Source organism: Hibiscus syriacus, unplaced genomic scaffold, assembly GCF_006381635.1.
Source record: "Hibiscus syriacus cultivar Baekdansim isolate YM2019G1 unplaced genomic scaffold, ASM638163v2 tig00112852_pilon, whole genome shotgun sequence".
NCBI classification, from domain to species: Eukaryota; Viridiplantae; Streptophyta; class Magnoliopsida; order Malvales; family Malvaceae; genus Hibiscus; species Hibiscus syriacus.
The window spans coordinates 264375-408553 of NW_024063410.1; the positions used below are offsets into that span (position 1 = coordinate 264375).

The following is a 144179-nucleotide window of genomic DNA, read 5'->3' on the forward strand; positions in this document are numbered from 1 at the left end:
GATAATCAATATTAAAGTTTTGAGCCACCGTCGATCAACAAAGACGAGAGAAAAATTGAGCGTCACTCCAACAAGATAAAACTAAGTTTTTAAGGTTTACTTGACATGATTTTGAAGTAGAAAATTAGATTCCTTTTCATTTATTCTCAATTGTAGAATACACTTGTTATTAGATTACGTTTGATTATTTACAGTTCATTATGATATCATATGTCATGCTGTTATTATTCTATCATCTCTCTAGAAAACATGTTTAATATGATAAAGTAATGCTATCGTTTTTAAATTTTAAAACCCTTCTCTAATATGATATTAATACCTTTTGTCACCCTCATAAACAGTTAGTCATCTTCTCCAAATCTGAGGGCATGATAAACTTTAAATAAAAATAAAATTTAGATTGACAACTACGTATATAAATATTTGGGTAAATTATACAAATGGTCATTCGACTATATGAGTTACTTTATTGATTCTTTCGATTATCAAAAGTTACAAAATAGTCTCCCGACTATAAGATGTTGGCTTTTCGAGTCCCTAAATTATTAAAAGTTATAAAATGGTCACCCAACCTTTTATTTTGTTCCAAATTCGTCCTTTTCCGCTAAAAAATTGACTAGGATTTGAGCTGGATGTTAATCTGTTGTCTGAGATATGCTAAAATATAATCTCAGAATCTCAAATAACTATCATATCTCAGACAACATCTAGCCCAAATTGTTATTAACTTTTTAATGGAGAAGGACAACTTTGAAACATAATGAATAGTCGGGTGACCATTTTATAACTTTTAATAGTCGAGAGACTCGACAAAGCAATAACCTATCATCAAGGGATCATTTTGTAACTTTTAATAGTCGATGGACTCAACAAAATATGATCCCATAGTCCGGGCCCATTTATATACTTTACCCTAAATATTTATATAATAAAATTGGAACGTGATTGCTAAAAAAATCTCGTACTCTTACCGTTCGAGAAATTCTTCACTTGAATATATCCAATAATTCATTTATAGAAGTTAGAATACGCTGAATTTTAACTAAGATCTATGATTTCATTATTGTTTTTATAAATGGATGGGAAAAAATACAAGAGAAAATACCACAAGGACTTGTAGCGGTGCAAATGCAATGTTACGCCAAAACAAAGGGGACATAAATAAAGCATTGTCTTGGAGGGGCCATGCCCATGGGGCCTACTGATTGATGTTACATTGTGTCCCTACTAATATCCAAAACTTATAATCTAGAATTATAATCTACTTTCCATTTGTTGTCGACATGGAAATGACTATATATACTTATTTTCATGAATTATTTTGCAAAAATAAAAATAATTTATATATATCATGACTAAAAGCTTATTTGATAATTATCAATAGGGATTTATTCAAATGATAAGTAGTTTGATATCGCTTAAATAGGATTTCGAGTTGAGTTATTGTATATGCAAAAAAATCCATGCCAGAAGACTCACCCACCGAAACCAGGTGTGTAACGCGAGTCAGTTCGAATTTGTCAAAGTAAAATCTTAGAACCGAGAGGACAAAAAAAACTTATTTTGATAAATACATTCTCGATGAGTTGTTTTTAAGATGTTTTTCGTAGCTACACGAATATCAAATGACAGAGAATTATCTTTAAAAAGAAATTATCTTGTATTATAAAAAATATTTTTCATAGTTTGAAATAAAACTTTGTGTTGGGGGGCCATAATAAAATTAAATGAGTTTGGGGTAAGAAAGTTCTAAATTGTGTTAAAACAGCTTTAATTGAATTACTAAACTTTAATAAGGGGAAGTTTTGCATTTAATACAGGAGTTAAATGGGGATTAAATTGACTCATTAAGACTTACCGAGACTAAACCTGGAATTAAATCATTCAGCTAGGGAATCCAGGGCTTTTGTCAGCCCTTAACTTCTCGCCCAGGAATTTGTTTCTTCTTCTTCTTCTTCTCATATATATTAAATAATTAAAAAGTAGGTCCAAACTAAAATTATTTAGTATAACAGATTGATAGATTGATGTGAGCCTTATTAGGGATGGTTACTACTCGAATCGAGTTTAGTTTTTTTGTCTATTTAAATTTGGTCCGAGTATAATATCTCTTCATTTATTATTTAACTCGATTCAAATTTAAAAAAATGTCATTTGATACAAAATATGATATGATATTTTAAGATCGAAACTTATAACCCATCACAGATATACATTAAGTAAAATATGAACTTTAATTTAAAAATATAAAGAGAGATATTATAACAATTATTCATAAGTATATAAAGATCAATTATACTATTATTTTTGAGTTGGATTGTGTATTTTTATCATAAATCGAAATAAAAAAAAATACATGCATGCAATCCTATAAAATCGAGTCGAATCAAAACGTTAAGGTTTAGATCAAATAAAAATCATTAAATTTAATATGTTTCTTTAAAAATTAATTAATTTCTCAAATTAACTTGCAGTGAATTAAATCAAATAATTATAATTATAAAATAATATGAGAAATAAGAGTATAGACTTATCCATAAATTCAAATGAAGATCCAAAACTTTGGGCTTAAATCACAGACATGGTGGTCCAACTCACCAGCAGCCCAGCCATAGGTGGTGTCGCAGCTCACTCATAGCGCTTTCTTCTTCTTCTTCTTCTTCTTCTTCTTCTTCTTCTTGTTTTTTTTGAGCTTTCAAGTTACTAGTATGGAGTATTAATTCTTTTTCTCCTTGAATTTGTTTTGAATTTACGTTGTTGATCGACGTCTTTGTTGCTGCTGTAAGTTTCCCTTGATCACTTCTCGTTCAACGATTACAAATTTTTTTTGTTTTCTTCTTCTTGAATTTGATTTGTGTTTAGCTTGTTCATCGATGTATTTGCTTTAATCTGTAGTTAGATTTTTTTTAAAATCCCCAAATGGTTTGCAGGCTGTTCTTCATCGAAAAACCCTTATTAAACCCTAAACCTAAATTCCCAAATCCATGTTCCTTCTCCACCTCTTTCCTCTTAATCAAAACCCCAAGGAAACACAAACCCAAAAGCCCCAAACCCGACTCTCCCCGTACCCGATCCGTCACGCCCGAATCCAACAAAATCCCCCACTTCGAGGCGCTCCTCACCCGCGACGTCAACTTCCGATTCCTCGCCAAAACCAAAGAATTCCTATCCAAACAGCCCGAGCAGGTCCTCCGCCTCGATGACGCCGGAAAACTCTATCGGGAACTCGGTTTCCCCGCGGCCGCAAAGTCACCAAATCCATTTCCCGTCACCCGCTTCTCTTCACCACCTACCGTCACTCTGTCAGCAAAATCTGGCTCGGGTTTACCGATTTTATGGACCAATTACTCCTCGAAGAGAGATCAATCATGGAAGCAATGGAAGAAGATCGAGTCACGAAAGTCCGTAAATTGTTAATGATGTCGAAGAATAAGCGGATTCCGCTAAGCAAGATTTATCATAAACGGCTTATATTTGGAATTCCTGAGGATTTCAAGGACAAAATTGTGAAGTACCCGGATTATTTTCGTCTCGTGGTTGAAGATGATGGAAAGCAAGTACTTGAGTTAGTAAACTGGGATCCGAGCTTAGCTGTTAGTGCATTAGAGAGGGGGTTTTTAGTTAATGAAGATAAGGTTAAGAAAGCTTTCAAGTTCCCGGTTAAGTATGGGAAAAATTTAGGGTTGGAGGAAAATGATGTGAAGAAGCTTAACTTGCTAAACACGTTACCGTTGGTTTCACCTTATTCCGATGGGTGGAAGTTGGACCTGTGGAGTTTGGAAGCGGAAAAATACGGGGTTGGAATTATACATGAGTTTTTTAGCTTGACTTTGGAGAAGAGGGCTTTGATACATCATATTGTGGAGTTTAAGGAAGAGTTTAGTTTGACTAGGCAAACTTACGAGATGCTCAAGAGACAGCCTTGGACGTTTTATTTAGCGGGGACAGATATGAATTGGGCGGTGTTCTTGAAGGATGGGTATGATGACTGTGGTAATTTAATCAATAAAGATCCACTGGTGCTTTTCAATGAAAAGCTTTATAAGTTTGCTCAAATGCAAGAAGAAGAAGAGATTTCGGGATTTCGGGAGAAGTTATGAGCGGATGAACCTTTTTAGTGGTTAACCTTGTGTGAACTTGTTTGTGTATGGTAAAACTAATCTTAAATCGTGTCTCGTCAATAAAACCTTTGAATGAATTGCACTGCCATGTTTTGTTAAATGTGTATTTTTTTTCAGGTATTGTCTACCAGCAAATGTGATTGGGTTCGTATATGTTGGGTTTCAAGCTTATGCTCTAGCTTACTGTCTCATCATACAAAAACATGTCATCACTCATCAGCTATTAATTTGATCAGCATTTTGATTTCTACATGAATCAGGCAAGTTTTTTCGTATATATAAAGTACTCATTGTAATTTAGCCACTTTATCTTCAATCTTAGTCATTATTCACCCTGACATTTTGGTTTTCGGAGACGTTTTAATTAGACTTTCCAGTTTTTAATCTGAATGTTTTAGCGGCAATAGATGTGGTTAATTCACTCAAGAATTGTCTTTCTAAGATAAACTTGGGAAGATCGGTTACACAAGAGAAGGGCAAGTTACAATGGGTTGGACCTTGTAGACTGTAACCGACATGAATCCCGAAGCAAAAATATATTTCTATGATCGAAGGAATCGAAACAAAGCTAGCTCGAGGTAGTTTCTCTCATCGAAATTTTTCCCAAATTATTTACTGTTTTCTTCTGATTCATTATTTTATTCAATTATTTATTTGATTTTACTTAGTTTGTTTCATTTTAAATTCGCCTACCACACCTCCCTTTTCTTTATTTTGTTTTGTTACAATTTTTTTTTTTTGACGAAATCAACATAAATCGCATCAAAGATTCCAATATTTTCCTGTGGATTAACCCTCTTCCATTGTTCTACTTTTCACTTATTTATTTTAATTTTTGAAGATGTTTATTTTATTTTGACGAGTAAAACGACGCATGTCACCTATCAGCATTTTAAGTCGAGTAAACTATTGGTTTTTATTTCGACCGATCGGTCCGATTGCGACAACATGAGATTTGATTTGATGGTAGCTAGAAAGCTGGTTGTTAGTTGTTAGTGGTAGGTTTTCATATGGTAAATGATTGAAGGAGACGTTAGGTTTAATTCAGAGAATGGGAATTTATTGAGAAAGACATTAGGTTTATTAATGGGAAGAGATTAGGAATTGTGAGAGGAAAGTGGGAGATTTGGCATATGTTTCCATTGTGCCCTAAAACCATTCTTATGCCAATTGCGTGTATAAAATGACATGTTTAATAGCTTTTATATTTATATTATTTTTTATAAAATATTTGTTAATACCTTAAATTTGGTATTTTTTTAAATTTAGCCCCATTTTTGTCTATCTACTATTTTCTTATTTTTAGTCATTTTGATGATGGTATCATTCAGAATAACACGTCATCAAAATATGATAAATTGTATCACATAAATATATATATATATATATATATATACACACATATATATTTTCACATTTTTTTAAATGTCAACATCCATTTATTTTAAAGATTGCGCATGTTAACATCTACGAATTAATATATAATTAAACAGCTAACCTTATCTAGTCTAGACTAATTTATTTTATTTATTTAAGTTTAGAGGTTCCATGACGATGGGGAAAGTTAAGTCTCTTTTTACTATATAAACTAGTTGTTGAGAAAAGGCAATGACAAGGATGGTTGGTATTTTTAATTAAAGTTAAGGATTGATGGCACATATGTAATAAGAAGTTCAAACAAGGCTGAATAATTGAAAATCCACATCGCGTGGTATTGAAAATCCAATAATAATAAGGTCAAATTCCTTGGTTAGTCCCTTTAAGTTACTGATTTAGTCTTTGTACTCTACTTTGGTCATCTGTAGTCCTTTTCCAATTTTTGAGTTCCAACCTTGACATGAACTATAACTATTAAGTATTAATAATATTAAGTCAAATTTTACTATTAGTTCATGTTTTAAGTTTGATCATTAAACTCGTGTAATTTAGTTTTATTGTTATTGTACATTTTGTAAGGTTCGAAAAGTACCACTAAATTTGGGTACATAATAAACAACTTACATATGGTACAAGGCGTTATGGAATAATTTGACCTAATAAAAATACTTACATCGTATTTGACTTGTCAGCTAACATGTAGTTTCGAGTTTCGACCAATCTATACACGTATATGAAATTTTTTGTATATATAAATCAAGGATGAAGCTACAAGATTTCTCATAGACCAAAATTGAATTATAAATTTTTTAGGGGCAAACGAAGAAATTGTATGGTTATATCAATTTGTAATTTCACACATTTTGAAGGGATGTCAATGAAATTGTAATTTTACATTATATTTTGGGATGATTGCAATAATACCCCTATATAATATTTCTTAATAAATATATTATTTCGTGTCAAGTCGGGTTCATTTTTTATCACAAAAAATCGAATCAGGTTCATGTCAAATAGAATGTGTATATTTTTCGGGTCGAATTCGGATCTAGTGGAAGATTTATAATTTTAGGTCTGATTTCGGGTGAATCAAAAACTCGATCTGACTCATGCTCATCCCTAATTTGGTCTCCATATGCTTGACTCGCTCATTGAATCTTGCCGTTTTGTCGAGCCCAAGTCCCGTGTGGGCCAATCTTCTGTCGAAATTGGCACAAACGTCTTAGCAGGGGAAATTGCATTTTTGACTAGTATGAAGTTATCACTTATGGTCCTCCTTATTCATAATTAAACGTGATTTGCCATTTTGGAATTATCTAAGAAGACGATGCAAAGAATGGCGAGGTGTTTTGGTATAATAAGGTGGATCCCATATCCATTGATTACTGGAATAATGTTCTGGCAGAAACTTCACTTATAATTATGAGATATTGATGTACTGAATATTGTTTTGGTATTTGCACGTGTTCTATGAGGTGATTTTTTTTTATCTCCGCATCGGTTTTCGGTAAATCTTGATTATTCCTGCTAAGCCTAGTTCGATTCCGCACACTCGTCTTAAAATACATATCCCCATTCCACAGGACCTGTTACTACTATTCGTGGAAAGCATAAGTTATGATTGGTATAAATTAACTGGTATAGGTGTGTTCCTTTGACCCGTATGATACATTTAATAGTTTTATCTTATAATATTGTATGTTTCTATATACTAGTATGTTCATGTTATGGTAATGTTTATTTATGATATGTCAGATTCTTTATTGTTATTGCATCGTCTTTAAACTATGAATTAATGTATTTCTGTCATCTGCATAGAATCCTTTACTGAGGATAATAACCTTATTCTGATTCTGTATGTGATTATATCCTAGTCTTGATTTTGTATGAGATTATATCCCTTTCCTGATTCTGCATAGATCATATCCCCGTCCTATTTCTGCATGGGATCCTCTATGGAGGGCAACATACTCGTCATTTTTATGATTTCCGATGAGTTCCTCATTGGAGGTTAAATTTGGCTCCTCTTTAGATGGTAACGTCCCCATTATGATGTTTGTCTTTTACTCTGGATCCACTTTAGAGATATCATGTTCCTCTCAGCAGGTAGTGTTTTCCATTCTGTTCATCTATGCGAGAGGTAGGGTTGTGAGAAACTCTACATGATTTCTTGACAATAAATATCTGGTTATACTGTTAATTATTTTATTATTTTTTATATTTATGCCTGAAATATATGAATCATTACTTGTATTTAGAGGACACGCTGAGCTTTGTAGCTCACTTTGTTTTTGTTTCTATTTTCATATTATCCCTATATATAACATGTTTGGCTATCGGGAAGCAGTCTCGATTTTCTACTGTTCGAGGTTAAATATTTATATTTAACCCCTTTTAACTGTGACATGAGTTTATTTATGATTTTATAATCAATATATGTTTTTAAGATAGTTTATTAAACTAAGATCGTTCATAAACCCATTTTTATGATCAACAAAACTACCCTGATTTAATTGTAAATTTTAGGTCGGGTCTAAGGTTACAGTCGATAAATCTCAAATTTTACTCTAATATTCAATTCGATCTTCCCATTTAATTCATCATATTAGATACTAAAAAATCTCTCTCAAAAGTCATCAAATCACTCATAACTTTTACACTTCTTGAACCTCATTTACGCCATCCATCATTAGATGACCTCCATCTCGGGATATGTTCTTCATCTTGTCAACAACAACCTCTCCGTCGTTTGGATCATCAAATAAAATCCATGATTTTCAAGATACCCAAAACTCAAAATAATTTATTTTTTGATTAATTGAGAGACTCATTTGTGACTTTTTGTAATGGAAAAACCATTTTTAATCTATCTAATAAATGAGTGTCCCATTTATAATCTTACTAATAATTATTTATAATATTCGATTAATTAGGTGTCCTGTTTGTAACCTTTTGAAATTTAATGATACATCTATGATTTTGATAACAATTTAGTGACATGTCAATGTAATTTATCTTTGTAATATTATTTTTGTTGCAAAACATTAAATAAAAACATAACCTATCCTAACAATTAATTAGTTTAGTGGAGTGAAACATTAGATCGTTTATGTAAAATTAGGAGTTCGAATCCTAGTGTTTGCGAATGGAGTAAACTGGATTGAGAGAGTCGTCTTTACTCCTACAGTATCTGATATGAATTAATCAATCAATAAATTCTGCCGAAAGCACAATACAAATATGATTATATCAAAGTTTGAATCCTTGTAATACGATTATATCACAACAAAATACATAAACACAATACAAATCTAAGGCTCGAGATACCGAAAGCACAATACAAATATGATTATAGAGAAAAGTACCAAAACCAAGTCCGAAATAGAATCCGAATAGAAGCTCATCTGTTCTGGCAATTTACCAAAGTTTTTTCTGCAACTGCAAAGTACCCTTTGATGTACAACCAAGAGAGCTTGGCCATATACGATTCCCAAACCTTAGCCTTTTAAATTCTGATGATAATAAAAGTAGAGACCCATAATTTTCTCCAGCTTGTTGTAAGCAAATTCCACTTGAAAACCATCTTCCTTGGCGGAATTGAGCGTGGCCGCCCACTTTTTAAACATGTTAGACATGTCCAACTCCATTTCCTCGACTCTCAAATCTTTCATCTCTTTGATCGTAGCGGAGAGCAGAACACGGATACGCGGATTGTTAATCTGCTTACCGATGTCCGTTTCGATTTTCTTAGCAATGTGTTCTAAGTAATCTGGAGTTTTCCCCCAGCCAGCTTTGTCCAATGCCTCTTGCAAGCCCTCGAAATCTTGAAAACCAACTTTATTGTTCTCTTTGTGAAGAAATTGGTTCTTAAAATTACAAAATTCGGTCTGTGAAGCAACCGAAGTTGATAAACCTCCTTGATCTTGATTTTGATCATCAATTTCTTTGATATCAGATGGTATTCCATAAGCCAACTAAAGCAACAAACATGAAGAAAAAACAAGTCGTCAAAACAATGATATATTAGGAGTGTACAATATTGGGTACCAAAATAGTTAGCCGGTGTCTTGATTTATGATATTCGGGTATCTGCAAGTCGACTATTAGTTAGTTTAGGTAATTGGATACCCTGTACAAATTTTAATTTATTTTTAATAAATTAATCAATTTTAATTTAAAAAAAAATTCAAATAGATAAAACTTAAAAGTTCAAATTACATGATTAAAATATGATTATGACCGCACATGAAAAAAAGTTGATGATACCCTATACATAATATGTATTCAACACTCGCATTCAGGGATGGATTGAGAGGGTTGTTGATGGGGCAGTAGTCATGCTCACACTCAATTTAACCAACTTATAGCTGAAATTGTTTTTTTAACTCTAGCGCATGGGAAAGGACAGAATTATAATGTGATTTATAGATGTTCATCTTTTTCAAGAAATAATACTACTACGTTGCTAATAAAAATGATAAGAAATATACATACCATATTATTATTACTATCAAGGAAGAATGGTAGAAATTTGCTTGTTTTTTCATCAATTCTTTCCGTTTCCTGAAAAAGAAAAAAAAAACAAGTTATAAAGTTAAATCGAGAATTTAGTCCATGAAATCAAATTTCTATTAGAATTGTGAGCAGTAGCATACCTGAAGGATTTGTTTATACATCTTTCTTGCATTTTGCAAATCCTGAAATTTGGAGATTTAGATAATGAAATCAAAATTTCACAGTGAGATTTATGGGGAAATAGAATACCAGAAGGAATTTATTTAACTCCTCGTTTTCCATTTCGATCAATCTCTGCTTGGCCGCAGCTTCTGTTAATTTACCATCCTTGGGTATCTTCGTGATAACTTGTTTAATCCTTTGGATTTCTGCTTCCGTAGCGTCCATATCTTTCATGAATTTCTGGATTTCAGCTTCCGTAGCAATCATATCTTCCATAAATTTCTGGATTTCTGCTTCAGGAGCACCCGTATCTTTCATAATTTTTTGGAGTTCGGCTGCCATTGACCATTGCGACTTGATATGGTTGTGGGTGCGGAGTAAATTAAGTTGTATCTCCCTCACCTTACAATATAGAGACGGTGTCATATATGTGAACTGAATGTGAAGTACTAAGTTCAGGTAAGAGATTTTACGCTCTTCATCCTATGGTTGATTCGATCTATCAAAAGTTTCACACTTTTCTTCACAGTTAAATGCCTGATTTCCTCGGCGTAAGCCGATGTTTCCTTCTTCGTTTTTGCTGGTTCCCCGGAAGTTGACGATTCACCGGTAGAATTGGTACTCCGTCTCCTTGGGCGTTTTCCTTTGGCGTCCGATAAGTTAGGAGAAACTACTTCCGGATCTCTTTTCCTGCTCGACGAGTTCTCCTGATTATCACCGATCGATATCGGTGGTTCGTTCGCTCTGGGTTGTACTTCGAATGGCGCATTATCAGGCTGTTGAACTTGAAGCTCTCCTATGGGAGGGAAAACATGATCCAAATCCATAATGGGACTATAAATAACTATGTCCCTCCAGAAATCGTCATGGCTCATCTTGAACGGATCTGAAAATTTCTAAATAACTGAAATGAAAACAATCAAAATCACCAACGGATTCTTCCGATTCAGATCAAAAATAGAAAGGAACAGACAAGTCAACAGCGCCAAATTGAAAGGAACAAGCAAGTCAACGGCACCAAATATCTTCCAAAACAAAGTATACAAAACTACAAACTAACAAAAGAAACTACCAGTAAAGGAAATTGTGCAAAATCCAAAGCAAGATTATGATAGATCATAGATGAATTAGTAGATTCACTAGAAGAACTTAACTGCTTTGGCGTAGTGAAGAGAAGATGGGAAAAGGGACAGCTGCCGAAGAGTAGAGCTCATGAAATGAAGAAGGGATTCATCATTCATTGTTGGGGGTTTTACTTACAGGCCAATTCCCATTTTGAGCAATGCGCGAGACAGAGAGTTCGCTGTTATAATATGAAGCGCGAAGACTCTTTACTTCAACATGATATACGGCTGCGATTTGAGTTTATTTTTTATGAGTAAATTATAGATTTCACCACACAACTTTCTTTTCACTCTTAATTTCGGCACTAAAATTTTAAAATTTTCAATTTACAAAAGGGCTTTCGATATTCTCCTATCTTGATCACTCTGCCATGAAATGCTTACGTATTATTATGACCGGATACTTTTCTTTTAAAAAGTATGAAATGATCCCAATTTTTTTCATTTTTTTTTGAAAAAACCTGTAGTTTTCGAATTCTCTTTGATCTCTCGATAATGAAGCATATTCTTTCAAATCTCAATGGCGGAAGGTGGAGAAGGAGGAAGTGAGTTTTATATCTTGATTCCACACTGATTGGATGGTGGATATTATAGATCAAAGTGATTAGGGATTTTATGAGTTTTGTGTTTAAATTTGAGTTTTAAAGTGATTTAGGTTAAAAAAATGAAACTGAAAAAATGATAAGAGACAATAAAGAGAATTTGCAGGTATCTTGAGTGTTCGGAGAAGATGCCGAAGAATGATAATTGTAACATCAGCATTACATAAAGATATATTTGTAAAACTTTTATCTTTGAAAGAAGAATATAAAATAAAAAAGAAAAATGACATGGATGACACAAGAATTCATGTCAATGAAAAATCGTCCACATCACCACATATATTTGCCATGTCCCCTTTCCATTTTAAATTAGCCCCCATTAAGGAAAATATTTATATAGAGGGGGAATAATACCAAAATAGTAACATTAGTCTTTTTTTTAGAACATTTTGGGGTCCAACATTTTATTTTAGAATAAAAAGAACCCTCCGTAGATGGAAACCGTTAACGCTTCAAAATAAGGGTCCTTTTACCCTAAAATAAAATGTTAGGTGTCAAAATGTTTTAGAAAAAAAATAAGGATAAAAGTGACTAGTTATCAAATGTTAGACATAAAATGTTGAGAGGTAAAAATATTCCAAAAAATGAGTATGAGCTAAAATGACCATTTGATAAATGTTGTAGGCTAATTTTGATATTATACCTATGGAGGGTTTAAGAGTTTAGCGCACACCGCTTGAAATTCACTTCCATCACATCAAACCCTTGAATAGGATTGTAAATGAGACGAGACAGATCATGACCTACTCGAGATTGAGTCAATCAAAGTTTAATAAATACTTGACTTGATCTCGAGCTCGACTTGAGTTTTTAACAAGTCGAAATGAGCTACTTGATACTCGACTCGAAAAGCTCGTGAGCAGCTCGAAAATATAATTTAATAAGATTTTATATTTAAAAAAAATAAATTATTAATAATATTAACATTTACTTGTTGACTTTTTTTTAAATGCAGTATAAAGTTTTCATGTATTTAAGGTTTATGTTTGAGTTTGAGTTTGAGGCTTTAATCGAGTTAAGATTTTTTTCTTTTTCAGCTTTTACGAGTTTCAGTTCATGATTTCGAGTTTGAATTGAGCTTGAAAATTTTAGGCTCATGAGTTTACGAGTCGAGCTCCATTTCAGAGTTTTTGAGGAGTTGAAATCAGCAATACTCGAGCTCGACTCGACTCATTTACAGCCCTACCCTGAAACTATTAATTTATGGGTAACATACATCTCATGCTATTTAATTAGTAGTTATAATCAAGTCGTGCAATTAAGATTCTGTAACATTTAAGTCACTCTTTTTTCAGCATAACCATTGATATTTGACCTATTCATCGATTAATCTAGATCATATACTGTAGAGGTCCATTGTGGGCAACCCTTCCAACCTAATTTGCTCCATTCATAATGTCAGGATTCGAATCCCTGACGTTACTTAAGGAATCTATTCTTAATTTGAAATACAATAACAATTTTAATTCCCAAAACTTAAACATTTTATAAATTTTTACTTTCTTGCTTGGTTGTTTGCGCTGGTGGGTTTTTATGTACGTTCTGTGCAGGATGTTGTACTGGTATGTTAAGCTTTGAGCGATGGTGTACTGTTGCTCCGTTTCAGGACACTCCGGTTGTGTAGGTCGTTGAGGTGATTGGGGCTGCTGTTGTAGGAATTTGTATGTGTATTGCGTAACTGTTTTGTTTGTTTCACTCTGAATGCTGTTAGATTTAGTTAATGATGCTGCTTTCCGTTACTAGACTGTTCACGCCAAAGCGTACTCTTTTTCCTCCAAATAGGTTTAGGGAGGTTTTTTAATGAGGCATTTGGTTGTGAAGTACTTTGTATTCCCGACTCCTCAATACAAAGTATATCTTTTTAAAAAAATATATATATCAATTTAATTCTTGTTCTCTCTCCCTCTCAAATTTCTTGTTTTTCACCGATCATCGTCATCCCTCCATCCTCCACCCTCCTGACTTTTCTCGTAACATTTCATCCATGCTCATTTTAACGAAATTTAATTGAATAATTTTTTAAAATTGAATGATCCATTTATAATTCAACAAATAATTGAATGGCTTGGAATACATTTTCCTTTAATTGACTTTAGTTATGACTCCAAAAAAAGGTCTAACTAATTTTTCTTTTTTCGGAAGTTCTTTTATGCATTTCATCAAACAGATTTGATCACGTCGTCAATCATTCAGCACAAATAGATAGAAGCAACTCAGCGCAGAAGTTAGCCATCAGAAAATCCTTTATCATCCTAATTACAACCTCTACATGCATAAAAACAGCTATACATTATGATCTTTATGATCAAGCGCCGACACCTTCGGACTTCGATCCTTTAGAAATTGAGAGAACAATAGAGAAATTGCAAAGATAATTGGCCAAATGGACACCTTGATGGGATTATCAGAATGATGGCTATAAAAGGCATAAGCCACAATTGCTGAAATACTTTGAAGCACGGCACATACCAATCCAAATATTTTTGCAAAGCTACCGAAGCGCCTGTACCTTGTCGGAGTCGCTGTGGGACAATAAAACCATGGGATCTCCTGATCCCATCTCCATCTCGCCTTTTCCTTTCTTCCCTCATAAGCCAGCTCCATCGTGAATCCGAGCAAACCTACGAGAGCCATTAACATTGCTACCAAAGCATATTCCGGCTTATGCGTGGAAGAAAGCTGATCGAAAGTTGCTGATAGAAGCTCTATCACAGTGTTGGCAATGAGTAAGATCCAAATCTATCCATTGAACATGAACACAAAACACACAAAAAAGGGGACAATCAGAGTTCAATAGTTAAATCTAAGTATCCAAATTGTAGTTCCAAAATGTGATAATTCGTTGAGCGTTAATCATGCATTTGATGAGGGGCTATATAACCAAGACAGGAGTATTTTGTTTTATGATTTAGAATAATTGATTCATGCAGCTATACTAGAAAGGTGAGTTTAGCTGATGTCGGATTTGAATACCACAATCTGCAATATTTATTCTTGTCATTATTACCCAGTTATTGTAATTAGGGGTGAGTATTTTATCGAATCAAGTTGCATTGAGTATAAAAAAATTCGAGTTATTCAAGTTGACTAGTCTTACAACTCAAACTTTCTTGAGTCTATTTAAAATTAATTGTAAATATCTATAATGTTATGATACTATTTAATTGTGTATATATATATATATATACACTTGAAACGTGACTTTAGGAGATGTGGGATTCGAGTCAACGTTCTAACCTTTCCACTTGAACCAGCTTCCATGCCATTGTCATTCACGTCGATGACATGTTCATCTAAATTTTGTGACGAAAGAGACTGAGAAACAGAAAGAGAAAAACAACAGAGTTAATCGTAGAGAAGCGTATCTAGGGAGCTCGATAAATTGTCTCATTCAGATATGAAATGTATACTCAAACCTCAATAAACATGCGTACCTTATTATCAAGGAAGATTGAACCAAGTTCCCCTGTTTTTTCCAGCTCCTGAAAAACATAGTTGGTTGGAGATTTAGGTAAGACATAATGCCAAAAATAGCCCCAAATATTTACCGAAATGGTCATTTTGGCCCCATTTTTTTAGCATTTTGGCTCCCGACATTTCACTTTGGGCCAAAAGGACTCCTCTATAGATGAAAATCATTAGTTAACACACGATTAACACGTCAAAATAAGAGCCTTTATTAACCTAAAATAGAACGTTGAGGGCTACAATACCCCAGGAAAAAAAATAAGGGACAAAATTATATCCTGTCAAATGTTAGGGTTTTCCCTCTAAAATGTGGAACATCATGTCAAAATACTCCAAAAAAATATAATAAAGGGCAAAATGACAATTTTAGTAAATGCCGGGGGCTAATTTTGGTATTTTTGCCTTTATGTAATAAAATCTAGCCCTAAATAGAGTTGCGAACATTAGCATACCCGGCGAATTCGAGTTCTTGCATTTTGCGAATGCTGAAAATTTGGAGATTTAGATAATGAAATCCGAATTTCAAAGTAAGATTTGTGAACAGTTACGCACCTGAAGGGATTTATTTAACTCCTGGTTTTCTATCTCGACCAATCTCTGCTTTGCCTCAACTTGTGTTAATTTATGTTCCTTGTAATCGACGGGTATCTTCAATATATCTTGTTTAATTCTTCGGATTTCAGCTTCCATAGCATCCATATCTTTCATAATTTGTGGGAGTTTGGCTCCCGGTGGCCATGGCGTTTTGATTTGCTCGAGGGTGCGGCGCAATTCAAATTTTATGTCCCTCAGCTTACAACACAGAGACAGTGTCAATGCAAGTGTTGCATTTATAGAATAAAGTATATAAATGGTCATTGACTATAAGGTATTGTAGTAATGAGTCTCAGAGTCTCTAATTATTAAATGTTATAAATTGATTTCTCGATTATAAAATATTGTTTTGTTGAGACTTACAACTAGTAAAAGTTATAAAATGATCTCCTAACAATTCATATGTTCTAAACTCATCATTGTCTGTTAAAAATTAACAATCGTCTGAGCTAGACACTAACTTGTTGATTGAGATATGATAAAGTATGATCACATAACCGTTTAAGCTATATTTTGTGGACTAACTCTCTATTTACATTATATTGTTTAGCTTGTGCTTGAAACATTATATCGTCGAGTCAATCATTGAAAGAAAGGATGATACTAGTAAACATCATTAAAATATGATTTATTATATCTCAATCAAAATGTCAACGTCTAGCTCAAATAACCGTTAATTTTTTAACGAAAAACTGCAAGTTTAGAACATATAAATAATTGAATTACTATTTTATAGTTTTTAATAGTTGAAGGATCTAACAAAATAACATCAACAAACAACTCAGTCAGGAACCATATGTGTATTTTATCCTATTATTTATTATTCCCATAATGAGAAAGAAATAAGCCTTGCTTAGAAAGCCATAGTCCATTCATTTACTAGGGTGGACCGTCATATATGTGAATTGAATATGAATTACCAAGTTCAGGTAAGAGACTTTACCTTCTTCATCCTTTTGTTGATTTGATTTATCAAAACCGTCGCACTTTTCCCCACAGATTTATGCCTGATGAGCTCTTCATAAGTATGTGCTTTCTTTGTCGGTTTTGCCGGTTTCTTGGAATTCGGCAATCCACCGGTGAAATTTCCACTTGAATCGTCTTCCATTCCATTGCCGTCTATGTCGATGGAACGGTTGGCTAAAGTTTGCAACACTGCAAACTAACAAACAGAAACAACAACGACGACGATTACAACAAAGTTAATTGTTGAGAAGCGTATTTAGGGAGCTCATTGTTTTATTTACACATACCGTATTATTAAGTAAGATTGAATCATGTTCCCTTGTTTTTCCCAGCTCCTGGAAAACCAAGTTAGATGATTCCACGGAAGTCTCTGGTTCCACGGAAGTTGATGATTCACCGGTAAAATCAGTCACTCGATGCCAACGACGTCTCCTTTTATGGTTTTTAAACGATAAATACGTTTGATGATAAATTCCTACATTGATAAAGGTTAAAGATGCATTTAATTACATGTATACGTTCGATATGATAAGTATGAAGTTTGAAGCATACTTGACATGTATACTATGCATCATTGGTTCATTGGTTGAATATGGAAGTATGATATATGTATGAAAAAATATGATATGTTACAAGCTCATGATGAATTGGTCGGGCAAGCATGTTTCTATGTAGTTTTTGCTGCTTCTAAAGTGTTCGAATTGGTTGGGCTAAGTTTACAGGTCATTTTGGTATGTTTGGAAGCTCCTAAAGTTGGCAAATTTGCCTAATAAGGCATTGCAGCTGCAGGATACCGATACCCTACATAAGGGCACCAATACCATGCGATCTGGCCATGACTTGGTCTCACTTTGAATGGAAGCTAACCTGGCCTTAATGGCCTTGGTCTTACCTCTTTCGTCAGCTTGTTCCCATTCGAAACTCATCTTAGCAAAGCTTCTGCACGGTGCATTCCGTCCAACGGGTCGTAAACTGCATCTTCAAGCTTTTTCAAGACGGTATTTGCCAGGATTGCTCGACACGGACCGCTCTTCAGAATCAATAAGCACAGCTTCAATAACAAATACGATGCTTCTGAGGTCTCGGAGGTTGTCTTTGAAATTTGACCGCAAGCCGAGTCACTGCAGAACAGGGGGGCTCGGTTTAGTAGCGACGTTGAAAGCAATTGCTTCTGCCATTCCTCTTGCAGACCAAAACTAAACCGGAGTGTTCGGAAGTGATTAATTACTGCAAAAGGAAGACTGGAAATGAATTGAAGAAGATAAAATGTTGTTGTCCATACGTACATAAATAGATATTTCATTGAAGACAATGACCTGTCATCTAATGTCACGGAGCTAATGAAAATCACTAGAGTTATGCGAACTTTTCAATTTTGGTTGGCTATGGAATATGCGAACTTTTCAATTTTGGTTGGCTATGGAATATGCGAACTTTTCAATTTTGGTTGGCTATGGAATTGTATATACAGTCCGTTTGTTTTACGTATAATATTTTTCGGAAAACGTTTTCTTTATTTTTTTGTTTGGTTGGAAGAAAATATATTGATCAATGTAAAATATTTTCCTAATCAATAGAATTTCCTTTAAATTTTTTGAAAAATGACTTACGGTTTAATTTTTCGTAAATCATCTTCCAAACTTTTCACTTCAAAGCATAAATACTCAAAATAATATTATTTTATAAATTTAATATTAATATGATATTTTAGTATAATTTTAATAAAAATATTAATTATTAACATATTTAAAATATATTTATTAATATTTTAATAATATAATATAATAATATAACAAAAATATACTCAATTATATTATAATAATATACGATACTATTATATTTTTATTTTAATAATATATAATAAATTATTAATAAAAGTTATATTATTTATTAATTTCTTAAAAATAATATTATTAAATTATTAATAGTGAATACTTTTATTTATGTATTTAATATTAATATAATAGTCTAATAATATTATAAAAATTCCTTGAAATATATTTATTAATAATTTTAAAATATAATAGAATATTTTTAGTTTTATAGATAACTAAATTTTTTAAGAAAAAAACTTTAACATATTACGTGAGCATGTACAAAAATTTTAGATGCATAAGTTTTTTTTTTTTTGCATGAATCAACTTATCTCAGTAGTTAAATAAATTATTGTTGCTCTAGAGGTTCGAGCATCAGTAACTACAACATAGTTATTGAGCATTTATTATTAAATAATTAAAAATATTTAGAACAGATACTATTTTGTAATCACCTTAGGTTAATAAAAAAATACATAAGTTTTTTCTTCTAATATTTTTCATATTCATTTTATGGTCTAAATTTGATATTATTCTTCTCAAAAAAATTGTCTTTAAAGTTTCTATTTTTTGTTTTTTACGATAAAAATCGTAATGAAAAATAAGAATTTTTACAACTGTTTTTCTCTTTGCATGATAAAAAATAAAAATAAATAAATGGTTGGCGTTTGGTTATGAATAATGACCAAATTTTATAAGAAAATGGATATCTCGGGCTGTTCTTTCCACTTCAACGAACGGCCTGAATCATTTCTTGGACCGGGGAAAAGCATATTTTTTTGGACAAAAATGACCCAATACATCATGTAAATAAAAAAAATTGATTTCAAAATTAATTTGAGATTTACAGTAAATGTTTTAGTGTAAGAAAAACTCGTTTCACCTGTATGATAATTTTTTTATATAATATTTTTTATTTAAACTTGTCATGTCAACGTAATAAGTTTAAAAAAATATAATTTTTATTAAAATTTGTTACGTCATAATGACAAATTCCAATAAAATTGTATTTTATTATAACTCATTAGACCTATGTGATCAGTTTTAAGTCAATATAGAAAATGTCGTAGATTCTAAATTAATTTTTGAGATAATATAATGGGTCAATTTTTTAATCAGCCCAACCTATTAGGCCTAGGGGTGATCAAAACTCGATGCGACTCGAAAAATTGATTTTTTTTTCAATTTCAAATTATTCGAGTCAACTCGAATTATAAATTCGGTTTTCGAGTTCAATTTGAATTGAATTTTTGAATTTTTGAATTTTTGAGTTACTCAAAATATAAAAAATTTGACCAATACTTTGAAAGTTTTACGATTTAATCCCTGATTTAACTATTTCTTCAATTACTCTTTCATTTTAAGTCAATTTTTTATTAAAATTGAACCACAAGCTCCTAAACCATAGTATAATACATGTGTACTTTAAATTCCTCTTTTTGATAAAAATATTTTATTTTTCAATTTAGTCCTTAAATTTGTTATAATCTCCTTATTTCTTCAATTCGTCATTTATTTTAAATATATTTTTTACCAAATTTTAGTCACATGCTCCTAAACCATAGTAGAATACATGTGTACTTTCAATTCCTCTTTTTGATAACAAATTTTTTATTTTTCAATTTAGTCCTTCAATTTTTCATAATCTCCTTATTCCTTTAATTTGTGATTTATTTCAAGTCACTTTTTTTACCAAATTTGAACCACATGCTCATATACCACAATAGAATACTCGTGTAACTTTAATTTTTTTAACTAAAGATATACTATCTTTTTTATTTAGTCCCTAAACTTTACATTTCACTCAATTTGGTCTTTTGTCTACAATTGTTTGTAAATTTTTTCTTCTCATCAATTCATTGACTCATTTATACTCTCATCAATATTTTACCCTCAAAACACTTTCTTTAAAATATAATATTATGAATATATTTTATAATTTTAGATTATATTTGATATATTAAATAATATTATAATATGAAAGAATAATATATATATATATTATGGTTAGATAAAGTCAAAAAAAATGAAACAAATCATTGTCATAATGCTATAAATAATTATAATAAAATTAGTACATAAAGTCGAATAACTCGAATCGAATTTTTTAAACTCAACTCGAATAACTCAAAATTTTTTAACTTGACTTGACTTAATTGAATGTTTACCCTAATTAGGCCTAATTTGCCTATTTTTGGTCCATAAAAGGAAAAAGACTACGAATATCTACAAAGAAAGAAACAAAGGGTTTAAGAATCGAAAGGGCTATAAATTCACACCCACTTAAAACCCTAGAACTATTCATCAATTCAAAGCCTTGAATTTTACCACTTTCCTTTTTGTTTTTTGATTTTATTATTATTTTTTCCCTATCGAACCTGACAAATGAATTCATACAGCTTCGTTGTTTCTGTTATCTTGGACTCTGCATCTCTTTCAGGTTCTTTTCTTCTTTCTCTTTAAAACCCAGATGCCATTTTGTCTGTCAAGATTCCATTTGCATTTCTTTTTGTAATTTGTGCACTTTTTTTCCTTTTAATTTATGGTTATGGGTTTTAGCTGCAATTCGTTTGATGTTATACTTTACGTTTTGAAGCTCAATGTGCTCTTCAATTTAGAACATTATAGCCTATTTAGCATTTATCTTTGGGTTGAGGTTTATTTTTATTTTGATTTCTTAATTTTAAGTTGATGCTGTTAAATGAGCGACGATCGTGGTTGAGCTAAAGGGTTAATTTCTGAATCTTTTTAATGCATTTTTTATTTTATTGTGTTTTATGCAGGTATTGAGAGAAAATTTTGATTGTGAAACTTGAAAATTAAGCTATTTGGGACTCTACTAAGTTTTCTGGTTTGTGTCATAGCTTAAGTGAGATCTGATTTCTTAGTGCTGGCGGTAAAATGGTGAATGCTCTATCGATATCGCCGTATATTAGACCTTCAGATACTAGATCAATGGGGATACTTAATGTCCTTGGAGGGAGGGTGTTAAAGGAGAATCCTTTAGGGAAACTTAGCTGCTTTAAAATGTGTGATGGGAAAAGTGGGTCCTTGATTTCAAGCCAAAGGCCGGCTATTTCTCATTTTAGATGTTCCTCTAACTCTCAGAGTGTCAGTCCATATCAAAATAAGGACCCTTTTCTGAATATGCACCCGGAAGTTTCAATGCTTAGAGGTGAAGGGAACCCTATAATAACCAACTCGGGAAAGGATAGCTCTAGTCCCGAGAGCTTAGGGTACGTGTCTGGTTCAAATAATTACAATGAAGCTAAGATCAAAGTCATTGGTGTTGGAGGCGGTGGGTCAAATGCTGTTAATCGCATGATAGAGAGCTCATTGCGGGGTGTTGAGTTCTGGATTGTTAACACTGATGTTCAAGCCCTGAAATTGTCACCCGTCTTTCAGGGAAATCGTTTGCAAATTGGTCAGGACCTGACTCGGGGTCTTGGTGCTGGTGGAAACCCTGAGATTGGCATGAATGCTGCCAAAGAAAGCAAGGAGTCAATAGAAGAGGCTCTTTCTGGTGCTGATATGGTTTTTGTTACTGTAAGTTCCCATCCTTGATTATTTAGGTAGAAATTTTAATTTTACTAGTACTATTACTAATCAAATTTCATGAGTGGCTTTAATCTGAATTGCCTTTGTTTTTGGGCCTTTTTTATAACTTTTTATTAACTAGACCCCTCTTGGAGACTAGTCAAAGATATTTGTTGAAGAAAATATTTAAAGCTTCATATTTAGAGCGAATATTCACAAGCCATTTGATAAACACAATTAATCTTGCTACTACTGTGATTTTTTGTTTTATGAATTTTATTCAATCAACTGAATGGTTAATGAGTAATGTGCAAAGTCGACAACTGGTAAGAGTCATGTCATATTTCTGCAACTGCGCCGTCATTATAGATACTAAGGATCAGATATTTGTCTATACCATATAAGTTAAACATTGTATAGCCAATCATAACTTTTCCTAGAGCTTGATTTGTCTTGTATTTTGTTCACAATTTATTCTTGCTCCTGATATTTTTTTCCTTTAAATTGTCATGGTGGAACCTCTTGTTCTGGTACTATTGCATGCGGTGTTTCCATCAATCGATATTTGCTGAGGAAAAATTAGAATGAGCACATAAGATCTTACCTTTCTTCTGTCCTCTAGTATCTTTAACATTTTTACCTAGGACATAAAGCTTGCAATTGCAGGCTGGAATGGGTGGAGGGACCGGAACTGGTGGAGCTCCTGTAATTGCAGGGGTTGCAAATTCGATGGGTATATTAACTATCGGTATTGTGACTACCCCTTTTTCTTTTGAGGGAAGAAGGAGAGCTGTTCAAGCACAGGAAGGGATTGCAGCTCTGAGAGAAAATGTTGACACACTAATTGTTATCCCAAACGACAAGTTGTTAACTGCAGTTTCACCATCTACTCCCGTAACAGAAGCATTTAATCTAGCTGATGATATTCTTCGTCAAGGTGTGCGTGGTATCTCTGATATAATTACGGTATGGAATGCTTCCAGATACTGTTGAAAACCTCCATAGTTTTGTGATAGAGATGAAACCCAAATATTTAGATAAAGGAAACAGAGTTGTAATGCCATTTTCTTTCTTTCTCCTCGCATAGTATTTGAAAATTGACTCTGTCCTTCCATTTTTAATGATGACCACTATTGATGGTCAATTGGTGAAAAATTTGTGCACCTTAAATTTTAGGCTAAAAATGTTTTACTTATCTGGTTTGTTAGATGGTAAGGATGAATTAATTAGTTTGGTGCCAATTTTTCCATCTCTCTTTTCCCTTTTCAATATGAAGTTTGTAGTCATAGGCTTTGGGTGGTAAAATTGGTATGCCCTTTATTCATATAATACTTGTGGAGTTCACTTTTTGATGAAATATCACACTTTTTTCTGGTAAATAGTAATTGTGATTCGTTGTCAAACATGCTATTTATCTAAGGCTCATATATTTTCCAGGGTCTATACGTTATCAGAATGCAGTGGTAGGGAGTGTCTTCATGTGTTATTTAGTCTGGATAACTTTGGTCATACTCATTGATACTGCTAAATCTATTGATTTCCATGCTTTGGAGTAGAACCTTGGAGCCTGTAAAAATCAGTATTGTCAGCATGACTTCCCATGCATATGTGTGTTGTTTCGGGCAGCAAAAACCTTGAAGCATATTTCAGGGTTTGGACCATACTTCTGCACTCTCTAATTGGTTGTGTGTTTCCTTATAGCAGATTCCAGGACTAGTCAATGTGGATTTTGCAGATGTGCGAACTATAATGGCAAATGCAGGTTCGTCACTGATGGGGATCGGAACTGCAACTGGTAAAGATCTTTAGCATCTTTGACTTTGAATGCATAATGTTTCTACCTCAGTTTCCCCCAGAAGTAGAAGTGATTTTATTTTACCTAGTTTCTCTCCTTCCTTTCCTCTTATTGGCTGTACGTTTTGATGTTTTATCTTGAAAGAAACAAATTTTTACATGTCATATGGCCTTTGATCTCTTCCCATCATGATGTTTTGGTTTATGAAATGGCAAATTTAGTTTTTCAAATTGGAAAGTTGACATCTCACTTGGTTCGAATAGGTCACTATTTTCTAATTGTTTCTTTCTGGTTTGTAGGGAAAACACGGGCAAGAGATGCTGCACTAAATGCTATCCAATCACCTTTGTTAGATCTTGGCATAGAAAGAGCTACCGGCATTGTTTGGAACATAACTGGTGGAAGTGATTTAACTTTGTTTGAGGTAACCGTCTGACTCTCTTAGTCTCTCTGTGTTTAGTCGACTGTGGATGGGGGATTTGACCTTTAATGTATTATCTCATCGAACTATATATACACTTTCTTTTACCATGACGCAACATTCTTAGTCATATTGGAGTGGAGCCCTTCAAGGTAAGAGAATATTTATTTAAGCCTGAGCTGGCCCACCATATCTGATATGGGCATTCTTGAGTATCGAAACCAGAGAAAATGAGAAATACTAGTATACTAATGAATACTGCATTGTACATAGTGACTGAAATATTATATGCCAGAGACATTGATTATCTTGAATTTTCTGTTTGTTTTAGAATATGCCTACATGTTTTATTTCTCTGTTGATATGCATGATTTGACATTGGATGACTTTCTGTAGGTTAATACTGCGGCCGAGGTTATATATGATCTTGTAGACCCAACTGCCAATTTAATATTTGGAGCAGTGATTGATCCATCACTTAGTGGCCAAGTAAGTTTATGATTGTTGATACATCATACATACTCGTGCCAAAATTTAGATTTACAATTTGTCATTTGCATACCTCTATCATCACTATACTAATACTTTGAGTAGCTCTGCTGTCTAACTGTAGTCTTAATAAAGCATATTCTATGAATTAAACACTCCGAAAAGCAGTATTAAAACCTGCAATAAATGGATTCTTTTGAATGAACTTTACTCTCTAGGCCACATTTTGGTTCGATAAGAGACACCTTCGCGTTTATTTCTGTAGATAGTTCTATATGTAATTTTTGTTTACAAGTATCTCAGCCTTATCTTGCAGTTAGATTGACAATGGTATTGCTTCTCCTCTCCCTAAAGGCTTATGTGTTGTTTTCGAGTTCTCAAAATAGATAAAATATTCAGAGTGTAGAATTAGGCCAAATTTAGAACCCAAATCACATCGACGTTATTGACAACTGTTGAATTGATGATGGTAAATGTCAGTGTTGGATGCAGTATGTGTCAAACATGAATATGCTCAATCTTTTATAAGTTTTTCCATATCTTTAAAAGAATCACTTACCCCAAACCGATGTTCGAGTATGTATCCGATATTGGTGTTGGACACATACTTTTTTGGAAAATGAAGAGTCGGAGCAACATGCTAGAAAGATGCTGGTATTCCCTTTTGACTGTTTCATTTAGTTAAATAAAAAGGTCATGTTTCATAAACCAGCTAGACCTTTTACTGCAAACTTCATGATCCTTGTATGAATCATTAATACGATGACAAACATCTGTTTTGGGTCTTTATTTAGGTAAGTATAACCCTAATCGCAACGGGATTTAAACGTCAAGAAGAAAGCGAAGGAAGGCCCCTTCAGGTGCGTGGCAACTCTCTTCCTTCAACCCTCGTTCATACACCATTTATACCGAACTCCCATTAAAAAATGCAGGCAGGTCAGGTAGTACAGGGAGACACCGGCCTTGGAATCAATAGGCGACCCCCTTTCAATGAAGGTGGTTCATTCGACATCCCGGAGTTCCTGAAGAAGAAAGGACGTTCGCGCTATCCTGGAGCTTGAATAGCTCTCTGCGTCGTGTTTCTATTCCTGCTTAGTTTCCATTTCTTCTTTTTCGGTTAGCACATACGTTCCGACTCAAGAATATAGCATGTTAGTATCTAGTTCTTCAACAACTTTCTTTGCTCTCTTCAATAAATTTTAAGTAAATTTCTTGAAGTTTAGGGTAGTGAATGTTTACCATGTTTAAAATAAAACCAAAGTAGCTTGTATAGAGTGAATTTGATGGGGAAAAAAAAACCCAAAGATGAGATTATTCAGTGTGATTTAATCAGTGAAATATATGCTAGTGTGATTTTTCATTATGCTAGAAGTATGGTGTTACCAGTATAGGAATAAAACAATTCATTTTGAGCAAGTCATTGAAGCTGTTTTTAAAAGTTGTACTATCAACGGACTTATGACAAATTTCCAGATGGAACTATGATATTTTCGAGTTGAGATGTCTTTTTTTATGAATGGATCATTAACATGGTGATAACTGATAAGATCCTTCAAATATCCGCGTTCGTATTAGATGTTTATTTTCGAGTTCAGACGACATGTTCAAACTTCCCATACATCATAGTTTTCATAGCAAACAACATAGAAAATAAACAGAAAGATACAGTAATTACCAAGGGGAAAAAAGGGTGAAATTTTAGGCATCAACACTATATGTCTTGTATATGAGTTTTTGACACTGATACCCATGTCTGTAAATGCTCCGGATACGGTGCCGGGCACCGATAACAACACGACATGATGGATAACATGAATTGGGAAGAGGTTTCCATTAGCATTGAGCATATGTAGCTCTCAAGTAATCTGCTATTTCTGCACTTTCAAACATTTGCACCCCCGTGTTTGGATCTTCTAGGTAAGGTACCTGTAATTGTCAACCATTTTTTGGGTAGAAAATACCATCTATGAACTTTCTCAAGTCGAAAACATGTTAACAGAAGTTCTAATATACCTGAAAATGTCCGGCTTTCTCATACAGGATATTCCGTTTCGGGCTGCCCCGAGGACAACTAATAGAAAAAAAAGAGAGGATAACTTCAATTAATAAAAATGATCTCGGTAGCATGTATTGAAACTCGAACGAGTAAATGAAGACTGATTATGAACGACAAGGATGTGAATGATCACGGTTCAAGGCCTGATACATCTTAACCTTACAAGGTTTAGTGCATATGCAAATGCAAGTAGCAACTAGAATCTACCATAAGTATGACGATGATCATGATTCGAACAAATGGCTTAAACTAGTCTATGTAGCCAGATAGATTTTGAATGTTCATGGACCATTTATGTTCGAGAAGAGAGGCTGCTTGAACAAAATTGCCTAGTCAAGCAGAGTGATTATTTAGACTTTTTACCTGCGCTGAATGTGTGGTAACTCGAGTTCGACCAGCACTTCTCGAGCAATCTTACAGAATGGGGATCCCTAAGAGGAAAGTCAAAACATTTTAAGGGCGAAAGCCACGAAACTTGTATGCAACTAGTGCGAGTGTATAAATATATATAATCTATAACAATACTTCTACATATACACCATTCGGAAATTATAGTTGCCTCAGATTTAAGAAGGAACCTAAGTTGCTGAACATAAATATCTTAAAATTTTGAGAATTTTAATACTGTACTACCTCAAATGCCCATATCTCAAGTGGCTTGGGAGGTAACTTTGATGGAGTGTAGTAAGTTCCCTGCATAAAACATAATAGGGTTTACGTTAGGGCATCCTCGTAGCGTTTTGCGGAAAGCAAATGCTCCGCAAATGCATGGAGTAAAACTCAACATAATCGCTTTAGGTTACAAACAAGCAAGATTTACTTGAACATGGGTGTGTGTGTGTCAATATGAATATAAATCTGACATGGAAATGCTTGATTTTTTTTATATTTCTAAATCTTCCACGTAATAGAAAGGTCGTATCTTCATACTTCTGTGTCGCACAAGATGTCAGAAAGCGATGGAGGAACATCGTAAACAAGTTAAAAATGCATAAAAAGAAGAACTCCATGTCTGTTTTAAAGAGGAATTCCATGTCTGTTTTACCTTTCCAAAGCGAGCAATCATGGCAAAGGCTTCACTCAGTGTCTGCAAAACAAGAAGATTTTAAGAACATTTCAAGGAAACCGAGAAAAATAATTAGCCAAAGATAAAACGCTAACCGTCAGCGGACCGAGCGACAGCATGAAAGGAACTCTTCCATCACCTAAAACAAGATAGAACAGCATAGATGAGTAGGCTGACTTGTAGCACAAGAAAAAACAATGAACTCGTACATCGAAAACTCTATAATATCTCAAGTACGCATCAGCCTAGAATAGGTAGTATTAGTAAGCAAGACATGTTACATTTACCATAATTTCGAACCAGATACTTTATGATTTCATCTGATTCATACATAGCCACTCCCGTATTTGGATCCACCTGAAACCCGAAACAAATCATGAAGTCGAACTCCCGACATTATTCTTTTTTTAATGTCCTTAAAACAAATAAAAGTGTTAATAGATGTGAACTAAAATAACATCTAACCATGTATGGGAACTGCTGCTTTCCACCCATTTCAGTAACCTTGGGACGAAAAGTTGGACCATTTTTGGGGCACGGATAAAACAGAACATCGAGATCCAAAATTGAAACAATTTCCCTAACCTGTGTACCGATTGCGACATGTCAAGTTAGAGTGAGATAGCATCCAATGGGACATCTGCTCCATCACATTTATCTTTCATGACAGTAGCAAGAAAACTACCTTCCGACAGAATGGACAACTGGAGTTGCATCACCATTATCCATGATTCAAAGGGAAAAAACGAAGCGAACAGAGTCAATCTTTTCTTCATCACAAATGAAACATAAAAAACTACAGGGAAAAATATGGCTACAAAGGCCATACACATAGATTTAAGGATAATGAAAAGAAAATCCAGGTACCTTTCAAACTCATATATCTCAATCGGCTTTTCTGGACGAGGGCCAATCTTCGATGTCTCTTTCAGCTTATAACCTGTAAAAAATAGTATCCAATCCGCATTTAACTGTGAAATTTCAATAAAATTTAAACGACAGAAAGATCAACCATGAAAGTAAATGCTTTGCTTCCACGATTTGGACTCTAGACTCGTACCAGACTTCGAAAAAATGACATGGCAAAATAAGGAAATGAAACAACAATGGATCTGCCATACCTCCTATGTCTAAACTATACTGGTCAGGTGGGATCTCATCCTTGGAAACAAGAGACGCGGAATAGCTGCCACGAAACAAAGAAGATAAACTAGTATTAGAAGAAACATAGAAAGTCTAATGCTATTACCATGAACCATCTTATCCACTAATTAGAGTTAATTGCACCGTGCCTCTTCAAATCATGTCCAATTTCTTCTCAAAGACTCTCCTTCTAAATCTTTAAACCTCTTAGCATTCTAATTTCATCCCAAACTATGACCCTCATTCTAAATTAATCTCAAACTTTTGAATGTTTCAGTTTCATTCCCAGACCATCGATATACGTGAATCACGTCTCTTGTTAATAGAGTCGTTATAAAAATTGTTAACTACCATGCAAACGTTGATGCATATTATTATGTAATGATATGATGGGACATAAACGATAATTAATATTGAGTTTAAATAAAATAATGATTTTGAGGTGTCATACAATAATTATCGTTTATATCACGTCATATTATTATATAATATACACTAGTGTTTACATGACTAACTTTTTAATGGTTTTACTAATAGGGGTCTTATTAACAAGGGATGTGATTAACATATATCGATAATTTGAAAATGAAATTGGAATTTGGAAACCAAATTAAAATAAGGGTCAAAGTTTGCTCTCGGAGTGTAGTAAAAGGCTTCTTTCCTTTAATTAGACAACTAAGAACAATTTGATAGTGGATGGTAATTATGACCAGGGTTTCAAATAGCGCCCCGCTAGCGATGCCTTCCGCTACACCTGCAATAGCGTCCGCTATGACCGTAATCACCGTAAAAACGAGAAGACCGAAAACGCGACCGTGATTTGAAATCTTGATTAGGACTAACAAATTTCCCAGAGTGCATATAACGAAAATAACAGCCTAAATAATCCAATTTGATTACTATGTTCATACTCTAATTTTTCATAGAAAACTCAAATTCATTTACCAGAGCCAAAAATACCAAACACCATCTAAATTTCATTACACTTAATGTGAACCCTTCAATTTTCTCATGAAAATCAATCAAAATAAACAAAAGGGAGAAGAAAATGGAAATACATACCCAGAGACAAAAATACCGGTTCCCAACCGAAAGAACAAGGCAAGGCAAGCTCCAATGATATCCCAAAACTTATCTGGTCTGATGCCAAGCCTCTTTGGCTCCGGTTGCTTGAAATTCGGAGGAAGAGCAAAGGATGCAGCCGTTGAAGAAGAAGAAAAAGAAGCAAAGCTTGAATTCTGAACTTCCTTGGTACCGCTGATAGAGGCAGTATTGTGCTGGGAATCTGAGGTTTCCGAGGAAGCTGAAACAGAAGTGGAAGGTGGTGATTTTAACTGTTTACGGAAGGTAAGTGATGAAAAACCAGGGAGCTTGGAGGTGTTAAGGACTCCAGCCATAGCTTTGGGTTGATGAAATTACACTTTTCTTTGAGAGATCCTGGCGTTGACTTTATTTATAGCGAGAAAAAAAGTTTGGTTTTGGCCTTGGGGGTGTGAATGTGTCCATCGCGCCCATTCATCTCATTAAATTCTGTTCTACCTACCGGGAAAGTCTACGCCAATCGGTACGTGTATTAAATTGGGAAAAAATTAAAGTATTATTTTATCTTTTAAATATTTATATTTTTAAATGATGAATTGTGCTTACAAAATTATTTAATATATATTTAATATAATACTTAATTATAAAAATAAGTGCTTAAACTATAGTATTTTTCATAAATAAGTGTTTAAATTATTTTTTTGAATGATATCGATGTCTAACGTTATAAACGTTATCACTTTAGGTGTTCGGGTCATCAGTAACATTAATTTCCTCCATTAAGTGTGATGATAATTTCAAAAATTTTATTTAAAATTTAAAAATTTAAAAATCATATATTTAAAAAAATTGAAATAACCCCAAAACTTTAAAAACCTTAATTTCAACCCCTAAACTCACACCGATCGTCGCACTTTGTCGTCGATGAAGCTCCATCCAACCTCACCTCCCCAAAACGATCAAAACCCCTTGAAATTGTGACCTATCAACAACAAATCAACATTTTATACACCGCGAACCCTAAGATGAAAATCACAATCCCACGTAATTTTAACGGTCAATCAACATCATATGACTAAAAAGATAGTAGAAACTACGTTGACGATAGTGGTCATGACCAAAAAAGGCAGTGGCAGTAAGTTAGGGTAAGGATTTTGAGGCTTTTTTTGTAATTTAAGAAAAAATATTTTTTTAAATATAATAATACTTTTAATATTTTATAAAATAAATTACCAAATTATGAAACTTGTCACTTGATAAAGAAAATTAATGTTGTTGACAATCCAAACAACTAAAGTGATTAAAAAATAGTTTAAGGATCTATTCGTAAAGAACACTATAGTTTGAACACTTATTTTATAATTAATCCTTCATATAATTAATGAGTATATGAATATCCTTATGTTCGATATATATTTGTCCAATGTTGGTTAAAAAAGAGGATATATTTGCCCAATGTATTAAAAGTCATTCATTGAAAACCCAATTTGCCAACTAAACCCAAATTAATAATTTTCAACATAACTCAAATTTTAGGTTAAATTCTAAAATGAGGACATAACCTTTAAGAATTACTCACAAAAAGACTAAATATTTCAAAAGATCAAATACCTTAATATATTCAAATATAATCAAATAAAGATAATCTTTCAAAAAAAAATCCAATATGAGTATCAAACATCAAGAATGAGCATGTTCTATCGTATAGTTTGTACCTATTATATGGACATTGAGTGCCAAAAGCCTTGTTTTGATAAAGAAATTTGAAAACAACTAGAGGAATAGGTGTTTGAACTCTCCATTTGCTAGCTGACAGAGTTGATCATAGCTGGACGCATCTGCCATTATTAACAATGCCAAGGAAAGATTTCTCAGAGACAATCAAAAGAGATTACGAAAAAACACTGAATCCAAGTGAAGATTAAAGAAATAAGGCTTCAAAGGAACTTCAGACAGACCCTTCAAAGGAACTTCAGACAGACCCAAGGCAGCATATAGTTCAACATTGCTTAAATCAATCAGTTTACCATTTTATTCTTCTTATTGCTTAAATCTGAATAAACCCATCAACATTGGGGAGACAGACAAATCTTTTTCAGAAAGCAAACTAGAGACCATTAGCACCAATTACTGTTTTCAAGGATGAGTGTGATTTCTTGTTAAGAGGTGAACTTCTAAAATTTTAGAGGGGATCAATTTATAAAGTTCTAGCTGGCAAAAATATATTATTAAAAAAATATCTAAAACATGTACTAGTTTAATTTTTTTCAAGGGGACGATTATCCCCGCCCATTCCCCTCAGTCCATCCTTGACTGTTTTGATTCAGCTACCCTAATAAAGTATTTATTAAAACATGTAGAAGTGTTTGCCCTAAAACCAATCTGGAATTCCATGAAGATGTAGTACCCAAATCAGAGCTGAAACCCTCGAAATGCAGTTATCTATGTAAAAGCAATCACATTTGCATTGGCCAAAAAGGATCATGATTTCATATGGAGTGGAAAAGCATACCAAATGTGTCACCAAAGTTGGTCCACAATTCAGCTCGGATGGTATTTTCATTCTCGGCAACTCCAATAACCTCAACAAAACTTGTAGGCGGAACATGTGGAGAGCCTTTTGCAACAAGTTGGTAACCATCGGTAGACTTTCCAATCACGGATGCGATATCAGACCGGGTAACCTGAAGCACGGTTCGCACCTTTCGTCCCACATGCATGCGTAGCAATCCTCCATTAGCAAAAGCTGCAGGGCTTGAAATATCCATATCTTGCATAACAAATTGGAAAACATCAAAAAATAAATTAATTTTACCAATTCGAAAAGTGATTTCCAATCACAATCGTACACTGAATTAGAAAAACAACGACGGTTTTTACCCAAACAAGAAGCTAAACACAGATTTGCAATGAAGTTTGACCAAATCGTTATCACTAATCTAAAAGGGAAAATCCAAGCATAATCAACATTCTACCCTCATATCACATTATAACTATTAGCAAATCTAAGACGAGCGACATACAGAAAATGCCAGTAAGTTTATTGAAGGTCAAAAGAATTAACAGGGCGTTAATTAAGTCGGTTCTACTCATTTCACAAAGTTATTTCCAGGTAATGAAAATTAAATAACTACTAATCAAAAGTGTGTTAATTCAGTCCGATCTACTCATTTCACAGAATCAACCGAATACGACAACTATTTTGGTTCACAAATTTATTTGCAGGAAATGAAAAAAATTAAATAAATACTAATCAAAAGTGCGTTAATTCAGTCAGATCTACTCATTTCTCAGAATCAACCGAATACGAGAACTAGTTTTGTTCTTCATGATGAAAATCAGTAAGAAAAATGAAAAATAAAGGTTGCGATGTATAACGTACCGAATCAAACTAAAAGTGAGGTTTAGTGAGGATTGATGACGGTTAAAAGTTAATTGCTGGAAAATCTGAAAGATAAAAAGGAAATTTCAGAAAAGCTTCAATTGATTTTCTCAGGAAACAGAGTATATATTATAGAAAAATTACCCGATCGAGTGCCAAGAGGACTTCTTCCTTCTTGTTTTAATTTATAGGATATAGGGTTTATATATTAAGTAGAATTTAGGATATGAAAAGCAAGCGCGAGATCCTGATGGCGGCAAAATGAAATCATGGAGGGATAGGGAGTGTCACATACAAATAAATATACAATTCGAATAACTCGAAATTTTTATTAATTAGTTAATGAATTTTTAAGTTTGAGTCCAGTGTCTCAATTCTGTATGATAAATGTATATCACATACGAAAGAAATAAACACGTATTGTATTTTTTTTTATCAAAAATCACACAGGAATGTATTGTTGCATGTGTTACTCGACTCAACTCGAATTTTATAAATTTTACTCGACTCGAAAAATTATCAAGTTAACTACGAATTGTAAAATAAGACTCGTCAACTTGAATAACTCTAAAAAATTTTACCCGACTCGATAGAACGTTCACTCCTGTGCACTTATATATGCCATAAAAACCAAATTAACCATAATGCTTCTATTACGCAAGAAAACACTTTGGCTTGGAGAAACAATAAGGCTTTAGACCATGATCTTGGTTATACATCTGTGTACCATTGAGCAGCATAAGTCTCGAGTCCCATGACGAATCAAGGCATAGTTAGAAGCAAGGAGGGTTCTTAATGATCGAAAAGCTGCATTTACAAATGATCTGCTCATATTTTTGGAGATTACTGCAACTCATACGTGGAAAACTGGCCAACACAGACATGGTCAAAGTATAAATTCGACCCTCGTTAATAACTCAATTTTCTCAACAGCCGCAATGTCCAGTCGTTAAATTTCAAAGGAAAATAGAAAAACAAAGAACCAAGTGGGAAAAAATATGAACAAGTCTTGTGTTTCGAGTTCTTTTGAAGCAGATGAAATAACCACCAGGGTCGCAGTTTACTTGATCTTCTTCTTTGGACTCAACTGCAGCAAGTGAAAAAGAATATTTAGTCCACTGCATGCACACAACATCATCACCAACCAGAGGATTTATATGAACACACACAAGCCTGATTGCTATGACCACATTTCTTCTTGCGACAGTTCACGGCTCCAGGATGCAGCAGAGCATAACACCTAGCAATCAAAGAAAGATGTATCAATTTCAATGATTCACAATGCATGTTTGCATTTTGGTCAAATCGAGTTGTGGGGGTGCTGGATTCCTTCATGGTTTCAGTTTGGGTTCATTTTGCCATATCCCGAGGAAATAGAGAAATGCATCAATCACTGCAACCACAGGTAATTCTAGCCACTAGGCCCATCAAGTTATATCATTCACTCAAATCATTTGATTATACAAGCATCAATCAACATAAAAATGCCTTACGAAGCACAAAGAGTTCTTAAACAAGTCCCAAAAAATATAAGAGAATGAACTAATCTTAAGAACAGGCAAAGCATTATCATGTTCCATCCTCGAAAATCAACTGCAAGTAAAGTTTGGATCAGTTCACAAAATACGAATGGATAATTCAATTTCGGGAACTAGGATGCCCTCTTTTCATTCTTTTACTTCAAAAGAGGGTTCAACTTATAGTCCCATTGTTCACTAATACTTCTACAACATAGAAGAGAATGAAGTTTCAAACATGCTTAAACATGCAATATCTTTCGATTTAAAGATAGAGAAAGATCTTACCAATTACTTCTACAACATAGAAGAGAACGAGAGTTTAAACATGCTTAATCACACAATATCTTTCGATTTATAGATGGAAAAAGATCTTACCAATTACTTCTACAACAAAGAAGAGAACGAAGGTTCAAACATGTTGATGAGACACGATTTAAGATTTGTATTACCATACACGAGTTCAACAAACAAGGTTAACCACTAGAAAATGTTCATCCCCTCATAATTTCTCCCTAAATCCAGAAATCTCTTCTTCTTCGTGCATTTGAGCAAACTTATAAAGCTTTTCATTGAAAAGCACCAATGGATCCTTATTGATTAAATTACCATTGTCATCGTAACCATCCTTCAAAAACACCGCCCAATTCATCTCCGTCCCTGCCAAATAAAACGTCAGATAACACCCAAGGTATTGCAAGTTTGGGCGAAGATATTATGTGCTGTTCCAAACTCCCGTCTTGTGGTGAAATGCAAGCCATTTTGTTGTAACAGTGTTCGGCAGAAATTTCTAACAACATTAGAGCAGTTGGGCTTAGAATCACTCCTGTCGATCTTCTCCCTCTAATTCTTCTTAACCATGATCATATGCAAGCTTATTCTCTTATGGACATCAGGTAGAACTCCTCATTATTGTCCTTTGGGTTAAGTTTACGAAGTGTTAACTCGGAAAATAAATTCATACTCATTTCTAGACTTTCTAATGTTTGCTACATATCTTTATGTAGTTTGGACACCTTTCCATGTGCCGGAACAACGACGGCATGTGAATCTCTATACATGGGAGTCCCATGTGTTACCATGGCTGGTTCGGTACATGCTCATAATGTCGGTGTTAGTCTTCTCAGCAAAGTTGGTAAGGAGCTTCACTTTTTTTTGCTATTATTCGTTTATATATTTTTCATCGGACTTCTCTTATTGCCCTCTGGTCTTCCGATTAATTATCCGTTTGTGTTTTTTACGATTTACGTGCCACGGGCTAACTATATAGCATTTGGGTACTTACAATGTAGGGTTAAAACATCTGATGGCCCTGAATGAAGATGAATACATCCAACTGGCACTACAACAGTACAACTAGCATCAGACATCACTGCCCTCCATAATCTGAGAATGAGTCTTCGAGAGCTTATGTCTAAATCACCTGTCTGCGAAGGACAAAACTTTATCGGCGGTTTAGAGGCAACATACCGGAACATGTGCCGCAGGTATTGTAAGGGTGATGTCCCATCTTTACGGTTTATGGAAATGCTACAAAAACAGGATGCAGCGGACGAGTCAACTGTCAAAACCGTCGAACCAGAAAAATCCAGTCTCAACCGACACCTCCCTTGGACCGGTAAAGTCTTAACGGATTTAATCAGATCCCGTCACCTACTTTGAATCTCACTCCTGCTGACGTCTAAATTTCCGATGCATTGGTAGCATTTTCGGTGGTGTGTTCATTACCTTCTCGGGGTACAATCCTTCCGTAAGGCTCAACAATCCTAAGTAGTATTGGTATTCTCTGTGGGGAAAGAGGATGCTGGTGTAAGTCTGTAAAGTATGATTATATCGTGCTCGTTTCAGAAGAATAGCAGTTTGGGAAAAGATGATGCTATCGGCTACTGAATATGTCGTCGTTTTCGCGTCCCGGACTCGAGGAACCGTGGATATTCAGCCCTGGTTTGTATACTACGAGGATAGTTATTGCTTTGCTTTAGCATTGCAATTCTCTCTTTACTGGTGTTGATAGTGGCTCTGTTGGTTGGCTTGTCAAGGATCGTAGTTTTTCATGTATTAATGTCCATCCTATTGTCATGTTTTTCTTTGTTAATATTAGGAGTAGGATAAATCACACCATTCTTTACTAAATTATACCCTTTTTTATTTTCTCCTATTTTACTCATCGTACTTTAATTTTTTTTAATTTATTCACTAAACTTTCGAATTGCTCATATTTTGATCATTCTAAATTATTTTATTATTATTTTGATATGACATGACGTTTTTATTATTATTTGATATAAAATAATTGAAAATATAAAATAAAAACAGAAGGTGGTCGGACTTCATCGTCGAATATGGTGGTTGTTTCACCGAAAAATATCCAAAAACCCGTGAATCTCGACTAAAATATTTCGACTTCCTTACTTTTAATCTCCAGTTTGTGGGCTTTGGAGCAAGCTCTGATAAGATGGAGATCGAATTCGGACTCACAGTACGCGACGAATCGACCCATGAAATTTGTGACCGAACATCCACCATCTAGGGCGGTTTGCGGTAGTGTTCGACTACCTTCTGTTTTATTTTATATTAAATAATAATAATAATTACCAACAACCAGTTGGTTTAGTGGGATGAGACACTAGGTCCCTTAAGCAAGGTAAGGGGTTATAATCCTAACGTTTGCGAATGAAGCAAACTGGGTTGGGAAGGTTACCCTCGCTTCTGCAGTACCCGAACTGGATTAGTCGGTTAATAGATCGAATACCCATGATTAATTCAAAATAATAATAATAATAATTCATAGTTGTTTGAGGTCTAATATAAATAGTAGTTAAATGATCATTAAAGGCCAAAAGAAGAAGAAGAAAGATGGTGTATTTTTATTTAAATTAAAATCGAGTCAACCAAAACCCAACTTACCTCCCAAAATCCAACAGTGCCTAAATGGGTAATTGCCTAAAACCAACCTTATGAAGACGGAATTCTATCATCAACTTCCATACTTTAGGTATGGCATGTTGGATGGCATTCTTCCACTAGTACATTCTTTAACCATAATAACATGTTAAATTATATTGAATCAAATAAAATATTTAAATTTAATTTTTGTGTGCGTCAAATTTAGGTTCTAACACATAAACATAATTTAAATATTATGATCGAGCTGAAAAAAGATTATGTAAAAATTTAATCTTTTAATTTTTCAGGCTATGATGTATTAAATTACACGTTCAGTTTCTAAACTATCAATTTTGGTCAATTTTAGTATTTAAATTTTTATTTTTTTAAAACCATACCTAACGTTTAGTTTTTGTTTTATTTTAGTACTCGTTAAAAGCTTAACATTAAGTTTTGAAAAAAAATAGAAAGTTCATGTATTAAAACAGGCCAAAACTAATAGTTTAAATACTAAACACATTAAGTTTTTTAATGGTGAGATACTAAAATGAAACAAAAACTAAATGTTAGGTATGATTTTGAAAAAAATTAAAAGATCATGTACTAAAATGGACCAAAACAAATACTTTAGATACTAAACGCGAATTTACCCTATTTTTTATGTAGAAAAAAGCAACAAGTAAATGATAGAAAACAAATTGGCATAATGCCGTAATTAACCCCCAACATTTACCAAAATGATCATTTTATCATATATTCTATTTTTTTGGGAGCATTTGCCCCCCCATAACATTTCATTTTAGGATAAAAGGGCCCCTAAACTTGACAAAATAATCATTCTGTCCCATATTCTTTTTTTAGGGCACTTTAGCCCTTAACATTTCATTTTAGGTTAAAAAAATTCTATTTTAGAGCGCTAATTGTGTGTTAACTAATGATTTTCATATATAGAGGAAGTTTTTTGCCTTAAAGTGAAACGTTGAGGTTAAAATGCTCTAAAAAAGAATAGGGGCCGAAATGATCATTTAAGTAAACTTTGGGGTTATTTTTAGCATTATGCCAAAAATTTTATAGTTGAAATTGTACAAAAAGTTTGTGAAATTAAGTATCTCCACTCCGGAAAAATCATTATAAAGTCTCGATTTTCCTCTTAAAAATACATTTTCATTAAATTATTGTAAATTTTTGAACGGGATTAAAACGAAATTTCAGATAACCATCTATTATTTAATAAAATTTTAAATTTCTAATATACAAAGAAAGTAGGCGAGAAAATCCCCTTAAGAATGGTGGTTTAGTTAATTGTTTTCATAGTCAGAACAATAATATAGTTGACTACTTGCCCTCTATAAAAACTCAATCACCCATTAAACCATTTCCCATCACAAACAAAAAGCTTCATAGTTTTAGCTCTAAATTTTTCTCTCCTTTTCTTTTCTTTTCTCGCCAACCAAACAAACAAAAACGATAAAGAAAATGCCCAGGAGTGCGAGCGTCGACGTGGAGTCCAATGACGAATCGAAAGGCAAAACACCATTGATCGGCGACGGCAAAGAGAAAAAGAGCGGATTGAAGAAAGTAATGGGAATTATGGACTTCATCCTGAGACTTGCCGCCATAATTGCAGCTCTCGTCGCCGCTGCCACCATGGGAACCAGCAACGAAACGGCGCCGTTCTTCTCTCGGCTCTTCCATGTCCAAGTTAGCTACGGCGATCTTCCCACGTTCCGGTACGTCACTATATTATACAAAGATCAAACGGTTAAATCAATGGTTATCTTGCGAATTCCATTTTATCTATCAACGGTTGGTTATCGATATTCACCTCTTGATCCACATATAATTCGCTTGCAGGTTCTTCGTCATTGCAATGTCAATATTAGCAGCCTACCTCGTCCTTTCCCTTCTATTCTCCGTTGTCACCATAATCCGTCCTAATATAGTTTTTCTAAGAATCATCTTATTCATTTTCGACATCGTAAGTATTCAATCACGACACGACTCGAAAAATATTATAAAGTTATATATATATCATCTTATTTATTTTGAATCTCATAAGTATTCAAACACAACATAACTCGAAAAATATAACATCAACTTGATACATAAACATATCGAGATGCATACAAGACGGTTATTGGTGTCACTAAAACATCACTTGCGCCACTGTTTTTATTTTATGACGAAAGATATAATATCGCAACTTTTGCCACATTAGTAGTTTTGTTAAAGGTCAATGGTAACGATACATCTTTGTTACCAGGGTAAATTACATGTTTAATATTTAAATTATCAGTTTTGATTTGTTTTAATACTTAAATTTATAATTTTTTCAAAATTATACCTAAAGTTTAGTTTTTGTTTCATTTTAGTATCACTGTTCAAAATTTAAGATTAAATTTTGAAAAAAAAACTGAAAATTTAGGTACTAAAATATATCAAAATTGATCGTTAAGGAACTAAACATGTTAAGGTTTTAACTGCGAGATATTAAAATGAAACAAAAAAAAACTAAACCTTATGTATGATTTTTAAAAAATAAAAAATTTAGATATTAAAACGGATTAAAATTGATAGTTTAGGTACTAAATTTGCAGTTTACCCTTGTTACTATTATAGTGTATTACCGACGTTTTTTTTTTAATGGCAGGTGGTATTGTCCCTGGGCACGGCGTCTGCAGCGGCGGCTGCAGCCATCGTTTACTTGGCTCACAGTGGCAACGCTGACACAAATTGGTTATCCATTTGCCAACAATTTGGAGATTATTGCCGGAAAGTGAACGGAGCCGTCGTGGCGTCATTCGTCGATGTTGTGTTCCTCATGTTGTTGGTTTTGCTGTCTGGTTTTATATTCCTGAAAAGAGGCTAAAAATTAGAAGAAGAACATATAGACATTAAGCATGTGTCTTAGTTTCTTGTGTTTTATTCGAGACTTTCCTTTTAAGTGTGTTCATAATAACCATTAAAATGGTAATTGTACTTAAAATTGAAAAATAATTTAAGCTGTTCTGAATTACAGTGGTAGATTAATGGGATAATATTATATTGGGTACATGTATTTTAATAAAAAATTAATTCGATACTTGTGTTCTTAAATTGTTTAATGTAATACATGATTTTTTTAACTAAATGTCCAATATGATATTAGGGATGGACATGGGTCAGGTTGGGTTGAATTTTTAGTCCACTCGAACCGACCCGAGAACAATGACTCGTCCACCCGAGACCCGACCCGACCCGCATGAAACAAGATTTCACTCGACCCAATATATAACATAAAAACCCGACTCGAACATATATAATAAAAATATTATTTTTATTCAATAAAAATAGTGACTTAATTGAAAAGATAATATATAGAGGGGTATTATTGTAATTATACCTAAATTTATAAGATAAAATTATTTTTTTCGGGTCGGGTCGAGTATTTTTCACCCTAAATCCGAACTCGACTCGACCGACCCGAGCATCACATTAAAAAAAAATTCGACCCGACCTAAACCCGATTTTTTTTAAAAAAAAACCCAATGTTTATTAAATTGGTCATTTTGGCCCCTATTTATTTTTTTGAGCATTTAGGCTCTTAATATCTCATTTGGGACAAAAAAAACTAGATGAAAATCATTAGTTGACACACAATTAACACTCCAAAATAGAAGTTTTTAACCTAAAATAAAACGTTGAAAGCTAAAGTGCTAAAAAAAACAAGAAACAAAATGACTACTCTTTCAAATGTTAAGGACATTTTACCTTAAATTAAAACATTAGGAGGTAAAATATTCTAAAAAATAGAATAAGAAATAAAACGACCACTTCGATAAATTTTGGGAGCTAATTTTAATATTATGCCTCGTCAAAGCGTAGGTAACATATCTATATTTAAGAATAAAGTAATTTTAATTTTTTTATCATAAGTCAAATATGATATAAGTGAGAATGAAAAGTATAATTTAAGTGAATTTATTATATTTTCCCCAAAATTAATGAGGTTATTTTTGTCATTTGGAAAATCAGTAAAGTAAACATCTAACTGCCGAATATTTAGAGAAATTGATCGTAATGTTAAATCCCCAAAACAAAAGGTAAAGTTTCCCGGGAAAATCGTTAATAAAATCGAGATTTGGGGTCTACAGATTCAATTACTTGGATCGTAAAATGTCTCAGACTGGGAAATTGATGCCGAATCTCGATCAACAGAGCACGAAGATGCTCAATCTCACTGTTCTCCAAAGAATTGACGCTTTCATAGAAGAGATCTTGATCACTGCTGCTCACGTCACCTTTTACGAATTCAACATCGATAGCAGTCAATGGGTTCGCTTTCTCACAAATCTGTTCATAAGTTTTTTTTAATCTTATTTTTGTTCTTGATCTGGTTTGAAATTTGGATCGTGAAAGTGTTTGAAGTTCACTTTATTTTTTTTAGAGTCGAAAAGATGTTGAAGGATCTCTCTTTGTTGTTAAGAGGTAAAATAGGTTAATATTTTTGGGCCTTTTATTTCCGGCATTAACGTTTTTAGAACTTAGAAGCAAGTAATTAACTTAGGCAATTGGTTTAACTCATTGAAGTGATTGATGATTTTCCTTGGTTTTAAGGAGTACTCAACCTCGGTTCCAGTTCATTGTAATGAATCGGCGAAACACAGGTACAAGTTCTTAATTTTAATGAAAGAGTACACGCCTTTTTCTCTCCTTTTGCCTGATTTGGTATTAAAGTTGTTTTTAACAAACAGATAATTTAGTGGAGAATCTATTGGGAGATTTTGAGTACGAGGTTCAAGGTCCGTACTTGTTGTATCGAAATGCAGCACAAGAAGTTAATGGAATTTGGTTCTATAATCCCCGGGAATGTGAGGAAGTTGCAAGCCTGTTTAGTAGGTATAGCATCTTGTTTTTTTCCATTTATCGAACTTCCTGTTATCAACTTTGAAGTTTGAACTTGGACATGGTCATCCCAAGTGAATTTGAACATGGAGGTTTAGATCTTTTATATCTCATGTTTGTTCGTATTTCACACAGTTGTTTTTCCCCAAGAGGAAGGGTTCAGTGGTTGAAAGCCTTCCTTTGAGATGTAGTTTTGATTTAACTACAATCTTATGTATTTAAGTTTTAAGTATTCATAAATGTGCCAAGAAGATTCTAGATAAGTGGGGTCGATGCACTTTAATCTGTCAAACAGAGAATGTGTGTTTATAGCTCTACAACTATCAAGTGGTAAATTTTTGAATGATATGCAATATGGTATATTAATGTGACTTGAGAATTGATCACAATATATGAAACAATATTTTCCTTGCATTACAGCTACCTTTAAACTTCTATAGTTTAAGAAAACCATGAAAGCACTCAATAAGATATATACAAGTGTGTTTATTGAGATATTGTTTCGAGGTATTATTAAATAAAAAACCCCTAAAAATTATTTGTTTAGACCAATACCTCCCAAACAACATTAGTTAGAAAAATACCCCCCAAACTGCCCACGTAGGACTACCTCGCGTCCTATAAAACGCTTTTAATGTACCTTGTGTTTTATAGGGCACGAGGCCCATCAACATTTTCAGATAAAGTCATTTAATATTGGATAAAGGCAATAATAAATGCATGAAACTTGTTTTTTGTAAAACGCGAGGTTTGACCTCGCTTTTTGCATAACACGAAGTCATCCTACATGGCAGTTTGGGGGTATTTTTCTAACTAATGTTGTTTGGGAGGTATTGGTCCAAAAAAATAATTTCCGGGGGGTTTTAATATAATAACGTCTTGTTTCGAGAAGAGAAGTACTTGGTCTGTTTCTTTTGGTGACTTTAAATACTAACATTTTATTTGTTTTTTTCTTCACAGAATACTTAATGCATACTCAAAAGTTCCTACAAAGCCAAAAGCATCTTCAAGTGCAAGGTAATTACTTTGATGATGCATCTGTAACAAAGCCTTAGGACATATTAACTGTTAAATTTCCCAATGCAGACTGCGGGATGTTTCCAGTTTAGCCTGTTGTACTTAATGCTTTTGGTTCATTATGCCATTTTGAACAAAAATACGTCTTGCCAATTGTCTGTGATGCGTGTGTAGAGGGTCCTTTTGGTGTGAGTGAGGCAGCATTGCAAACAATTGAAGGATTGAGGCAAAGGTGGATGAGATTTGGACTAGAGTGGATTGTGGGGTGCCATATTTTGTGGCAGTTCAAGAAAATAGGTGAAAGTGAAGGGAAAATGTAGGAACTGTAAAATTGGAACTGGTAATATATGCTTGGGAGTAGATGAGTAAGGCAGGAGCTTTATTTGCAAAATTTATTCTTATAAGAATTTGCCTAAACTCCCATATAATAGGTTATATAGTTCATCTAATTCAGTAGAACACTTTCAAGATCTATTATGAGTCATATTGTTAAATTTGTAGCAATGATTGTCATAGAATTTGATGATCTTGATATTGATTCTTGGAAGTCCACCATCCTTGTTCTTGACTAATATTGCTCCACCTGGTAGTATCTACTGCCTTAATCTCTTTGTCTTCCCATTGTGTCCAAAGTGTCCTAAGCTTTTTTGTTGTTCTGGTGTAGTGAATTTGAGGAACTAGAAGCAGTTCCTAGCATGTCTGTAATCGAAGGCCCCTTGGAGCCACCAGCAACTGCCTCTCCTGCTATTGATGCTCCTCAAGATTCATCATTTGTTAACTTCTTTAGTGTATGATGATTGTGACACTTGCACTTTTTATTTTCAGAGCCTGATATTTATCTGGTGTCTCTGATTTCAAGGTTATTTGGTTTTGCTATTTGCAGGCTGCTATGAATCTTGGAAGTAATGCTCCAAATAGTACAAAACCAGCACATCCTTACCATTCTATCTCGACCATCCCTCTTTCTTCTCATGCACCATCTTCCATATCGACTCCTGCACTTGCTCCATCAGTGTCATCCCTTCCTCTTTCTGCTCAACCTTCGCTTGATTCTGTAGCTAGCGGCAACTGGGTGGCTAATCTTGTAAAGCCTTCTTCATTTTTTTGTACCCCCTTCCTCATCCTCATTGATGATGCCACCTCCCTCTTCATCAAATCCAACCATTTCTGCTCTTCATCCACCTGTCATTCCACAACGTCCTTATGGCACTCCAATGCTTCAACCCTTTCCACCACCTACTCCACCTGCATCTCTCACTCCTGGTGCACCATCTTCTTTGCAGAACGGATCTCTGATTAGCAGGGATAAAGTCCGTGATGCACTACTAATGCTTGTTCAGGTGTTTTATATATTTTCATCTATTTTTCACTTGGAATTTTAATTGATATCACCTCATTTTCAAGTGTAATGGCCGATTAACATTTGGCCAAAAGATAATTATAGAGGATCAATCAATGATGCACATTTTGCAATTCCTACTCATGATGAAGTCTTCTAATTTGCTTCTACTTATTACTCTTTGTTTTATTCTTATGCTAGGATGATCAATTCATTGACATGTTCTATCAGGCATTGCAGAAGGTGCATCACATGTGAACACCCTAGAGTCGATCCTCAAGAAACTTCATTTTTATGTTCAACGTGCACCTTTTTCTGTTTATTTTCTTTGATATGCTATCTAAACTTTGACACTTGATTTGGACTACACACCAATTGTTTACTGAGGACATGGTGTTGAGGCATAAAAAAGAATGTGAATCATGTTTGCCGACAAGGTAAAAAATGCTGCTCACAGTCATCGACAGACCTAATTTATAGTGTTGAGATAAAGAAAAGAGTAAGAATCGGAGTCTCTTAAACCCGAGCTTTCTCCTCCTATCACCATTCTGTCTGCACCTTTAACTCTCACCTTCAGGTGGGAGAGATCCGTTGTCATATTTGGTGTTTGTTCTTTTTTTTCCACTTCTTGAGATGTGCATCATATTAGGGTGGTCGATTGCTGCAGCCGTGAGAGTGTGTGACAAGGGGAATAATCACTTCGGTTTTTCATTAGAGGACCTGATTCCTAGTACACCATAGTACAAGTTGGAGGTGCAATTGACATTGAAAAAAAGTTAGGGTCAATTTGGTGTTTGGAGGTGCAATGGACATTGGAAACTTATAGTTTGGTTTTAACATCTTTATATATTCTCATTTGGACTGTAAATTGTATGAATTTATATAACTTTTTTGTTTTTATTCTCTTTAAAGGCATAACATGCATGATGTAATCTCCCTAGATGTAAATTATGTTATGCTTTGCTGCAATAACTTTGTTAATCAGACACTTGAGGAATGTAGCCTTTGTTAAATTACTATGTGACAAATATTAGATTCATAAACTATCGGAACCAAATTTGACACACAAGATAACAATGCTGTCACACTAGCCAAAATGTTGTAAAAATCAGACTGGCGATTGAATCGACCAAAATTTATTATCGGATTAATCAATTCGAGTTGTTAATTGAGTGTTTAAAATAGTATGTTTTCCCCATAAACTCTAATAAATGATTCGATTTATAAGATAGTATCTGTCATAACTCTTAACTACGAATGTTAATACCCAACATTTTTTATGCTCTCAGAATTTAAAAAAAATAACAATCATCGAATTCGTTTGGTTTTGTAGTTTTGGTAATACAATTTCCATAAAAAAATACACTTATATCTAATTTTAATCAATGTACGAATTTATCAGTCAATCTAAGGCCTCGAACAATAATTTCTCACATTTACCACCAAAATTCACAATGCAATAAAGGAAAAAAGCACTAAATCTTCATTTATTTTACAAATAAAGCAAAACCCAGAATTTTAAACCCTGAAAAGGCGTCCTATTATCCTTACTGCTCTTGGGCGTTCTTTCTTTTGAGGGCGGCGACTAATCGTCGAGCATCTTTCGAAGCCGGTCTTTGACGAATTGGCTACGGGCTTTGGCGCATTATTGTTGAGGACCAATATTGACAAAGGAAAGGCAAGCTCCGGTGGCTATAAATGAAGCTCCGGTGAGGCAGAAACCATTTTGTTAGTGCTATTTGATTCGCCGTCGGCGAATATTACCAAAGCACAAATTTTTGTTTGGTTTTTGTTTTCTCTGTCGCCTACGGCTCGGCTTGGCTTTTGGTTCTTTTTGTTAACTATTGAGCCAATGAAGCAGTGCCACGTTTTGTTTACTTATGTCATGAAATAAATTTTGGTTTAACTGACAAAATTCCCCCTTAATTATACCTGATTTTCAAATTGGAACTTACTATTATTTTTCAAAAGTGACCCTAAAATTTTAATGGCTTAATATATTTTTTGGCGCCTAAATTATACCTTAAATTGACTTTTGGTACCTAAGGAATTTTTCTTTGAAAATAAATACCTAATGTTTTTTTCGTTACACTTTTAGATGCTTACTGTTAAAAAGAAATTAAGTGACATGTGTCACTTAACGATTTTTAATAATAAAAAATTATGCATCAAAAATAAATTTAAAGTATAATTTAGACACCTAAAAGCGTATTAAGCCAATTTAGTTTTGGCCTTAGCTTCAAAATACCATAACTCAAGTATCGTGTCTTGTATAGGATTTCTTAAAATTCCTTTTGCGTCTTGTATTAGAGTTTTGAGAGATATAATTAAATATTAGCTACGTAAGTAAAGTGTATTTGAGTTATCGAGTTCGAGAGAATAGTCTATCTTGTAATAACTTTCACATAGATATTTCTTTGATTATCATATTTTTTTAAGGGTAAAGTATGTAAATGGTCCTTCAATTATAGGGTGTCACTTTTTTAGGTCCTATTACCATTAAAAATTATAAAATGACCCATCGATTATAAGATGTTGCTTTTTAAGTCCCCTGACTATTAAAAGTTATAAAATGGTCACCCGACAATTCATTGTGTTCCAAACTCATCATTTTTCGTTAGAAAATGATGACAATTTGATTTATATATGATATAATCTGATCTGAGAATCTAAAAAAATATCATATCCCATCCAACAAGTTAACATCAAACTCAAACTGCTATCAGTTTTAACGAAAAATGACGAGTTTGGAACACAATGAATAATCGTATGATCGTTTTGTAACTTTTAATAGTCAATTGACTCAACAAAGCAATATCCTATAATTAAGGGACCATTTTTTAACTTTTAATTGTTAGAGGACTCAATAAAATAACACCCTATAGTTGGGGACCATTTGTATACTTTTACCTTTTTTGTTAATTAGAGAGTTGTCTACGTAATATCTCATGTTTCTTCTACTATTATCTCCATTTTATTTTTATGCTTCTTATTAAGGAAATCTAAAAATAGAATTGTTCAACTTTTCTTTTAAAAAATGATTACTTTGATTAAAAATTATCAACGTTTTTCACAATTTCAAAAATTAAATGTTATCCTACTTTATCATAAAAAGTACATTCACACACAGAGAAAAATATTGAAAGTTATGGTACAATTTTCTTAAATTTTACAAAGAAATTTTAAATTCTTATAAAATTTAGATAGTTTCTTTATATTTTTTATTAATAATATAATTTTGTTCGTCACTTGGTATAAAAATCTTGCGTTCGTGTCTGCGTACATTTTCACTAGAAAAATATATAGAATTATAATCTTCGTTCTTTTTAATTGAATAGTTTATGGTGATTATAGTATCTGATAATAATCATTCTTATCTATTGACAACACACCTAATTGCTTGAACACAGAACCTCAAATAAAAATAGCATTCTCTTTAACTTCATATATATGAACACATCTAAATCTAATTATTAGATAATATTACTTCAATAAATTTAAATTATTATTTTTATATAAAGTTAATTATATTTCTATTAAAATTTTGGATAAATTAGACATTGATGTCGGTGGTCTTCCCTCTCAACCATCCTATGTCAACATCCGGGAAAATGCATGCATCAAACAATTCAAACTTTGCACGACATGTAACACTCTAAATTTCGGGCTAGTAGTTTCGTATTTATCCGAGAGACTTGTGGACCTTGTGGATTTTGAAATTAAGTCATTGGACTTAATTTGGTTGAAATTAGGCCCATTTAGCCATAGAATGGAGGTTTATAAATTATTGAAAGATGATGGAGGACCTATAATGCAAATTTTCCATTTTTAAAAGATGAAAACTTTTATACCTTTCATCTCCATCTTCTCTCCATTTCTCTTGTTTCCTTCTCATTTCCTCCTCCCATTTTTCTCTCCAAGTTTTATAGCAAAGGCTTTGAGTTCTTTGGTTGCAAGAAAAAATGATGGGTTTTCATCCAAGTATCAAAGGAAAGGGTGCAACTAAGCAAAGAGCCTCATTTTGGGATTCAAACATTAGGGTAGTGTATTTCTAATCCTTTGGAGTGTTAAGCTTTCATAAATTTCAAGAATTTTCTAAGATTTGGATATTTGAATATTTTAGGGTTTATCTTTAAATTCATAATCAAGTCATATTTTAGGTGTAAAAAATGTGTTTTTATGACACTTTAAGACCCTAAATAACTACCCACAATATTAGTAAATTATTTAGAACAAAACTATAGCCTTTAGATTGATTTTAGTTGTTTTCTCGAGCTTAACTTAACTATTTCAGGGTTTAAGTATCGATATTGGGATGAACAATATTGATATTAGATGAATTGAGGCAAAAATTAGGGATTTTAGACAGGGAATATCGATGCTGCCAGAATAGTATTGATACTGCCCATATAATATTGATACTCAGGGTGACAGTATCAATACTGATCCCCATTTTCAACAGCAAAATACTTTTTTGGTATCGATACTCATAGGAGTATCGATACTTGACCCTAGGGTATCGATACTACAAGTATAGTATCGATACTAACCACCTTGGATGATCAGATTTGACCCTGATTAAGATCCGTAAGAGCTAGGGGTAGTTCGTAAGGATAAAACTTAGCCCGTAAGGGACGTAAATTACCAAATGGGCCCAGCGACACTCGTAGGAGTGCGTTACAACTAGATTAATTATAGTTGGCATATCCAAGTATTTCAATTGAGCTCGTAGCATGTATCTATGGATAAAGGATCATATCATAGTGTAACACCCCAATTTATGGGTTATGTTTCTTATAGATTAAATATGAAGTTGGTTGGAAAATAATTGTTTTATTATACCATTATTTTATTAAACAAATGGAGGATAATGAATTAGGTTGAAGTGGACAAATTATTGGGTGTGATGGGAATAAATTATGATAATGGCATTGCTGGAATCCATTGTTTCCGGCTTTCATTTTCGGCTAGTATCCACCATTGTTTCCAGCAGAATGGTCCAAATGAAATTATATATATAAAATAATATAGTGTTGGATGATGATTGCAGTGGTTGAGTAGCCTCATATCATTGCTCAATATTTAACTATTTTCTGGGGATTATCTGTTGGTAGGTTCGAGGAATGGAAGCAGCCACTACAACAGCTTCATCTCTGCAGCTTTCCTCAGCTGCCACCATTGATTTTCTGTTTTTGGGTTCCGAATATGACCATGGTTCCTACTAAAAACCTTCCTCATGGTGGTGGCGAATTTTATGGCTTTTGTGGTGGCGACAGTATATACACGGAGAGTTTCGGGCATATGAGCCGTTTTCGTGGTGGGTATGATTTTCACACCGAAGCTTGCTTAGGAATATGATCTAATTTATAAGCTAACTGAATCGATAAAGATGAATCGAGAACTAATAGCGTTAATGAGGCGGGCTCCAACTCCAAGGATAAAGCCATCACCGAGGAAGAGCCGACGAGGGCAGACGTCTCGTAGCTCACAGTACCGTGGCATCATATTTTACCGGAGAACTGGCCGGTGGGAATCACCTATATGGGATTGTGGGAAACAAGTATATTTAGGAGGATTTGACACTGCCCATGCTGCCGCCAGAGTATATGATCGAGCTACAATCAAGTTCCAGGGAGTTGATGCCGATATCAAATTCATTTTGAGCGATTACAACGAAGACAAGAGACAGACGAAGGCTTAATGAAAAAGTGAAATAAGGAATAAGGAAATGATATGTGGGAGAAGGAAAAACATTCTAATGGATTTTATTAAAACTACGTAGTTTAAAGGTGTATGGAAAGGGAGGGACAAATCATGACTTCAGTCCTCTATTGTTAGTAAGATTCTGACTTTGTCCTCCAGTCTTAGTATAATTTCAACCAAGCTTTGATAGTTTAGATTAATTCGTTTTAGCCCTGATTTTAGTATTTAACTATTTTTGATGGCAACATTAGTTTTCAAATTTTACCAATTGAGTCCTCAAATTATTATTTAGATTCTAATAAGTTATTTTTATGGAGAGGGAAATTATTTGGATACGAGTTAGTAATTTTGATGGCTTGGATCGTGAGGAAAATATTGGAAGGTAATTTCAAGATCGAGGGCATTCGAATAGAGTTTAAATGGTCGATCAGTATGGCACGGAAATTGAGGTAATACATTACTACATCTTTATGCTTTATAGAACATGTTGGTATTGGTAAATGCATGAATGAAAATGTTTGGTCTCATATGTGTAATTAATGAAGTTCTACACTTGATACGAATGCAGTAGAAAGTAGGTAACTGAATATGGCTCAGATGACTATTATAAGAATTGGAGGACAACTGGAATTAAATTACAACTTCTGGAATTAAGTGATAAAAGAGTCAACCATGGATATGTAGATTATAATTTATCTCATTAAAGGTACTTGAATGATAAATTATAAGAATATTTCGATTAAGTAAAATTATGAAAATACCCATATGTTGTAAAATGACAAGAATTGTCCCTGGAAGTTGATTAATAACTCTGAAAAGACTTATTGGTTTGATAAAACTACATATGTGCATAAGAAATGTTAGTTTTAATTGGAAAATTTGGTACAGAAAAATTCATGATATTTCATTTGTAAAATCTTAGAAGGTACTTGACCCGAAAATATCTGAGTTATGAGTAAATACCTGAAGAATAATTTATCGGGGGTGTTCTTTTGTCAGAATTATTCGAAAGGACTGAAATAAATAATAAGATTGAATTTAATAGTAAGATCGGACGGAAGGAAATGATTGAAATACAATGAATCTATAAAATGACCAAAGTACCCCTGTAATGGAAATGACTCAAGAATATCACCAAGCTCAGGAATGATTGGATATCCTCGAGCTCTGAAAAGAATGGAATGAAACTGAGCACCAACATGACCAAAATACCCTTATAGCCTAGAATAAGTAAATGTCTTGGATTAATTAAGAGATCCAAATAAACATGGATGTTGTGCTGCCATTAAAAGTTATGGAACGCAGCTTAATTGGTCAACCAATGCTATTGCTATATCATTACCTGAATGATATAAGTACCACTTGAATGTTTGTTCGTCTCCTTAAGTTTAGATCGATGATAATTTTGGAAGTAAACAGTTCAACTCAACTCTAGATTGCATTCAGTACTAAGAATTGAATATTTATTAGACAAATCAACCACGAAGACTGTAACATCCTCAATACCGGGTTAGTAATCAAATTGTAAAGTTTCAGAATTTGGTAACTAAAGAAGAACAATGGATTAGTTCAATGATTTATTTGGAAATAAATCCTAAAAGTTGTTAGTAATTATTAGATGAATTAGAGGGCAAAGTGGTCTTTTGAATTGGAAAGGATAAGATAAAGATTTATATGGGATAAGCTTGAGAGATTTCTCCAGAAACTCTCTTTTCTTTTCTTCTTCTTCTTCATTTCCTCCTGTGTCTCCCAAGCAAAGGTAAGTTTTCTGATAAGTTGATTTTAAGTATGAGTTTTGATCATTAGATGATAACTAAGTTTAAGGAAAGATTAAGTTATCTTAAAATCAAAAGATAAAGGAGTTAGAGAAGATTAAAGATTTGGAGTTCTTGAGTAAAATATTGAAATAGAGTTTATAATAATAATTGAAAGTTAAATTTGACTTGTCATCAATTTAGTTAAGACATATGAAGTGTTACAAGTGGAATTAACACATGTTGTGAAATTAAGGTAATTCTTGAATTTCATATGAATGATAGGATTTTGAGGTTTAAGATGAAATAAATGAGTACATATTGGTTTAAGTATGTGTACTGGAGTTAAGAATGAAAAGGGGGATGAAACATGAAGGATTTAAGCAAAAATGGATGAATTTTTGGATTCAAAAAGAGGATTCTGGGCAGAGTGCATCGATGCACATTCAATGTGTATCGATGCATCAAGGTTAAATCCCAGAATTGGTTGAAGGTGCATCGATGCATAAGGAGTGCATCAATGCACTCATTTAAATTAAATGAACATCGAATGCCATTAATGCATCGATGCATAAGGAGTGCATCGATGCACCTGCTTAAAATACAAACATCGAATAGGATTTATGCACCGATGCATGGGTAGTGCATCGATGCACCCGTCAAGTGATGCATCGATACATGGTGTATTGCATCGATGCATGCCTTCAATAAGAGATGGAAATAACTTTCTTTTAGCCTAAGGATTTATAGTTTAAAATATATCAATTCGTATGCTGATAAGTATCAATGTATTACTATGTAGATTTAGAGCGTAATCTCATTCCAGAACAATCGAAGGATTAGAATCGAATCAAAGCAAGGCTAAGGTGAGTACAATTTAAATTGTACTTATGTATCAAATAAACATTGGCTTGCGATGAGTCAGTGATGGAGTTACTATAGTAAGAAGGGACTTCTAAAATTTTATTTGAATTGTGATTCTTATGTTTGCATGAGTACATGAAAATGGGTACATATGTTATATGTATTGCATCTGTTACATGAATTGAGTGAATAAATGTTAGTGTGATGAGTTATGTGAACTGGTTTAAGTAGTGGATGTAATTATATACGTTATGTAATATAAATATGTGATTTAAGACATAAGTTAAAGAACTATATGATATGAGATAAGATAGACACATGCTATTATAAGTGACTATAGGATCACGAACTATGTAAAATAGCAATGATTTATATGATAACAAGAGAAATGATATAAATTACATGAGTTAGATATATATATATATATATATATAGGAATTTGTATAACCAACTTATGAGATTAGATGAAAAGTGAGATAAGTTAAATAACTTTGATTTATAGGACAATATAAGAATAATATATAAATGAGGAGACATTGACAGAAGTGATTATTTGAACATGTAAAATAAGTTATACGGAGAGGATTTATGAGCTGAAATGAACATATAATATATGAGTCATATGGTAAAGATTTATGAAGCTATAGGAAAATGTTATGGGAACTATGTGATGATAAGTTATGAGAAAATATTTATATAGGTAACAAGCTATGTGAAATTGAATTAAGTAATATATGAAACTAGAATATAATTAATGTGAAATAAGTGATTAGGTAAAACTGTGAGAAGTTATAGGGCATTGTTATTCGAAGTATATGAAAGTATGTATATGGATACCTGTATAAGTTTATATGTTATACTATGTGCTATGTGATGTATATATGAACATATGTGAACAAGATATGACATGCGAGTTTACATGAACAAATGAGGAATGATATAAGTCATATGAAATGATCTACGTGAATATATACACTTGTGATACATGTGATATGATATGAAATATATGGTTACACATACATATGGTTACACATACATATGGTATGTGACAGAATAGAAAGAACAAGTGATATGAAAAGTATAAATGATAATGCCCATGTTATATGATATGAGAGCTAGTGGTATAGTTGGTATGCCAAGAGTCGAGGGTATATTAGTCTTTCGGGACGTATCCAGTGGTTCTTCGAGACGTATCCAATGGTCCTTCGGGACGTATCCAGTGGTCCTTCGGGACGTATCCAATGGTCCTTCGGGACATATCTAGTGGTCCTTCGGGACGTATCTAGTGGTCCTTCGGGACATAGCAGTCCTTCGGGATGAATACTGAACAAATGTTCGGTGCCCCATGAGGGAATTTATACGAGCTGTGGTGACAACATTAGTGCACAACATCAATGTACTCACATACCTTAAGTTCTCACAGGTGTATATGAGCTAATAAAAAAGACAATAACAAATTCAATACATATGATGCATATGCTTTTGGTGATATGGAATATGTTCCATGAATTATATGATATTATGTATGTTTAGTTGTGAAATGATAAATGTGTTATATGATATACAGAAATGATAAATACAAGATAATATGATAAATAGAGATTTCGATAATGATGGTATATGTACATGTATGTATTTTGATATATGAAATGTATTATGATTTCTATTATATGTTTTATATGCCTCACTAAGTCAACTACTTAGCGTGTGATTGTTTCACACGTAGGTACCAAGAAGAGGAAGAATGATAAAAGTTAAGCAAGACAGGTCAGTTCCTCCTTTCCAAAGATCAGATCAGAAAAGAATTGTATAATATGTATTTTATAATACGAATGGTAGTTGGCATGTAAATAAAGATTTGAATTTGATATGCTCTAATTAGTTTTTCTAAAATCATATGAATATCTTTTATGTAATTTAGTCAGTTGTTTTAATAAAAGTTTTAAAATTATTCACTAGTTTGTACAAGTACTGGTTTTGAAAAGTCAATGTGACACCTCGGATTCGTATCCGGGTCGGGTACGGGTTGGGGGTGTTACAAAGACCAAACTGAACTGAATGAAAGTACAATATGTATCCGAAATTCAGAAAACGTCTGAATTACTCTGGAAAACTCTGAAGTAACCAGGATAGACTTGACTGTTAAATGCAATAAGTAATCTCAATGACTAAAGATTAAATAAGTGATTTGGATGAGTCTGGAAACGTTAATGAACATACATGATGTAATGTTCTTATGGGTCAAGAACTACAAATTAAGCACAACAACATTTCATGATATCGTGGAAGCGTGGAAACAAAATTAAGAGCATTGGAATATCTGTTAGTTTCTTTAAGATCTATTCAGCGATGATTTCGAAGATGATCCATGGATAAGAATTTTTTGTATTAAAAAGTAAATACCTTGAAAGGACAAGGAGTTGACAAGCATTAGTTCTGGGAACTATTCATCTAAGAGTTGTTCGATAATCCGATCAATTGACATAGATTTTAAAGGTCTTGAATCTTCGTTTTTCCTTATCAGCTCAAATCACTCTGGTCATATATGAAAAAACAAGTAACTCAGATGTAAAGGATTCTGAATACTCTTCTGATTACGTAGAGCTTCTGAAAAGTGTCCGAATAAGATGATCCCGATAAATCATATTATGAATAACTGATGATTCTGTCAGTTAATAAACTCTTCCAATAGTGATTATAACTTCCGACATTCTATTGGTAAACTGAATATTCATGTTTCTCTACCCGATAAGATTATCCAATATCTCTGAATAATATCTGTAAAGACTAGTGTGTTCCCTAATCACATAAATATTTTATATGATTTCTGACTTGAATTCTATTATGATACATGACCTGGATTCTGATCTGGATTCTGTTCTGATATCTTATTTGAATTCTGTTTTGATTTCTGATATTTTCATTTACCAACGGAGAAATGTTTTATCTGGGGGGTTTATTGTTGGAGGAAGATTATCTACATATTCCTCGGCTTTGTGCTCAGGTTCTAAATGGCATGTGCGGTTGGGTGTATGGTTATGGGGATCCTACACATTTATGATGTGAACGGATGGGGGTATATATATATATATGTTTTAAAAGAAACTGTATATTTTTACTAGTTTTACAGGAACACACTAGATAACCTATTCTGATCTCCAGAACTCAGTCATCCGAAATATTTATCTGAACTGAAAGCTCATTGTCCGTTACCACATGAAATATCACTAGGATCTCAGCTTAGCCTAAAAATCTGTAAATATATGAACCAATAAGGAAATATATGTTTATCTGTATCTACACGTTCTTCAGCATCATCTAGTAGTTCTGTATTACTGAGCTTTTCGAAGCTCACTCTATTACTCACCATTGCAGGTTAAAAGGATTTCACCAGTGCATCTATCAACTTCAGTAAGGGAGTTCTTCCGGCGTTGTTTGCAGAGTACGGTACATGTGATTAGGGGTCATGTAATTGTATTTTGTTTTATATACGAGTCTGAAAATCTGTTTTATTTTTAAATAGTGACAAATGATTTTATGAGTTTACATGTTTTAATAAAAGTTTTAAAATTTCTATTTTTTTTGTGGGTCGCTTCGGCGACCCTAATATGACACTCCAGATCGGATCGGGTTACCCGTATCGATCTGAGGGGGTTACACATAGGGTGTCCAGCAAGCAGTATGACCAAATAAGCAGATTATGAAACATCATATCCGTTTACCACAAGAACGACCGAGAGTGTTAAACGTACAATTATCCCCTTAATTTGAGGGCGAATTAAGGGAAAATGTAGTAATAGCGAATAGAATACCGCTACTTAGAAATGTACCTAAGTCAAATATCAAGCTAGCCAGTATCGCAACTAGTAAACAACAAACACAGTAGTCACTATGAAGTCACGAAATTTGTAGAGACTTCTCCAGAGTTAGAGAATGAATAAAATGCCCTTAAATAGCGAACAACCAGATCAATACAGATTATCAGTAGTAACAGACTAAAATGAGAGAACAAGCGAGATAACAACTAGGAGGAACAATAAATGAGAATAGAAACAACTTAATATATCTAAATAGATAAGTATAAAAAACTAGCTTGTGTGACACTCTGGAAACAACTAGGAAACCCAAGTTACTTTAACAGTAGGGCGATTGTCTTGTTTGTTAGAATGTCCAGGTATATACCAGTCAGTGCCAAGGCACTTTAGATGCCAGCTGGACGCAGATGCCCCAAGACTCGAAAGAGTAAGTTGGCGGGGTGTACGTTTTCGATATAGCTTTGGATCTCACCCCATATATCCAAGGGGTTGAGTGTACGTTTTCGATGTAGTTTCAGGTCTCACCCCAGACACTTAAGGGTATCTTAGGTAGGCTAGAGGGGTGTGTGAGCTCTGAGATGCAACCCCTCAGCCGCATTATAATACATACCTCAACTTGTGTGTTAAATAGTAGTATCAGTGTTGCATTTAGATAATGCATAGTAGAATCAATATTGCATTCAGATAATGCACAACAGAGTCAGTATTGAATTCAGATAATGTTCAACATGGTTAGTATTGCATTCAGATAATGCATAGCAGAGTCAGTATTGCAATCAGACAATGTAGAGTAGCGCCAATATCACATTTAGATAATGCACATCAGATACAACTAGTAGGGTTAGATACCCTTTAGAGGTGTACTGATGGTTAAGCACTTAGCAGAGTATTTAGGGAAGCACGAGAGTCTTAATTCAGTGATTGAACAACTAAGCCTTAAGTAGATAACACCTGATCTAGATCATACATGTACCTACTGCTTAGTACCATGTCTTCATCATGCTTGTATTTATGAAATTCTTATGCTGCTCTAGATTAGTGATTATACTGTTGGGCCTTGTAAGCTCAGCCTTTAGATGTTTTTCGTTGGCATGTCAGTAGTTTGAGTAGTTCGTGGAGCACCATCGCAACAAGACTTCCATAATCTCATTCAAAGTACTGTATCGTAGCTTAGTGGGGATATGTATTCATAGCACCTTACTCATGTATTTAATATATGAGCTCAAAGTTTGTATTATTTTGGTTTTAAATTATGTGTCACAGAGCTCCGATTTTGTAAAATGTTTTATAACAATTATTTATGTTTATTTATGATATCATTCAGCATGTTTGAAAAGAAAATAAATATGTTTTAAAAATCAGAGATTATCTCGATAGTCCATTGTGGGACTTTAGGCCCAATCGAGTTTATGGTGTTACACGCCACGTCGATTTTCCTCTTTGTACAATACCAAGAGATTTTTTCTGAATAATAAATGTGTTTTCTGGTACCATCGAATACTCGAATTTTATCAAACATATTTGGGCAAAATTTTTTTAATAAGGCTTTGGAAAAAATGAATTTGTTTATTTAAAATGATTTAGATTTCATTTTTTTAAATAGGATAAATGTTAGACGTCGAAAATTAATCAAAACACTCGTCTTTCAAAAAATGGGTAGAGCATTTGTTGTTTTCAAGTTTTTCATCGTCGGAGCCTCATGATTAACCTCCATCTCTGTTGAAGTTATACCTGACAGAAATACCATGATTGCCTCCTGAAGACGTCAAAGATGAAGACGTCGTGTAAATATATATCATATTCATGCCTCTCACCAGTATAAATATTACGGATAAAAATATTCTGATTTAGATGTAGAGTTATATTTACACTAATGAGAGATATGAACATGATATATATTCTAAGTGAAAAATAAAGACATAAGATTACTATCTTTCCCCTCAAACTATAATTAGGTATATGGTAGTTGAGATTTTCACTGAGAGAAATTTCAGTAAATTTTATTGATACATTATTTGTCATAGACAAAGGTACATGAAGAAAGAGAAAGATTTTAGTTCCTCCTAAAAATTTTGATTTAATAGTATTTTAGGTCTTTATAATTAAATTAAACTTTTATTTTCTATGATTTTTTAAAGATTAATATCTAGTAAACTTATATTATTTTAATTCTAAATAATTTATCTATCACAATATTTGATCTTAACTACGTTGTAGTTGTCATCCGAACCAAGTGAATTCGGTGGTAAATGAATTGTTGTTATTCTTTGAGCTCCCGGGTTCGACCATAAAAAATATCAGGGGTAAGAGCATTTAATGTCAAATGGTAGAAAATTCTTTATGAATATATACTACCTTATATTTATCACAGATTAATAAAACGATCCAATTTGTCTTCGTCATAAATGTGAAGGTAGTCTGTCCAAATTAAACATTGAATAACGCCCTCTTTACAACTAAAACGTTTAGTATGTTTTCTTCACGTTTTTTTCATATTGTCTGAAATGAACTAAAAATATGGGATTTACTTCCTATTGTCTTCTATAAACAGTCTAAGGATTCATTGTCGGGAAAACATCAGGGACAGGGCAATTTGCTGCAACAAAAAAAATCAAGGTTTCAAGTTGATTTTCTAACAACATTTGTTTAGAGCAAAGATGGGTTCCAATTGTTTGGTGTCTTTCAACGTAAAAAGGTAAAATAGTCGCCTCGTTTTCTCAATTATCTGAAATATATACCGACGGTAAAATTTCCATCCTTTTTAAATACTCCGTCACTTTACCTTAATCGACGGAAACTTACCAATTTTCGATAGAACTTCATTTGTTTTCAGTGACGGTATCCGGTGACAAAAGTATTTATAATGATTTTTATTGCCATTAATCAATTTTTTAACGAAAAAAGAGGAGTTTAGAACACAATGAATAATCAGATGGTCATTTTGTAACTTTTAATTGTCGAGGGGCTCAACAAAGTAAAATCCAATAGTTAAGAGACCATTTTGTAACTTTAAATAGTCAGAGGACTCAATAAAGCAACACCCTATAATTGGGGACCATTTGTATACTTGACCCTTTTTTAATTAGAGAGTTGTCTACGTCTCATGTTTCTTTTACTATTGTTTCCATTTTATTTCTATGCTTCTTATTAAGGAAATCTCAAAGAGAAGTGTTCAACTTTTCTTTTCAACAAATTCCTACTTTGATTGAAAATTATCAACGTTTTTCACAATCTCAAAATGAAATGTTATCCTATCTTATAATAAAAATAATATTTTAAATAACATCCAATATTAATATTTTCTATAAAAGAAATAATATTTTAAATAACACTTTACAAAAAATATTAAAAAATATTAATGTTTCTGATAACAGTTTTGATTAACATATTAGACTGCATTTCATTATTCATCCCCTCAATCATCCTGTGTCCACATCTGGGATATGCATGCATCCAGCCATTCAAACTTTGCACGTCAGGTCGCTTTTCCTGTCTGTCCAATACCAAGAGATTTTCTCCGAATAATAAATGCCTTTTCTGTACCTCTGAATTCTCGAATTTCATCAAACATATTTTGGCATTTTTTTATTTAAAATAATTTAGATTTATTTTTAAAATAAGATAAATATTACGGTGAACATCGAAAATTAATCAAACATCTGTCTTTCAAAAAATTATCAGAACATTTGACGTCTTCAAGCTTTTCATCATCGGAGCATCGTAATTGGCGTCCCTCAGTTATACCTAACAAGAATACTATGATTGGCCTCCCAAAAACACCAAAGATGAAGACGTCGTATAAATATAAATTATGTTCATGTCTCTCACTAATATAAATATTACGAGTAAAAATGTTCAGATTTAGATGTAGAGTTATATTTCTACCGGTGAGAGACAGGAACATAATATATATTCCGAGAGAGATGATGGAACTCTCTTGAGTTAGAAAGAAGAAATTTCGTTTAAGATTGCTATCTTTCCCCTCAAACTATGATTCTAGGTATATATGGTGGTTGAGATTTTGATCGAAAGAAATTTCAGTAAATTTCACTGATACATTATTTGTCATAGACAAAGGTACATGGAAAGTGAGAGGGGCTCACCCCAATTTATCGTCGTCATAAATGTGATGGTAGTCATGTCCAAATCGACCATTGAATAATGTCCTCCTTATAAGTAAAATGTTTATTAGGGTTTGTTCAAGTGGTAAACAATTTAATATCGTTTAAATAATGTTTCGAGTTGGAATTCTTATATATATAGAAAATTCTCATTAGGAGACTCACCCACTAAAATCAGGTGTGCGACTCAAGACGGGATCTTGGAACCGGTACGACAACAAAAAAAACGTTTAGTATGTTGTTTTTCACGTTTTTTTTTCATATTGTCTGAAATGAACTGAAAATATGCAATTTACTTTCTTTTCTTCTCCTATAAATAGCCTAAGGATTCATTGGAACAAAGCAATTGCTGCAAAAAAAAAAATCAAGGTTTCCAGTTGGTTTTCTAACAACGTTTGTTTAGAGCAAAGATGGGTTCCAATTCTTTGGTGTCTTTCAACGTAAAAAGGTAAAATAGTAGTCTCGTTTTCTCAGTTATCTACAAATATATACTGACGGTGAAATTTCCGTCGGTGTATACCTAAAACTCCGTCACTATTAATCGATGGAAACTTACCGTCATCATTATAACATTTTTCGATAAACCTTAAGTATATTTTTGAAAAAATTAAAAGTTTAAATATAAAAAACGGACCAAAATTGTTAGTTTAGGTAAGAAATACTTAATTTACCCAATAATATATTTTGTATCTCGATTCTAACACCCGATTTCGAGAGATTAATTTAATCTTTGTTATAGGCTAGAAGGTAAAGTGGCATTAATAACAGGTGGAGCCAGTGGTATTGGCAAGAGCACGGCGCAACTTTTTGTTCAACATGGAGCCAAAGTTGTGATTGCAGACATTCAAGATGATCTCGGAAGCTCAATTTGTGAACAACTTGGGGGCCATGAAATCATCTCCTATGTTCACTGTGATGTTACGTGCGATTCAGATGTTAAAAAGGCCGTCGATTTAGCCGTTTCGAAGTACGGGAAACTCGACATCATGTTCAACAACGCCGGGATAGGTGATTTGGAGACTAGTATACTTGATATAAGCAATGAAAGATTCAAGAAAGTTATGGACACCAATGTGTACGGCGGGTTCTTAGGCGCTAAACATGCCGCCCGTGTCATGATCCCGGCGAAGAAAGGCTGCATTCTTTTCACCGCTAGTGTGTTGTCGGTGTTGGGCGGTTTCTCTGAGCATCCGTACGGCGGGTTCTTAGGCGCTAAACATGCCGCCCGTGTCATGATCCCGGCGAAGAAAGGCTGCATTCTTTTCACCGCTAGTGTGTTGTCGGTGTTGGGCGGTTTCTCTGAGCATCCGTATGTGGCGTCGAAGCACGCGGTGGTGGGGTTGGCTAAGAGTTTGTGTGTCGAGATGGGGCAGTATGGGATTAGGGTCAATTGCATTTCACCGCATGGAGTGGCGACGCCGTTGCTAACGAAAGGGACCGAGATAGATAAAGAAACGCTCGAAAGCTTGGTTTCGGAGGCCGGGGTCTTGAAAGGAAAGGTTTTGGAGGAGGAAGACGTAGCAGCGGCGGCGTTGTATTTAGCCAGCGATGAGTCGAAGTATTTGAGCGGCGTCAATTTGATGGTGGATGGAGGGTATAGCATCACTAACCCTTCGTTGCCAATGGCAGTCAAAAGCTTCATGTCTTAATTTCATGTTTTGATTAGAATTGACAAATTACGTAAACGTTTCGTGTTCGTGTTCGTGTTGTGTTTTAATATAATAATCGTATTCCATTCACAACACCATAATTTTTTTCACAACTCGTATGTGGCATCAAAGCATGCAATGGTGGGGTTGGCTAGGAACTTATGTGTTGAGATGAGGCAATATGGAACTAAATAAAAAAAATATATTAAGAATGCACAAATACCCTCATCTTCGTTTATTTGTTTTTAAATGTGTTCATATTCATTCCTTTAACGTTTGCGAGTATATTCGGTAACGTTCGTGAACATATTCGTTTAATCTTTGACAACCAAAATTCTCTTCTTATTTTATTTGCAAGCCAAAGAGAAATGGTGAAATCCCACTACTATTCTTTAAGTTCTTTAAACTTTACAGTTTCAACTCCAAAGTTCACCTTAATTCTATTTAGTATCTACTTTTACCAATATTTAAAGGCTTAATACCAAAATAAGTGCCCAAACTATATCGCTTTTCACGAATAGGTGCTTAAACTATTTTTTGATCATCTCAGTGTTTAACGTTACAAATGTTAGTTATCTATGGTAATTTCTCCCATTGAGTGACACGTGTCACGCTCTAGTGATTTTAAAATTTTTTTTTAAATTTTAAAAATATTATTATATTTATAAAAAAAAACCTAATTGCCCTTAAATTATAAAAGTCCCAAAATCCCTAAATTCTCAAAATCCTAACCTTAATTCGTTGCCGTTGCCCTTTCTGGCCACAACAACTACTACCGATGTAGTCTCTGCTATCCTCATAGTCATATGCCGCCGTAGTTGTCACCAATTAGCCGTCGAAATCGCGTGAGAATATTACAATTTTCGTCCTAGGGTTCATGGGTATGAAATGTCGATTCGTCGTCGATTGGTCACAATTTCATAGGATTTTTGGTCATCGGGGGGAGGTGAGGTCGGGTGGAGCTTCGTCGATAGCAAAGGGCGACAGTCGGCATGGGTTTAGAGGTTGAAATAAAGGTTTTCAATGTTTTGGGTTATTTCAAAATGTTTATTTTTTTAATATATATATATATAATTTTAAATTTAAATTTTTAAATAAATTTTTCAAAATTACCAAATTGTGACACATGTCACTTAACATGGGAAATTAACACCGTTGATGGATTGTGCACTTAAAGTGGTAACATTTGTAACGTTAGGCATTGAGATGAGTCAAAAAATACTTTAGGCACATATTCGTAAAAAACGATATAGTTTGAGCATTTATTTTAGTATTAAGCCATATTTAAAATATAAAAAAAGAAAAAAACCAACTAAATGAGCTTATAATAGAGTTTATAAACGATTCTATTCTTGAACATAAACGAACTTAACACATATTTGTTTGTGTTCATTTGTTTATTAAATAAACATAAAAAAATTTATTCAGTCTCGTTTATTTAGTTTAATAAATGAACATAAACAGATGTTATGAACGGTTCACAAACCATTCATCGAATGTTTTATTTATTTATATCCTTATTTGTGAATTGCTCTTTGGTGTTGGATGAAATAGGTTCATGAGGAGCAATGATACTGGATGAGATATTTGTTTCTTAAATACCAGAATTTATATATATATTTGAAAATTTGAATTCATTTTAACATATCAAATTGCACTATGAAGTCTAGTTCAGGTACTAATAAATATATTTACATTACATTTATTAATAGAGTTAATTGTACTATACATCCTCAAACTATGAATCTCATTTTAAATTGGTCCTTGAACTTTTGAACATTCTAATTCTATCCATAAATGATGACTCTCATTTTAAATCAGTCCCCAAAGTTTTGAACATTCTAAATCCATCCTCAAACTATAAGCCTCATTCTATATTGAACCCTAAACTTTTGAATATTCTCATTTTAACCCCAAATTTTTGAATGATTTAGGGGGAAGTTATTAGAATGTTCAAAAGTTTAAGGACCAATTTAGAATGATGGTCATAGTTTGGGGATGAATTTGAATTGTTCAAAAGTTTAAAGACGAGTTTAGAATGATGGTCATAATTTGAGGATGAATTTAGAATGTTTAAAAGTTTGAGAACCAATTTAAAATGAGAGATATAGTTTTAGGACGTATAGTGGGACAATTAACTCTTAATAATACCAAATTACAAGTAGAGTTGGATCTAGGGGTGTTCAAGGCTGTCATACCCTAAAAGTTTGAAATTTTTTAATATAGTTTCTTAAGAGTTCATACCTCGATATAAAATTTTACGTATGTTCTTTATAACGAGGCCATTATGTCCAAATGGAATCCAAGAACTTGGGAAAAAATATTTTACCTTCCCAAGGGAATGGAGTTTAAAAATAAGAAAATGCGATAAGATGATTTTAGGATCAGATTACTCATTTAGTTTATACTTCGATAATATTCGATCGAATTGAAAATATAGTTGCTTTAATCAAAGAATGGACTTTCTGCCTTTTGTTGGAAAACATTATGGCCTAAAACATTGAACCCTATAAATTGGAGGACTGAATTTAATTATCTGGAAAATGTTTACCCAAAATCCAATGCAGAAACTTTGGTCTATTTCCTATGAAACTTTGGTGCTTTTTACCACTATGCATTTACATTAGTCTGTTTCTGTCTGTCCAGATGATAGTAATTTAACGATAAATATTAAGATTCGAACTTTATATTTATTTACATCAATTGAAATGAACTCCAAAATCCTAGATGGGAAGGGCAGGTGCTTAGCCCCCTAATGGAAATTTTCCAGTTTAAGTGAATTGCTAAATTTTCCAAAAGTTAAACGTATTGGTAAAATCGTATTTTGGCCCTCAAAGAATAGTAAAACTCTAGTTTAATCCCTTTAAAACCATAAAATCATAAGTTAATATTACAATGATAGAGTCACATTCTCACTCTCCAAAACTTTATAATATAATTTCGAGCCTTCCAAAAGAAATATTTTTCACTGGTCCCAACTTCATCAAGGTCTGTTAGGTTAAAATTGTAATGAAATAATAACAATTAATGAAAAAAAAAGAACATAAATTTTACATGATTTATTTTTTTTGAAAGGAAGCATAATGACTAGAACAAAGAGATCGTACAACAAGAGTACAATGACACCGACAAATACTTGTTTAAACTTAGTTGAAGGAAAAAAGAGTGCTTATGGCAATATCATTAAGGGGACTTCTTAATAGTCACCGACAAATACAAGAGAGCTTTCTTAATAGTCACCGACAAATACAATAGAGCTTTCTTAATAGTCACCGACAAATAGGGTTGTAAATGAGACGAGACAGATCGTGAGTTACTCGAGATCGATTCGAGCTCGATAAATAATCGGATCGAATAGACTCGACTCGAGCTCGAGTTCTTAACGAGCCGAAACAAGTTACTTGATATTCGACTCGAAAAGCTTGTGAGAAGCTCGAAAATATAATATATTAAGATTTTATTTTTTTAAATAAATTATTAATAATATTAATATTTATGTATTGAATTTTTTAAAAAAATACAGTAAGATTTTTATATATTTAAGATTCAGGTTCGAGTTTGAGGCTTCAATCAAGTTAAGTTTAAGATTTTTTTTTTCATTTCGAGCCTTTTCGAGCTGCTCACAAGCTTCAGTTCAGAATTTCGAGTTTGAGTCGAGTTTGAAAATTTTAAGCTCGCGAGTTTTCGAGTCGAGTTGAGCTTCATTTCAAAGTTTTCGAGTCGAGCTCAACAATACTCGAGCTCGACTCGGCTCGTTTACACCCCTACCTACAAATACAAGAGAGTTTTTAAAATATATATATTAAACCCTAAAATATGGGAGTCTTCTCATCCATCATAGATTCTAATTTTTCTCTTAATTTGTTTTTCACCAAACAAGACTCATCTCGTCATAATAAAATTCAAATCATTAACACTAGGGGTGATTATCAAGCGAGTCGATCGCGAGTTAGGAAATATTCGACTTGTGCTCGTCAATTTTTTTTCTTGACTTGTGCTCATTAAGAAAACTCGTTGTTCGACTCGTTGTTTATTAAACTCGTTACTCGTAAAGTTCGATGCTCATTGCTCACCTCGTTGTGCTAAGCTCACCAAAATTTTATTTTATTTTCTTAACTATAGGTAAAATCTACTAATATTATATAAAACTTAATATAAACATAAATTAATAAATTTAAACAAAAAAAAATTATCAAAAGAGTATATGAAGTAATTTTAAAGTCTAAACTCCAAAATAAAAATCCACAAATATATTAAAATAATATAAAAGGTTTGATTTTTGAGTATATGAAACAATTTTTTTAAGATAACTATTAAATATTATATAAAAAATTAACGAGCTGCATGTGAACTTATCGAGTCTAGTTGAACTTTGCTCGACTCAATGCATTAAGGTCTCGAGTCAAGCTCGAGTTTAAATCGAGTCAAACCGAGTTGAGTTTTTACCAAGCTTTAAACGAGTTGAGTACGAGCTGCTCAAGAATTGCTCGACTCATTAAGCACCCCTAATTAACGCTAACAAAATCCGAGTTCTAGTATTGTTAGTAAAAGCAATTAGGCTTTTAATTTTCAAATTAACTTCCCATGCTGTAGATTGCATTAAACTTCCCCCAAAAGATCCAAATCACTGCAATAGAAAGCAATGAATGAAACCTTTCCTTCTTCATGATACAAAATAGTCACCGCCATTTACCATTTCCAGCATATTTCTTAAGTGCTTTTTTTCAAGCAATTATAAATAGAAATTTACTTTTGCAGTCTTCAAATTCAACCAATCTTTCAACTCCATTTAATTAAAAAGGCTTTTAATGGAACCCATCTCTCTCCATTTATAAATTTTGCCTTTCTTCTTCCTCAAAGCCCTACTTTCAATTGAAGTTCTTCATTGTTTCAGGCTTTCCTTCACCTTCAAGGTACCTTACATTCAATCTTTGGGTACGATTGAATCCTTTTTTGTGATGAAATAACTTGTTTTTCTGGGTTTTCTTGCATGCATGTTTCATTTCAGGTTTGTTTTTGTACGTAAAACTAGAGAAAACTAGCCAAAAAATATTGTCCCAAGCCTTTTTTCCTGCCACTCTCTACATCCACACACACATATATATATATATATATATGTATGTATGTATGTATGTATGTATGTATGTATATACATGCTAAAATAACTTATTTTTAATGTTTTTTTTCTTTCTTATTCACAAGATTTTAACTCCAAATCTGATTTGATAAGCTTTAAAAAAAATTATTGTTCGATAAATATATATGTTTCATTTCAGGTTTGATTTTCTATACCTAAACCTAGAGAGAAAATGAGTCATGGAAATGGACCGAAGCTCGGGTTGAAGTTGAACCTATCACCACCAAGGGTTAACCCAGGAGTAGAATCACCGACGGCGGCGACATCTCCTCCGAATTCTTGCGTGTCATCGGAGATGAACCAGCTGTTGGAAGTCGAGTCAAATAGTACTAGTTCCGATGCGGCGGTGGTCGAGACGGAGACGATGTTGCTCGTGGGATGCCCTAGGTGCCTTATGTACTTGATGCTATCTGGAAATGACCCTAAATGCCCGAAATGCAAGAGCACCGTTCTGCTCGATTTCCTCCGTGATATTACAACTACAATCATCGATAAAACCAGAAAATTTTAAGACATAAGATCTCGAACTAGCTTTAAGAGCCCCAGTTTATCAAATTTTCGTATGAGAATACATATGTACACACATATATATGCATGTATGTATGTATGTATGTATATATGTAGTATGTATGTCTTTATGAATGTATGCATGTATGTTATTTCAATTCTAGTTCTTGTTTGGTTTCTAGGAAACTGGAACATCAATTGCAGAAGGCGAGGCAATGATCCAATGCTCAGTTGAACTGAGAGAGACAAGAATGATACACTACACCAATACAAATTTATGAGAATTTTTTAAAAAAATTATAAAATAATAATATATGACAAAAAAATTGAAAGGCAAAAAGGTATAGGATGTCCTTGCACTTTTGAAGAAAAACTAATGTGATCATCATATTATTTTTTCTTTTAATTTGGCTCTCCAACTCAGAAAATAAATTTAATGTGACTCTCTAACTCAGAAAATAAACTCAATGTGGCCATTCGACCAGTATTTTTTCATTGTTGACCGTTACAGTGCTAATGTGACAGTTCATGATACTAACATGACAACCCACGGTGGTGAAATGACAGTCTAGGGTGGCAGACTAATGTGGCAGATTGACTAATTTGGTAACTCAAATATTACAAATAGATTGTCACATCAACACCGTGAACCACCATATCAGCACGTTGAACTAGCATACCGGTACTGTAACGGTCAACGACGAAAAACGTTAATTAAATGATCACATTGTGTTTGTTTTCTGAGTTAAAGAGGTACATTGAGAGGAAAAAATAATACAAGAACTACATTGATATTTTCTTTTCAAAAGTTCATAAACCTCTATTATTTTTTGCCAAATTAAAATTAATATTATATTAAAAGAATCTTAATTTGATTAATACGATTAATATCTTGTCCAACATTTGAACACTCTCGTTGAGAAAGTGTCCGTGCTTGATGGAGTGATGGTCTTTGCACCACCGATAAGTGAACATTATTAATAAGGTCCCTAAACTGTGGTAAAATTTATGTTTTAATCCTTTTACTTTAGTTTTGATATAATTTGATTCTCTGATTTTATAATCTTGTTAGTAGGTCTAATTTGATAACACTAAATTATTATCGTTATATTCCTTTAAATAGATATATGAATTTCGAGGGGAAAATCTAAATTATGAATCAATTGATTATTTCCTGTCATGACATACTCATCAGAGATAATTTCGAACAAGTTTAACTCTTTTCTTTTATTCTCAAATTAGGACCACTTTGTACCAAATACAAAAGTTAATTTAGCCTACACAAAGAGTTTTAAATTTACATTTATGGATGACGTACCAAGAAATTTTCAAATTATCTGGATTCAACATGAAGTTAGCCGATGATATGATCAAAATTCTTCTGATTGTTAAATTAAGATTCAAATTTTAATGTTGTGGCTTGAACATAATTACCTAAGTGGTTAAAGAATGGTTGTTGTTTCTAGAGGTTATGGATTCGAGCTCCATCGACAGCAACAAGGAAATTGAACGTTTATTGTCAAATAGTTGAGAGTATTTAGAATAGATATTACTTTATAATCGCCTTAGCTTAATCAAAAAAATTAATGTTATAAATAAAAATAGCCGATGATATGATCAAAATTCTTCTGATTGTTAAATTAAGATTCAAATTTTAATGTTGTGGCTTGAACATAATTACCTAAGTGGTTAAAGAATGGTTGTTGTTTCTAGAGGTCATGGATTCGAGCTCCATCGACAGCAACAAGGAAATTGAACGTTTATTGTCAAATAGTTGAGAGTATTTAGAATAGATATTACTTTATAATCGCCTTAGCTTAATAAAAAAATTAATGTTATAAATACAAAAAATTAAATTAAAAAATATTTTATTATATTTTTATAATATATAATCTAAATTAATCAACCATTAAATAAAGGGTAAATTACAAATTTGATAACTGAATTTTACTCTATCTCCTATTTCACTCACTGTACTTTAATTTTTTTTTTCAATTTCATCACTGAACTTAATGCATTGGGGTTTTTTTTCACTTGGTCGTTAAATAGTTAATGACGTTAAAATGGGTAGTTATATAAAAGCAAAACGTAGTCATTTTGGTGAGATTTTGTTTTTTTTAAACGATTTGGGTTTTTAACTCCGTTAACTATTTAGTGACAGAGTGATCAAAATATGAGAAAATATAAAGTTCAGTGACCAAAAAACCAATGTTTAAGTTCAGTGAGGAAATTGAAAACTTTTAAAGTTCAATAAGCAAAATAGGAGATAAAGAGTAAAGTTCAGTAAATAAATTTGTAATTTACCCTTAAATAAAAAACCTATAATTTTAAAGGAAACCATTGAGCACAAATAAATGCAAGAGTAATTGGGACAGTTGAGAATAATGATGGATACTAACACATGATGATGTATACAAATTTAATTCCTCAGTATTGTCATAATTTATTTATCTTCACTTTCACTCTTTTCGTCAATCACTAAATGCCACCTTTTTGCTGACAACCGAGTATTTTGGGGGAATTTATACCTAAATGTCACCTTATTTTCTAATATTTCCGATGTAATATTTTTTTCAATATTTCCCAAACTAGAACACATTTGGCTGACGTGGAAGGAAGGTGCGTTCCCGGGAGCACGCTTTAACGGGATTTTTACGGACAAGACGGAAGGCGCGTTTCAGGAGATTCCATTTTCTACAATTTCCCAATGTATGTGTATTTTCTACATAAATTTTTCACTTACCTCTTACTTCATGTGATTAACATTTTTATTTTAAGCAAACCTTACCCTAAACCACTTTAACCTACACAACCCTTGACCACTCTCACCTTAAAAACCCTAAATCACTTTAACCTACAAAATCTTTCATCACTTTCACTTTAACGAACCCTATATCACTTTAACCTAAAATCACTCCAACCTAAATAAAAAATTAAAAAAATACATTCGACCATTCTTAAATCATAACCGAAACTCTTTACCTAACAAATTATCAAATTCTAATAACCCTAAACTATTATTACCTTCAATCCTAAATCTTAAACCATAACCCTAATTCAAAACCAGGTGAAAAACACATTCCCCCAAAAGAGCTTTCGGAAGGTGCACCCTTGAAACACTCTTTCCACCGTGACACCACACCAGCTAGAAGGCGCTTCCCCTGAAACGTTCTTTCCATCGTAGCACCACACCAGCTGGAAGGCGTTTCCCCTGAAATGCTCCTTCACTCCACATCAGTAAAACCCGCGAAGGTGCTCCCCCGGAAACGTGCCTTCGCTCCACATTAACCGAATGAGTGATAGTTTGGGAAATAATAGAAAAATGGTGTTAAAACGGAAATATTAGATATTTAGGGTGATATTTAGGTAGAAAAGCCTATTTTGGGAAATTTTAAATACGACATTAATATTAATAAAATTTAAAAATAAATATAATAAAATAAAGGTTTAATTGATAAATCGATACCTGAATTATATCGTTTCTCATATAATTATTCAATTTATTTATAAAAATGGCACGTGAGTTCCCTTGAGAAAAAAAGAACTTTCAAATAATTGTAAATTGTTACACGTATCATTCAATTGTTAAGTCGTGGCATATTTTTAAAAGGAATAATACGGGATTTGGTACATATACTTTGACAATGCTTAATGTGGTACATATAATTTGAAATGGCTAATGTGGTATCTGTACTTTAAAAAAGTATAATGTGGTATTTGCATTTTTAAAATGTGTCATGTCATACATGTATTTTTATAAAATATCTACAGTATACGCATTTTGATAAAATATTCAATGTGGTACTTGGCAGTTCATCTTGTGTATTATTATATGTGAATTTTTATTGATTAATTTAGCACTTGCTAATAATATTAACATATGTAATATAATAATGTACAAAATAGTAATTTAAGTATGAAAGTAATGGTATCGATCTACTTATCATAATAATACACAAAATAATAATTTAAGTATCATATTGGACATTCTAAAATAACAGTTTTATGGCACAAACTAATTTACCTCAGTGATTAAAGGAATCATTGTTATTCCTAAAGATCACGGGTTTAAACACAAGTGATTATAGCAGGGTGATTGAGCGTTGATTAAATGGTTGAACTGTTACTTTATTTTTTCCTCTAATTTTTACAGCTATTGTCGAATCTTGTACTAGTAGCCTTGGAAACGTAAAACAAGACAATTCACTTCGGTCTCTTAAATTCAACGTCACAGAAAAATAATGGTGAAAGCACATAACAAGAGAAATAATTTTGACATATATATATATATATATATATATATATAGTATTTGGGAAATAATAAATGGAGAAAAGGAATTGAAAATAGACTTTGGCTTTATTTTCATTTTGGTTTTTATTGAATTTAGTTGAAGGTTTGATTATAATAATTGAATGTATGTGATATGGTTTTATTTTTTCAATAGAAAAAAGTAAGATTTTATTTTAAAATTAATGGAAAGATTTTTAAAATGCTACAAAAATATTTTATTACTTAAGAACCATACTCCTGAACGAATTAAGCGATTTCAATGGTTAAGAATAATTATTATCCTTTGAAGTTTCAAATTTAAGCACGACATTTCTAAGGATGTATATACGTTCATTGAATCATATGATATGGTGGGATAATGTTAGATTCTACATCTAACCTAGTTACGTGTCATGTCGATTTGAAAGAAGAAGAAACAAAAGGTAAATGGCAATGGAGGAGTGCATGAATATTGAAAAAAGGTTATTCACATTTCAATCATTCATCTATGAATTGTTTGCTTTTATTTAATTTCATATGCAATCCCTATACAATTTTTTATATTTCTTTTTTCTGTGTCGAGTGTTTATCCTAGTTGAAATATTTCAGATAAATTTAAGATATGATAGGATTATATAAAAAAATGCAATTCCTTAAAGATTAGGGTTCACTTACACTATGTAATTTTTTTTGATTTTATACATATTTAGGATCGGTGGACGAGTGAAAATAGACATTTGAGATTAATTCATTTTCTCCCAATGAATATCTTCTTATTTCCTACTGTTAATCTCGACCATCTATTTTTACTCATCCAACATTCCTAAATATATGTAAAACTAAAATATTTTATACAATATAATTGGATCATATCCCTTTATACATATGAAATAGAAAACTTTGATGGTTCACTTGTATAACAAATTGGGTGCCATGAGATGGTGAAATATGGTTCAAATTTTGCTGTGATTTGGGGTTGAATTTCGGTCCTGCAATAAGAATCTAATTGGAGTCCTTGGGCTTTTAGCCTTTGATCTTTTTGCTAAACAATGGAATCAGTGGGGACCAAATTGATCCCAATAGTGTGGTCCTTTCAGATTGTGAATATTGACCGGGTCGGTAGGTCTAACGGGATGAGACGAGAGGTTCTTCAAGTAAGATTAATTATTCAAATTTTAACATTATAAATAAAACAAATTGAATTAAGAACACCATCTCATAGTATATCTATATAATACTTTATCTGAATTAATCAACCAATGAAACGATGCATAGATATCCGACTGATATAGGGATAGCTTAGGGCCGAATCGTGCCATATAAATGGTGACCGGCACATGTATTTGTACCCCCAACAAACAACCACATGAAAGTGATTTTTGTGTATAATATGGCAAATGAGATATGAAAGGCAAAACATTACATTAATTGGCATCGCAAATGACTTATTTAAAGGTTAATTTGCGTTCATTAAAATCTATGTAATCTAAAATTATTATTAAACTTATTCATAAATCGGGTGATCGGTTTGATCCAATTCAAATTTGAACAAAGATTTTTAATTTTTAAGTCAATATGTTCAACTCGAATAAAAATTTAAGATATATCTTATTTTTTTATTGATATATAAAAATATATCAATATTAATATAATATAGCATTCTTTTAATACTTATGTTTAAAATAAAAATTAGTTTTTAGATTATTTTCGAAAATTATTATTATATAAGATAGAAAAATAAGGGAAGAATTAGGTATAGTCCCCACCAAATATGAAAAACAACGGACATAACGACACATCTTTGTCTATGAAAACGATCATCTCATGTTGATAATTTACCCAATAATTCCTAAATTCCAACGTTATATATATATTTCATGGCCATGCAAATAGAATTATTATCATATAAGGAGAGAATCATATGTATATAAATAGTTATTTGAGTAAATCTAAATATATTTTTAAAGGGTAAATTACGGATTTAGCACCTAAACTATCTGTTTTAATATCTAAACTTTCAATTTTTTTCAAAACCATACCCAAGTTTTAGTTTTAGTTTCATTTTCAGTACACTAATGTTAAAAACTTAGTGCGTTTAATACATAAACTATCAGTTTTAGCCCGTTTTAGTACTTAAACTTACAAAAAAAAAGTTGAAACTTTATGTTAAATTTTGAACAGTGTACTAAAATGAAACAAAAACTAAACTTTAGGTGTGGTTTTGAAATAATTAAAAGTTCAGGTACTAGGATGGACCAAAACTGATAGTTTAGGTACTAAACACATAATTTACCCTTTTTTTAAAATTGTTGTCCTCAACCTTAGAAAATGATGGCAAATTGGCAATATCATTGTGTATTGAATCATATGATATTATGATGGGATAATGTTAGAGTCTAAATCTAACCTAGTTATGTGTCATGTTGATTTGAAATAAGAAGAAACAAAAGGTAAATGGCTATGGAGGAATCCATGAAAATTGCAAAATTTATCCACATCTCAATCACTCATCTATGAATTGTTTGCTTTCATTTATTCTTTTATGTTTGTCCTTCATATTTTTGCATTTTCTTTTTTGATGGGCAGTTTTTGGTAAAATAAACTAATCCTGATAATTTTTTTTATATAATATCTGATTATATTTCGTGACATTAATGATTATACTTCAAGGTTTACTCTTTTTTCTCCAATTAGGGTTAAAGATGTTTTTTTTAATGAGGTCCTTGAGGTGGCGTACTTTGTTGTTGTTCATACTACAAAGTACCATATTTCAAAAAAAAGAAGATCATAAGACCTATCTTGTCCGCAAAATATAATCTTTTAAACATAGGACGAAAAAAAAACTTTAATGACGAGTGTTTATTTAATAAAACATGTACTCGAATCTACACTTATTTTCGAATCTGGGTTTCTCCTTCTTACTAGTTTTGGATTTACACATTTGGCAAGCATTTGGACAATGGAGTCTAGCCATCAAGGTGTCTCACAACTGGCCAAATTGTTGAACATGGTGACATATGGTCCACATTTTGCTGTGATTTTGGATCCTACAATATCATGTCACTCAATTTTATAAAATAAACAAGAAAGTGAAATTGAGGGTTGTACAATGCAAAAAAAAAAACTTAAAGAAAAAATAAAGATAAATTGAAATTTAATGATGCGAATATCTAAGTAAATAGAAAAGTTTAACTCATGATTCAATCATTGATTTTTAATGTAAAATTTGTTGAGCTAAGAAAACCTAAATTGAATATCTTCATAACTCGATCTTAGGTTATTTTTCTACTAATATTATAAAGTCCATTTTGATGCTCTACTTTCATTCATTTCAACTTAGCCACCTTTAATATTTGTTTTAGCTCGAATTGTTTGCTGTATTTTTATTTTATTACATTTCAGTCCCTATTTTAATTTTGTTATACATTTAACCCTTTAATTTATTGTATATACATTTGCCTTATTTTGTACATTTCTATTTTAGTCCTAGACTCATTATAGATTAAATCCTTAGATTTAGATTTCTTTTGATCTAGGCCATGTGCAAATAGTTAATTTTATAATTATCTTTGAATTTAGATTTTTTACTCCTTAGTCTCTATACTTTAGGTTTTTACATGTTAGTCCCTAAACTTTAGTTTTTTACCCTTAGGTCCCTAGACTTTAGATTTTTTACACTTAGGTCCTTAGTATTTTATATTTTTACCACCTTAGTCCTTAAATTAAAGGATAGTTTGGTTTGGGCTTTCACATAAAATGCCCGAGTGCTCATATCAATTATTCGATCCAATAATTGGTTAATAAAAATTAATAGGATAATTATTAGAGACTTCACCTTAAGCTTAATCTCTCAAGTCCTATAATTTTCATAATTTGACATTTTAGGCTAGAAATTCCTTCAATTGACACATCTAGAGATAATGGGTTTTTAAATAATTTGTGTGATTGCATTTGTTTTTGAAACCAAAGGCAATGTTCTCTTATTAGGAAATTAACGGTATAGCTCCCGCAAGCATGCTCAGGGAGCAACTACTGATGATTCCCGAAATAGGTCAACATCCTTTTTCAAGATCGCATCACGATTTTCTAAAATCTCGAGGCAATGCTCGCATCAAGATCGCATTCATGCTAGGGGCGAATGCTATTGTCTTTGATAAACGAATATCATTCTTAACTTTGCATCCATAGTGATTTCTAAATTAAATAAGACTTCGAACTTAAAATTTCCAAATTTCAAAAAAAGGTAATCAACTAGGTACCAATTTCTAGGTTTTGTGGGTGGTTCTAACCCTTCCCCACATGTAACTGACTTCCGAGATTGATATCTGGATTTTCGCAGACCCCAAAACTTGATATTTTGGTAAAATAAAATGTTTTATTAAAATCACTCGATTTGTAACACCCCCAACCCGAATCCGAGTCTGAGGTGTCACATTGACTTTTTAAAACATTTACCTGTATAAAATAGTGAGTAATTTAAAAACTTTTATAACATATAACTTATTCAAAACGTTTACAGAACTATTCAGAGCTTATACAATTCAAATCTTTTAAATACATGCCAACTAGACTTTTATACCATAAAATACATTTAAATCATCTATTTTATGATCTGAAACTTTGTAAGGAAAAATGTTGACCTGACTTGCACCTCAACAATCCATAAGCTTGTAAGAACCTACGTGTGAAACACTCACACGCTAAGTCTATGACTTAGTGAGGCGAATAAATATATAATGTAAACTCTAACTTGTAATCATGCAGGAAAAACTATTATTATCATATCATACACATCATATCAAATCATCTCACTCATATGCTTTTCATATAGCAATTACATACATATCATCATTTATGTTTTTATCCTGCTCCTATACTATTATACTTCTTATCTCTTATTTCTTATTCATATAATCTCTTAAATTCATATTCTATAACTTATAACAAATTCTTATATCATCATATATTCATGTAACCGATACAATAACCCATATCACACATATATCATATCATGCAATTCATATACATATATCACATACATTGATTTAACAATTATCTCTTTATTAGCCCATGTACACATGTGAGAACTGTAGTTATGTGAGTCTATTGAGGTTGTGCACTATGCTGTCACCACAGCTCATATAATTCCCACTAGGGACGTGTAGAATTTGTCCCGAAGGACCACGTAGATATCCCGAAGGACTACATATAACACATATGTCTCGAAGGACCATTATGTCCCAAAAGACCACTATGTCCCGAAGGACCGCGTAGACCCTCGACTCTTGGCATGCCAACTATACATCTAGCTCTCCTAACACTTACATGTGCATTCTCTTTTATATCGTTTCACATAGTCATATCTCATATGCTCATAGCTTTTATCATATCATTTCTCATATTCATATAATAATATATGATTCACTTTCAAGTATCACATATACACATTCATATCATATGTTCATATAAACTCATAACTTCTTTTAACTATTTCGATACATTCATTCTATGAGTTAACGAAATATAATTGAAAACACATTGGAACATCTTTCAACATCATGATTCATTCTCTAATCATATACATGCATTCCCTGAGGTTTTCGCTCTTCTCCCTGCCTGGCAAAGGCAAGTGAATGTTATTACCTTCATGTCTATCGCCTTGTGCTTCACTTTGGAAGCTCTCATAGATTCATGTGCTCATATCATTTCTTCTATCACATATCACGTGTGCATATGATCATCCAATTCATATCATATACATATGTCATTTGCATATGTTCATATATCTTCTGTCATATCATATAAACATATATATCTCATAAATCATTCTCAAGTATTCACTTATCTTATATAACATAAAAATTTAACTTATTAACAAGACAGCACACTCCTTACCCTATCAGATCAGAAAATTTTCCACTTTGTGTTGGCATGTGTACTTTTTAAAACACTTTTTGACTTCGTTTTTAGCCTAGAATCGGCTAAACCATAGCTCTGATATCTATATAATCATACATTAATACATATCATTATCCAATTTATATACTTTAATCTATCATTTCATAAACTGAATAACGATTTATTCCATTTCCCATTGAAGTGCATCGGTACATACTACAGTGCATCGATGCACTACCCATGCATCGATGCACTACTTGCATTCGATGTTTCTTCTTTAAAGGGTGCAAAGGGTGCATCGATACACCTTGACCATAAATTGCATTTTAAGCTCGAAAATCCATTTAATTCAACTCAAATGCTTCATATTTCATCCCCTTTCATATTCCTAACTTACATATACATATTTGCACTCATTTCTACTCAATAATCACTTCTTTAACCTCCATATCCTATTCTCCTTAAGAAATTCAAGAATCATACCCAAATTTTAACATGTTACAAATCCAATTCTAACACTTCATACATGTTAATTAGATTGATGACAAGTAAAATTCACTCTAAAACCTCATTAAAGAACCCTCTTTCAAGATTTCACTTATTTCTCTCTTTTCTTTAATTCACTCTATTCTCTTCATCTTATTGTTTCAAGATAATTTAAGCTCTTCTTATGCTTAATTATCACCTAATAATGAAAATTCAACCTTAAATTTCAGCTAATAATCAACAACAAGAAATCTTACATTTGCTTGAGCTCTCACGTGGAAGAGGAAGAAGAATGGAGAAGAGTTTTCTAGATAACTCTCCCCACAATCTTCTCTATTAATAAAGAGATAAGATAATTATCTTTAGATAACAAATACCATTTTGCCCTTAATCTCCTTTAATAATTACTAATAACTTTCAGGAAATATCTTCACATAAATCATTGAACTATTCAACTTTTCTACTTTTATCCCCAAATTCTAAAATTCTAAGTCGTACTAGTTTTAGAGAATAAAGATATAATTGTTACAGAACTATTCAGAGCTTATACAATAGTGAGTAATTTAAAAACTTTTATAACATATAACTTATTCAAAACGTTTACAGAACTATTCAGAGCTTATACAATTCAAATCTTTTAAATACATGCCAACTAGACTTTTATACCATAAAATACATTTAAATCATCTATTTTATGATCTGAAACTTTGTAAGGAAAAATGTTGACCTGACTTGCACCTCAACAATCCATAAGCTTGTAAGAACCTACGTGTGAAACACTCACACGCTAAGTCTATGACTTAGTGAGGCGAATAAATATATAATGTAAACTCTAACTTGTAATCATGCAGGAAAAACTATTATTATCATATCATACACATCATATCAAATCATCTCACTCATATGCTTTTCATATAGCAATTACATACATATCATCATTTATGTTTTTATCCTGCTCCTATACTATTATACTTCTTATCTCTTATTTCTTATTCATATAATCTCTTACATTCATATTCTATAACTTATAACAAATTCTTATATCATCATATATTCATGTAACAGATACAATAACCCATATCACACATATATCATATCATGCAATTCATATACATATATCACATACATTGATTTAACAATTATCTCTTTATTAGCCCATGTACACATGTGAGAACTGTAGTTATGTGAGTCTATTGAGGTTGTGCACTATGCTGTCACCACAGCTCGTATAATTCCCACTAGGGACGTGTAGAATTTATCCTGAAGGACCACGTAGATATCCCGAAGGACTACATATAACACATATGTCTCGAAGGACCATTATGTCCCAAAAGACCACTATGTCCCGAAGGACCGCGTAGACCCTCGACTCTTGGCATGCCAACTATACATCTAGCTCTCCTAACACTTACATGTGCATTCTCTTTTATATCGTTTCACATAGTCATATCTCATATGCTCATAGCTTTTATCATATCATTTCTCATATTCATATAATAATATGATTCACTTTCAAGTATCACATATACACATTCATATCATATATTCATATAAACTCATAACTTCTTTTAACTATTTCGATACATTCATTCTATGAGTTAACGAAATATATAATTGAAAACACATTGGAATATCTTTCAACATCATGATTCATTCTCTAATCATATACATGCATTCCCTGAGGTTTTCGCTCTTCTCCCTGCCTGGCAAAGGCAAGTGAATGTTATTACCTTCATGTCTATCGCCTTGTGCTTCACTTTGGAAGCTCTCATAGATTCATGTGCTCATATCATTTCTTCTATCACATATCACGTGTGCATATGATCATCCAATTCATATCATATAACATATGTCATTTGCATATGTTCATATATCTTCTGTCATATCATATAAACATATATATCTCATAAATCATTCTCAAGTATTCATTTATCTTATATAACATAAAAATTTAACTTATTAACAAGACAGCACACTCCTTACCCTATCAGATCAGAAAATTTTCCACTTTGTGTTGGCATGTGTACTTTTTAAAACACTTTTTGACTTCGTTTTTAGCCTAGAATCGGCTAAACCATAGCTCTGATATCTATATAATCATACATTGATACATATCAGTATCCAATTTATATACTTTAATCTATCATTTCATAAACTGAATAACGATTTATTTCATTTCCCATTGAAGTGCATCGGTACATACTACAGTGCATCGATGCACTACCCATGCATCGATGCACTACTTGCATTCGATGTTTCTTCTTTAAAGGGTGCAAAGGGTGCATCGATACACCTTGACCATAAATTGCATTTTAAGCTCGAAAATCCATTTAATTCAACTCAAATGCTTCATATTTCATCCCCTTTCATATTCCTAACTTACATATACATATTTGCACTCATTTCTACTCAATAATCACTTCTTTAACCTCCATATCCTATTCTCCTTAAGAAATTCAAGAATCATACCCAAATTTTAACATGTTACAAATCCAATTCTAACACTTCATACATGTTAATTAGATTGATGACAAGTAAAATTCACTCTAAAACCTCATTAAAGAACCCTCTTTCAAGATTTCACTTATTTCTCTCTTTTCTTTAATTCACTCTATTCTCTTCATCTTATTGTTTCAAGATAATTTAAGCTCTTCTTATGCTTTAATTATCACCTAATAATGAAAATTCAACCTTAAATTTCAGCTAATAATCAACAACAAGAAATCTTACCTTTGCTTGAGCTCTCACGTGGAAGAGGAAGAAGAATGGAGAAGAGTTTTCTAGATAACTCTCCCCACAATCTTCTCTCTTAATAAAGAGATAAGATAATTATCTTTAGATAACAAATACCATTTTGCCCTTAATCTCCTTTAATAATTACTAATAACTTTCAGGAAATATCTTCACATAAATCATTGAACTATTCAACTTTTCTACTTTTATCCCCAAATTCTAAAATTCTAAAATTCTAAAACTCTTCTCCTGATGATCTTTTATATAGTAGTGTAAAAGAATGAAAAGATAGAGTTTAAATCATGGATGATATACGTTTGTTTATCCTAATCTTATTAGAGAATAAATATATAATAATTGTTACACAATCCGAGACTAAAATAAAATAAAACAGAATTTTATTAATAAAGAAGAATAGATGCAGTTTAGAGTACATAACCCGAATAATAATTTAGAAAGAGTTAAGGCCTACAATTATGCATTTTCCTTAAGACATTTTTGACCACTTATTGGTGCTCAAGGTGCCTTGGTCATCAAGGTGCCTTGGTCATCTATCTCCTAAGATGCAACAACGATATGATCAACGCACACTAACACAACTTGCGAGATCATGAACTTTATCTTGCTAAAGAATATCACCGAAAAAAGAGAAAAAGAAAAGATTTTGAGTTATGTAAAACCTAGTAGATTTACACGGTATTTATAGTGGTTTCACATAGGAGAAGAATTGGAAACAATATATTCTGAAAAATAAAGTCATTTATTAGTATCCGAATAAAGTCATAAATAATCAATTAACAATGCTTTAATTAGAATATATTTATGAATTGTAAGTCATATCATATTAATATTTAAATTAAAAGGAAATTATATAATATCATTTTTAACTCAGAATATTCAAAAATATATGTTTCATGTAAGGAAAATGTAGCAGGTATGCACAAGCCCCAATCAATTCAAACATTTGGCATCACCCACGACGTGTGGGTGCACCCCCAACCTCGATAGGTTTAGTGGGCTTAGATTTACATCCCTTTCGCCTGTGTGCAAGGCACAATTTCAACCCAAATCATTCAATGATTAGCAAGTGGGATTGTGTATATAAAACCATTTCGTTGTTTAATATCCATCAATGTGGGATATGGGGTTTCCCATTTTTCCTTACACAACACAATCCACAAGTAACTTATTTTGAGCATCTTTCTCATTCATCACTCAACCGTTTTGAGCATATAAAATATCGTTGTAAAGCTCTCACGAAGTAGAATATGAATAAAAAAATTCATTATTCAATTCTCCATCTTTACACTTAGAAAATATGCCTCAAAATTCCCAATTTATCACATTTTCCAACAAGAAATTATAATGAAAGTAGCAATGGTATACTCCAAATTTAAATAATTAGATTGTAATTATTTACAATAATTACTTTCAAATTAAAATTAGATATAACCTAACAAGGATTGAAACTTAATGTTTAGTCCAATTAATTCAATACATATAGGTGTAATAGTTTTTTAGTTTTACATGGATTTAAGATCATTGGATGAGTGGAAATAGAAGACTGAGATTAACTCGTTTTTATTTTAGTGAATATCTTATCATTTCTTATTGTTAATCTCATCTTTTTATTTACACTTATCCAACAATCCTAAATCTGTATAAGACTAAAAGTTTATACCATTTTAAGATTATTGGATGAGCGAAAATCAAAAGCTGAGATTAATTCTTTATTTTTTTCCAGTGAATATCTTTTAATTTCATAATGTCAAAGTTTTAGTTTTGCACTGTGTTATTGGATCCTAATCCTATATACAATCATCTATTTTCACTTATATATATAATGAAAATAGATTAGTAAAATTAATTCTTTCTTTTAAATAAATATCTTCTGATTTCTTACTATAAACCTTAACCATATACTTTCAAAAAGCAACAAAAAAAAATTACCTAGTAAATCAAATCAACAAGCTACAAGAATTGTCATCATGGTGTAGGGTGGGGGTAAAAACAAAATATATTATTTCATTTTTAAATTTTGAATGGATAGGGGACATTAATGGACCACCAGAAAGATTAAATAAAAATGGACCATTTCTTAAATCGGGCCGGTTAACTTTATTAGAGGTCACTGAATTATGTTTAAATAATTATTATTGTCATTCAAATACTAAAGATTGCAAAATGGTCATTAAATTCATTTGAAATATTACAAAACAATCATTAATTTTATCAAATTATTACAAAACTTAAATTTATCAAACTTTGATGACTATTATAACGTTATAGAGAACATTTTATAAAATTTCGATAAATTTAATAACTATTTTATCATTTAAAATTTTAATAACTCAAATAATTATTTCAACATAATTCAATACCTCTTATGTACTCTACTATTTTAAATTATATACAGTGATGGGATTATTGTATCAAAAGATTATCATGTTATATTTAGGATGTTATAATTTTATAAAAAAAAGTCATAAAAGACACATTTAAAAATTTATAAATAAAATAAAAAAGTGTATGAAAAGACTTAACTAATGTCAGAACTTTGAATAATGATATTATAAACGGGGCAAATTGAATTGAGAGGGTCTTCTCAAAGTGAACTTGAAAATACTCGATTTAAATTAATCGATTAATATATCCAATAGCGGTAATTAGTATGAAAAAAATCCAGGAAATAAAAAATATACAGAATTGTCTCTCTCGATAGGGTCTCAATCTCTTCACTGGAAATCATATGGAAAGCACATGATTTTTAATCCCTATAGGACACCATATTTTTATTATTTTTGTTTCAACTTGGGGTTTCAATTTTTTTAAATTAACTTTTTAATCTTTTCCCTCTAAAATTACAATTAAATGTACACTCAATTAATTTTTTTATTTGAATGATACACTCAATTAAGAAGAGCAATAAAAGAGCAGTTCACATATTTATGGCCTTTCATCGTGTAGCTTTGTTCCCACTCAAACTTTTAATTAGACAGATGACTGGTCATGAAATATGTTTCATTTCCTTAATTTAACGGTAAATTTAGTATTTCATAATTCAATTTCCATATTTCCCTTTTCATTCATATATAAAACTTTCAACCATTTGACATTAAACGCTCACACTCCTGACATTTCTAGTGCTCAAACTCGAGACTTCAAAGAATAACAACAATTCCCTTACCACCGAGATCATTTGATTCACGTGTTTAAACATATTTGAATTTATCTCCTTCTAAACGTTGTAATAACAATCATATCAACCGACTTAATCTTCTTATTGATTTTCTTAGCTAGCATTAGGGATAGCTAGCATTACGGATGGGCATGTGTCAGGTTTTTGGTCCACTCGACCCGACCCAACTAAAATAAGACCCAAATCTAACCCGATATATAACTTAAAAACCCGACCCGAGCTGACCCAAAATAATAATAAAATATTATTTTTATTCAATAAAAATAGTGACTTAATTGAAAAATATAATATATATGGAGGGGTATTATTGTAATTATTCATAAATATATAAGGTAAAATTATATTTTTTTCGGTCAAGTCGGGTCGGGTATTTTTCACCCTATACCTGAACCCGACAAGACCCGAACATCACATTAAAAAACCCGACCCGAACCTGATTTTTAAAAAAAAACTGACCTGATCAGATTAAGTCAAAACCCGTCAGATTCGGATCCCATGTCCATCCCTAGCAAGCATAAGGGTTATGCAAAATTAATATCCCAAGAAGTACTTTTGAAGCAAACAAAATAAATACTTGGAGTACCATAAAAGTAGTAATAAATGAATTCAACTGATACAATAAGAGTAGTAGTAAATTTTAAAGCTGATATAATCAATACACCTAACAATAATATATAAATATGACCAAAATTAAGATAAAGTACATCAGACACCATCAAACTATACTCAAATAATCATTTTATTATTTAAGCTTTATATAATTATAAAATAATTATTAAATTTTATCAACTTTATTATAAAAATGATAGCTAAGTTTTTTAAAATTTTACAAACATTTTATTTAATATGATCTCAAATATTAATTTCTTTTAACCTAAGATTCAAAATCTTATTTAAATATTATTCAATTTCACAAACCCATCCATCAACGGCCACATACAAACCGGACCCAAAGTGTTTGCATTTTATCATATAAATCAAAGTGAAAAAACCAAAGCCAAAACCACAAAGGGCTCTCACATGGGGAAGAAAACGAAGCTCCCTTTCTTCCCCAAGTACACCAATGGCGAAAAACCAAAACCTTCCTCGTGGCCGTGGCCATCATGTCACCAACCCAGAACTCACTCTTTCCGAACGGACGAAACGCCCGAGTCCTGGTTCTCGAACTCGTCGGAGTCGCCGAGCTTCTCGACCGCCTCCGACGAGTCCGCGACGGGGGCGGCTGTCGATACAGTCGAGACCGTCATCCAAGGGCTGAGATTAAGATCGGAGAGGCTGTTCTTCGAGCCTAGTGAAGCCAAGTTAGGGACGTACATCACCGAGTCAGTAGACTCAGCCCCGTTCAAGGAGACGACGGTTTTATCAATGGAGTCCTTGAATCCGCTCGTCGATTTCAGGGAATCCATGGAAGAAATGGTGGAAGCTCAGGGGTTAAAAGACAGGGAAAGCCTCGAAGAACTCTTGGGGTGGTACTTGAAAGCTAATGGTAAAAGCAGCCATGGATATATCCTTGGAGCTTTCGTCGGTTTGCTTTTGAAAAAGGTAGCCGTTTCATCGTCAAGTCCTTGTTCTCCATTGTCGTTTTATACTTCTTCTTCATCGTTTTATCTGAAGATACTCAGACTTCTGAAACTCCCTGTGAGTCTTCGTTAAAATCTGATGATGATAATAATAAAACCCTTTGTTTATCTTCATTATCAGAAGAGATCATTGAAGGTAATGGTGTTTCTTCTTGTTCAAGTTAGATTTTTTTGTTTGTTTGTTATTTTGTGTATACCACTAATTTTCAGAAATGAATAGAGCGCACTTTATTTACTCATTTATTTTCTTTCATGTTCTTTGTTTATTCATTTTCCCTCGCTTTCTGAGTTGCCAAACAGGTTTCCGACACCATTTGCATGCCAACGTCTGAAATTAATAAAAGGATTATTTACATGCACTTACTATTTTTATTAAAACCGTAAATGAGTTTCCCCCCCCCCCCCCAACAGTTTAAATATTGGATTTATATTCGTATTATTAACTATTAATATTCTACCTTATTCTACAAATATTTATATCATTTCAAAATTTTATGTTATCTTCTAATTATTATTATATATTTTTAAAATATGCATAAATGATTTTATTTAATGAATTTAGAGGTTTAAATTTAAAAGTATATTTATTTATTTTTAATTAATTATCAAAATCTAATCTATTGATCGATTAATCTATATTGAATATTAAAGAGGTTTATTACAAGGCGACAATTTCAATCCAATTCTTTGTACCATCCAACTATTTAGTCCCTTTTTATTTTAACCACCATATTTTTTAAATTCTTATCAATCAAGCCACCCAACTATTTAAATGCGTTCAATCATATCACTTGCCGTTAATGTTTAACGGAAGTGTTGATCTAACAGTTAATAAAATTGATATAATTACACTTTTGATCCTCAATATTTATACATCCTATCATTTTGGTCATAAATTTAATTCAATTTAATAAATTTAATTTCCAATTAGGTGGTGACACATATCACTATACAATTGAAAGTTATTTTTTAGTTTTAATTATTATTTAAAATTTAATATTTTACCCTCCAATTAATGCAAGAAATGCTGCTGTTAAGTTTTAATCTTGGGACAATTAGGATTTGTCCAGTCGGCCTGAAGTATCAATTGGGAGTTTTCTACAACAAAATTTATATATTCTACAACCAAACTAAGTATACTATGTAAAGGTACAAGTAATTCAACCGCCAAATTATATATCTTAGCACAAATTACAATTTATTTGATATATTTTTAAATATCATTAATGGTAAAAGTAATTAAATACGAGATTTGAAAATAAAAATAAATTTATAATCTTTTATTTTTATAATTTTATACTTATTTTTAAAAAAATCTATAATCTTTTTTGTCGGAGTTACTTTCCATAATTTATCTGTTTGTAGCACAATAAATAAGAGGAATTTGAAATTAAATTTATTAAATTAAATTTATGACCAAATTGATAGAATGTATAAATATTGAGGATCAAGTGTGAAATTATACCAATTTTATTAGTTGTCACATCAACACTTTCTTTAAATGCTAACTATAAGTAGTCTGATTGAATGCGTTTAAATAGTTGGGTAGCCTAATTGACAAGAATTCAAAAATAGTAGTCAAAATAAAAGGCTATATTTTGGTGGTCACTAATATAGTTTACTCATAATAGTAAAACAATAAAAAAATTCATGAAAAATAATAATAAAAAAAGACATAAATTTACCTAAAAGGATTATCTTAAAATAATAAAAAAGACAAAAGTTTACCTTAAAAGGATTATGAAAAGCTATAGATAGAGAAGATAAAATTCACTCTATGGATGATAAATCACAAGGGGAGTACAAATCCATAACATATTTATATTTTTTCTCGATTTTATTTTGGGGTAAAGTACACAAATGGTACCCCGAATATAAAATATTACTTTATCGAGTCTCTAGACTATTTAAAATTATAATATGGTCATTCAATTATAGGATATTACTTTATTGAGTCCCCTAACTATTAAAAGATACAAAATAGTCACTTAACTATTCATTGTGTTACGAACTCATCCTTTTCGTTAAAAAATTGATGATAGTTTGATATTTAGTTGTTAAACTGTTAACTGAGATATGATATAATTTGATCCAAAATTTCAAATAACTATCAGATCTCAGTTAGTATATTAACATCCAACTCAAATTGTCATTTATTTTTGGGTAAACTACGCATTTAGTACATAAACTTTCAGTTTTGATCCGTTTTAGTACCTAAACTTTCAAAATTTTCAAAACCATACATAATGTTTAGTTTTTGTTTCATTTTAGTACTCGCCGTTAAAAACTTAATGCGTTTAGAACCTAAACTATTAGTTTTAGTCCATTTTAGCACCTAAACTTTCAAATTTTTTTCAAAACTTAACGTTAAATTTTGAACAGATGTACTAAAATAAAACAAAAACAGAACGTTAGCTATGGTTTTGAAAAAATTGAAAGTTGAGGTACTAAAGCGAACCAAAATTGATAGTTTATGTACTAAACATGTAATTTACCCTTAATTTTTAACGGAAAAATATTAGTTTATAACACAATGAATAGTCAACTAACCATTTTATAGCTTTTAATAGTCGAGTGACTCAATAAAGCAATATCTTAATGTCAGAGGATCATTTTGTAACTGTTAACAGTCGAGAGGCTCAATAAATAAACGCCTTATAGTCAGGGGACCATTTGTGTACTTTACCCTTTATTATTTTACCAAACAAATCGAATTAAATATTTTTCTTATAGAATTAAGTAAAATTCAGACCAATGTTAAAAGAATAATTTTTTTTAAATGGAGTTTAGAATTTCTGAATGGAAACAAATCCTTTTCCTGCATGTAATTCAGCTTTATGATAACATACAAAATGAAATCCAGATAAAGTGGATTAAAAAGTTAATTTCCCTTTTTCCTCTGTGTGTGTGTGTGAGAGAGAGAAAAGGTGAGAAATGAAATTTGTGGGGCTAATTAATGAATGCTACCATATGCTGGAATTTTGTCTAATTTCAAAATTGGGATTAAATGCCACGAGAAAAAACAAGAAATACAGATATTCTTTAGTTGTTAAAGTTCACAAAAGAATGTCTCTGCTGCCATTTGCATATCAACAGGAAAAAGAGTGGTGCCTATGGAGCAAGGGACCATTTTGTATAATCATTATCAATCCCAAATTTATACATACATACATACATACATACATGCATGCATACATACATACATACATACATACATACATACATACATACATACATACATACATACATACATACATACATACATACATACATACATACATACATACATACATACATACATACATACATACATACATACATACATACATACATACATACATACATACATACATACATACATACATACATACATACATACATACATACATACATACATACATACATACATACATACATACATACATACATACATACATACATACATACATACATTTTTTTTGAATAAACATTTCCTTTTATTTTATTTTTAAACTTTATGAATTTAGTTGTGTTGATAAGGCTAGAGGGACAAAATCAAGATAGAACTATATAAAATTAGATTGCTCGGCTTTGAAATTTTCAAGGTTTTAAAAAGTAATTAAATTATTAAAACTAAAAATTGGAACTTAATTTCACTAATTTGAAAACTAATTGATCCTAAAATATAAAAAAACCTTAAGTTTTGTTAATGATTTATACATGTTAGATGATTACCGCTTTATTGCTACATGTAAGTTTCCATTCGAATTCGAAAATCGATCTCATTGAATTCCAACTTATACCTATTTCGAAATTCAAACACAACATAAAAATGTGTTTTGGACAAACAAGAATACGTAAAACATTATAATCACGTCGTCAATCATTCATTAAAACTATAAAAAATTATCTCGGTTGTTTCATCAACAAAATCTCAGCAGCACATATAGTTGTACAAAAAAGCTATGCAGTATGACCTTCATGATAAAGCCGAGAAGCCTTCCGACTTCGATCCTTTAGAAATTGAGAGCACAAAAGAGCAATTGCAAAAAGAATTGGCCAAAAGTTGAGCTTGATGGGATTATCAGAATGCCGGAGATAAAGGACATACGCCACAACTGCTGTAATACTTTGAAGTATGGCACTTACCAATCCAAATATATCTGCAAAATTACAGAAACGCATATACGTTGTGGGGCTATCCCATCTCCATCTGCCCTTTTCCTTTCTACCCTTATAAGTTAGCTCGGATATGCATCCGAACGAACCTGTGAGAGCCATTAACATTGCTGCCAAGGCGAATCCCGGCTTACGCTCTGAAGCAAGCTGGTCGAAAACTGCCGATATAATCTCTATAGCAAGGTTGACAGTGAGAAAGATCCAAATCTATTCATTGAAGACGAAGTCAAAACACACAAAAGGACCAACCAGAGTTCAGTAGTTAAAATACTTGAATCTAAATATTCAAATTGTAGTTCCAGAATGAGATAATTAGTTGAGTATTAGTCATTAATATGATGATGGACTATATTGGTATGTATCATCCAAGACAGTAGTATTTGGTTTTATGATTTAGAATAATTGACTCGTGCAGCATAGATTTGCACTTGGTCACATGAAATGGGAGATTTGTGGAAAGAGCTTTTAATTTCTGACTCTAGACTAGAATCATATGACTAAAGGTGTCTGATACTTACGTCTGCTGTGAATACACTATATACACTATCGAGGTTGAAATCAATTCCTCGGTTAACTGCATCGAGTCTCATTGATAAGAACTGCAACCAAAGAAGCATGATAAGTACATTCAAACCGAGGGGGTGGAAGATACTGCGTCGAAACCAAAGCATAAAGCACAAAATGACACATGCCAGCCTATCGGGATGCTGAGAATAATATGAGGGTTGCAGAAGATGGAAAATCTCCATAGCAAGACCCTTACTACAGAGTAACATCTCACCTCCACTTGACGCTGTAGGGACTGCACATGATTGATGATTTCATCCAACTCTAACGCTGTCCCCGAGATCTGCAGCACATGGTATTTCGCAAATCAGAAGAGGTCATACGTGAATTCAATGATTCTATGATGAAATTGAAACTACAAGTCAACATCTGATTGTTTGAAAAGTTGAACTTTCCCGATAGCCATATAAGTTGGACTTTCCTCGAGAAACGTGGTTAACCTAAAACAGGACTCCTAACAACGTCATCTAACAAAGGAAGAAGGGCTAAAACATTAAAATTATCAAAGTGCCATGGCACACCAGCCGAGCTTTTTTGTTGTTGCAAAAAGTAGAACACTTTGGTCAAAAAGGTGACATAATCATCACTGAAGAAATATAATCTAAAGACGTAATACCACTTTTTGTGTACCCATTTAAACAAATATTCTTACCTTAAAGACATAATCATGATCAAATCATTAATGAACCTAATAATCCAATTGAACTGACCGTACTGCATCCTGGAATCAACTCCTGTAGAAGCTTCATACGTGCATTTATCTTCTCTATCCTTGCCTAAAAACAAATATTATTGGCTTAACCAAGACAAATTAACTAAGAAGCAAACTGATTAAGGACCCGGTCATCAAAATTAGTGAATTACTCCCTCAGCTGAGCAATGACTATCCGTGGCTTGTCCCCAGCGAGATCTAACATGGTCGTAAGGTAGCTTCTCGGTGTCGTCGGAGCTCTCTTCCGCCGCAGTTATGCTTTTCTTTGTCGACCCTTTGACCTAAAATGCTCAAAAACCAAATTTATCAGCTAATTTGATCAAAATTTACCAAAAATGGAAGCACTCAAAAAGCCGATATCAGAAATTTTCACCTTTCCTTGGTCTTTTCTCTTGATACTCCGGTTCTCCACCGTTGGATCAGAAACTAACTGCTGAGGTGACTCGTTCTCGCCCGGCTCACTCTTCACCGGTTTCTGGTGACTGGCGCTTGAATTGTACAACCTCGGTTCAGGCGAGTTGCTTTTGTTATTGCCGTTGATGTTACCAATATCATCTCCGGTGAACATAGAGAACTTCGCCGCTCGTTCCATTAACCCACTATTAAAAGGAAAATGAAAGCTGGCTTTGAAATCATCAACGTTCGGAGCCGGAGCCGGAGCTTGAGCAGCAATAAGCTTAGACGAGTCCGGAGATTGAATGAGCTGAACGGCTTGGAGAGCCGGAGGTTCAAGCAGAGCCGTGAAAGAACTAGCATTATCGGTCACCGGAGCCAACATCAAACAGCGGATTTCATCGGTAACTTGCAACGACTCGGGTGCCGCCACTTCATCACTCTCCGACGCCGTCTTATTAGATCCAATTCCAGCCGTCCCCTCGTTCAACTCCATGAGAGAATTGTAAGATCTAAGTAGCAAAACAAATCGATTAGCACAAGTACACAATGTAATCAAACAAATAAGTAAAAATTGTTACTCTACCGTGATAGTCTACCGTCTTAGAAGTGAATTTATCCCGCCCTTGTAACCGCAAAAAACGAACGATTGCCTTCAAAGTTAACACAAAATTTCTTATTACGTACACCTGAAATAAGAATTAGAACTCAATCGATTGATTTTTCTAAAATCAGTGGATATGGAAAATGATTGAAAGATAAATAATTAAAAGCTCTAGAGCTAATAGAGAAATGTATGATGAATGAGTGAGTGAAAATGTGAAACAAAATCCTCTAATATATAGGCTTCATACAAGGTAAAAATAAGAAGAATATAACAAAAAGATCACAGTATTTTCTACATAAAATCTCGCCCCTTTTTTCAACAAGGAGCAACAAACTTTGAAATTTGAAGAAGTAACTTTGAAAGTGAAATTTGAATTATTCACGAGAACAAAGAAAGAGAAGAAAAACAATACGATCAAAAATCGAAATTCTGAAAAATGCACAGCTCGGTTCCTTGAAAATAAGTAAACCCCACTTGATTAATTCAACCCAAATTTAAGTCTCAACAACTTCAAAAGATTTTTAAGCTTTTATAAGCTTCATCAATGGCGGTCGGGTCAAGCTAACAAAAAAACCTACGTTGTTGACTTAGCGGTCCATAAGGAAATGCCGTGCTCATTCCATTCCATGAATTCCAAACCTCAAAGGTCATATTGTTTAGCGTATATTAAATTTGGGGTTAATTACGCATTTATCATCTACACTATCAGTTTTGGTCCGTTTTATTATTTAAACTTACATTTTTTTTCAAAAGCACACAACGTTAAGTTTTCATTTCATTTTAGCACCCGCCATTAAAAACATAACGCGTTTAGTAACTAAACTATCAATTTTTGTCTGTTTTAATACCTAAACTTAATTTTTTTTTCAAAACTTAACATTAAATTTTGAACAGGGTACTACAACAAAACGAAAGTTTTTAATGACGAGATACTAAAATGAAATAAAAAATAATATTTAGGTATTGTTTTAAAAATATAAAAATTTAGAAACTAAAACGGATCAAAACTGTAAATCAGGGTCGTCCCAACTTGTTAATACATTTATTAAGAAGCATGTAGGAATCTCAAAGTCCCTCTAATTTCTGTCTATCTAACTTAATTTTGACTTAGGTCAATTTGGGAATGCTTATAAAAGCTTTTTGTCTCAAAATTCCGTTTGAAACGTAAAAACATACTCAAACAACTCTTTTTCAGTAAAAAAATTACAAATGAACAGAGCGTTTGATGAATTAATACATGTTCAGTTCGTCTATATTTAGGAACAAACTTGTATATAAGCTTATCAAAATTAACTAGCTTATCAAACTCTAGTTCCTCGAAGGTGTGATCATATATGATGTATAAGTAGAAATGATTAGTTGAGTAGTAGTCATGCATTTGATGACGGTTAGTATTATTTGCTATGCAGTTGTGTCGGTAGGATGTACGTGTATTGTCAATTATTATGAAAGATTTGAGATACAATCCTCATAATCATATCAAACTATTCAAAAAGAAAAATAAGAGAGGATCAATTTATTTGATATTCGGTTCTAGCCATTCGCCTTGATACACCTTCCTCCTTGCCATTGTCTTCCATTTCGAGGGAAACTCGAGCTGAATTTGGCAACAGCGGCTCCTAACAAACAGAAACAACAAGATCGGAGTTAATGGTAGAGAAGCTTATCGAGATCCTCATAGGTTTAGACAAGCATGATGTGTGTTTATCCAATACATAAATCCGGTTTAACCGGACCATAAACACCTCTTATTAAAATATATGAAAAATCTAAAAATATTAATCATTTTTATGTTAAACACAAATTGTATCCATCATTCATGCTCGAACTTGATTAATATGCACGAATCAACTGGCATCTGTAGTAAAAGAATTATTATTTTTCTTGAAGACCCGAGTTCGAGCACCATAGATGCCAGAGGTATGAGCATTTAATGTCAAAAGATTAAGAGTTTTTTTAACATATACTATTTTTACTTGCCCCGTATTAATAAAAAAAAGAACTTGACTAATATATATTATTTTTGAATAATGTTTACTTATCGGGAGGGGATGGAAAGTTTTACTCTTAATAACTATTGATGTCGACATCAAATGTATATTTAAGCCTTAATAAAAATGATAAGAAATATACATATCATAATATTAAAGATGTTTGAATCAACAACCCTGGCTTTTTTCCCCCTGAAAAACCAAGTTAGAGAGTTAAATAAGAGATTTAGGTCATGAAATCAAGTTTCTAATTAGAATTGCGAACATTAACATACATGATAGATTTGCTTTAAAATCTCTTTTAAATGAAAATCCTGAAATTTGGAAATCTAGATTATGAAATCAAAATTTCACTGTATGTTTAGTGAACACCAAAGGAATTTATAAAACTCGTTTTTTTTTTAATTTCGATCAAATTCGGTTTTGCCTCAGCTTCTGTTAATTTACGATCCAAACACCTAAAAATAATAGAGAGAATCAGTTTCTGTAATATCCGGTTCTAACCTTTCGACTTGGATCAGCTTCCATGCCATTATCTTCTATGCCGATGATATGGCCCTCTGGATTTAGCTAAAACAAGTTTAATGCTGGAAAAAAACAGCACAGTTATAATGTGGTTTATAAATGTTAATCTTATTCAAGACACAATATTACTATGTTGTTAATAAAAGACATAAATATACCTTTAGATACGATGACTAGTTCGAGAACTAAATGTATATTTGAACCTTAATAAAAATTATAAAGAAATATAAATACCACAATAAGAATTAAACGAAAACGATACCAAATGCCTCAATTAAAGAAAGTATCAGTAAAGGAGATTATGCAAAATCGAAAGCAAGATATTACTATGAGTAATGTCAATTCCCGTTTGAGAATGACCAAAATAAGAGTAAAAAGAAAGTTTCAGTGTTGTAATTCTATGGCAGCCCAATTCTTTTTCCATTAGACAAAGGATTTCGGAGATTCCAATTGATAAGGTGTTGTCCTATATAGTATTTAAGAATATGGCTGTATATTGCGTGATGGGGTGAAGTTCGATGTGCAGTCGATTTTCGATCTCGTTTTAGGTTTAAGTTCCTTCCAGTAGTTTATTTCTGTTGTATTCTTGGTACGGGTTTGGGGTTTGTAGTAGGCTGGGTTTGAGCTTGTGTGATGTTCAACTGTGTGTTTATTGTATCTTATCTCCTATACCACACTCTTCTTTCTCATTTAGGATTAGGGGTTTTTTTGATGAGGTCCTCGAGGTGGTTTACTTTGTAAAAGTTCGTTATACAAAATACCATCTTTCAACAAAAAAAAAATTACCCATATTTTTAAACATTGGTTAAGAGTCTACCAATGTGGTTAATAGTTGACTATGGAATATATATTTATTATGCTAAGGTGGTTTAAACAAGGAAAGCTGGTAAAATCTTCATTACCCTTTTGTTTAAAAACTAAAATTAGGTTATTACAGGTAAGTTTTGATTCGGATTCGATTTTCAGTTAAATACAGGGGCAACTCGACACATGTGGCCAAAGAGAAGGAAGTATGACGAAGGATATAAGGCATCCGCTCTCAATACTAGCAGAGCTCGTATAGTATTAATGCTTAAACAGAGGAAGAAGAACTTCATTATTTTTGTTGTACTAGAAATGTTTAACTCATGTTTTTTACTTATCACGCTACCATTATTAAGGTAATTTGTGTGGATTACCGAGTTCATTTGTCGGAGGAATGGTTGAGTAGATTTTCTTGCCATCATAGGCTTGGTGTCTCTTTCGAAGAAGAGACTCCCCTCATTTTAAAGCTGCCTCTATAACTATTGAGGAGAAAACTCTTGCAATGCTTATTTAAGCAATGCTTGCTTATATTTACATGAGTAGTTTACCACTTTTGAAGCTGCTTTTGGTGTTGTAGTGATGGAGGTGTTTTGTGAAGCAATGTCTTGGAACTCTTTCTCTTCCATTAGTAGTTGGGCACAATTACCCTAATGATCCTTTTCTTGAGACTACATACAGTGTTGTCGTGATGAGCATCCATAGTAGTAACACCTTGAAAGGATTCGAGAACGATAGTGTTACACTAATTTTTCCCACGCTCGTAAGAAGAGTGATCAGTGTGAGGAGAGAATGACATGCTTCCAGTCCCTTTTTCCAGGGATTTGCGGTGGCATATGCAGATGTTGGCTAGAAATAATCAAATGCGTCGAGGGGATATTTTAGGAAGAAAGTGTGTGTGTTGGGGTGATACTGACTATTTTGCCTTTATGGTGCATTTCAATTGATTCTTTTCTTATATGAGTTTTTTCCCGAACCGTTGTTGATGGAAACAAATGATTTATGATGACTATAGGTAATTTAATCCTTCTGGTTTAGACGGAGAGACGCAACCAGTTAGAGAATGATTGTTGGCTTATGTTAAAGTATCCTGTTTCCATAAGGTGGTAGAAGAAAGATAAGTTAGGGTGACAAGGCTCCATCCTTGGCTCGGTCATGTTTGAGAGGTTTTATAGTTACTCTTGGAGCTGGTCTTAGAGTAGGGTCATCATGACTACCCGTAGACTAGCAGGTTAAGTGGATATGATCAATCGACAGTAGATTTGGTTATGGTAAGCCACGTGAGCCTATCAGAAGTCATGCCAATATGTTGCGGCTTCCTAAGAAATGTTAGATATTTGAGCTCCTTCCTTCGGAGTTGTTCTCTTCATGTCTTTCGGAGTTCCTAAGATGTAGGAAAGACCGAAGATTCGAAGATGCTTATAAATCCTTTGAAAGTCCATAACAAATATCGGTTTTGTCCATCTCTAATTTAGAACCAGAGTGTAAACGTGACAAAGTTGTGGCACCTGTTCAATGGGTTTGCAATTGATGGCTAGAAATTAAAGAGTAAAGCATGCACAACCATTGCACGCTTGCTATACCATATGACCATTAATAGGCCAGCCTCTTTTAATGGCAGGTGCATGGCTCAAATTTTCAAACCATCATCTTCATTCATTGCTTTCCAAAGCACCATGTCATATGTTAATCAATATTGGTCCATCAACTTTCACTAATTTGCAGATAGAGGAACAAAGTTCAACTTTTGGGACTCGATTGTCTCTTGAATCAATATTTGTATCGAAACATGTATCAAGTCGATTGGTAAAAAGTTTAATATCCTCCAATAAAATTTTGATTTTTTATAGAAATCACTAATTTTATTCGAAATAAAAAATATACAAAATTTATAATAAAGATTTACAAATGATAATCGTAAATTACGCACATGATTAGGATAATTTCATATACTCGTTGAAGCAAAACTAGCAACTTAAGATCACATAAGAGTCATAAAAGGAAATATTAAAATCTAAACAAACAGCTCGAACAAAGATAGATACAAACAGATCTGGTCGTATCGGCAAACAAATCACAAAAAGGAATCAAGTTACTGAAAGACCACCGACAAATAGTAAATCCGACTCGAGCGACGTGAAAAGCTATCCATGAACGCATAAGGGGTATCCAAATCCAATCCGATGGTCCAAAACAGAGAAGATCAACAATATAACATATAAGCATAATCTTGATTAGTCGTGACGATATCAAATCAACCTTTAGAAAAATATAAGTGAAAACAACAACCAAACGACCAAAAACGTATCAAAAGATAGAAGAAAATGTGTCATAAAGACGGATGAAAATGTGCAATGCATGCAAACTTATTAAAAATAATAATAAAAAGAAGAAGATAAAGATGTGATATAAGAAAATAAAAGGACAATAAAGAACACCGACGATTGGTAATTAACACTGCAATTAGTGCTGTCATCGATCAACAAAGAAAAAAGGATGAACGACTTATCTCTTAATCTTCCACTAATTAGATAAAACGCCAGTTATTCCTTATATTATAGGTTAGATGTAGATTTAGATCATATTATCCAATATGATAATTTTAAGTCATTCAGTTTAGTTATATTGTCTTTGTATCATTTGTGTAGAGAATGAAATTTCAAAATTTGAAAAATATATGAATTAAAATATACTAAAATATAGTATAGGGACTAAATTCGGAGCTTATACATGGTACAAGTACTGAACATAAAATTTGACCAAAAAAGTTTGTATCAAGATGATGGATTACAAGTGATTTTAAAGAAAAAAGTTGGGTCAACATTTTAATTGGAAAATTCAGCCATGTTATTTTTTGGGACTAATTAATAACATTAAATTTGTTGGAACAAATTCCCCAAATTTGATTCTAGTAGAGGACCAAAATCATAATTTAACATTATTATAACGCAGAACAATTATTTTCATCTAATCCATGATTTCGGCTATTTTCCCACATTAGTCCGCCGGTTTCTGTCCATATTAATCCCTAGATTTATTTTTTGGATCATATTAATCTCTGAGTTTAACTATTTTTCCCACATTAGTCCGTGAGTTTTCTTTGTCCCTCCATTATTCTCGATTGTGATCCTTTTGTAATATCTTTCGCCTTTTTATTGGATAAACCACATACTTTAAAGATAATATTGTTTGAACTCGGATCACCGAGAAGAATATAACATCTTATATCATTGGGATCACTCCATGAGTTCGTTTTAATTATTAATTATTAAGTTATTTCAGTCCAACGATGTTATATCATAAAACTTTAACCTAATATAATAGGAATGTACAAAATTTATGCCGTGATTAGGGCACCAAAATGTTGGGTATGGGACAGTGTACTCCAATGGTGAAGGGATACCCCACTGGTTTCAGTGATCAATCAAAACTTTTAAAAGCAATCCCAACACATTGCCCCTTTTCTTTCATTTTTTGATGACTTCCCTTCCATTTGAAACCCCATCCTCCTACGTCTTTCTCTCCGACTTTCCCTCACTTTCTCTCTTCCCAAACAGCTCTCATTCAAAGTTTATACTCATTTCCATGCTAAAGAGATCATGAAAGGCATGCAGGGAAGAAGAGGGTTTCTAAAGAAACTCAAATTCAACCCTACAAAGATCAACACTTTGAAACAAGGGTTAGCCTTCCATCAGCACACTGTCTCCAACCAAAACTGCAAAACCAACAACGTTGATGTTAAAGATCGAAAAGACGATGAACTCGACGTCGAACATCCGTGTTTGACAGATTTCGAAGAGAAATGTCCGCCAGGCGGCGAGAACGCGGTCGTTTTCTACACGACGAGCTTACGAGGGATCCGAAAAACATTCGAAGACTGCAGCAGAATAAAGTTTCTTTTGGACAGTTTCAAGGTATCAGTCCACGAGAGAGATGTTTCAATGGACAAGGGTTTCAGGGAAGAGCTGTGGAACATGTTGGGCGGTCGAGTCATCCCTCCGAAGCTCTTCGTCAAAGGCCGATACATCGGCGGAGCCGACGAGGTCGTCGGACTTCACGAGCAAGGGAAGCTGAAGAAGCTGTTGGAAGAGATGCCTTCGAGTGGCAATATTATCGGCAACAATGTGTGCAGTTGTTGTGGCAATCTGAGGTTCTTGATTTGCTCCAGCTGCAATGGCAGCCGCAAGGTTTATGAAGAAAAAGGATGTGATCATGATCATGATGATGATGATGATGGTGATGATGATGATCATCATCATCATGAGTTTTGCATCAAGAGATGCAATGATTGTAATGAAAATGGATTGATCAAATGCCCGTCTTGCAGCTGAAAAATGCATGCTGATGTTTCATGAGTCATTAATTCAGTGTTGTGTAGATGAACAAAATGGTGAAACTTTGTATCTAATTTCCCTTCCTCAACTAATATATTACCAATGGTCTAAATCATGCCTTCTTTGTTATACAAAGATCTGATTTTTCTATTTGTTCACACGTACACACATATATATATATTAAGATCGTTGGTTAATCGAAAATAGATAACTGAAATTAACTCATTGTTTTTTTCGTGAATATCTTATCATTTCTTATCGTTGATCTCAACTATCTATTTTCTTCATTTCAATAGTCATAAATCTGTGTAAAATTAAAAGAGTCTTACGTGTAACATGATTCTATCCCATATATAATTCAAAATCTATATATAGGGCACGACAGTAAATACATTGAAAGTAAATCTTTTAAGTTATTTTCATGGTCAATTACCTTGATTGTAGTGTAGTATTGCTTGAAAAATATTTTAATTATAATATAAACTATCTATAATCCTAAAACTAGAAGTAGTTATGTTTAATCGAATTTTAAAAAAACTTTATTGTATTCAATATTTTTTTTTGAGATTTTAGGATTTTTAATGTTTACCAATTTAAGTAAAGATTTGATTAACTATACGTTGATTTAACGGGATGACACGTTAAATTTTTTTAAGTGAGATTAGGAATTTAAATTTTGAATTGTGAAAGACAAAATTATCGAAAAAATAGTTTATATATAAACTTTTATTATATTTGATTTGAATTAATCAATAAATATATTATATTTAAGTAGTTATAAAAGAAAACTAGGCTTAAAGGAAAATTGAGTATTCTAACTATGCATTCTTTTTTTAAGTAGCTAAATTATTTTTTGGTTAAATTAAGCCCTTAAACTATTATATTTAATCATTTTAAGTCTCATCATTTTTTTCAGTTAGAAAAATATTTTTCGACCAATAAGATGTTGACACATCATATAAAAGTAGGTACTTGTTTTTGCCAAAAAAATAGTTTAGGGGCTTAAAGCAAAAATTTCATAGTTTAAGGAGTTATTTTGACTAAAAATGGTTTAAGTACTTAAAGTGATTACATATAATAGTTTAAGGACTTAATTTGATAAAAAATAGTTTATATACATAAACAAAAAATGACATAGTTTGAATATTTTTTTTAATTTAAGTCAAAAAAAAACTGAAGTGAACGTTTAATTAAAATTCTCAATTTGAGAAATAATTTTATAGACTCGGCTCACCACGTTATTCATAGTCTCAGTGAATCACATCTATTAATTTTAAAATAACTTCCAAATAACTATCAAGTTCTTATTTATACGTATGAAAGAGGTGAAGATTAACCTTAAAAAACTAATATAAAAAATATTATTCATTGGTAAATAATTTTCCCTCAATTTTAGGATAAAAGTGGTAACAAAGTTAATATCAATCAATAGGGTTAAAAACCAACTTTATTTGCTTTTTTGCTTTCGCTTTCTAGAAGAGTCAAAAAGCAAGCATTACCAACCAATTCCTTTTCACTTTCTACTCCCAAAAGTTAAAAAAAAGTGAAATAATATGAATTTAAAGTTTAATTCAATTAATTTGTTCAATAAATTGATTTAAAATTCGAATTTTAATATTTCTATTTTAAATTATAATATTTTAGACCAAAAAAAACATTGTTATCGAATGAAACCGAAATGATTAAACCCTAAACAGATATAATTAAGATGAAAACAACAACATTGATGAAAGTTTGGTAGTGTGGCATGCACCAATTTGGAGAAGCATGGAAGAGGATATGTTAAAGGTGGAGGTTGACAATAGATGAGATTGAAATGATTATGGAGTAGGGCAATAAAGAAGAATAATGCACATGGGCTCTTCCTTGAGATGTAGATAAAGTCATTGAGAGGAATCCAAAACAAACGTGATGATGACAAGGGTAAGAGTGTCACTTTACAAATCATAAACGAACCAATCGACCTCGACAGTAAAGAAATTATTGTTATTCATTGAGGTCATAGGTTCGAGTACCAGAAGTATCAGGGTATGAGCTTTCAATGTCAAATGGTTGAGTGTTATCTTTGAACAAATATTGACTTGTATTTGCTCCAGATTAATAAAATAATAATAAATAAACGATTCATGTATAATTTATCAAATAATCTATTCATTTACAACCTTATTTGTCCCCCTTCTCACTCCTCATAATAAAAATCCTTTATATATATACACTAAATAAAATTAAGAGCTTTTTATGAAATTTTGGATTAACATTTTACCTGAAATAATTAACATATTGAACTATTTTGGGTTTTGAACTAATTAATAACATTAATAAAGTGATGAAATTATGTCAAATTAAAATACATGGACTAAATTCTAATTTTGAACATAGTAAGGTGACGAAAGCCATAATTCGACCAATACAGCTCATAACATCAACAAGGCGAAAATACGATTCTTTTCCGTAGATGTACACAACCGTATCCGATCCTACACGTATTCTTCATATGTTCTCGTGATCTTAATCCCCAAACACGACAAAGCCAATTAGCTCGACGTTTGGTATAATAATGATTCAACTCGTTCACGAGGTTTTAACAGAGAAAAAAATGTTGTTGAAAGAATCAAAAGAAACAACTTTATGAAAAAGTTCCCTTCTTTTTTCTGTAATTGGACCATATGGTCTAAAGAATCTTTTCTTTTCTCGGCCCCCAAACACCACCCTTGAGAAAGATCAGCTTTGCCTTCTGTAGGATACAGGGAAAAAGAAAATAAACGAAAGGAAAAGAAAATCTGGGTTTTCAGTCAGAGAATCATGCTCGTCATCAGGCAATCATATGGGAAATTGGAACCCATTACCATTAGTCGAACAAAGCTGCACTAGTACATCTTGAGCTAGAACAGGAGAGAATCTCGGTAACTGTTGAATACACAATTTTATTGATCATGTTCATGTCCGCGTTAAAACATACTCGTATTCGACACTCACTTGAGTCCAAAGAGTTCCCCTTGGTTAAATTAAACTGCCATTATAATCATAAGATACACGCTAAAGATAGAGAACAAGTTAGTGTAAATCACACTTTCCCTAGGATTTACTCATTTTACAGTACAAAGTCTATGCAGCAACTTCAGTTAACGGAGTTCGGCCATCTGCTGTTTAAGCTGTTGTTATTTGAGTAGTGGTTGTCATCGGAGTTGTGGAAGTCTGGGGTCGTGGTTGGAAGAACTCGGTATAGTGGAGTTCGATTTGTAGTCGGTGATGTATCGGTGTTGATGCCATTAAACCCTTCTTGACATCTGCCTGCAATTCCCTAATAGGTATAGCAGCCAAAAAGCTCTTAATGTATTCCTTGCAAGACCCCTTTCCTCGGCAAACAACCTCCTCAACATCCTTGCTCTTTACCGATTCCTCGGGTTTGGTTGCTACGGATCCTGCAACAGAACTGTCGTCCTTTCCATTGACCAGTTGAACCGGTGAAATTTTCGGTTTGGTCGCAGCTGTTGCTATCTTCTCATCACCGGTTGGTTTATCTTCTGCTGATTCAGCCGTATTTGCTATCTTGTGAATTACGGTACTGCTGTCAAATTTCAAGATGTAAGCTTGATCGCATCCCTCGTAAAGCCTCTCTCCCAATGTGTCGATTATGTAGTAAGCTTCGGGTTCGACCTTGAGGATAAAAAAATGGTCGTTCCAACTAACGATGTATACCTGTGGCTCACCATTCTTAAGACATTCTTCACTGGCACGACTAATCTCATCCCAGATGTTATCAAAAGACATTGCGCCATGCAAAAAGTCGAATCTACCCTCATCCATCCCCTCTGGATGGAAAACCCGATAAAGGACTTTCCTGGAACTACAGTAAGAGGACGTATTTTCGCTTGGAGAACCGTCTCGAGATCAAAGTGTTTGTCAGGAAACCGCTCCCTATAGGTTTCATTCTCACAGAGGTTCCTCCATTCCAACGAGCCGTCTCTGATCAAACTATTGAATTGAGACTTGATTGGTATCAAATCACGGTTATTCTGAAACCAATCGGCAATGACAGCAACAAGGGCAGTGCATGCACTTTCACCGGCTGCTCTCTCGCTCCGTTGATCAATAGAAGCAAAGAAGACTTGCGCTTGAAGCTTCATGTTCCCATCACGGCTAACCACTTCCTTTTGTTCCCAACTGCCGATAGCAAAATTATCGTCCCCAAAATCAGAAACTGATGAACGATTTGCAGATGAATCTTCATACGTCTTGTGCCACTGCCAAAAGAAATGGTAGTTAGATTCAGAACTTCATATGCTTTAACTCAAACGACCGGAGTTTATAAAAGAATGAGTTGCGTTGGAATGTAGGATCTAAAAATCTCGAATCAAATACATAAACATACATCTTGAGAGTTGCATGAATTCATAAGAAAATCAAGATATATAACACGGCAAAACTCGGGATTAGAAATCCGATGCAAGAGGATTGATGATCAAGAGATGTAATGTGAATCAAAACTAAATATTCTTGATTCTTACCCCAGGTGCATGGGATTCATCAGAGCTAAGTTGACGGCGGCGGTCGAAATCAATGTCATCCCCGCCTTCTTCTCCATAGGATTTCTTCAACAATGGCTCCCCTTTAACTTTCGGAGATCTGAAGCTCAGCTTCCTTTTTCTCCAAGGCAAAATGCTGCGCTTCGAACTTGACAGCAAGGATGGCTCCGACACTGATGCAGCAGAATCCACAATGTTCGAGGAGCCAACATCAGATTTATGATTGTTGTAGTAAACCCAATCCTCACCTTCCTCGTTGATCTTCATGCTGGAATAAAACGATCCTCCAGCATAATTCGCATACGCCAGAGTACCATAACTAAATGACTTCCAGACAATAGAGTCACCCTTGCCCTCATCTGATTCTCCTTCCTCGAAATCATCAAGTGAATCTGTGTCCAACGGATACTCACCATCATCACTCCTGGCGGAACACCTTCCTTCACTGACCTCATCCTCTCGACAGGCCTTTTTAGCTGTCCTGTTAGAAACATACTCTTTAAAAAATTTCACTTTTCTAAGACCAGTTTTAATCGCAGAAACCTCATCCTTTTCCATTGAGACCGTTTCTGCAGACCGGACAGGCGATGCAACGGACACTAATGCTCTTTGTACCAGCTCAGTGGCTTCTTGAGCAGTTCGTAGTTCCAACAGGCTAAGCGATATCTACACGATTAATGACAACCTACAATCAGAAAACATAAAAAACCTAAACAAAACCAATGAATCGAACATAGTTCAAGTCAAGGCACATACGTAAAGTTGCAGACCAGGCTCAGCAGCACCGGCGGAGACTGTGAGCGGGATGTTTAAGTCAAACTCTTTCAGTTCAGCAGAAGCCGCATATTCAGCGAGATTCAACGATGCCGTTCCGACAATGACAGGAAACTTGTTCTTAGGTCCCTGGTTCAAGCCCTGCATCAAGAAAATTCGCTTCGAATTAGTTCAAAGAGATAAAGAGCTAAATTCTCGAAACCGACTTCGATAAAAACACGAGAGATAAACAAGCCCCTGACGTAAGAATCCTGAATCCTTCAGGCTCCAATGATCAGTTAATCCATCATATTATTATGTTCAAGTAAAGCTACACCACTCAAAGTTCAAACAGAACACAATTGGTCCAACAAATATGTAATAAATTATCAAAATTCATAGGCATGGACATGAAAAAACTCACAGAAAATTCAATAAATTTGAAATGCCCAAAAACCAAGAAATTCTCATATACATACAATTTTCTTAAAAAAAAACTTACATTGAGAACAGAGAAAGCGATCTCCCATGGATGAAACGCGTTGTCTTTATAAGCCGATAAGCTACAAAGGGTTTGAAACTCCTCGTCCCACAAAACGGCGTCGTTCGCGTCAACGCCGTCGACTTCTTTCGTGAAATTCCTCTTCACCGTTCGCCTCAAAGAACCGAGGGATGCCTTTGGACCTTTCCATCGAATCTCCACCGTTAATTTCTCCGGTGTCTCTGCACCTTGCCTCACCTGATCCCATCCTTCCAGCCTCCTCACGATCAACTTCACCTCGTACTTCTTCGAAACCAGCGGCGGCCATGGACGCCACTTCATCATCTTCACCACCATTTAAAAGAGAACCCAGAGACGGAAAAACAAAAAAAGGTAACTTCCTTGAATTGTTTGCAGAAAAATAAACAAACCCAGAAATCTAATATGTTTTCTCCCCCGGATCTTCTGAAATATAAACACAAAACGAAAGAGATAGACAATCTGGGGGTTATTGAATCAAAGAGAGGGCAGTTAAAGAAATGATCAAAAATGGAGATTTTTAGAAGTTAGAAGGAGATTTGATTTGATTTGGAAGAACAGACAAAGAAAGATCAGTCGTTGGGAAAGAGAGAGAGAAGGGAAAGGATGGTTTTATAATAAAAAAAGGGAAAGAGAGAAAGAAGAAAACAGAGAGTGAACGTTGGAAGAGAAAATGAAAATGGAAGGGGGGGAGAGAGAGAGAGAGAGAGAGAGAGAGAGAGAGAGGTTAAAAATGTTTAACTACTGCAAGGACTACAAGAGGATAAGGGAAAATCCAGCGAAGCAAGAGATTAACAAATGGTGGAACTCCTAAAATACATTGTTGAAGAAGATAATAATAAATCTTAAATATAGTTTATAGATAAATATAAATATATTGTATTAATTTGATGTTGATTTATCCTCTCATATATTGATTTATTGTCTTAATTTGTTTTGTTTAATTTCTTAATTTTATATTATATTATATAATATTTAGTTAACAACTTATCATTGTATTTTTAAAAAAAAAAGATTTTTTATTGATATTTTCTTCCAAATCAAACTAGAGAGTTTGATATATGGTTTTTATTTGAAATTTGAGAAATAATATATATATATATATATATATATATTTAAAATATTAGTATATAATAACTATTATTAAGTTATATGCATGTAGTCTAATCAATTAATTTATGGATAATAATGGATAAACATATGTTTATTTTATATTATTAATGTAGTGTTCATGTCCTTTGCATAATATTTAATGTTATGCATAAACTAAGTTATCTCATAGGTTAAATGAATAGTTGTTATTCTTAGAGTTTTTGAAATCGAGCACTAGAAATTACAGGGTATTTAAATTTTTATGATTGAGAGTCTTTAGAACAAATACGACCACTTGTAAGTATTTTATATTAATATAAAAATATTGAATGTTATGACCTAATATGCTTAGAAATATTTTGATTTTTTATGTACATAATTAATTGGTTGGTTAATTCAAATATTCATATTAAGTATCATAGAGGTTTGTTATAGGACGATATTTTTAATGTAATTTTTTTTATAATATCAATATTTAAACATCTAAAATTATTTAAGAGATATAATATCTCATCTCGTTATATTAATCTACTACTAAAATAATTTAATGTTTTAACAAATCGTTTATACACTTAATAAAATACTCAAAAAGATAAAAGAGCATGAGGCAATTTAAAATTAATATTTATTTAGTTTAAAATAACTTCAATAATATTTATTTTCTAATAATTCTTAATTTTTAGGGGGTTTGTTCATGGAATACTTTATTATTGAGATGAATTATCTTTTTTGCATTCTTATTTTTTTTATCAAAAATCTTAAATTAGGTAAAAAAAAATCAATGGTACTCAAAAGATTTTAAATATTTTTCAAACTTATTTGAACTTTGAATATATCATATTATCTAAATATTATTATATTAAAAGAATTGTGAGAGAGGTTAGCTATTGGTCAGATATTTCAACCCACTTTTGAAATTTTATTATATAGTATTATTATGCATATTTGTATTATTTAATTATATAAGTCAACGTTGAAGTCCATCACCCAAATTTTGCTTCTTTCACGCCAAGCATTTATTTATTATTTGATATTATTGTTTGCTCCTTTTGACTTTCTTTGTAGCTACAGGGTGGGTTGGGAATAATAGTCAAAATAATGTCTTTGAAAAATAAAATTTACCAAAATAATCTATCTGAGTATTATTTTCTAGACTAGGACAATTGTTACAATAGTTTTAGAAGACTCGGTACGTGGAATTTTCGGTATATACAATTATAAATATGTAATTAAGGTTCTTAGGATTTTTTATTAAAATATTTTCTAAAAAATTTTTTCAATGAAATAAACAGACCATAAACCCTAAGATTCTTAGGGTTTGTGTGCACTTTGCGAGTTCTCTTAGTCTTATAACTTATTTTTGATAAAGAGGATTTTTCTTCTTCGTATGTGATTTATGATTTTTTTTTTCATTTCGAGTTTCGTATAATTTTTTAATATCGAAATTTAGGGTACCTTTACCTTTCGACCATCCATCATGGGGTGTGGGACAATTCCATTTGAGAGCCTTAGAAGTTGGGCAAGTCATCATCACCTTGAATTTGCTTCAACATTTCTTAACCTCAAAAACGTTTTAAATGATGATTTAGTTGGCCAAATTGGTGATAAAGTTTAGGACCATATGCCCCATACGTGGGGTTCTATCTTGTTACTATTCCTCAACAGCATAGGTTTAGACTCTTTGTCCCCTTTAGATTGACGCCTTTAAAAACGAGTAAATAAATAATGTTATCATATCGCATTAAAATTTTGAATTATTTATATAAAAACAATAATCTATATATAGATTAGGGTAAATTATGTATTTAGTACATAAAGTATCAGTTTTGATTTGCTTTAGTATCTAAATTTTTATTTTTATTTTTCAAAAATCATACTTAACGTTTAGTTTTTGTTTCATTCTAATGCACATCGTTAAAAACTTAACGGATGGGCTCATCAACTGTCGCATCTGTCGGCCGATGGAGCCCAAACTTTCCATCTCGCATCTTTTCGACCCACTGAACGTGATTCTAGCCTCCATTTAACTGAAAAATGCCTCAATATCTCCAAATTGACGATGGACTCTTCGACTTCCTCATCCTCTGATATCCATCCTCAATCGTATGATGGGCCTAAAACGGGTTATGTTGGTCGATTCATCATTCTCTCATGGTCCGTCATTCGGATTGGTCGTCCAATTTCCAGAGCTATGCCCTATCAGTCAGTCTGTTATGTTTTTATTGACGAAACATTAAAATGAAACAAAAATTAAACTTTAGGTATTGTTTTAAAAAATCTAATCCGATATTTTTAATGATTTGGTAGTCAGTATTTTGGAATTTTTTATAAATATTGAGATTTAAAAATTTAATTGAATTGATGTGATTGATTAATCAACATTCAAATCGGTTAAAAACCATTGAGAGAATACTTTTACATTTGATAGTTCATATTTATTATAAAAATAATTTTATATCTGTATATAACGTTAAATAAATACATAAATAAATAAAATTCTAAAATCTATTAGGTAAAGATTGAATACATTACCCATAAATTTATATAAAATCTTTTACAACCCATTAATTAGGTACAACTTTTTTTATACAATTAAGTATTTGATATTTTAATTATGTAGTTAGGTATCTAATTTTTTAATGATATAATCATGCCAAAATATTTAAGTACCATATTGCACATAAAAGCTCAAATTAGGTACCAAAGTTATATTTATTAAAGGAGAAAGAAAGATTGACACCAACTTTTTAAAATACAAGCTTAGCAACGAATGAGAAAATGCCACGTGTGAAACACAATATTTCATTGGACATATGGTGTTTGCTTGCCCTGTGACCGAAGTGTAAGCAAAAAATAGCCGTAACCGTGTCTGGCTTGAAACATTTTTAAAAATAATAATAATAATAAATAAATATTTAAATTATATTTTTATTTAATTTAGAGGTTTAATTTTTTTTATTAATGTAGAATCTAATATCTCTAACGTAAATATAAACTATATGGATCGAGAAGACTTCCATACGTCTCTCAATTGTTATCTTAAACGATTATTTTTTATATTTTTTCCCGCTTGATACAAAAATAAGTATATGAATTTTATCTCGAAAAATATTTTAGTACTTAAAGAATTTTTCGCTAAAATTAAGTAACTAAGGTATTCTTCAGAGCACTTTTAAGTGCCTGAATCGTAACAGCCGTTAAATTTGACCGTCAAATGACACGTGTGAACTCCTGGTAATTTTGAGAATTTATTTTAAAATTCTCAATAATAAAAATATTTTTTATTAATAAAAAACCCAAACCAACCCCATGTAGCAGCATCCCCTTTCTCCTTTCCCTCTTCCCCCTTCCATGGTCGTTGGTTGGCAAGTCGTGACAGCCACCGCCATTGCCACCGTCGTTAGCACCGGAGTCGACCCCTGATCAAACATCCGTTGGTCTTTCATCGTAAGTTATCACCGTTTGTCGTAGAGAAACGTTCAAAGGTTTGTCGGATGTTAAACCATCGTCGTTGTTTTTCGTCGATTTCGGTCGATTTTGACGTCCATAAGCCACGCCGTCATCATCATTCGAACTATCGTGTAATTCCACTCAAAATCCATCCTCGCCGTCGTTCCGTCGGTGCTCCTCTAAAGATCCATTGTGGAGATTAAGATTTTAAAGTTTTAGGGATTTGTATCTTGGGGATTTTAGATATTTCGGGGATTCGGGTGACAGTAAAGACGAAGATTGATCGATGGGTGGTCGACGACGAGTGGGTGACTGTTCGGCGATGACGATGGTGGCCGAAGATGGTCGATGACGGTTGGTAACTAGTTGAAATGATAGATTTTAGTTTTTTAGAGTTTTTTATGATTTTATTAAAATTTGGAGTTATTTTGTAAATAAATTAAGTTTTTTTAAAATTTTTTCTTTTTTTATTATAAATAATATTTTCATTATTTAAAAATTAAAAAAATATAACGGTAGACACTTAGAAATGTAACTAAGAAAATATTAGACATCAATTTTAACGAAAACATTTTTAGGTACTAAATCGTTTTTCGTTGTAAAGTTTAGACATTTATTTTTGTATTAAGCATGTTTTTTCAATAACAATAGAAAAACATTAGAATCATGTAGGGGTGTAAATGAACCAAGCTTAAATGAATAAGGTTATGTTCGTGTTCGTTTATTTATTTTTGAAGATGTTTGTGTTCATTTATTTATTGTTAGCGAAAATGTTCGTTTAATGTTCGCGAACGTATTTGTTTATATGTTCACGAACGTTTTCATTTAGCGTTGATGAATATATCGTTTAGTGCTCATTTAATATTCGTTTATATTCATTTAGTGTTCGTTTATATATTCATTTTTAGTTTTATCTTTTCATTTGCACGCTAAAATAGTAAAATTACACCACAAGTGCTTAAATTCTTTAAAAATCACTATTTAAATTTCAAATTTTACCATATGTTCAATTTAGTCCTTACCCTCAACAATACTTAAAATGTAAAAAAGAAAACGAAAAAGAGAACCGAGTAAATGAGCTTGTTTAAGAACATAAAATGAATGAATTGATAAACGATATTGTTTGTGGCCATAAACGAACGAAAAACACCTCTTTCCATGTTCATTCGTTTATTAAATGAACATAAATTTTTTTGTTCATACTCGTTTATTTAACTTAACAAATGGACATAACGAACGTTATATGAACGGTTCACGAATAATTCACTGAACGCACTGTACATTCATATCCGTAAAAATCATGTATATGAGGTGGATCAATCGACTCAAAATTTTCAATAATTTATTAAAATTTTATCCTTAAAAAAGTACTTCTATTTTAAAATTTGTTTTATTGTCATGCTCTTTGTTCTTATGCTCACCTTATACATCAAAATATATAGGAAAAGAAGTACCCATCATACAAGAATATTTTCCACCTTTTTGTCCCAAAAGTGTGATTAAGACTTCTAATAACATTTAGTGAATATATATATATATATAAACAAGATAATTATGCCGTCATAATTATTTTAAAATCTCAAAATTTATAATTTAATTAAGATTTTATTCATAATTTATTTTTTTATATAAAAAAATCATAAGAATCTTTCGCTAAAATTCTTCGCTATGGGCGTATGCAATAATGTTTTGGCGAGAAGTGCTTTCCATCGGTGGTGTGGGTTATTGCCACGTGTTACACCAACGCTTGGGTTGATTAGCTAATCATCAACCTTTTGACTAAAAACCCAAACTTTTTGACTAATCAATCATCATTAATCTGTATAATTTCTTTTAATGAAAATGATATCACCTTCTCTCTTTCACACCTTCAAAAAAACTATTATTTTCTTTTTTTAAAATTATCATTATTTCATATTTTAATAATAAAATAAATAATTTTATATTTTTTATGAAAACATATGATATTATTTAAAATCCTTTTGTATAAATTTAAAATTCACTGATAGTGTATAAAATAACTATCTATATCAAATTCTTGAAAATATTTTTAAATGAAAACAAGCATGATAAATAAATTAAATTAATTTTCTTTTTATATTATGAAAAAGTAAAGTGATGGGATATTATATTGCCGCCCATTTACGAAAAGCATGGACATAACTATATAACCTATAAAACCCGAAAATCTACTGAATCGAAATGAACGATACCTCTCGAGTCGGGTTCCGATTGGATCTCTGTAATTATGATGCATAGGCAGCCATTAATGGGGGAGCTTGGGAAAGTCTTCTGAGGGCCACATACCAAGAGGCAGCCATTAGTGAGGTTACATTGTGCCAGGGGAATCCCGGGAAGTGGTGTCCCCCCCCTTAAGGAGGGAACTTTATTTTCGTGTATTCGAACTATGTTCGAATATTTTTCTCGTTTTATAATCGTGTTTAAATCTAAGTGGTTCAATCATCCTGGAAGTTCAAACATCTATATGCAAACCACTGGATTTCAGGCTCTAATCATCTTTCAAGTGAATGGTATTCAGCAAAATATGAATTGAAACAATGAAATGATTTAAATCATGGTGAAAGCTTGCGTTCACTTTTTAGAGTAGATTTTTGTTGCAATACAGTTTGAGCTAAAGAATGCTTACCTTCCCTATTGAGACCGTAAAAAACAGTCCGGAAATTGACGGTACTAGGAACGATCCCTGAGCTTCGCATTTCGGATAAAAGCTGCATGGCTTCCTCGGACCTACCTACTTTACAAAGACAGCTAATGAAAGTTGAGTAAGTCTTGAAATCAGGCTTCAGTCTGTTCATCTTCATATTATGGAAGATGTTCCATGCATCGGCAGCCTTTCCCGTGTCCATGTAGCCACGAATCATTGCGGAATAAGTAACGATACTCGGCAGACAACCTTCCTTTTCCATTTTTGCCAAAATCGCCAATGCACTCCCGATTTGCTTCTCCTTGAAGAAATGAACTATCAAGGATGTATAAACATGGACGGTCGGATGAATGTTGGCCTGCTTCAGGGAATTCACCTTAGCCAGTGCTTGTTCGAATCGACCCTTTCGTAGCATTGCATGGACAAGACTTCCATAAACATACTGATCCAATGGGGATTGTTCTGTCCCAGCATTATCTAATATTTCTAAAGCTTCTTCGAGTCTGTCTGCTCGACAAAGTGCCCTAATATACAAGGAATAACTTAGTGGAGCCGAGAATCCGATCGTGCTGAGAGATTCCACACAGCTTCTGGCTTCTGTTAGCTTGTCAACTTCACATAGACAACCAAGATATGTTTCAAGTAACTCTTTATCGGGGTTAAATCCAGAACGGATCATTTCTTGGAAGATTTGAAAGGCTTCATCTACCTTCCTACCTTTTCTCCCGCAGAGTGATATGATCAAGTACTTGTAGGTACTAGCGGTTGGATTAAAACCGTCGGATTTCATCTCAGTAAAAGTCCTCAACGCAATTTCGGTTAGACCAGTTCGACCATATGCATCATGATCGCCCACGCATCCGATACTAAACAACCCCTCCTTTTCATTTCATAGAAGAGCTTTCTCATGTTCTTGAAATCTTTCCCGCATCCAGAGATTTTGATAGCCATGTTGTAAGTTTCTGAAGTGTGCTGATAACCGGCTTGCTTTCCTGCCCATGAAAAGAAATTTAAAGCATTTTTACCATGCAAACTGATCTTTCGTAGTATTTCCACCACAAGTTCCGGTGTTAACTTAATGTTGCATCTCTCCAAACCTTCTTCAACAATGAACCAATCCTTTGAGGATAATAATATTCTATACACTTCTTCCAGGTCCTGCTCGTTGAAGGCCTTTGAAAGGGATTGTACTTGGTTACAATCTATCCTCTTGGGCTCTAAACATTTATCACCCAAATCCAAGAGAAGGTCCTGTCCTTTGAAGCCGTTATTGCTTACCTCATCGGCCTGAGAATGAATTTTACTAATTCTCTGCATCTGCTTCAATTTTTCAACAATATCTGTCTCTCTATTTCTCTCCATGCTAGATATAATCCATCGAAATATATCATCATCTCGAATGACAACCTTTTCCTCCTGCATTTTGCATAAAACCCGAAAAATTTCATCTGTCTTTGCTACTTTACCAAGCTCCTTAATGAATACTGAATATGCTTTCCAAGTGGGTCTAATCCCCCCATCCTCCATCGAAATGAACACTTTCCAAGCTTCGGATATACGGTTTTGGCCAACATGACCCAAAACCATGGCCATAATAGCAACAGTATCAGTCTCGACACCTTTCTCCAGCATCTCATTGTATAAATCACAGCCTTTCTTATACTCCTTCGATCTAAAGAGGCATTGCATTAGACCGGTGTAAGTAGAAGTCGTTGGCAAGAACCCAGATTCCTTCATGCTTTGGAAAAGATCAAATGCCTTAGAGAAATCATTTCTTCTCAAATACCCATTGATGATAATCTCATAAACCTTCTCGGTAATCAGTTGTCTTCTCTTCATAATATCAACAATCTCCATGGCATCAGCAATCCTATCAGCTCTGCACAATCCTTTGATCAGAATCTCGAAATAAAGGGGGTCTAAAGACAAATCTTTCTTCCTAAGGTCCCGAATAAATTCTAAAGCTTCCTTGATTCTTCCAGAAATACAGAAACTCTTCAATACATAGCCATAAACTTCTTGTTCTGGAATCTCAGAGACCCTCATCATGTTATCTGCAACCAAATGAACCGAATCGGTATCCCCTGATTTCGCTACGCAATTCAACAGCATCTTGTATGAATTTGAATCAAGGTTCATTTCCTTCTCAACCATCTCCTTGTAAAACTCTAATGCTAAGTCACCTTTTTCAGCATTGCAAAGAGCACACACCATCGTCGTATAAGTCGTTGTGTCAGGTTCAAAACCGCATCTTTGCATGTTTTCGAAGACTTCCAGCGCTTTGCCAATCATCTTTGACTTCCCATATTGTGAAATTATAATTGTCCAAGTCTTTATATCTTTCTTGCAAGATTTCGCCTCCATTTCCTCCAATATCTTCTCAAGCAGCCCAAATCCTTTAGCCTCGCCACTTACATACAGCATGGTATTGAAAACTTCAGTTGTATAACTAAAACCTTCTCTAACCTTCACCCAGTTGAAGAATCTAAAAGCTAAATGAGGCACCTTAAAGCACCTTTTCAACACTTTCTCAACAATTTCTGGTTCAAAAGAAAACCCTGATTTATCTAATTGTTCCTCCATGGAAATCAGGGCGTTTTCAGCTCTAACTATCTTAGTTATCTCATGAACCACTGGACTAACATCGAATTCGACTGAATTCCCCATCCGGGTATCATCCAAAGCCGTTACATTCTCCTCTGTTCCCACCAATTCACTCTTCTCCTGGGCATTTTGATAAACATCTGGCCTGCCAGACGACGATTGTTTTATAAACTCAGACTCCCTGGCATTGGTTCGTGGGGTAACTGAAAACCCAGATGGGATTTCACCTGAGGTTACTTTAACAGCTCCAAAAATTTCAGTTATTTCATTTCGCTCCTGTTCCACCAATTCACTCCTCTGCTGGGCATTTTGAGAAACACCCGGCCTTCTAGACAACGATTGTTCTATAAACTCAAGCTCACTGGCTGTGTTTCGTGGAGTTATTGAAAACCCAGATTTGGTTTCATCTGGAGTAACATTAACAGATCCTAAAATATCAGTTATTTCCTGGAAGAGTGATGGGATTCTACAAGTTTCAGCTTGTTGGGCTTTCTTCGTTTGTTTTGATGATTTGGAGAGTGATGAAAAATGAAGAGCGAGAGGCTTATGTCTCGAGAAATGGAGGAGAATCCCAGATTGTGAATGAAAGTGATGGAATCTGACCAAGTACTTCATATTCAAGCAAATCGTTTGATCTCCACTACCTTTGTTGTTGCCGATGTTCAGTTTCTACGGAAAAATCGAACAAGGCAGGGTGGTTTTGAGAATCTACATGTTTAATGTTCAGGGTAAATTACATTTGTAACCACTTTACTAACGGAGAATTCTAATCTGACCATCAATCTTTCAATTTGGTTAATTAGATCATTTAATTATTTCAATGATGCTAATCAAATCCATACTATTAATATTTTACGAAGTAATTGACATAACAGTTAATTGGACTTGGAGCATTGAGTTTTGATTGATCAAACATGAGACAAACAAAGCTTATAAGTTTCTCTTACCATCTTTTTTCAGTTTTTACTCTCTAGTCTGTTCCATCGTTTATCTCAGTAACAGAGCTTAGAGCTTTGAGTGTCAGTTAATCATACGTGAGGTAAACGGAGCTGCCAACTTCATGACTATAGCATATGATGTTTCCCTCTTGATTTTGGATTACCTTCGGATATTTTGATCTATATTTTGGATAAAGATATTCATGAATCTCCTCATATTCGTGAAAGGGTTAATGTTCTGACTTCCATCTCATTATTACATTAAAAATAATAATTACATTTTTATAAAATTATAATTTATTGTAATTACATGATAAAATGATAATATTATACTTTCATGAAATTACATTATGAAATTACATTATGGTGTTCAAATACACCCTTAATACAAAAACACAACATGAATCCCATCCAAAAATAAAAAACAAAAGACAAAAATGTAAATTCAAATTGCAATGTATAACAAAGAGAATATATATTTTCTCTCTTTTCAAAGGGTTTTACATTGAAGAATCCCCCTATACAAAACCTGCCTATTGAGAGGCATTTGAAGAAGCTGTCGTCTATCAGCATCATCACCACCAACCTTAACCTGCTTTGCAATGGCCGCAACACTCTGATTTCTTCTCCTGTATTCCTTGTTATTCGACGACGGTTCCCTCACATCATCGGCAAAACGAACCCTTTTCCTCACTTGACATTTCCCATTCCCTAAAAAAACCCAGAATTCCATTCATGCTGCAATGTTAAAATAACCTAAACAAGAACATCAAGAAATAACATGCATGCACGTATGCATACGTCTAAGTATGCATGCGTGCATGTGTGTATGTATATATTACCAGCCAATTCAAACTCGATCTTCTACAAGAAATCAGAGAGGAGGCGTTTATGGATTTCATTTTCAATGAAAACTATACTCTCAGAAACTGCAAAGACTGCCATGAGCCCTAGCCTTAAAGATCCGGTCTCCATTTCATTTTTCCTTAATTTTCTAAAATATTTTTGTTTTACGGATCAAATGGATCCACTGAGAAATGATGACGAAACAAAAGAGGCATCTTGAAGAAGAGAATGATGAAGAGAAGAAGTAAGTGGATGGATGGTTTTTATATGTGAAGATGATGAAACAAAGAGGATGAAGAGGATATTTATTAACTAATAATACACATGTTGAAACATTTTGATATTTCGATATAACAAATTAAGTTAAATGGATTTTAAGATTTTCCAAATGATTTTCTAAGTATATTCGATATAACTATTCGAATATCAAAACATTACTCCAAATATTTCTAAAATCATTTTTAATCCTTACTTAAGTGTAAAATTAAGTTTTAATCATAAAAAAATTTCAAAATAATCTTACAAAGTATTTCGAACCAATTCAAAGCCAAAAATTCCAGATTGCTCAGAGGGAACCGATTCCCCCCCATAGGAGGAACCGATTCCCCCTAAATGGTTTTGGTCCGAGAATTCCAGTATGCTCGGAGGGAACCGATCCCCCCCAAGGGGGTACCGATTCCCCCCTTGTACAACGGTCGAAATATTTGAATTTTACACTTAAGAACCGATTCCCTTCAAGGGGGAACCGATTCCCCCCACGCTCCAAGCTGTTTTATTAAATGTTTTCACACTAAAACGGCTATAATATCTTCTCTAATAATCCCCAACGTTCAGAAGTGATCCAATGTGTATTTAAGCAAGCTTAGAAGCCATTGATCAACAACAAGAAACATCAAGCAACTAGAATCAAGAGAGAATCAAAGAGAAAGCATCAAACCTCAAGTTTGAGCATTTCAAGCCTATTTTCATTCAATATTCATTTTGCTTTCAAGAACACTTTTTGTGCTCAATTGTATTCATCTTTGAGTGTTCTTTTCTTTGTTCTAGAATTGTGCAAACATCTTACCTTGTGAGGTTTTCTTGTAAGTTTGCAAATTTGTAATCTTCTCTTGGGAAAAAGAGTGTTCTCAAGAGTTGGGGTATACTCTTGAGGGAATTGTAAGGTTATCTCTTTGGCCTCAAAAGAAAGAACAAATTAGTGAATTTGTTGGAAAATCCTTAGTGTGGATAGCTAAGGTAGTGGACGTAGACTTTATTTGAGAAAGTCGAACCACTGTAAATCGCTGTGCAATTACTTTCAATTTTCTGCAAAAGCTTCTACAAAAATTTTAATTGCCAATTCACCCCCCTCTTGGCCGATTCCGTCAATCGATTAACTCAACAATTGGCATTAGAGCCTAACTCATTTGAAGGTTTTATCGCCTCTTGAGTCGATTCGGGAAGAGTTATCGATTATTAAAGTCATCAATGGCCTCCGCTTCAAACTTCGACTCCGGTCTCGATTCGATGCCCGTCAACAAGCCTCCTTTCTTCAATGGAGCTAACTATGCCTATTGGAAGAATAGAATGATGTACTTCATTCAAGAAAGTGACATGGGAGCATGGAATGCTGTAGAAGAAGGATACATCAAACCTCTCACTCATCCAAGGTTGTGGAGTGAAGGAGAGACAAGAATGTTCCAGCTCAACTCCAAAGCCATCCATATTATTTTTTGTGCTCTTGGACCAGATGAATACGGAAGAGTTTCATCGTGTATAACCGCCAAAGAAATATGGGACAAACTTCAAGTCACACATGAAGGTACAGATGAGGTAAAGAAATCAAAAATTAGTATTCTAACGCATAGCTATGAAAATTTCAGGATGAAACCAAATGAAGACATCAAAGCTATGACGGATAGATTTTCAACGATTGTCAATGGTCTCAAATCATATGGAGAGATCATCTCAAATGAAAAGCTTGTGAGGAAGTTAGTCTACTCCCTCCCAAAATCATGGCAATCAAAGAAGACGGCAATCATCGAGTCTAAGGACCTATCGTCCTTAACTCTTGAAGAACTTATCGGTTCACTCCTCACTCATGAGATGATGCTCGAAGATGAGGTGGACCTTGATAAAGTGAAGAGACACCAAAGGAAAAGAGAAGAAAAATATTGGAGTTGCTCTCAAATCCAAAAAGATGAGAGTGATTCTAATAATGATGATGATGACGAGGAAATGGCATTGTTTGCCAAACGGTTCAGAAAATGATGAGACCTTACCAAGGAAGAAAATTCAAACGAAACGAATGCCTCAAAAATGAACCAAAAGAGAAGGACCCAATCATTTGCTATGAATGCAAAAAGCCGGGGCATGTCAAATATGATTGCCCACAATTGAAGAAAAGGGTCAATCAAAGAATAAGCACAAGGCTCATGTGGCTACATGGAGCGATGAAGAAGGTTCCGATGAAGAGGAACAAGAGTAGCAAACTTGTGCTTGATGGCATTCGGGGAAGATTCTAAGGTAACCTCTAACTCATCCGATTTTGATGATTTATCTTATGATGAGTTATTTGAGGAATACAATGGGTTGGCTTCGGATTATGAGAAATTGTTTTTAAAATATAAAAATGATGTTTCAAAATTGAAAAATGAAAACAACTCATATCCAAAACCAACAACGATCTTGAAAGTAAAATCAAAGATTTGCAAATCAAACTAGAAGAGTTTGAAAAGAAAAATTTAGATTTGCAAAATTTACTTTCAAAGATCAATGATGATCATCAAAAGAAAATTGATGATCTTAAAACTTCTTTTGATAAAGTTGGAACAAAACATTTTGAAAAAGGTGGAAATTCAAAATCCAACTTTGTTAGAAAAAGTTTTAGAAACTACAATCATAGAGGTCCCCAAAGAACCTCTAATGGAAAAATCATTAGAAGTATGTGGGTTCCTAAAGAACTCATTACTACTAAAGATAAAAATATCCTACACAAATGGATACCTAAGGGGACTAGGATTTGGAAACTAATGAATATGGACCCAAAAGAATTTGGGTACCAAAAATCAAAAATTAATCTATGTTGTAGGGAAATGAGCATTGCTACAAGGCACGGGAAACAAATTCAAATTCATGGTACCTTGATAGTGGATGCTCAAGACATATGACCGGAGACAAAAGCCGGTTCATTGAGCTTAACGCCAAAAATGGAGGAGAAGTGACTTTTGGAGACAATTCAAAAGGTCACATTAAAGGTATTGGTACAATAGGTAATACCTCTTCCATACAAATTAAGAATGTTTTATATGTGAATGGATTAAAGCATAATCTATTGAGTATTAGTCAATTATGCGATAAAGGATTCAATGTCTTATTTGAAATTAATGGTTGTAAAGTCATTGACATTGCATCTAATCGGATTATGCTTGTTGGTCATAGAATAGGAAACATTTACATGGTGCATTTAGATTCTATTGATATGACTAATTTATGCCTAGTTGCTAAGGATGAGCATGATAGTTGGTTATGGCATAGGAGACTAGGTCATGCTAGTATGAGTGTTTTGCAACGGTTAATTCAAGGAGACTTAGTAAGAGGGTTGCCTAAGCTTAAATTTGATAATGATAAAATCTGTGATGCTTGTGCTAAAGGAAAACAAAAACGAGCTTCTTTTAAATCTATTAATGATGTATCAACTAGTAGAGTATTACAATTGATCCATTTAGATCTTTTTGGGCCAACTAGAACTACTAGCTTGGGAGGAAAACAATATGCTTTTGTCTTGGTAGATGACTATTCTAGATACACTTGGGTTCTATTCTTAAGTACTAAAGATGAAGCATTAGAAAATTTCATCACATTTTCAAAAATAATCCAAAATGAAAGGTTACTCTATCACTAGTGTTAGAAGTGATCATGGAACTGAATTTGAAAATCTTGGATTCATTGAGTTTTGTAATTCTAATGGTATTAGCCATAATTTTCAGCACCTAGAACCCTCAACAAAATGGAGTTGTTGAGAGGAAAAATCGAACTTTAGAAGAAATGGCTAGAACCATGCTTTGTGAAAATAATTTGCCAAAATATTTTTGGGGGAAGCCACAAATACCGCTTGTTATGTTGTAAATCGAGTAATGATTAGGCCAATTTTAAAGAAAACTCCATATGAAATTCTCAAAAATAAAAAGCCTAACATTAGCTATTTTCATCCTTTTGGATGTAAATGTTTTGTTTTAAACAACGGTAAAGAAAATCTTGGCAAATTTGATGCTAAAAGTGATGAAGGAATCTTTCTGGGTTATTTCTTAAATTCTAAAGCTTATCGTGTATTTAATAAAAGAACTTTAGTTGTAGAAGAGTCTATACATGTTGTTTTCGATGATAATCCCCTTCCGAGGAAGGATTCTTCTGTTAATGATGATGTAGGTATTGTACAAGCAAATGACGTTAGACATGACGTTGGAGAATCATCATCAAAGGAAGAAACAAAAGATGAGGAAACTCATGATCCCCTCGAGAATCCAACCATTGAAGAAAGGGAAGTATCTTTTCCAAGAGAGTACAACTATGTCAAGGATGGTGAAATTATAGGTGATCCATCAAAAGGGGTAACTACTCGATCTTCTTTTAGAAATATCTGTAATTATGTTGCATTTATTTCATGCATAGAGCCTAAGAACATCAAAGAAGCATTAAAAGATGAACATTGGATTATGGCTATGCAAGAAGAATTAAATCAATTTGAGAGTAGTAAAGTATGTACATTAGTTGAAAGGCCTAGTAATAAATCTACTATAGGTACTAGATGGGTTTTTAGAAATAAACTTGATGAAAATGGTAATATAGTGAGGAACAAGGCTAGACTTGTTGCTCAAGGCTATACTCAAGAAGAAGGCATAGACTATGATGAAACATACGCTCCCGTAGCTAGGATGGAAGCAATTAGAATGTTATTGGCATTTGCATGTTTCAATGAATTTAAATTATATCAAATGGATGTTAAAAGTGCATTTTTAAATGGTTTTATAAAAGAAGAGTGTACGTGGAACAACCTCCAGGTTTGAAGATTCAAATTTTCCGGATCATGTTTTAAAATTGACAAAAGCTCTTTATGGTTTAAAACAAGCTCCTAGAGCTTGGTATGAAAGATTGTCAAATTTTTAATTGAAAAAGATTTTTTAAAAGGAAAGGTTGACACTACATTGTTTTTAAAGAGAAAAGGTAAAGATTTATTAGCAGTTCAAATTTATGTTGATGATATAATATTTGGTTCTACTAATGATGTTCTTTGCCAAGAATTTTCTAAGCTAATGCAAAGTGAGTTTGAGATGAGCATGATGGGGGAGCTCTCATTTTCTTGGGACTCCAAATCAAGCAAAGAAAAGATGGCATCTTCATTAATCAAGCTAAGTACGTCAAAGATATGCTCAAGAAGTTTGGACTGGAAAATGGGAAACCTCATAACACTCCAATGAGCTCTTCAACAAAGCTTGACTTAGATGAAGGAGGTAAATGTGTAGATGTTAAATTATATAGGTCAATGATTGGCTCTTTGCTTTATCTAACTGCAAGTAGACCGGACATTATGTTTAGTGTTTGCTTATGTGCTAGATTTCAATCATGTCCTAAGGAATCACATTTACTAGTTGTTAAGAGAATCTTTAGATACCTTAAGGACACTCCTAGTTTAGGACTTTGGTATCCTAGAGACTCTAGCTTTAGCTTGCATGCCTTTTCTGATGCGGATTATGGAGGATGCAATTAGATAGGAAAAGCACCTCCGGTACTTGTCAATTCCTTGGAAATATGTTGATTTCTTGGTTTTCAAAGAAACAAAATTGTGTTGCATTATCTACCACTGAAGCGGAATACATTTCAGCCGGTAGTTGCTATGCACAAGTTTTATGGATGAAACAACAACTTTTTGATTATGGAATTGAAGTAGGTATTATTCCTATCAAGTGTGACAATACTAGTGCTATTTGTCTCACTAAAAATCTCATCCAACACTCTAGAACTAAGCACATTGAAATAAGACATCACTTCATTAGAGACCATGTCACTAAGGAAGATGTAGTTCTAGAATTTGTTGATACTTTGCACCAATTAGCGGATATCTTTACAAAACCCTTAGACAAGGAAAGATTTTGGACACTTAGGAGAGAATTAGATTTGACCAACCTATCTTCACTTAGTGTTTAAAATAATTTTAGCACTTTTAATAAATCTTGAAAAATGCTTATAATAATAATTTTTGATTGCATTCTTGCTATTAGTTAGGGGGAGTTTGTGATTCTTAGTGAAAATTAATTTTATGTTCAAAAATCGATTAAAGATTAATTTAATTGTTTGAACATAATTAATTTTTGATATATGAGTTGTCAATACCACTAGAAAAGATTAATTTAGCATTTTGTGCTTAAAAAATCGGATTTTAGCATTTTGGTGCAGAGGGAATCGATCCCCCCCTGAGGGAACCGATTCCCCCTTTGAAGGGGAACCGATTCCCCCCACAGGGGAATCGATACCCCCCTGGGGTTCTGTTAAAATCGGGCAGAACACCCCAAAATTCCCAAAACCCTTATTTTTTCTTCAAACCGTTTCTCACCCTCCTCAAACACTCAAATCTCCTTTCTTGCCTCAAATCATCGATATTAATCAGAATTCGCTTCAAATATTATCTTCTAAACCTGTTGGAATCATTAAAATCGTGCAAACAACATCTAAATCCTCTCAATCTTCATCTTTCAAGGTAAATTTTTCTAAACTCTCTATTTCATTGTTTTTGAACATAGGATTAGTTTCAATTAGTTCTAGGATGAAATAGTGATCGGGCATTGATTATTTAGGGATTAGAAACTAGATGTTACAATTAATTTCATCAAAAACACAAGAATTTTTCAAATTTTTTTTAAATTTTCGAAATAAAAAAATGTTATTTTTCAAATTATTGTGTTTTGATTAAATTATGTTGTTGTTATGAAAAACTATACATATATTGTTTCTCAAAACCATATTTTTCAAAAGTTTTTCAAAAACTTTGCCCATTAGGATTGATTTAGAGAATCTTGAAATATTGAGGACTCATTTGAGTTTTGGGATTAATTGAATTGCATACATTTGTTTTAAAATTGCAGGTTATTCTATCTATTCTGATTTCCTTCACCATGTCAAATCCTAAACGTCCTAGGTCTTCATCTAGTCGTTCTAGTCGTCAACCAAATCCTCCTCCTATTCCTCAAAATTCTATTCCAAATCTTGATCCTAACTTGACTATCCAAAATTCTTGTTTCAATCAACCGGGTCCTAAAGATTATCGTTATTGGTTTTACCAATATTTTGACTCGTATAAGATTAGGGAAGAACGTATCCCATCTCTTCAAACTATGGTTGATATTAACTTTAAATATCTCCCTATCTTGCACGAATGGAAATTTGATAAACTTTTCGAACTTGAACCCATTGTCTATCATCAACTTGTTCGTATCTTCTACTGTAATGCCGTTTGTATCAAAAATCGTGACAAAACCAAAACCATAGGAGTGCGTTCCTACCTCCTAGGTCAATATTTCCATCTTGATCCGGATTACATAGCCAATGCCTTAGGATTGGACAATGAAGGTTTATCAAACGAAAAACAAGTTTTAGGCTCACGATATAAACGGAATGATAGTGCAAGTGTTTTAGATCTCCATGAGCGTTTCCTTCATCTCATGATCACTTGGTGGTTTCGACCATCTGGGGGTCGATATTCAACTCTTAGAGCTTTAGATCTTTGGTGGTTGCACTGTTTTGAAAACAATATAAAAATAAACCTCTCCGAGATTATCTTTGCTGAAATTGTTGAAACCGTTAACCTAGTGCCAAATAAGAAACTCTGTTCTTCACTAGTTTACGGTTGTATTCTTAGTAATCTCTTTTCTAAAGCTGAACTCCGAGTTGGTCTAGATGCCTCATTTCCTCTTAAGAAACAAATCAATCTTCTTTCTTTAACAAGAGCGGGATGGGTCAAAAATAAGGAAACCGGTGCATGGGTTCGATCTTCTACTCCGAGAGCTAGTTCTTCACAAGCTCCACCCGAAGCTGACGAAGATCCCAAGTTTGAACAATTAATGAGGGATATTGATGAAGCTGAAGAAGAACCTGAACAACCCGAGGAGCACGCACAACATTCGACTCAAATGCCTCCATATTTTCAATCCTTTATGGAGACATTTGATTTCCGTTATGCTACAATGGATTCGCGCTTTTCCTCTATAGAGTCTCATTTATCCACAATGAGAGCTCAACAATTAGAGATTCTTCAGGAGATGCGTGCAAATAATGAAGCAACCAATGCTCGTATAAATGAACTAACTCATGAAATGGCTGCTATGCGAGCCCGTTTTCCTCCTACCGATCCGGATGTTTGATTATGTGTTTAGTTTTAAGACTTTGAACTAAAAGAATATTGTTTCAACATTTTTGATATTTTGGATTGTTTGATTTTGTGGATTGTTGGATTTTGGATTTATGAATAGTGTGAACTTATATGTTTTATTCATTTTTGCATCATCATTAGCAATATGACCAATTTTGCCATATCACATTATTATGAATATTGATTTATGAAACTAATGGCTAACCTCTCTTTTGATTGTGATCTTAGCAGCTTAAGCTTATAATTAATAAATCAATTGGCTAAATGATTTCAAAACCTTGTTTTACAATGTCTTTTTGATTTAACAAAAAGGGGGAGAAGAATAGGTGTTAAATGTTTTTACATAATAAATTGAAGGTGTTCAATGTTTTACATAATAAATTGAAGAAGTGTTAAAGTAAGGGGGAGTAATTTCAAAACTTGATTTCAAAAATCTTAAAATTACTAAAATGTTTTGTTATATCAAAAAGGGGGAGATTGTTGAAACATTTTGATATTTCGATATAACAAATTAAGTTAAATGGATTTTAAGATTTTCCAAATGATTTTCTAAGTATATTCGATATAACTATTCGAATATCAAAACATTACTCCAAATATTTCTAAAATCATTTTTAATCCTTACTTAAGTGTAAAATTAAGTTTTAATCATAAAACAATTTCAAAATAATCTTACAAAGTATTTCGAACCAATTCAAAGCCAAAAATTCCAGATTGCTCAGAGGGAACCGATTCCCCCCCATAGGAGGAACCGATTCCCCCTAAATGGTTTTGGCCCCGAGATTTCCAGAATGCTCGGAGGGAACCGATTCCCCCCATAGGAGGAACCGATTCCCCCTAAACAGTTTTGCTCCGAGAATTCCAGTATGCTCGGAGGGAACCGATCCCCCCCAAGGGGGTACCGATTCCCCCCTTGTACAACGGTCGAAATATTTGAATTTTACACTTAGGAACCGATTCCCTTCAAGGGGGAACCGATTCCCCCCAAGCTCCAAGCTGTTTTATTAAATGTTTTCACACTAAAACGGCTATAATATCTTCTCTAATAATCCCCAACGTTCAGAAGTGATCCAAGGTGTATTTAAGCAAGCTTAGAAGCCATTGATCAACAACAAGAAACATCAAGCAACTAGAATCAAGAGAGAATCAAAGAGAAAGCATCAAACCTCAAGTTTGAGCATTTCAAGCCTATTTTCATTCAATATTCATTTTGCTTTCAAGAACACTTTTTGTGCTCAATTGTATTCATCTTTGAGTGTTCTTTTCTTTGTTCTAGAATTGTGCAAACATCTTACCTTGTGAGGTTTTCTTGTAAGTTTGCAAATTTGTAATCTTCTCTTTGGGAAAAAGAGTGTTCTCAAGAGTTGGGGTATACTCTTGAGGGAATTGTAAGGTTATCTCTTTGGCCTCAAAAGAAAGAACAAATTAGTGAATTTGTTGGAAAATCCTTAGTGTGGATAGCTAAGGTAGTGGACGTAGACTTTATTTGAGAAAGTCGAACCACTGTAAATCGCTATGCAATTACTTTCAATTTTCTGCAAAAGCTTCCACAAAAATTTTAATTGCCAATTCACCCCCCTCTTGGCCGATTCCGTCAATCGATTAACTCAACAACACAACATATTGCCTTGTATGCTTAATTTTGACTTATCCTCGAAATAAATTCTCTAAATATTCAACTCAATTTTGGTGGTTATTTTTAGATAATACTAAAACAACAAAAGGATGACAATTAATGTTCGAAAGCAACACAAGTAACATCCTAAAATGATCCAACAAGCAAATTCACAAGAAGCAAGCAGGGGCTTTCATGGTGAATTAAAGGAAGATGAACAGAACATGACTAAAATGGGAGTCACTATCATGGTAAATCAAAACATCAAATTCATAATATTTAATTCTTCATATCTATTCCACCTAATAATATTATTTTCAAAGTTTAAATTTAAATCCGTTGATTAAAAATACTATATATCTTACCATTTTAACTGATAATTTAATACAATGTATCTTACTATTTTATCCTATATGGTTACTTCTAAATGAAGAACTTACTCTGTTGATGTTTTTTCACAGTTTCTTACTGGTAGTTTACATGAATTTTGGTTCTTTTGCTGATATAAAGTTCATGATACATAGTTTTTGGAGGATCTTTTAATGCATTTCTTCATCTTTCAGTGTGAGATCAGATGTTCTTCGCTGAATTGATGAGTCTTCGCTGAATTGATGAGGGAAGCAACAGATATAGACGGATGCTTTAGTTCCCGAGTCCGACATCTCCTCCATCTTCACGTCCCCACCGGTATGCACCGGTACGTGTTGCGGTTGCGCCAATGCTTCAAGAACGACCAACAAGCATTGGAGGAGGAAGGGCGGATTTTAATCAAGTATATCACGATGAACACGATCGCGATACGTAAATCCTCTAGAAATATGATAAAATATGCATCCATTATACTGTTTTATTCTCAATCTTTGTATTAGACGAAGTTATAATTGGTTTCCAATGGGATTTAGGTACATGGCTCGTTCAGTTTTCATGCGACCTCGATGTGACGCAACCAGTGATGACATTGATGCTTCCGCATTCAATAAAGCTTGAATACAACATACATACATATATGTATATATATGTTCAGGACTGAAACTCGAGCCGAATCTTTTTGAAAAGAAATACAGGCCTCGTTAAAAACCCCCCACTTAACTCAATTGAGCCGAAACTCAATCAAGACAGCGGAAGGGGAAAAGAGTACCCAATTATTTTATTAAATAACATCAGTACATAACAGGAACATCCATTAATCTGTACAATCTATTCACCAATCAGAAAACCTGCCTAAAGCAATTAACCAACATCCACGACCCCTTCCAACTCGTATAGGAACCAACTATGGACCCCTTCCATGGTTGCACTCGACCGATTCCTCCCTTAGCCAATCTATCCGTCTCTGTGTTGATATCTCTGGAAATGAGATGTATTATCACATAAATCTGCCTAATTGCTATGTCAATGATTACTTAACAGTTGAGTTTGATGGTTTAATTGAAATCAAATTGAAAGTGTAGTGTCTTAATTGATGAAATTATTTATCCAATGATCAAAATAGAATCGAATCAATAATCTAAAGACCTTAAAGATAATTTACCCTTAAATTCAATAAAGCCATTAGCCTATATCAAACTAATAGTCGACTCAAATAGTATGATTAATTCAAAATTAATGGGTTTTTTTGTCGGTGTTAATGGTTGAATAGAATAACTTTGATATTAAAAACTCCGGTTACTATTATGAGTAGTTTTGTTGAATTAAAGCCTTGGAGTCCCTCACAAAGTTTGGGACTGATTTTCAAGTTTTAAAATTAAGGGGGTCTTTTTAAAATTTATTCTTTGATGCAATAAGATGTTACGAACCTCCAAGAAAGAAGGTAATTGCATGACGAGAACATCTTCTCAAATTTCCTGCAAATAGAATGTGGTGATGATGTGATACATAGTTTTGGATTATGAAAAGTAGAGGATTGGGTGATAATGATTACCTTTGAGGGCCTGTGCTTCAGTGACGAAAATTGGGAGTAGAATGCTGAGGAATGTATTATCTTTCATGCTGACAAAAAGGAGCATTCGTTATTAGATGATTGCAGTTAATTATTATGCTTTAAACGTTTAAAAAGCAATTTGATGAACTACCTCCTGTTTCTCTGCATATAAATACTCAACTGCCCTCCGTTAGGTCTTGCACCGTAACCTGAAGATAGAAAACAAGTAAGAGTTATAATCGCAGCTTGATGATAGAAAACACAATATATTGTTGTAAAAGTGGATGAATGATTCAAAGGATTGGAGGGCACCTACCCCATTCAACCCAATGCGTGGGATGTGAGCAATCTTATGCCAATCGGCACCAATGTCCTTCCTACATCTTTCCTCCAACTGGGGTACACTTCTTATATCTAAATATTCCAAACTGGTTAGGCCATGCATCTCGTCCGGAAGCGATGTTAAATTGGGCAAATCTACTAGACGAAGCACTTTCAGATTTGTTAGATGTTGGAATCCAGGAAAGAGTGACCTCAATCCACTGCAATTCTCGATTTCTAGTTTTTTCAACTGAACAAGATGCTGAAAGCAAAGGGGAAGAGACGCCAGCCGTGGAAGTTCAATAATCTCCAGATGCTCAAGAGAAGTCATCTTTTGCAGGAATTCGTTTAGCATGTCGTAGTCCAGTTCTTCATGAATATTCCCCACTTTGAAATATTTCAATTTGGAGAGATGGAGAGATGAGGTTGACGGTGTAGTGTCGCTCATTTGAATGGTATGCTTTAATGGCCTTGAACTGGTATTCACCAATATTAGCTTATATTCGACTGATGGATACAACGGCATTGAACTCAAAGGGCAATTTTCAATGCGTAAATAGGAGAGACAAGGAAATGCCATGGTTGATGCTCTTCTATCCTTGTCGCCATCCTTATCATCGTCGATCGGGCTTTTCCTCCACCAACTCTGCATATTTGGGCAGTTGCCGAGCATGAGATATGTAAGCGATGGGAAGAATGATTCTGATTCACCTTGTCCTCCACTGGGCTCACTGCCGTCCATGTACTCCAGCTCAGATAGATCACAAATGCTAAGCCGTTGAAGATGTGGCAATCGAGCAAAGGAAGGGAGATGTTTAAATTTACTGGGACCCCATATTTTAATATCCACCAGATGCGTGAGCAAAGAAATCCAACTTGGGAACTTGGCATCGCCCCTCCATCGACGCACAGAGAGCTTCTTCAGATTAGGATGGGGCTGGAGGTCTTCAAGTGACTTCTCTTCATCTTCACTATCTCCGCTCCATTGTAAAACCAGTTCTCGTAGATGTTGCTTCCCTTTCAAATTAGCAGCTTTAAACTTCTCTCTTGCATTTTTCACGAATCCCAAATTTTTTATTCTTAGCTGTCTCCTCAGGTTGTTGAGTTGACTCAATTCACTTAGATCCGCAGCAGCAGCACCATGGGAGCCGTCTTTATCCACAACAAACATGCTTAACGTCTGAAGCGAAGTCAGCTTCCCTATTCCACGTGGCATATGAGTTAACCCATCACAATAAGCACACGAAAGATGGGTAAGATTCACCAATTTTTCAATCTTCTTTGGCAATTCTTTAAGCTCAAAGCAGTAGTCGAGTTTCAGCACTTGCAAATTTTGCATCTTACAAATACTCTTTGGAAGGATCTTAAGACGATAATTGGTTGAAAGATCAAGGTACCTCAAATGTTTCAGCTTATGAATGGAGCCTGGAACTGTATCAAGTTCTAATTCATCTAATTCTAAAACACGCAAGCATCTACAATTTGAAATTATTAAATCCCAATTTGCATCATTCATACATTCATATCTGCTTGAAAATTTTAACAAACTCCGCAATTTCTTTCCCTTGATCAAATGAATCAATGAAAAATCAATCGATACGTGACGACATTTCTCATCAATCTCACTTGTAATTGAATTTGAATCTAGAATGCGGCTCTCCATCCCTGCTACCGATTCAGCAAGATCATGCATCAAATCATGCATTTTACATGTTACACCCCAAAATTCATGTTCTTCTACCTCTTGAAAGAAACTTCTTTCAACCAGACATTTAAAATACTCGAACCCAATCTCTTCAAGAGATTCACTCGGATTTGATTGTTTTACAAACCCTTGTGCAATCCAGATTCGAACAAGTGTTTGCACAACAAATTCATGATCTTTTGGGTACAGTCTGCAATAAGCAAAGCAATGCTTCAAATGAGATGGGAGATGATCATAACTCAACCTAAGTGTAGGCAAAATCTCACCGCCGCTTTGAGATATTCTAGCAAGTTTATCTTTGAAAGAAAGCCACTCAGTTACAGTTTTTTTAGAAGATAAGGTACTAGCTATTGTCCTTATGACCAAGGGAACTCCATGACACCTTTCCAAAACCTGCTTTCCTATGTCCACAAAGCCTGAATTTGTCGAATCTGCATATCTTTGTTCAAAAGCTATTTTTTTGAACAAAAACCATGCATCATCACCAGACAAGCCACTTAGAAAATGTGGCCGACAATTACTAGTGACATTAGCTACCTTCTCAGAGCGAGTAGTTACGATTATCCTACTCCCTTTGGCTCCACCCATCAGTAACTTCTTTAAGCTAATCCATAGGTCCCAGTTCTCATTCCAAATGTCATCTAAGACAAGCAAATATTTTTTCCCGTCAATTTTGTCCCGAAGTTGTTTTTGCAGTTGATCCATTTCGAGATTTTGATCGGGTGCTTGATGAGTTACAGATTTAATGATGTTTTCTACAATTGTTTTCTCATCAAAAACATCAGAAACACAGACCCACATCCTTAACTCGAAGTGGTTTTCAACCATTTCGTCGTTATAGACAAACTGCGCCAACGCAGTCTTGCCTAAGCCTCCGATCCCCACAATCGGAATGACATAAACATTCTCTTCACTTTGAAACTCCAACAAGAGTCTTAGAAGAGCTGTTTTGTCATCGTCCCTCCCTATGATTTCACCTTTCGACACAAAAGAGTGCGTCTGCCTCCTTTTGGCCATGAAAGAGGTTTCCACAGGATGGTCACGCTGAACCAAGTTCAACATGTTGGCCTGACTTTGAATGGAAGTAAATCTGGCCTTGATGGCCTTGATTTTTCGTCCCATTTTGAGACCATAAGTAAACGGGTTCGATCTCGAGAAGCAAACGCGTACCTCTTTGGTGAACTTGTTCCCACTCATCAGATTCTTCCGCAAGGCTTCGGTACGGACATCATCCAGCAAGTCTTCAGCGTCGTACATAGCATCTTTTAGCTTTGCAAGCCAATCTTTGACGAGTTCGCTGGTCACGGACTGCTTTTCCGCGTCGAGAAGTACGGATTTGATTGCGGAGATGGTGGTTTTGAGGTCGTCGAGGTCGTCTTTGAAATTCCACCACAAGCCAAGTTGCTCCATAACATGGGAGCTCAGTTCAGAAATGAGCCATCCGGCGATGTCAAAGGCGATTCCTTCGGCCATTGCTGGTTGAAACACAAACGAAGGCTAAAGTGTTTACTACTTGCAAGAGGAAATGAGATGAGATGAAATGAAATGAAATGAAATGAAATGAAATGCAGGTGTTAATACAAGTGGAGCTTGTAGTATTTTATAGATACAACTCCACTAAAAGGTTGTTTAATATTAAAAAACGGTAAACTATATATTTAGTCCCACAACTATTATTATTGTTATTTTTAGTCATTCAATTATATTTTTTAAATGATCACTAACGTTACATTTTAATTTCATTTACGTCACATACCCTTAAAAATTTAACAGTAACGTTGACATGTAAGATAATTCCATTTAATCATTGAAAAAAAAGGATAAAGTACACAAATGATTCCGACTATAAGATACTACTTTATTAAGTCCTTAGACTATTAAAAGTTATAAAATGGTCTATCAACTATGGGGAGTTACTTTGTTGAGTCTCTCATCTATTAAAAGTTACAAAATGGTCACTCGAATGTTCATTATGTTCTACACTCGTCCTTCTCTATTAAAAAGTTAACAGTCATATGAGTTTGACGTTAACATGTTAACTAAGATATGATCAGATTTTATCTTATCTCAGTCAGCCGGTTAACGTACAGCTCAGAATGTCATCAAATTTTTAACTGAAAATAACGAGTTTGAAACATAATAAATAGTCGGTTGACCATTTTAAAACTTTTAATAGTCAAGGATTCAACAATATCACCAATTGATTTATCATATTTATCAGCAATTAGAGCATATGTTATACAGTTCTATTTCTTGTCTCTCCTTCCTATCATGTTGAAGAAGCTTATGAACAAATTTCGTGATGGCATTTCTATAAATATTTTACATTTACGAATGAAAATATTGTAAATATTTTCAATAATTCAAGCAAGTGGGTGGATGACTAAAGCAAAGTAGGGTGACATAAAAGCTTTCAACGATAGGAGCAAAGTCTCTTATTAGATCAAAGTGGGCCCTTTGGTCTCAAAAGTCGAAATTGGCCTAACGAGGAAGATACTTCTCATCAACGACTTTTACTATTCGATTAAATTTGAATAATTAGAAACCACTTAAATTTTATAAATTTGATTTGTCTTTTAATAAAATTTGAATAAAAAACTGAATTTCTCAAGTTAATTAACTCATAAAAATTATTTAGCTCGGTTCGATTAAATAATCATTCTTGATATAAACTTTGTTTGAAAGCTTTTCAATGGAGCCTCGTACATATTTTAAACTTTCTTGTTTGAGATTTTAAACAAAGTTCGCAACTTGTTTCAGTTATGCAAAGGAATTAATGAAAAATCAAAATATAGGTGGCCACATTTATGGGTACAGGTTTCCAAAGTGTCGGCTCGTGTCCAGGCCCGTTAAGCTCGAGTACCCGCATTTTCGTATCACCGGTACTCTGTTCATATTTTTTTTTCTTTAAATTATATTACTTTAAAAAATTACATAAAAATATATAATTGAAATTTTAAAAGTCTATAATACATATTCCTCCCATAAAATTTAAACATTCAAATTACATAATTAAACTATAAAACTTATTAAAAATAAAATTAATGAATTACATTAAATATAAAATATTTTAAAGTTAAAAGAAATAACTTGAGAAATAATTTAGATTGTTACGGTCAAATAATTTAAGAAATTAAAATGTAATGGTTATTTGAGGTTAGTGAAACATTCTAAACTCAACCTAAATTACTTGGTGTTAGACTATTAAGTAGTTGATGTTAGTTGGCAGTTAGTTAAGAATTTGTTAGATTTGTTAGGGTTTTAATATTAGGTTATAAATACCCAATCATTGTAATGTGTTGAATATCATTGTAAGCCATTTTCTACAGTTGGTGAAAAAAAAAACTTAATACTCTCTGTTTGTTTTCCATTGTCTATTTCCTTTCTCCTTTCCATTTCATATTGCAGTTTAGCAATGCCGGCCTTTGTGCCGGAGCATCAACATTCCATCACTTGGTATTGAAAACTTCAGTTGTATAACTAAAACCTTCTCTAACCTTCACCCAGTTGAAGAATCTAAAAGCTAAATGAGGCACCTTAAAGCACCTTTTCAACACTTTCTCAACAATTTCTGGTTCAAAAGAAAACCCTGATTTATCTAATTGTTCCTCCATGGAAATCAAGGCGTTTTCAGCTCTAACTATCTTAGTTATCTCATGAACCACTGGACTAACATCGAATTCGACTGAATTCCCCATCCGGGTATCATCCAAAGCCGTTACATTCTCCTCTGTTCCCACCAATTCACTCTTCTCCTGGGCATTTTGATAAACATCTGGCCTGCCAGACGACGATTGTTTTATAAACTCAGACTCCCTGGCATTGGTTCGTGGGGTAACTGAAAACCCAGATGGGATATCACCTGAGGTTACTTTAACAGCTCCAAAAATTTCATTTATCTCATTTCGCTCCTTTTCCACCAATTCACTCCTCTGCTGGGCATTTTGACAAACACCCGGCCTTCTAGACAACGATTGTTCTATAAACTCAAGCTCACTGGCTGTGTTTCGTGGAGTTATTGAAAACCCAGATTTGGTTTCATCTGGAGTAACATTAACAGATCCTAAAATATCAGTTATTTCCTGGAAGAGTGATGGGATTCTACAAGTTTCAGCTTGTTGGGCTTTCTTCGTTTGTTTTGATGATTTGGAGAGTGATGAAAAATGAAGAGCGAGAGGCTTATGTCTCGAGAAATGGAGGAGAATCCCAGATTGTGAATGAAAGTGATGGAATCTGACCAAGTACTTCATATTCAATCAAATCGTTTGATCTCCACTACCTTTGTTGTTGCCGATGTTCAGTTTCTTCGGAAAAATCGAACAAGGCAGGGTGGTTTTGAAAATCTACATGTTTAATGTTCAGGGTAAATTACATTTGTAACCACTTAACTAACGGATAATTCTAATCTGACCATCAATCTTTTAATTTGGTTAATTAGATCATTTAATCATTTCAATGATGCTAATCACATCCCTACTATTAACTTGGAGCATTGAGTTTTGATTGATCAAACATGAGGTAAACGATGCTTATAAGTTTCTGTTACCATCTTTTTTCAGTTTTTACTCTCTAGTATGTGCCATCGTTTATCTTAATAACAGAGCTTAGAGCGTTGGGTGTCAATTAATCATACGTGAGGTAAACGAAGCTGCCAACTTCATGACTATAGCATATGATGTTTCCCTCTTGATTTTGGATTACCTTTGGATATTTTGATCTATATTTTGGATAAAGACATTCATGAATCTCCTCATATTCGTGCAAGGGTTAATGTTATGACTTCCATCTCATTATTACATTAAAAAATAATAATTACATTTTTATAAAATTATAATTTATTGTAATTACATGATAAAATGATAATATTATACTTTCATGAAATTACATTATGGTGTTCAAATACACCCTTAATACAAAAACACAACATGAATCCCATCCAAAAATAAAAAACAAAAGACAAAAATGTAAATTCAAATTGCAATGTATAACAAAGAGAATATATATTTTCTCTCTTTTCAAAGGGTTTTACATTGAAGAATCCCCCTATACAAAACCTGCCTATTGAGAGGCATTTGAAGAAGCTGTCGTCTATCAGCATCATCACCACCAACCTTAACCTGCTTTGCAATGGCCGCAACACTCTGATTTCTTCTCCTGTATTCCTTGTTATTCGACGATGGTTCCCTCACATCGTCGACAAAACAAACCCTTTTCTTCACTTGACATTTCCCATTCCCTAAAAAAACAATGAATTCCATTCATGCATGCTGCAATGTTAAAATAACCTAAACAAGAACATCAAGAAATAACATGCATGCACGTATGCATACGTCTAAGTATGCATGCATGCGTGCATGTGTGTATGTATATATTACCAGCCAATTCGAACTCGATCTTCTTCAAGAAATCAGAGAGGAGGCGTCTATGGATTTCATTTGCAATGAAAACTATACTCCCAGAAACTGCAAAGACTGCCATGAGCCTTAGCCTTAAAGATCCGGTCTCCATTTCTTTTTTCCTTAATTTTCTAAAAGATTTTTGTTTTACTGATCAAATGGATCCACTGAGAAATGATGACGAAACAAAAGAGGCATCTTGAAGAAGAGAAGGATGAAGAGAAGAAGTAGGTGGATGGATGGTTTTTATATGTGAAGATGATGAAACAAAGAGGATGAAGAGGATAATTATTAACTAATAACACACAACATATTGCCTTGTATGCTTAATTTTGACTTATCCTTGAAATAAATTCTCTAAATATTCAACTCATTTTTGGTGTTATTTTTAGATAATACTAAAACAACAATAAGGATGACAATTAATGTAATTTATTTTAGTAAATATTTAAATTTGATACCCTTATCTTGCAATTTTGATTGAAAAATCTAATCAATCTTAACCTCAAATTTGATTTTCAAAATAAATAAGATCGAACCAAGTCAGATATGAATTATCTTACTATATGTAATCTTACATTCAGTAATCCATATAAGAATATGACTATTCTTTAAAATGATGGAACCGATTCTATTCTCTCACGATCAATTCAAGTTTGGAAACCTTTGGAATCAGTTTGTGAGAAATTATTTCATGGACCTAACTCACCACGTCATCCATTGTCCTAATTAATTAGTCTCATTGATTTTAAAATAACTTCAGAATAACTACCCACTTTTTTTTTTTTGAAAATATCCACTCCTTAATTACAAGTAGGAAAGAGGCATCCACCTGTAATTTGTACGTGCATAAATTTTCGAAAGCAACACAAACATCCAAAAATGATCCAACAAGCAAGCAGAGGCTTTCATGGTGATGAGAGGAAGATGAACAAAACATGACTAAAATGGGAGTCACTATCATGGTAAATCAAAACATCAAATTCATAATATTTAATTCTTCATATCTATTGCACCTAATAATTTTATTTTCAAAGTTTAAATTTAAATCCGTTGATTAAAAAATACAATATATCTTACCATTTTAACTGATAATTTAATACAATGTATCTTACTATTCTATCCTATATGGTTACTTCTAAATGAAGAACTTAACTCTGTGGATGTTTTTTCACTGTTTCTTACTGGTAGATTACATGAACAATTAAGTTAGTGGTTGCATTTTTTAAGAATTTTGGTTCTTTTGCTGATATAAAGTTCATGATACATAGTTTTCGGAGGATCTTTTAATGCATTTCTTCATCTTTCAGTGTGTGATCAGATGTTCTTCGCTGAATTGATGAGGGAAGCAACGGATATAGACGGATGCTTTAGTTCCCGAGTCCAACATCTCCTCCATCTTCACGTCCCCACCGGTATGCACCGGTACGTGTTGCGGTTGCGCCAATGCTTCAAGAACGACCAACAAGCATTGGCGGAGGAAGGGCGGATTTTAATCGAGTATATCACGATGAACGCGATCGCGATACGTAAATCCTCGAGAAATACGATAAAATATGCATCCATTATACTGTTTTATTCTCAATCTTTGTATTAGACGAAGTTATAATTGGTTTCCAATTGGCTTTAGGTACATGGCTCGTTCAGTTTTCATGCAACCTCGATGGGACGGAACCAGTGATGACATTGATGCTTCCGCATTCAATAAAGCTGGAATACAACATACATACATGTATATATATGTTCAGGACTGAAACTCGAGCCGAATCTTTTTGAAAAGAAATACAAGCCTCGTTAAAAAACCCCCACTTAACTCAATCGAGTCGAAACTCAATCAAGACAGAAAAGAGTACCCAATTATTTTATTAAATAACATCAGTACATAACAGGAACATCCATTAACCTGTACAATCTATTCACCAATCAGAAAACCTGCCTAAAGCAATTAACCAACGTCCACGACCCCTTCCAACTCGTATAGGAACCAACTATGGACCCCTTCCATGGTTGCACTCGACCGATTCCTCCCTTAGCCAATCTATCCGTCTCTGTGTTGATATCTCTGGAAATGAGATGTATTATCACATAAATCTGCCTAACTGCTATGTCAATGATTACTTAACAGTTGAGTTTGATGGTTTAATTGAAATCAAATTGAAAGTGTAGTGCCTTAATTGATGAAATTATTTATCCAATGATCAAAATAGAATAGAATCAATAATCTAAAGACATTGAAGATAATTTACCCTTAAATTCAATATAGCCATTAGCCTACATCAAATTAATAGTCGACTCAAATAGCCTGATTAATTTAAAATTAAAAGATTAATTCTTCTTGTAAAATCGAGTTTTGTTCATTCTTCTCAAATTTCCTTCAAATAGAATGTAGTGATGATGTGATACATAGTTTTGGATTATGAAAAGTAGAGGATTGGGTGATAATGATTACCTTTGAGGGCCTGTGCTTCAGTGACGAAAATTGGGAGTAGAATGCTGAGGAATGTATTATCTTTCATGCTGACAAAAAGGAGCATTCATTATTAGATGATTGCAGTTAATTATTATGCTTTAAACGTTTAAAAAGCAATTTGATGAACTACCTCCTCTTTCTCTGCATATAAATACTCAACTGCCCACCGTTAGGTCTTGCACCGTAACCTGAAGATAGAAAACAAGTAAGAGTTATAATCGCAGCTTGATGATAGAAAACACAATATATTGTTGTAAAAGTGGATGAATGATTCAAAGGATTGGAGGGCACCTACCAAACCCGCCCGAATGCGTGGGATGTGAGCAATCTTATGCCAATCGGCACCAATGTCCTTCCTACATCTTTCCTCCAACTGGGGCACATTTAGTATATCCAACTCTTCCAAACTGGTTAGGCCACGCATCTCATCCGGAAGCGATGTTAAATTGGGCAAATCTACTAGATTAAGCTCTTTCAGATTTGTTAGATGTTGAAGCCACTCCGGAAGATGCCGACACTTTGGAATGTTTACCAAATGTAGAATCTTTAGGCTCGTATAATCTTCGAATATTTGGATGCCCTCTGCAGATAGCTCGAGCTCCTTGCAGTGACTAATAGAAAGACTTTCAAGGGAAGTTAGATGTTGGAACACAGGAAAGAGTGACCTCAATCCACTGCAATTCTTGATTTCTAGTTTTTTCAACTGAACAAGATGCTGGAGGCAAAGGGGAAGAGACGCCAGCTGTGGAAGCTCAATAATCTCCAGATGCTCAAGAGAAGTCATCTTTTGCAGGAATTCGTTTAGCGTGTCGTAGTCCAGTTCTTCATGAATATTCCCCACTGTGAAAGATTTCAATTTGGAGAGAGGGAGAGATGAGGTTGACGGTGTAGTGTCGCTCATTTGAATGGTATGCTTTAATGGCCTTGAACTGGTATTCACCAAGATTAGCTTATGTTTGACTGATGGATACAACGGCATTGAACTCAAAGGGCAATTTGCAATGCATAAATAAGAGAGACAAGGAAATGCCATGGTTGATGCTCTTCTATCCTTATCGTCATCCTTATCATCGTCGATCGGGCTTTTTCTCCACCAACTCTGCATATTTGGGCAGTTGATGAGCTCGAGAAATGTAAGCGATGGGAAGAATGATTCTGATTCTCCTTGTCCTCCACTGGGCTCACTGCCGTCCATGGACTCCAGCTCAGATACATCACAAATCCTAAGCCGTTGAAGATGTGGCAATCGAGCAAAGGAAGGGAGATGTTTAAATTTACTGGGACCGCATACATCAATATCCACCAGATGCGTGAGCAAAGAAATCCAACTTGGGAACTTGGCATCGCCCCTCCATCCTATCACGCGGAACTCCTTCAGATTAGGATGGGGCTGGAGGTCTTCAAGTGACTTCTCTTCGTCATCACTAGCACCACCCCATTCTAAAATCAGTTCTCGTAGATGTTGCTTCCCTTTCAAATTAGCAGCTTTAAACTTCTCTCTTGCATTTTTCATGAATCCCAAATTTGTTATTCTTAGCTTTCCCCTCAGGTTGTTGAGGTGACTCAATTCACTTAGATCCGCAGCAGCAGCACCATGGGAACATTCTTTATCAACAACAAACATGCTTAACGTCTGAAGCGAAGTCAGCTTCCCTATTCCACGTGGCATATGAGTTAATAACTGACAATAAACACACGAAAGATGGGTAAGATTCACCAATTTTTCAATCTTCTTTGGCAATTCTACAAGTCGGTCACAAAAATCAAGTTTCAGCACTTGCAAATTTTGCATCTTGCAAATACTCTTTGGAAGGATCTTAAGATTGGCATTCCAAGAAAGATCAAGGTACCTCAAATGTTTCAACTTATGAATGGAACGTGGGACTGTATCAAGTTCTAATTCACGTAATTCTAAAACACGCAAGCATCTACAATTTGAAATTATTAAATCCCGATTTGCATCATTCATATATTCATCTCTGCTTGAAAATTTTAACAAACTCCGCAATTTCTTTCCCTTGATCAAATGAATCAATGAAAAATCAATCGATACGTGACGACATTTCTCATCAATCTCACTTGTAATTGAATTTGAATTTGAATCTAGAATGCAGCTCTCCTTCCCTGCTACCGATTCAGCAAGATCATGCATCAAATCATGCATTTTACATGTTACACCCCGACTTTCATCTTCTTCTACCTCTTGAAAGAAACTTCTTTCAACCAGACATTTAAAATACTCGAACCCAATCTCTTCAAGAGATCGACTCAAATTTGATTGTTTTACAAACCCTTGTGCAATCCAGATTCGAACAAGTGTTTGCACATCAAATTCATGATCTTTTGGGTACAGTCTGCAATAAGCAAAGCAATGCTTCAACTGAGATGGGAGATGATCATAACTCAACCTAAGTGTAGGCAAAATTTCACCATCTTCTTGAGGTAATCTAGCAAGTTCATTATCTTTGAAAGAAAGCCACTCAGTTTCAGTTTCTTTAAAAGATAAGGTACTAGCTATTGTCCTTATGACCAAGGGAACTCCATGACACCTTTCCAAAATCTGCTTTCCTATTTCCACAAAGCCTGAATTTGTCGAATCTGCATATCTTTGTTCAAAAGCTATTTCTTTGAACAAAAACCATGCATCATCATCAGACAAGCCTCTCAGAACATGTGGCTGACATTTACTAGTAACCTTAGCTACCCTCGTAGAGCGAGTAGTTACGATTATCCTACTTCCTTTGGCTCCACCCATCAGTAACTTCTTTAAGCTAATCCATAGTTCCCTCTCCTCATTCCAAATGTCATCTAAGACAAGCAAATATTTTTTCCCGTCAATTTTGTCCCGAAGTTGTTTTTGCAGTTGATCCATTTCGAGATTTTTACCAGGTTCTTGATCAGTTACAGATTTAATGATGTTTTCCACAATTGTTCTCACATAAAAAACATCAGAAACACAGACCCAAATCCTTAACTCGAAGTGGTTTTTAACCATTTCGTCGTTATAGACCAACTGCGCCAACGCAGTCTTGCCTAAGCCTCCGATCCCCACAATCGGAATGACATAAACATTCTCTTCACTTTGAAACTCCAACAAGAGTCTTAGAAGAGCTGCTTTGTCATCGTCCCTCCCAATAATTTCGCCTTTCGAAACAAAAGAGTGCGATTGCTGCCTCCTTTTGTCCATGAAAGAGGTTTCCACAGGATGGTCACGCTGAACCAAGTTCAACATGTTGGCCTGACTTTGAATGGAAGTAAATCTGGCCTTGATGGCCTTGATTTTTCGTCCCATTTTGAGACCATAAATAAACGGGTTCGATCTCGAGAAGCAAACGCGTACCTCTTTGGTGAACTTGTTCCCACTCATCAGATTCTTCCGCAAGGCTTCAGTACGGACATCATCCAGCACGTCTTCCGCATCATACATAGCATCTTTCAGCTTTGCTAGCCAATCTTTGACGCTTTCGCTAGCCACGGACTGCTTTTCTGCGTCGAGAAGCACGGCTTTGATGGCGGAGATGGTGCTTTTGAGGTCGTCGAGATCGTCTTCGAAATTCCACCACAAGCAAAGTTGCTCCAGAACAGGGGAGCTCAGTTCAGAAATGAGCCATCCGGCGATGTCAAAGGCAATTCCTTCGGCCATTGCTGGTCTAAACACGAACGAAGGCAAAAGTACAGTTTGGAAGTGATTAATTGCTGCAAAAGGAAGACTGGAAATGATTTGAAGAAGATGAAATGCTGGTGTTATATACACAGTGAAATAGTATTGATGCCATGGCCCACCACCAAAGGAACATTGCTAAAGCAAAGTAGGCCCTTTGGCTCATTATTAAAGC

General features: G+C 33.4%; 12 protein-coding genes, 2 long non-coding RNA genes and 4 pseudogenes across 18 annotated transcripts; 7 read left to right on the top strand and 11 right to left on the bottom strand.

The window, feature by feature from the left end:
* Positions 1–2919: 2919 nt before the first annotated feature.
* Positions 2920–4115, top strand: LOC120183874 (annotated as a pseudogene).
* Positions 4116–4232: 117 nt separating this feature from the next.
* LOC120183927 (cell division protein FtsZ homolog 2-2, chloroplastic-like) lies at positions 4233–26082 on the top strand. Of its 2 annotated transcripts, XM_039188516.1 has the most exons (9): positions 4233–4243; positions 11034–11038; positions 21537–22289; positions 22947–23246; positions 23985–24075; positions 24375–24499; positions 24893–24985; positions 25780–25845; positions 25918–26082. In XM_039188516.1, exons 3-9 carry the CDS (start codon positions 21645–21647, stop codon positions 26044–26046), a joined length of 1449 nt encoding a protein of 482 aa, XP_039044447.1. In that variant the 5' UTR covers positions 4233–4243; positions 11034–11038; positions 21537–21644; the 3' UTR covers positions 26047–26082. The 2 variants fall into 2 exon arrangements, with proteins under 2 accessions (XP_039044447.1, XP_039044446.1); XM_039188515.1 differs by lacking the exons at positions 4233–4243; positions 11034–11038 and adding an exon at positions 21076–21183 and having other exon boundaries at positions 21527–22289.
* On the bottom strand, positions 8743–11468 carry LOC120183928. The gene is made up of 6 exons (XM_039188517.1): positions 11329–11468; positions 10649–11079; positions 10263–10577; positions 10154–10195; positions 9993–10061; positions 8743–9472 (listed from the first exon to the last, which is right to left on the bottom strand). Exons 2-6 carry the CDS (start codon positions 11048–11050, stop codon positions 8996–8998), a joined length of 1305 nt encoding a protein of 434 aa, XP_039044448.1. The 5' UTR covers positions 11051–11079; positions 11329–11468; the 3' UTR covers positions 8743–8995.
* Positions 14161–17261, bottom strand: LOC120183929. The gene is made up of 6 exons (XM_039188518.1): positions 17217–17261; positions 16907–17125; positions 15922–16161; positions 15336–15383; positions 15139–15216; positions 14161–14640 (listed from the first exon to the last, which is right to left on the bottom strand). Exons 2-6 carry the CDS (start codon positions 17069–17071, stop codon positions 14185–14187), a joined length of 987 nt encoding a protein of 328 aa, XP_039044449.1. The 5' UTR covers positions 17072–17125; positions 17217–17261; the 3' UTR covers positions 14161–14184.
* A 513-nt stretch (positions 26083–26595) lies between the features above and the next one.
* LOC120183937 lies at positions 26596–30725 on the bottom strand. Its single transcript, XM_039188527.1, has 12 exons — positions 30313–30725; positions 29229–29293; positions 28975–29047; positions 28793–28811; positions 28573–28692; positions 28395–28464; positions 28203–28246; positions 28087–28128; positions 27675–27734; positions 27405–27472; positions 26999–27056; positions 26596–26911 (listed from the first exon to the last, which is right to left on the bottom strand). The coding sequence occupies exons 1-12, from the start codon at positions 30645–30647 to the stop codon at positions 26819–26821; spliced, it is 1047 nt and encodes a 348-aa protein (XP_039044458.1). The 5' UTR covers positions 30648–30725; the 3' UTR covers positions 26596–26818.
* Positions 30726–32044: 1319 nt separating this feature from the next.
* LOC120183892 (replication protein A 14 kDa subunit B-like) lies at positions 32045–33842 on the bottom strand. The gene is made up of 4 exons (XM_039188484.1): positions 33818–33842; positions 33674–33738; positions 32804–33061; positions 32045–32129 (listed from the first exon to the last, which is right to left on the bottom strand). Exons 3-4 carry the CDS (start codon positions 33057–33059, stop codon positions 32065–32067), a joined length of 321 nt encoding a protein of 106 aa, XP_039044415.1. The 5' UTR covers positions 33060–33061; positions 33674–33738; positions 33818–33842; the 3' UTR covers positions 32045–32064.
* Positions 33843–39547: 5705 nt separating this feature from the next.
* Positions 39548–40947, top strand: LOC120183903 (casparian strip membrane protein 1-like). The gene is made up of 3 exons (XM_039188493.1): positions 39548–39806; positions 39931–40054; positions 40727–40947. Exons 1-3 carry the CDS (start codon positions 39553–39555, stop codon positions 40943–40945), a joined length of 597 nt encoding a protein of 198 aa, XP_039044424.1. The 5' UTR covers positions 39548–39552; the 3' UTR covers positions 40946–40947.
* Positions 40948–42175: 1228 nt separating this feature from the next.
* Positions 42176–46209, top strand: LOC120183858 (mRNA-decapping enzyme-like protein). The gene is given in 9 exon segments (XM_039188463.1): positions 42176–42390; positions 42503–42543; positions 42673–42722; positions 42810–42954; positions 43921–43977; positions 44642–44765; positions 44861–45076; positions 45078–45317; positions 45518–46209. Coding segments are annotated over 9 exon segments (1089 nt in total). The 5' UTR covers positions 42176–42231; the 3' UTR covers positions 45575–46209.
* Positions 46210–50859: 4650 nt separating this feature from the next.
* On the bottom strand, positions 50860–57671 carry LOC120183859. Its single transcript, XR_005521974.1, has 3 exons — positions 57660–57671; positions 53954–53958; positions 50860–51012 (listed from the first exon to the last, which is right to left on the bottom strand). It is a non-coding gene; the product is annotated as an uncharacterized LOC120183859 (long non-coding RNA).
* A 4257-nt stretch (positions 57672–61928) lies between these two features.
* On the top strand, positions 61929–63380 carry LOC120183893 (secoisolariciresinol dehydrogenase-like). 2 transcript variants are annotated; one of them, XM_039188485.1, is made up of 3 exons: positions 61929–62021; positions 62313–62665; positions 62783–63380. In XM_039188485.1, the coding sequence occupies exons 1-3, from the start codon at positions 61984–61986 to the stop codon at positions 63220–63222; spliced, it is 831 nt and encodes a 276-aa protein (XP_039044416.1). In that variant the 5' UTR covers positions 61929–61983; the 3' UTR covers positions 63223–63380. The 2 variants fall into 2 exon arrangements, with proteins under 2 accessions (XP_039044416.1, XP_039044417.1); XM_039188486.1 differs by having other exon boundaries at positions 62313–62657; positions 62775–63380.
* Positions 63381–86411: 23031 nt separating this feature from the next.
* Positions 86412–87253, top strand: LOC120183857 (annotated as a pseudogene).
* A 3674-nt stretch (positions 87254–90927) lies between these two features.
* On the bottom strand, positions 90928–93651 carry LOC120183861 (transcription factor bHLH48-like). Of its 2 annotated transcripts, XM_039188464.1 has the most exons (7): positions 93449–93651; positions 92843–93374; positions 92622–92750; positions 92468–92533; positions 91972–92040; positions 91709–91789; positions 90928–91397 (listed from the first exon to the last, which is right to left on the bottom strand). In XM_039188464.1, the coding sequence occupies exons 2-7, from the start codon at positions 93356–93358 to the stop codon at positions 90975–90977; spliced, it is 1284 nt and encodes a 427-aa protein (XP_039044395.1). In that variant the 5' UTR covers positions 93359–93374; positions 93449–93651; the 3' UTR covers positions 90928–90974. The 2 variants fall into 2 exon arrangements, with proteins under 2 accessions (XP_039044395.1, XP_039044396.1); XM_039188465.1 differs by lacking the exon at positions 90928–91397 and having other exon boundaries at positions 91623–91789; positions 93449–93648.
* A 6484-nt stretch (positions 93652–100135) lies between these two features.
* Positions 100136–101270, top strand: LOC120183904 (uncharacterized protein At5g39865-like). Of its 2 annotated transcripts, XM_039188495.1 has the most exons (2): positions 100137–100977; positions 101017–101270. In XM_039188495.1, the coding sequence occupies exons 1-2, from the start codon at positions 100386–100388 to the stop codon at positions 101115–101117; spliced, it is 693 nt and encodes a 230-aa protein (XP_039044426.1). In that variant the 5' UTR covers positions 100137–100385; the 3' UTR covers positions 101118–101270. The 2 variants fall into 2 exon arrangements, with proteins under 2 accessions (XP_039044425.1, XP_039044426.1); XM_039188494.1 differs by having other exon boundaries at positions 100136–101270.
* A 2846-nt stretch (positions 101271–104116) lies between these two features.
* On the bottom strand, positions 104117–107599 carry LOC120183853 (annotated as a pseudogene).
* A 6379-nt stretch (positions 107600–113978) lies between these two features.
* Positions 113979–118643, bottom strand: LOC120183875 (annotated as a pseudogene).
* Positions 118644–129602: 10959 nt separating this feature from the next.
* Positions 129603–130974, bottom strand: LOC120183896. Its single transcript, XR_005521976.1, has 3 exons — positions 130768–130974; positions 130603–130660; positions 129603–129877 (listed from the first exon to the last, which is right to left on the bottom strand). It is a non-coding gene; the product is annotated as an uncharacterized LOC120183896 (long non-coding RNA).
* An 11-nt stretch (positions 130975–130985) lies between these two features.
* Positions 130986–133950, bottom strand: LOC120183876 (putative disease resistance protein RGA1). Its single transcript, XM_039188472.1, has 2 exons — positions 131059–133950; positions 130986–131009 (listed from the first exon to the last, which is right to left on the bottom strand). The coding sequence occupies exons 1-2, from the start codon at positions 133948–133950 to the stop codon at positions 130986–130988; spliced, it is 2916 nt and encodes a 971-aa protein (XP_039044403.1).
* A 5911-nt stretch (positions 133951–139861) lies between these two features.
* On the bottom strand, positions 139862–143986 carry LOC120183877 (putative disease resistance protein RGA4). The gene is made up of 4 exons (XM_039188473.1): positions 140644–143986; positions 140474–140531; positions 140323–140390; positions 139862–139935 (listed from the first exon to the last, which is right to left on the bottom strand). The coding sequence occupies exons 1-4, from the start codon at positions 143984–143986 to the stop codon at positions 139862–139864; spliced, it is 3543 nt and encodes a 1180-aa protein (XP_039044404.1).
* Between the last annotated feature and the right edge of the window lie 193 nt (positions 143987–144179).

Excerpts from the sequence above, each read along its gene's own strand:
- LOC120183937 (XM_039188527.1), bottom strand. The coding sequence starts at position 30,647 with ATGGCTGGAGTCCTTAACACCTCCAAGCTCCCTGGTTTTTCATCACTT. Across the intron at positions 29,048-29,228 it reads GTATAGTTTAGACATAGGAG|GTTATAAGCTGAAAGAGACA; the intron begins GTATGGCAGATC and ends TATTTTTTACAG. Across the intron at positions 27,473-27,674 it reads TTGAGATATGGGCATTTGAG|GGATCCCCATTCTGTAAGAT; the intron begins GTAGTACAGTAT and ends CTTTCCTCTTAG.
- LOC120183876 (XM_039188472.1), bottom strand. The coding sequence starts at position 133,950 with ATGGCCGAAGGAATCGCCTTTGACATCGCCGGATGGCTCATTTCTGAA. Across the intron at positions 131,010-131,058 it reads TTATTGAACTTCCACGGCTG|AAATCGAGAATTGCAGTGGA; the intron begins GCGTCTCTTCCC and ends TGAAAAAACTAG.
- LOC120183929 (XM_039188518.1), bottom strand. The coding sequence starts at position 17,071 with ATGGAAGACGATTCAAGTGGAAATTTCACCGGTGGATTGCCGAATTCC. Across the intron at positions 16,162-16,906 it reads TCAACAAAAGGATGAAGAAG|CTGAGGGACATAAAATTTGA; the intron begins GTAAAGTCTCTT and ends CTGTGTTGTAAG. Across the intron at positions 15,217-15,335 it reads CAATCTTCCTTGATAATAAG|TCTCTTTCGTCACAAAATTT; the intron begins GTACGCATGTTT and ends TCTGTTTCTCAG.
- LOC120183928 (XM_039188517.1), bottom strand. The coding sequence starts at position 11,050 with ATGAGCCATGACGATTTCTGGAGGGACATAGTTATTTATAGTCCCATT. Across the intron at positions 10,578-10,648 it reads TCAACCATAGGATGAAGAGC|GTGAGGGAGATACAACTTAA; the intron begins GTAAAATCTCTT and ends CTATATTGTAAG. Across the intron at positions 10,196-10,262 it reads AGTTAAATAAATTCCTTCTG|GATTTGCAAAATGCAAGAAA; the intron begins GTATTCTATTTC and ends TCCAAATTTCAG.
- LOC120183903 (XM_039188493.1), top strand. The coding sequence starts at position 39,553 with ATGCCCAGGAGTGCGAGCGTCGACGTGGAGTCCAATGACGAATCGAAA. Across the intron at positions 39,807-39,930 it reads GGCGATCTTCCCACGTTCCG|GTTCTTCGTCATTGCAATGT; the intron begins GTACGTCACTAT and ends ATTCGCTTGCAG. Across the intron at positions 40,055-40,726 it reads TCTTATTCATTTTCGACATC|GTGGTATTGTCCCTGGGCAC; the intron begins GTAAGTATTCAA and ends TTTTAATGGCAG.
- LOC120183892 (XM_039188484.1), bottom strand. The coding sequence starts at position 33,059 with ATGGATATTTCAAGCCCTGCAGCTTTTGCTAATGGAGGATTGCTACGC. Across the intron at positions 32,130-32,803 it reads CAACTTTGGTGACACATTTG|ATGCGTCCAGCTATGATCAA; the intron begins GTATGCTTTTCC and ends TAATAATGGCAG.
- LOC120183927 (XM_039188516.1), top strand. The coding sequence starts at position 21,645 with ATGGTGAATGCTCTATCGATATCGCCGTATATTAGACCTTCAGATACT. Across the intron at positions 24,500-24,892 it reads GTGATTTAACTTTGTTTGAG|GTTAATACTGCGGCCGAGGT; the intron begins GTAACCGTCTGA and ends GACTTTCTGTAG. Across the intron at positions 24,986-25,779 it reads ATCCATCACTTAGTGGCCAA|GTAAGTATAACCCTAATCGC; the intron begins GTAAGTTTATGA and ends GTCTTTATTTAG.
- LOC120183861 (XM_039188464.1), bottom strand. The coding sequence starts at position 93,358 with ATGGAGTTGAACGAGGGGACGGCTGGAATTGGATCTAATAAGACGGCG. Across the intron at positions 92,041-92,467 it reads TGATTCCAGGATGCAGTACG|ATCTCGGGGACAGCGTTAGA; the intron begins GTCAGTTCAATT and ends CATGTGCTGCAG. Across the intron at positions 91,398-91,708 it reads ATAGTGTATTCACAGCAGAC|ATTTGGATCTTTCTCACTGT; the intron begins GTAAGTATCAGA and ends TTCAATGAATAG.
- LOC120183904 (XM_039188494.1), top strand. The coding sequence starts at position 100,386 with ATGAAAGGCATGCAGGGAAGAAGAGGGTTTCTAAAGAAACTCAAATTC.
- LOC120183893 (XM_039188485.1), top strand. The coding sequence starts at position 61,984 with ATGGGTTCCAATTCTTTGGTGTCTTTCAACGTAAAAAG. Across the intron at positions 62,022-62,312 it reads GTGTCTTTCAACGTAAAAAG|GCTAGAAGGTAAAGTGGCAT; the intron begins GTAAAATAGTAG and ends TCTTTGTTATAG. Across the intron at positions 62,666-62,782 it reads TGTGTACGGCGGGTTCTTAG|GCGCTAAACATGCCGCCCGT; the intron begins GCGCTAAACATG and ends GCGGGTTCTTAG.
- LOC120183877 (XM_039188473.1), bottom strand. The coding sequence starts at position 143,986 with ATGGCCGAAGGAATTGCCTTTGACATCGCCGGATGGCTCATTTCTGAA. Across the intron at positions 140,532-140,643 it reads CATCCCACGCATTCGGGCGG|GTTACGGTGCAAGACCTAAC; the intron begins GTTTGGTAGGTG and ends TTCTATCTTCAG. Across the intron at positions 139,936-140,322 it reads TGAAGCACAGGCCCTCAAAG|AGATATCAACACAGAGACGG; the intron begins GTAATCATTATC and ends TCTCATTTCCAG.